The 140,216-nt window shown below is 42.9% G+C and overlaps 2 protein-coding genes across 2 annotated transcripts in view; both read right to left on the bottom strand.

Moving 5' to 3' along the window:
• LOC311227416 (ras-related protein Rab-25-like) overlaps positions 1-10,635 on the bottom strand; it is a 19,219-nt gene extending 8,584 nt beyond the window's left edge. Inside the window, exons 1-3 of the mRNA XM_084313050.1 lie at positions 10,293-10,635; positions 6,940-7,135; positions 1-177 (exon numbers count right to left, since the gene is read on the bottom strand). The exon at positions 1-177 is cut by the window's left edge and continues 17 nt beyond it. Of these exons, the coding sequence (XP_084169176.1) occupies positions 1-177; positions 6,940-7,135; positions 10,293-10,329 (410 nt within the window). The 5' untranslated portion in view covers positions 10,330-10,635. The remainder of the gene's footprint in view (positions 178-6,939; positions 7,136-10,292) is intronic.
• An 8,185-nt stretch (positions 10,636-18,820) lies between these two features.
• Positions 18,821-101,093, bottom strand: LOC311227084 (ubiquilin-4-like). The gene is made up of 11 exons (XM_084312611.1): positions 100,903-101,093; positions 97,390-97,541; positions 89,526-89,662; positions 81,896-82,158; positions 75,841-75,999; positions 75,061-75,283; positions 69,849-69,988; positions 51,973-52,056; positions 42,439-42,554; positions 39,339-39,564; positions 18,821-19,508 (listed from the first exon to the last, which is right to left on the bottom strand). Exons 1-11 carry the CDS (start codon positions 101,050-101,052, stop codon positions 19,356-19,358), a joined length of 1,803 nt encoding a protein of 600 aa, XP_084168737.1. The 5' UTR covers positions 101,053-101,093; the 3' UTR covers positions 18,821-19,355.
• Positions 101,094-140,216: the final 39,123 nt, after the last annotated feature.

Raw genomic sequence — 140,216 nt, 5'->3', positions numbered from 1 at the left:
TCCTCCATGGGGACGGTCCTGAGGGTGTCCAGGTCACACTTGTTCCCCACCAACATGACCACGATGTGGGGGTCGGCGTGGTCGTACAGCTCCTTCAGCCAGCGCTCTGCGCTCTCGTAGGTCAAGTGCTTGGTGATGTCGAAGACCAACAGAGCTCCGACTGCTCCTCTGTAATACCTGGAGAGAGAGAGAGAGAGAGAGAGAGAGAGAGAGAGAGAGAGAGAGAGAGAGAGAGAGAGAGAGAGAGAGAGAGAGAGAGCGAGAGCGAGAGAGAAGGCGAGAGAGAGAGAGAGAGAGAGAGAGAGAGAGAGAGAGAGAGAGAGAGAGAGAGAGAGAGCGAGAGAGAGAGAGAGAGAAGAGAGAGAGAGAGAGAGAGAGAGAGAGAGAGAGAGAGAGAGAGAGAGAGAGGATGAGTCAACCTACTCCCTTGTGACTCTTACCTTGTGGTGGTGATGGAGACTTGTGTACTGTAGTGGAAAATAGCCGAAACTAATAACTTACTCAAGTCAAAAGACACCTGGTTGATAAGATTTATTAACTCAATCAAAGTATCAATACAAAATAGTCAGAGTTAGGCTGGATGACTCTCAACGTAGTGTTTAGCTAGGACACCCGGAATGAGAGACCCCTCACTGGATCTTGAACCATCTTTATACATACAAACTGTAAAGGGTGGGGGTCAAAGGAATGTGACATATTTGGGGACATATGGAAAGGTGGGACAGGATGAATGAATTAATGAATGAATGAAAACTTTATTACCAGATTGCAGAATGGGTACAATACAGTACGGCTCAATACACACAATTGTTAAGGGGATGCAGACCAGAGAAAGACGTTTGTCTTGTTTACATCAGGGTCCCCCATTTTCAATTCATAGTGAAGGAGGGAATGGGGGTAGGGATGTGGATAGGAAGGAAAGATGGAGATCAAGGAGAGAGGGGGGAAGGGGGTCTTATCTCCCACAATATCCCACTGAACCCTCAGAGCTATGATGCCGGTGGGAGATGACCAGGGGTGCAGTGCTGGGCATACGCGGTCAAACGACGTTTGGGCTTCGTCACTGAGGCCGAAGTGCGCGCATCCTATTATTATGCAAAGTCTAGGTGATAAGTGCCGGCGCGACGACACAAAAATGACTCGTCGCGCCGTATACCCCGGCCGCCGGCACTTATCACCTAGACTTTGCATAATAATAGGATACCGACAACCAAATACAAGCCCTGTAGGTGTGGTGGGGGGTTGCTTGATCTCCCGACTGGAAGGATGAGACAAGGTGTATCATCTGTTCTGTGCGCAACCGAGGGAACATGTATGCGTGCGCGGGAGCGCGCGCGCGCGGGCGTTTGGCCTTCGCCCATATTACGACTGCACCGCTGGAGATGACTCCTGGTCTTCTAGGGTGAGGGGTCAGACAAAACACAGTCAAACCACCTGCTGACCGTGGAGCCTTTAGGAAAATGATCTCTGACCAAATAACTGTTGGAAATGGCTGCCTGGGCTAATCACCCACCCTGTTGTCAAATAAAGGAAACTGAAGCCGAAACTATGGATACTCAAATTGACCAAAGCCTAACACTGATGACCTTCAAATGGGATCCATGAATCCCTTGGGGCAAACTTAACAGAGACCTCAAGGGTGGGGGGGGGATACGTTTCTAAAGCTTAAGTCAAGAGCGAGAATTGGATGCTGGAATGCTAGAACATCCTATCAGACTGGGAATCTGGCACAACTGGCAATGGGAAATACAACGTTACAACTTAAGCAGTATTGGGGTGTGTGAAAGCTGATGGAACACCTGTTGGACTGCCACTGGAGAGAGACCTTTCTCTCTACTCTAACAACCCAAAAGGAAAAAGACACACTGGGTAGGACTACTCAAAAGACACTGTTAAAAGCCTCACGGAATGGGAACCAATATCAGAACGGATCATCACAGCCAGATTTGCATCCAAAGGACGAAATATCACATGCATGTTTTTGAAGAGAAAAGACAACTACAGGCAGTTTTCCATCAAAGGTTCCCAAGAGGGACACGGAGGCGGCGATGGAGACATGATGCCCAGATTGGAATGGATAACGACGGCAGGAAGAGAACAACGGGAACAGAAGGTCTGGGACGGATGAACCAGAACAGGGCTTCTCTTTGCTGCCATTGTGCCCTCAGCGAGTTGGGGACTGGAAGCAGCCTTTTCTTTTGAGACAAGAAAACTAAAAGACGCCAAGGTACGGCGAGAATGGGGAATTCTGCTACTTTGTTGACGAGAAAGCATTACATTATTATGACGTTATGGAATACCTATGTAATTGGTCAATCTCGCCAAGTCGTCTCAAATGTTAAACTCTCTTGACACCCTCCACATAAAAACAGGAGTATGACAAGGCTGTCACTCTCACCCCCGCTCTTTCTCGTTGCCCTCGACTGGACCATGAATGGCCAAAGGATGGGGTTACAGTGGACTTCCTTTAATAAATTAGAAGACCTGCACTTTGCAGACGACTTGGCACTGATCTCCGGAACACAAATGTAACTGAAGACAAACAGACTACATGAACACTGCAAATAACTAGGCCTCATGATCACTGTTGGAAAGACCAAGGTCATGAGGGTCAACACCAAATCCCACCAAGCGAGAACTATAGAGGAGCAATAGTTCAATATATTTGATGCTCTGCTTCTGCTACTGTTGTAATCTAATAAAACCTCTTCTTCTGCTACTGTTGTAATCTAATCCAGACTCCTCTTCCGCTACTGTTATAATCAAACCTATTTTGTTGCAACTGTTCTAATCGAATCTGATTTATTCTGTGCATGTTCTAATCTAATCTATATATATAATATATACTGTATAATGTCTTCTTCTGCTACTGTTGTAATCTAATCTCTTCTTCTGTGACTGTTCTAATCTAATCTCTTCCTCTGCTGCTGTTCTATCTAACCTATTTTTCTGCTATTTATTTAATCTAATCTAATCTAGCCTCTTCTGCTATTGTTGTAATTTAATCTAGCCTTTTCTTCTGCTACTGGTCTAATCTAATTAGAGTTTGAGGTTACCACCAGTCACATGCTGGTACATCCTGGATGTATTTCTAATAGCCAATCTATCTTTAGATTCAGATTCAGATAGTTGTATTTGCCATATGCAACAAGTACAATGGAATTCTTACTCTCTGTTTGCTCCACAGCATAAATAATAATAAAAAAAGCAACACTTAACAGAGTAAGAAAAAGCAGGTATTTATATACAATAAACTGCAGTCTATTCTTAAAAAAAAAAGTATGGCCAGGGTTTGAAGTCTTCAGATTAACAAGCTGTTAAGAAATATTGCCCTTTGTGGTGCAAAAGTAACAAATTAGCTGTTAGACTAATCAATTAGCTGTGCTTTTTGAAGCCAGGAACATCACCTACCTAATGTACTGCCCAGTTTGTCAAAGTGTTTTACTCTTGGGTGTGGGGCAGCCAGGCAGGGAAGGAAACCATTTGTTTAATTTGGTTCAATATGAGGGAAGAAAGAGGTGCTGGAAAAGATGATCTAATTAGATTTGGACTAGTTTCTTGTTCCACAGATTCAAGGAAGTCCTATAAACATAATATAATATGTCCCCTTTAATGAAAAAGTTAAGTCTTCTTAAACACTCGTGGGATTTTTATAAACTTTGGACCTGTACTACATAAGACTTCAGGCTATGGAACAGTTATGTTTTCCAGCTCCTACTTCTCAGCTGGAATTTAAAAACAGGCATATGGCAACAAGTCAACACAAAAGTAAGGAACAAATATTTTATCTCAGTGTGTTCAAACCTCTGTTTCTCTATTACATTAGCACTCAACGTGATGTTTCTTTATCGTGTAAGAAACATCAGAAACTGACCAGACTCATGCATGTGCTATAAGTATAAAGTATAATAAATCGCAAATTACTTTGGGTATGCAATCGTCAGGCGTTTTATGCTAAATGTGGGGTAAGCTTAAGGCGAGACAGTACCCCCGAAATCGCCTTTTTGCATCTTTTTTTTTCTCGACGATATTGAGATTTAGTTATTTAGCTTCCTTAACCGTTTCTGCGCCAAGCCAATCTAATAACGCCAATAACGAGTTTACTAGTTTTTATGATCGTTATTTCCTTTATTCGCTATTGGCATTCATAATTCATCCAGCAAGGCTCCGGGAGACTGTGGACTCTGTCGGATATTGCAACGGCTCAATACCGCCACCTGGTGGATTTCGGGCGAGTTGCACTCCACTCTCAACCGGATGGTGCGTTCTGTGCATCAGGGAAAATGCTCCGGGCAGAGCTATCTTGTTATGTGGATCCAGACAAACAGTCTAGTGCATTGGATCGCTTTCGAGACACAAGAATCAATATGCTTTCGGCGTTTATTGCGTCGTACAAACGGAAAATGGATCTAGCAGATGGAAGTCAAATAATTGGAATATTTTTTCTCCAGACTCATCGGCCACAGGTACGAGGAATCTAACGTTAATTCCAGCTCGATTGTCCATTTATTTCATTGCAATCCATCTGATCAACGTATGATGTCGTACTAAAGAAAGCAGTTACTGACAATCAAGGAATCATAAACGACCCCCTCCCCCCCTTTCCTTCACCCATGATGGAGCATAATGTATACCGATCATATGCATTTGAATATTTTAATATAGCGTGTATAGGAACGAAACGGCAATCGATAATGTATAATATGCGTCGGGCCTATAACTTGCATTCTAGGAATTACTGCTCTACACTCTAAAAACATACTTCACGACGGTATTAACATGACAATGTATGAATGGGAAAATATAACGTTCCCACACCGGGAACGATAGATACCTGATGTTGAATGGGCCATAGTAATGTCGATATAGCTATAATATTTAAAAAGTTATAGCCCTGCAAAGAAGGTGAGCGACTCCATAGGCTTACAGTACTGGCAGAGAGAGGTATAAGATGCTCATGATGCGTGGCACTCATTGTGTTAACATGTCTTATTTCAAACTAGTGGCAATAAAATATAGAAAACACACAATTAGTTGTTTATTTTACTTAATTTTGTCTGATTGTGTCCATAGATCACAATTACAATACAAAACGTTGAGGTCGTTTTCTCAAAAACAAGTTTTTATGCATTTTACTTACACACAAAGTCTTGGAACTACATTTCGCTAGTACCTACATACACCAAACTTTCCACATTTCTTCCTATCCATATCCTGCTTCTAATTACAAAAGGGTTTGTTGATATATCATTCATAGCCGGGTTTATAGTACATTTTATATGTATATATTGGGGGCAGCGGTGGCCTAAAGGTTAGAGAAGCGGGTTTGTGACCGGAAGGTTGCCGGTTCGATTTAACACCAACCGCTGAAGTGCCCTTGAGCAAGGCACTTAACCCACAACTGCTCCAGTGGAGTTGCTCAGTGGTCAACGGTGTCAGACTGTGGTTGTACTGGGCAGCTCCCAGGTGTGAATGGAACTGTGTGAATGTGAAGCAGGGCGTTGCTGAAATAGAGCATCCATGCTCAGCGAACCTACCCTGGGTAAACAAAGGTTAAATAAATAAATATTATATTTATATTTAATATAAATATAAATTCCGCATTGCCAGGTACCCAGGTGGGGTATCTCCCAGGCCTTTCTGTGTGGAGTTTGCATGTTCTCCCCTGTGCTCGCAAGGGTTTCCGTCCCAGATAAGAGAAACCCAATGGAAAAACATGCACAACAGATCGCTAACGCTGTCGCGTCCCTGACGAAGACAGACATGGGTCAAGTGCAGAGACTCAATTGCATATATAAACATAAAATTCAGAAAACTTGCAATACATTTTTTCTTAGTTTTTATGTACACAACAAACTGGGAAAGTTTCATAGTGATACAGTATCTATTAAAATATTGTTTTGGCCTATTAGGGGGTACTGTCTCGCCTTAACACTTTCTCTGCCACGCTTATATCCATCAATGTTTGATCACTGCCACCACTCTAAGTCTATGGAGATGTTTACCTTCTTTGCAGGGCTATAACTTTTTAAATTGTATTGCTAAATTGACATTACTATGGCCCATTCAACATCGATTATCTATCGTTCAGGATGTAGGAACGTTTTACTTTTTCATTCACACATTCATACAAAAATACTGTCTATAAATATGTTTTTATTGTTTTCTGCAGTAATTTCTAGAACGTGAGATATAGGCATAAATGTATATATACATTATCAAATGCCATTTGTTGCCGATACACGTTATATAAAAAATGTCAACTGTACATGGTGAACGGAGGGGGGGGGGGGGGTCGTTTATAATTCCGTGATCGTCGTTAAATGATTTATGTAGTATGGGTGATATATTGATCAGAGCAGTTTGCATCGATAATAATAAACAAAAACGCTGAAACTCACGGCAGCCTCCTCTTACCGTTGGGCGATGATACTGGAGCAAACAGATCCCAGTTATGTGATGGGGATCGAGGCGATCCATTTCCGGTTTGTATAATACTAATACACGACCCAAATCATGTGGATTATTGAGTTATGGCAGCGATCCATATCCACAGTGTGTGGCTAGAGTCCTGGGATGATATACGAGTGGCCTGATGGATTTAGGAGACGCACCGATATGCAACAGGCATATCCGGTTTGGCAACTTGCCGATCATCCACCAGGTGGCAGTGTTGAAGCGTTGCAGAGTTGTGCTGAGTCCCACAGCATCATACAAGGCTCCGTGAGTGAAATATGAATACCATGGCGAAAATATGAAATATGATCACAATAACGTTGTACGCCGTGATCTGGCAGAATTCGTATGAACTTGAAACCCGTTGTATGACGTTATTGGCGGAGAAAGTGTTAAGGGGTTAATAGCCCCATGAGGAACATAGTGACCGTATGAAATGGAAGTAAATTAAAGGTTTGTGTGTGCGTGTGTGTGTGTACCCACGCGGAGGTGATGGCTCTGTATCTCTCCAGGCCTGCCGTGTCCCAGATCTGAGCCTTGATGGTGAAGGTGTCCAGCTGGACGGTGCGTGTGCTGAACTCCACGCCGATCGTGGTGCGACTGTCGTGGTTGAACTCGTTCTTGGTGAAGCGAGACAGGAGGTTGCTCTTCCCCACGCCCGACTCGCCTATCAAAACCACTGGGGGAGGAAGAGGAACCCTTAATATGAGTAGATCAATATTGATTACATGTCACATTTGTTTGTGTATGATTAGGAAATGACAAGTCATAATGTACACTTATGTGATGTAATGATATGTTGGCTGTAACATTTGCTATATTTTATAATGTATCTTCTTATACACTGTAAAAAAGAAAACTGTAGAAAAACGGTAAATGTCTGGCAGCAACGGTTGCCAAATACTTGCAGTAAAATCAAATACATTTACAGATTACAACCTTTATTTAATGGTTAATATTTTGATTCAATGTAATTTACTGTATTTTTATGGCATTTACACTTAAAGTATAAAAACAAAAGTAATCTGTAAAATAATACAGTGAATTTCCCGTGATACATTTTCTTTTTACAGTGTAGGACAGAAGGCACTGCCCTAGAATTTAGCCGGACCTGGTGGGCCAGCTTACAATAGTGAAATCCCTAACTGACTGACCCATTGTTGAAACACACATGCGTGAGTGTCGTAGCTGGATTCGGCTTAACTAAGGTCTAGGGAAGACACTGGAGAGAAGGTTCTTTATTGAGACGGTAAGGCTGAGAGGGAGACAGAGTAGGGGAGACACTGGAGAGGTTATTTATTGAGACAGTAGGAAGGCTGAGAGGGAGACAGAGTAGGGGAGACAGTAGACACAGGAGAGAAGGTTCTTTATTGAGACAGTAGGAAGACTGACAGGGAGACAGAGTAGTGGAGACAGTAGACACAGGAGAGAAGGTTCTTTATTGAGACAGTAGGAAGACTGACAGGGAGACAGAGTAGGGGAGACACAGGAGAGAAGGTTCTTTATTGAGACAGTAGGAAGACTGACAGGGAGACAGAGTAGTGGAGACAGTAGACACAGGAGAGAAGGTTCTTTATTGAGACAGTAGGAAGACTGACAGGGAGACAGAGTAGGGGAGACACAGGAGAGAAGGTTATTTATTGAGACAGTAGGAAGGCTGAGAGGGAGACAGAGTAGAGGAGACACAGGAGAGAAGGTTCTTTATTGAGACAGTAGGAAGGCTGAGAGGGAGACAGAGTAGAGGAGACACAGGAGAGAATGTTATTTATTGAGACAGTAGGAAGGCTGAGAGGGAGACAGAGTAGGGGAGACACAGGAGAGAAGGTTATTTATTGAGACAGTAGGAAGGCTGACAGGGAGACAGAGTAGGGGAGACACAGGAGAGAAGGTTATTTATTGAGACAGTAGGAAGGCTGAGAGGGAGACAGAGTAGGGGAGACACAGGAGAGAAGGTTCTTTATTGAGACAGTAGGAAGGCTGAGAGGGAGACAGAGTAGGGGAGACACAGGAGAGAAGGTTATGTATTGAGACAGTAGGAAGGCTGACAGGGAGACAGAGTAGGGGAGACACAGGAGAGAAGGTTATTTATTGAGACAGTAGGAAGGCTGACAGGGAGACAGAGTAGGGGAGACACAGGAGAGAAGGTTATTTATTGAGACAGTAGGAAGGCTGAGGGGGAGACAGAGTAGGGGAGACACAGGAGAGAAGGTTATTTATTGAGACAGTAGGAAGGCTGAGAGAGACAGAGTAGAGGAGAAAAGACTGCAGAAGGAATCAATCCTAAACCAGCAGGGGCACCATCTCTAGCCACAATATATATAATTTTATTTAAAGGCAAAGTATAAAACTGAGACATAGATTTGGTATAGCAGAGGCCAGAGGTTCTTAATCTTAGGCCAGGGGGGGAAATACCAGAGAAAGGGGTCTTAATCACAGCGCCATCTCTGAGCACCATAATTAACACTTTTAATCCCTTTTAACATGGTCTAGAATCACCTGGAAGGACATAAAAAAGAAAAAAGAAAGAAAAGGTATGGTTAAGGTTAAAGGAACACGCCAACATTATGGAAAATTAGCTTACCGTCTATCTAGAAGATAGATACCAATGAATATGAATATACAGATGAGATACATTTATAGAAGCGGACATGGACCAGCTAGCCTATAGCTGTTGGCCAAAAACACCTCTCCCAGAGTTTTAAGCTAGGCTAGTGGTTCGTATCCACTTCCAGTCATTCGTGCTAAGCTAGGCTAGCTTGCAGACGGATAGCTTTCTACTGAACGCACAGGGAGGAAATTGGTATCCATCTTCTTGCCCGACTCTGGGGAAGACGGTAAGTGCATTTCCCATAACGCTGGCGTGTTTTTTAGCATAAAGGATCGTTTTTTTTTTTAAAGGGAATTTGTCTTGGCGCTTGCGCACACGCAACGAGGAGCAAAAAACAACACATCTTCTAATGACATAAAAGAGAATATGACCAGGTGCGTCATTGCAGCTCGGCCCGACACGTGACGAGCCTCCTCACAGGCCCCGCCTCCTCGCAGGCCCCGCCTCCTTCAAGGGTGACGGCGTCTAAGCACTAGCTTTTTAACATTCTGTATGACAAGACGCGAGCGTAGACCGACGGCGGTCACCGCGACCAGACACCAGACCATGTGACGTCGCGTAAAACGTGGCATTATAACTAGCCTCTGGCTGACAACCTCTTTGGGAATGAATGGAATGAAGAAAGCATGCCAGCGCTTCACACACACACACACACACACACACACACACACACACACACACACACACACACACACACACAATTTTAAATCAAGGTGACGAAGCCTCAATGCGTTTAAATAACACTTTATTCCCAAATCAAGATTTTAAATGTATTAACTGTCATGGATATGACCACAGGCATTTATACTATTAGGTCAAAGGTCAAATGGACACACTGCCAAAAGGGGGAGTGTTGTTCCCTTTACTTCCTCCTTTGCCTTCTGTATGCTGTTGCTTTCACAGAAATACAGTATTAACACAGCTTTCATTTAAGATCATGCCCTTTGCCCTTTGCACTTGTAGAAACTCCCCTCACTCTATATGAATTGAAAATGGGGGACCCTGATGGAAACAAGACAAACGTCTTTCTCAGGTCTGCATCCCCTTAACAATTGTATGTATTGAGCCGTACTGTATTGTACCCATTCTGCAATCTGTTAAATAAAGTTTTCATTCATTCATTCACTCACGCCTCAGGAAAAACCAACACATCGTGGGCTTGGGAGAGATAACCTCTATTTAAAACAAATAATCTCTGTTCTGAGAAAACAAACGAAACCAAACTCACCTTTGAAGACAAAGTTGTACGAGTCGTCGGAACCCATGGCTGGCACTGGCGGACACAGCTTCCTCCTTCTGCGTTAGTCAATATCCTGGAGCCTATCACACCATTAGATCCCAGAGAGAGAGAGAGAGAGAGAGAGAGAGAGAGAGAGAGATAGGGGGGAGAGACAGAGAGAAATAAAGGGGAAACAGACGCCAGTACAGAAACCTTCTCTCTTTTTTTCTCCAGTGTGGAGAGAGAGAGGGAGAAAGAAAGATCAACAGGTTAGGGTGCCCTCTTTTCTGTCTTTATCTGTGGATAGGGGCTCCTCCTGACTGGATGGACAGACTGTGTCCCGTCTCCTGTCAGCTGACTCACCAGGGAGGGGCAGAGGTGGAAGAGGAGAGCAGGTGTAACAGGTAGAACCACTTAACATAGTCATTGTATCGGACTCCACCCTCTCTCTCTCTCTCTCTCTCCTTTTGTTCAGTCACTCTCCACCGACAGTGAAACCTCGCCTGAATCCAGTCTTCCCCCTTTTCTTTCAGATTCCTTTCTTTCGTTTTCTACGGTTCAATTCGAGCGATTCTGAATCGAGTCGTAGAATTGCGATTGGAATCTGAATGAATGAATGAATGAATGAATGAATACATAAATAAATAAGGGTACAACTGAGAAGGCTCTCTGGATTCAGGTTAGTGAAACCCCAGCCGACTGGGGTGGATCCGTGCGTCATGTCGGCGTAACGGCATGCAGCAACAGGTGCACCCGTTTACTGTAGCTTCGGCCCCCCCCCCCCCCCTGCCGGAATAGGCAGGTAGTGTCTTGATCTCACATTATACAACAGTGTAAATGTGCCAAATGTTCTACTTTCTGACGTATGACCGACTGTGATTTGAAACTCTGGAATGGTCTGGATGAGAGTATAACATTAAGCAAAAATATCAATTAATTTAAAGGTAGCTATAAACAAGCACTTATGGACACATATAAGAGAGAGGAGCTTGAGCAATAATGTGACTGCCTAATATATTTTTTCTCATTTGGATATATAAAAAACTGTAATTTTATTTTTCATTATTTGTTATATTATTTTTATTTTTATTAAAATATAATGTAAAATATTGTAAGGAAGGGGAGGGCTTGATATGTTTTTTCCCCCCGTCCCCCTGTTCCCTCTCGAACACTTATTGTATGGAAATAGTCTGACTATTTACCTTTTAGTTTTTTTAAACTTGTTTTATGTTTCTATGTTCGAGACAAATAAAAATCAAATCAAATCAAATCAAAAGCAAATGCAGGCGTTTTCCTAAGATTCAGAGCCTTCGGGGGTTCAAGAGCTCACATGCAAATGTCTGAAGATCAGATCAGGTTTTGATGCTCACAGCGGGTTTCAGTTACGGGACATCCACCCATTGTGAGGGTCAGGACCTGGGTCCATGTCTTTATGAAACATAACTCGTTCTACAGTTCCATTGTGAGGGTTAGGACCTGGGTCCATATCTTTATGAAACATAACTAGGTCTACAGTTCCATTGTGAGGGTCAGGACCTGGGTCCATGTCTTTATGAAACATAACTCGTTCTACAGTTCCATTGTGAGGGTTAGGACCTGGGTCCATGTCTTTATGAAACATAACTAGGTCTACAGTTCCATTGTGAGGGTCAGGACCTGGGTCCATGTCTTTATGAAACATAACTCGTTCTACAGTTCCATTGTGAGGGTTAGGACCTGGGTCCATGTCTTTATGAAACATAACTCGTTCTACAGTTCCATTGTGAGGGTTAGGACCTGGGTCCATGTCTTTATGAAACATAACTATAGTTCTACAGTTCCATTGTGAGGGTCAGGACCTGGGTCCATGTCTTTATGAAACATAACTCGTTCTACAGTTCCATTGTGAGGGTTAGGACCTGGGTCCATGTCTTTATGAAACATAACTTGTTCTACAGTTCCATTGTGAGGGTTAGGACCTGGGTCCATGTCTTTATGAAACATAACTATAGTTCTACAGTTCCATTGTGAGGGTTAGGACCTGGGTCCATGTCTTTATGAAACATAACTATAGTTCTACAGTTCCATTGTGAGGGTTAGGACCTGGGTCCATGTCTTTATGAAACATAACTAGGTCTACAGTTCCATTGTGAGGGTTAGGACCTGGGTCCATGTCTTTATGAAACATAACTAGGTCTACAGTTCCATTGTGAGGGTCAGGACCTGGGTCCATGTCTTTATGAAACATAACTAGGTCTACAGTTCCATTGTGAGGGTTAGGACCTGGGTCCATGTCTTTATGAAACATAACTAGGTCTACAGTTCCATTGTGAGGGTCAGGACCTGGGTCCATGTCTTTATGAAACATAACTATAGTTCTACAGTTCCATTGTGAGGGTTAGGACCTGGGTCCATGTCTTTATGAAACATAACTAGGTCTACAGTTCCATTGTGAGGGTTAGGACCTGGGTCCATGTCTTTATGAAACATAACTAGGTCTACAGTTCCATTGTGAGGGTTAGGACCTGGGTCCATGTCTTTATGAAACATAACTAGGTCTACAGTTCCATTGTGAGGGTCAGGACCTGGGTCCATGTCTTTATGAAACATAACTAGGTCTACAGTTCCATTGTGAGGGTTAGGACCTGGGTCCATGTCTTTATGAAACATAACTATAGTTCTACAGTTCCATTGTGAGGGTTAGGACCTGGGTCCATGTCTTTATGAAACATAACTAGGTCTACAGTTCCATTGTGAGGGTTAGGACCTGGGTCCATGTCTTTATGAAACATAACTAGGTCTACAGTTCCATTGTGAGGGTTAGGACCTGGGTCCATGTCTTTATGAAACATAACTAGGTCTACAGTTCCATTGTGAGGGTCAGGACCTGGGTCCATGTCTTTATGAAACATAACTAGGTCTACAGTTCCATTGTGAGGGTTAGGACCTGGGTCCATGTCTTTATGAAACATAACTAGGTCTACAGTTCCATTGTGAGGGTTAGGACCTGGGTCCATGTCTTTATGAAACATAACTAGGTCTACAGTTCCATTGTGAGGGTTAGGACCTGGGTCCATGTCTTTATGAAACATAACTATAGGTCTACAGTTCCATTGTGAGGGTTAGGACCTGGGTCCATGTCTTTATGAAACATAACTAGGTCTACAGTTCCATTGTGAGGGTTAGGACCTGGGTCCATGTCTTTATGAAACATAACTAGGTCTACAGTTCCATTGTGAGGGTCAGTACCTGGGTCCATGTCTTTATGAAACATAACTAGGTCTACAGTTCCATTGTGAGGGTCAGGACCTGGGTCCATGTCTTTATGAAACATAACTAGTTCTACAGTTCCATTGTGAGGGTCAGGACCTGGGTCCGCCAGTCTTCATAACTTTAAAACATAACAACTAGTTCTAGAGTTCCATGAACAGAATTCTGAAAGTACTTAACACCAGAATGGTCAAGTGAAATTGGATGGACACATCCCACTCTCCTTCTTACCAGTTTTCAATATAACCCATAACGTATAATTAACCCATGACAAAACAAAGTGGGCTTGGATGGTATTTAAAGGAACATGCCAAATTATGGGAAACACACTTACCGTCTTCTCCAGAGTCAGACAAGAAGATAGATACCAATTTCCTCTCTGTGTGTTCAGTAGAAAGCTATGCAGCTGCCAGCTAGCCTAGCTTAGCACAAATTAATGGGAGCAGATAGGGACCAATAGCCTAGCTTAAATCTCTGAGAGGTGTTTTTGGCCAACAGCTAGGCTACTGTAGCTGGTCCATATCCGCTTCCATTCATTTGTGCTACATGTAAGCATTTCCCATAATGTTGACTTGCCCCTTTAAAACATAACACAAGCATAGATACAGCCAACACCGTCTGATTATTCCAAGTATGTCATTGGGCAACAACAATGCATTGAGAAAGAAATAAAAAAGGAATTCCTTATTGCATAACTTCATGGCTTGAAGTAACCGAAACAACCCAGAGAAAAGCTGTGAGCCAACTAAAACCAACACTGCACCAAACTGCTGATCCATAAGACACCTGGAGGGAAGGCTGTTTTTGACCAAGTTTGTTTTTATTTTTTTTAGTACAGTACTGTTAAAAGTTAGTTCCAACACGTTTGAATTGGGAGATGGATTTTTTTCCTCCCAACTGAGGTTCAACCGACAAAGCAAAGCCGTTGCCATTGTTACCACAACCAATGACACAAAAAAAAAAAAAAGCTCTCTTTATATTTGACTAATTTGATTTCCAAATTTCCAACTTTTTTTTTTATTTAAACTTTTTCAAAAGCAAGACAAAAACATGGTCATACCTGCACCTCAAAATAAATGTAAAATCGGACAACGAATCTGATTAAAATGAAAGCTGTTTTTTTTTATTATATATATATTTTTTTACTTTTCTTTCTGCCTGTGTGTGTCTCTGAACTACCACTGATGTGATAATTGATTGCAGCGTTTTTAAAAGTAAAGGTCTGGACACCAGTGTGTGTGGTAGTCAACCTGGACCACCACCAATCCAATTGGTCCACTTTTTTGGGAGGGGGGAGGGGTTAAAGGGCTGGAGGACAGAAGGCACCACAGTGCCTTAAAAAGGGACCTTCCACCAAATCCAACTTTTAGGTTATATTTGTCTCTTGTTCTGAGGTATAGAAATTAAGAAAAATAAATACAATCCTATGACGTCATGAAATTGGATAGACATGTTGCTGTACCTATATTAAACATAACAATTACATCACTTCCTGTTTTCCCTGTTTTAGTACAAATACAAGAACAGTACTTCCTGTTTAGTACAAGAACAATACTTCCTGTTTTCCCAGTTTTAGTACAATACTGTTTTAGTACACATTCAAGAACAGTACTTGCTGTTTTAGTACAAGTAAAAAAAAACAGGACATCCTGTTTTAGCACAAGAACAGTATTTTGTTTTAGTACAATAACAGTACTTCCTGTTTTAGTACACCTTCAATAACAGTACTTCCTGTCATCTCAGACAATGCAACTCTGTGACATCATAGGATCCCATTTCCCATGATCTTTAGATGATGATCTCATGACTCCCAAAACAGGAAAACATATATATAATATATATGATTATATATTTAAATCTTTCTAGTTGAATAACGACAAGTTTATTTAGGTGGAATCCCCCTTTAAATGGAGAGACAGAGAGCACCCACGGCAGAGTGGGTTACTCCTCTTATCCCGGAATGACAAAGTCACAGCTGTGGGGGAAGGGGGCCCATAGTTTCTGAAGCAGTCAATAAATAAATAGTTGGACCATCTGAAAGGGAGCGGCCATTTAAAAAAGATATGTTAAAAAAAGAATGTATATTATTTAGTAGGAACTTAGGAAGCACAAAAAAGCCTGCACTGTATTCATGTGCCAGGTACCCAGGTGGGGTATCTCCCGGGCCTTTCTGTGTGGAGTTTGCATGTTCACCCCCTGTAGTCGCAAGGGTCCCCTCCCGATAAGATACACCCAATGGAAAAAAATGCACAACAGATTGCCAACGGTGTCACGTCCCTGACTAAGACGGACAGGAGCACTTGGATTGGTCCCACAGCCCATGTCTGCTCCCGGCTGCCCTTGGGGGGGAAAGGACGACGGGATGGGTCAAAGGCAGAGAGGACATTGCCTGTGGTGCATTTTTTCCTATTGCTAGGTTTTAGTGAGTTTTTTCTTACCTTCGCGTGGGCTATGTCTGGGAGTGTAGCATTAATTTATTAAAAAAAATTTGGACTTCATGGTGTTTTTGTTTTGCGTTCTTGATTTATTGTGATGTTTCTTCTTGACTTGTTTAAAGAAGACGTGTTCGGCCCCTGGGGACATTAACGTGTGTTGTCGGGCCTTAAAAATAAATGTGATTTGAAGGAACATTTCATCGCGACCCAAAAAAGAAAGAAAAATTATAACGAATAAAGACTTCTTCAAAGTCCAGTTTAATTTAATCATTTTAATGTGTGCACCTTCACCAAGAATGCACTGCAAAGCCTTGTGGGGAATCAGGCAGCTCAATGAGGTAATGAACGAAGCAGGGAATAAAAGCAAAACTGAAATGTTATGTTGATCATTATCTTCATGGGTATTTAAAAAAAGAATAATACAAAAAAGTATATATATATATACACATCCAGAGTTTTTAGAAAGGTGTGGCTTTTAGACGGCTGCGTGGTTGGAGCACACGGTCGATTTGAAGTTTTTGTTTATTTATTACGTTTATTAAGTCAGATTCAGAATTCATGCTTAATACCAGTGCCGTGTAGGGTTGAGGGAGAGTAGAAATGATGATATTGGTCGCAATATTTTGAGTATTATATTTTGGAGTCAGGAAATGCACATTAACGAGAATAAACCGCAAAGTGTATCAAGCAAGCCAAGAGCGCGCAGTAAAATGAGCCTGCCTGCACTGATGCTCTAACTCAGCGGTTCTCAAACTACGGGTCACGACCCAAAGTGGGGTCGTGGGTAGGTGACAGTGCATTGGCAACTATTAAAAAAAACAATAATAAAAATAAAATGTTCTGGCAACATATCTTGGCTAAATATGCCTCGTTTTATAAATGTGTATTGATAACATATTGCTGTAATTACATTTTCTAATATGCATGGTCAAGTTCAACGTGTGCTTTTATTTGGATATTCCTTAATTACACGTTAAAATTACATGATACATTACGTGTAAGGTTGCCCAAAAAAATATCCTAAATCAAATGGGGTCGTGGTATAAAAAAGTTTGAGAACCCCTGCTCTAACTAACAAAACCAATGAACACGGGAGAATAAACAAACTCAGAAATGTAACACATTTTCATCCTCCAGAAAATGCTGCTCCGCCTATCATTGAATAATGTATTTTAAGTTTTAATTTCACTGTAATTTCACATTCCATTAATTTCCTTGTTGAGCTGGAGGTGATTACTTCGACAACGCTTGCCCCCAAAAGGTTCTGAACCCAGGCGTGATGAGCTCAGTGCAGGCTTTTTTCTAACCTACTAAACAATATACAAATGTTTAAAAAGAAAAAAAAAGTCTGTTCCCCTTTAACCCTTTCACTACCATACTACAGAAGGTTAACCCTTTCACTATCACACTACGTGCGATAATGAAAGGGTTACATTTCTGTAGTGTGGTTGTGAAAGGGTTAACCCTTTTGTCGTGTGGCAGTGAAAGCGTTAACCTTCCGTATTGTCACAGTGAAAGAGTTAACCCGTTTGGTAGTGAAAGGGTTAACAGAGTTGGTTCAGAATTCTGGACCGCTAGCCCCATTTCCTACTCGCGGATGATGATGATGATGATGATGATGAAGGGTAGAGTCCTGCTCTGCTTCCCGCTGGACAGCCAGCTCCTCCTCAGTTGGTCACAAAACAAACATAAAGTCAACTGTTTTCAAGGAATTCCTTAGCCCCTTTCGTGACTGTGATGCAGGCCAACAAGGTTTGGCCCGAGTGAATCCACATCCCTTGCTCCCCCATAGGAAACCACCCTATTTTAACTCTGAAGAACTGGTCCGACGCGAAACGTTCGTTATACAAGTATCGCAGAGACATTTCAAAGGTACTCACAGTTGCACGAGGGTCTTGGTCAGAGAAACGCAATGGTTTGAAAGCTTGGCGTTACTAATAAACATTTAAAATAATTTTTATAAACAGCAAAGTACGTATGGCTGCTCTTAAATGTTTATTAGCAACGCCGCGTCGGACCAATTCTTCAGAGTTGCCGTGGATCACAGTCACGAAAGGGGCTAAGGAATTCCAGGCCTTGACTTATTTTTATTTGATAATTTATTTTTCAATCAAGCACTTTAACCCTTTCACTGCTGCACTACCAAACGGTTAATCATTTCACTGCCACACGACAGCAGGTTAACCCTTTCAAACCGTCTGTAGTAGTATGATAGTAAAGGGTTAACCTTCTGTAGTGTGGTAGTGAAAGGGTTAAGCACTTCAAGGACCTTGTGCGAACCCTGTAACCAGCTGGTGCTGCCGGGTGTCCGACGCGAAGAACGGCGTGGATCACGCTGAGAAAAAGAGGCCCTCACCCGTCGACAGCACTGGTTATAGTAGGAAACGGGTCTAGCGGTCCCAACACTCTGAACTCAAGCCTCTAATGTGGACTCTTGAGATGATTTGGGGGGGGGGGGGAGACAAGTGCGAGGAGCCAAAACCACTATCCGTTATCGGGACCAAGACGTCTCCCTCCTCTGTTCTTCCTCTCTTTACCGATGGCCTTTTGTAAACGGGGGGGGGGGGTCAAATAGTAATTGTAAATAATAATTCTTAGCGTTTGTTTTCAACCCGCTCAGGAGAACCAGATCGGTGGGGTTTACCTAACTATTCCGATTTGTGTCGGGTTAAGTCGTCAGTCACAGAGTAAGTATAATACATTTGCCTGCTCTCATCATACATAACAGACTCTACCCACCTGGGACTCCGAGCGACTCTAAACGGAGTCCTCGTAAACTGAATTTGACGTACGTCGGGTCCTACACACACATCAAAGAGGGATTTCCACAAACTGGCCACATCGAACCAAATGTATAGAACAGAGACAACACCCACCTCCTTTAATTTTGGATTAATCTCTCATCTATACATTTCTACCTGCATACACTCGATTATACACTCCACCATACCGGATAAGCTCCAGGTTTATGCGAGGGAATCGGGGATGAAACAAAGCGAATGCTCCCCCGCTGCTTCCACGGAGAGAGAGGGTTCTGCGTCCACAGGGCACCCCCTTCGAGATCAAGGAGTGGTTCAGTCCAACTCTGTTGTAGCAGCGGCCTGGGTGGAGCGCTCTATGGATGACGCCAACATGATAATAGGTTTGGGGGGGGGGGGGGGGGGGGGAGGGTTGGGGGGGTCCATAGGTAGAGGGGAATGATTTGAACAGGAAGCGGTATAATTAGGGGAGCGACACACATCCTACCCCAAGTTTCTTTTTGGGTTGGTTTTTATTCGCTGTTGTTATTTCTCTTGGTTCAGCAGTAGATGCTGTGTGTGTGTGTGTTTATGGATAAGTGTGTATACACATGTGTCAGTGTGTGTGTGTCGTCTGTGTGTGTGTGTCTTTATGAGGGCTGTGAGCCCAGCAGTCTCTCGATGGCGGCGTTGAGGTCTCCTCCCGTGGCAATCAGCGCCTGCAGGTTGGCCCCGCGGTCGATGAAGCCCATGGAGCTCAGCTGGTCCAGCTGCGACTGGAACTGGACCTCTGAGGTCGGAGTCTGTGGGGCGAGAATTAGCGTGTTATTTCGTATAACACACTCCACATGACCCCAGATCCCTCCCACAACCGAATAACTTTATTTTTTCTGTCTGAATGAATCCGCCATAGATAGACAAATGGAAGTATGAATAGCCTTTCGAATCCTCCAAAAAAGATAGTCAACTGGAATATGTTAGTTCGTTACACATATGTTGGATAAGGATTATGTAATTAGTTTGTCATGACCCATTGTGAAACAAAAGAAAAATCGCGCTTATTCTTTTCTTTTTTTTAATGGCCGTCGATCTTTTTTGTTTTTGTTTTGGTCAGACCATTGGATTTGATTGATTGAAAATTGTATTAACAGATTGCAGAATGGGTACAATACAGTATGGCTCAATACACACAATTGTTAACACTTTGACTGCCCATCACGAGTTTTCTCGGGTTTACCCCCCCGCTGGTTGAAGGCCCATCACGAGAATATTCGTTTTTTCTCGTTTTGTTTTTATTAGCGATCTGAAATCATATTTCATCAACCAAGTCTACCGTTGGAAATCCACTCCAGGCGCTCAGATGTGAGAAAAGCGCCCCCTATCGTCTCCCAGATGGTAATTCACCCTTTTGGATTGAACTCAATGAAAAAAAATCCCTGACTCCACATTTTACTTCTCACTCACGCAGCCGGGGTCGATCAGCTCCACTAGTGAGCCTCAGAGCAGCGGAGATTATGTGTTTTTACAGTATACACGGTGAATCAATAAAAAGAAAAAAAATTTCTAATGGCAATCAGGAATTGGAATAATCCATTTGGATACCATCTGATCTCAGGTAAGGAATCTATGTTACCAGTATTAGGATAATCAGACTCGTTTTCACAGAGATATAAGCTTTTATGTGATATTGCTGTTTGGCTGTGCGAGCGGTCAGTAACTATGAGAATCGATTTTCAACTCGCGGCACATATATACTATCGATAATCTAGCGTTTATTTGAAAACGATTCATAAATAGGCCGAACAATGACAACGTTCTAGAATATTCCAGTAAAAGGCGATTATCATGGAATGTGTTATTTTTTCCGTGAAAACAAGTGATTTTCAAAATGCTAGAAAAAGGAAATGAAGCGATAAAAAAACAATCTGCTACGACAATGTTGACTGGAAAATGAGTCTTTGATAAGTGACGGGCAGATTACCATACACATAGCCATAATTTAAAACATAGATTAGGCGATATTAACATTAACATTGAAGTGGACCTGGGCATTCAAGGAGGTAAAAAGGAATTAACCTTGGGCAATCAAAGTGTTAAGGAGATGCAGACCAGAGAAAGACTTTCGTCTTGTTTACATCAGGTTCCCCCATTTTCAATTCATCATAACATACATGACATACAGATAGACAGTACTGCTACATCTATACATTTATGACATATCAGATTTACAAATACAGTACTGTTTGTGATACAAAAAGTGTCTAAAAAAGAGAGTATATACATTTGACGAAGAAACTGTACATTGGAGGAGGTTGGGTAGGTGGGGTGGGGAAACTGTACATTGGAGGTGGTTGGGTAGGCGGGGTGGGGAAACTGTACATTGGAGGTGGTTGGGTAGGTGGGGTGGGGAAACTGTACATTGGAGGAGGTTGGGTAGGTGGGGTGGGGAAACTGTACATTGGAGGTGGTTGGGTAGGCGGGGTGGGGAAACTGTACATTGGAGGTGGTTGGGTAGGCGGGGTGGAGGTAACTGTACATTGGATTATCGACAAAACCTTACTTGGTCCCAAGAAGAGGGTCTTGTGTATTATTGGGTTAGGACAATTACTGTACATTGTAGGGGGTTGGGTTAGGACATTTACAGGGGCCAGTTTCGAATTGCAGTCTACCATAGGTGCTCTTTGAGAGTGGTTTTGAAAGTGGGTAGTGATTCACATTCCTTTACAGCTGTGGGTAGGGCGTTCCACATTGATGTGGCATAATTGCAAAACGTGTTTAGTCCCTTGTTTGAGCCAAATCTGGGTTTAACATGGTTTGTGGAGCTCCCTCTGGTGTCTACTAGTGGATCTACTATTGGATCTACTTTCTCTGTGGATGGTTTTGTGAATAAATCTCCATTATGCTTCATTATGTGTTTATTGTATAGCAATAAGGTTGGGTGAATTGGGCCATTGTATAAAAGCATTACATCACTTGAAGTCGTGTGTTATACTCATTATATCACTCCTAGGGGGGTCTAACGACCCTCCGCTGTGCGTGGCCTAATGAGTATACCACACTCCTGCGCGTGATGTAATGCTTAAATATATAATATTGCAGCGAGCATTGTCTGCATCTAGCTTTGTAAAGTGTAACCACACTTGCGACCGTTTCCGCTTGCCATTGCCCCGACTGCCTTGTTGTTGAATCAAGTCAAATCCTAGGTAAGCGTGTATTGTGCGCGTGAACGTTGCCGCGCACGTGCGGCACAGTTCATAGGTTTTGTTTCGCGGTAAACGAAACGTTGACGTCATCGGACTTAAAAAAAAAAAAATCTCACGTGAAACGGTACTCGGTAGTACCGACGTGATTCGGTCGGTACCCTTAAAAGTACCGGATTTGGTACCCATCCCTACTGGATAGAGGAAGAGGGGGAAAACGGGCGGGAAAATTAACGTGAGGCGATGTCCCCTCGACTGAAAACGTAGTTCAAGGAATTGACTCGAATAGCTATCGACTGCTTAAATACCAGGAATGTTTTGATAAAATATTTTCTCAATTTGCTGTCAAAACTAGCCAAATCGTTAACCAAGTTTACCCTTGTTTTTTTTTTTTTTTTATAAATTATAACAGAAATCCCTTGAAAGATCCACTGAATGACATTCAGAGTTTAAAATGTCAATATGTTTCTAATACTCTAAACATGGCAAATCTGTTGCTCAATCAAATACGCCTCCTCTATTTTTACTGGTATAAGCGATAAGTGATTATATTTCTCACTCCATTCATTTCGAGTCACTTGTCTGCTTGTTTTTAACAGAGCTGGTGCTGGAAGGAGCCAGGGTCTGCATCTCAGTTCCTCCTTCAGGGGGGGGGAGAGTAGTATGTTACACTACTGTTTTTAGTCTGCAGGGGGGAAGAGTTAGTATGTTACACTGGTGTGTTTGGTATGCAGGGGGTGGGAAGAGTTAGTATGTTACACTACTGTTGGAGACTTCTCTCTCACCTCACAATGTATTCCTGACAGTGAAGTATGAGGAATAAGCAAATAATTTGTTACCAACTAGCTCTCCCTGGTGTCAACATTGATTGATTGATTGATTGAAAACTTTATTAACAGATTGCAGAATGGGTACAATACAGTACAGCTCAATACACAAGCCTTGTGCACGGGAGCTCAACATTAATGGCATATGACAGCTTGTTTCCTTGGTAACACAAGTTTCAGTAGCGAGGTTGCCTGTCATTTAACTAGCTTTAGCTCACGTGGGCTTTACTATGGAAGATGACCTACGTACGTACGAGGCGTATTTACACCCAATCACACCGTCTAGTAGAGAAACACATGGGAATCAGGCTTTTCCCATACTTTATCAGGTGGGACACTCTTTGTTACTAGCCAACAGTGTAGAACACAGAGAGATGTAGCTTCTGTCACCTTCGGTGGGTTTGAGGTGTCGGGCAAGTTACACTCGAGGTAGAGTAAAGAGAATTGGGTCATTCGACAAAGAAACAGCGACGTATCCTTCACAATTGTGGAAGAATGTCCCTAATCCTATATTCCTTTGTCTGATCAAGACAATAGCCCACGTCTCCCACACTTGGAGGCCTGCGGGCCGAGGGGCAGAGGGCTGAGGAGGGCAGAGAGCCTGAGGGCTGAGGAGGGCAGAGAGCAGAGGGCAGAGAGCAGAGGGTAGAGCGCCTGAGGGCAGAGGGTAGAGAGCCTGAGGGCAGAGGGTAGAGAGCCTGAGGGCAGAGAGCAGAGGGTAGAGAGCAGAGGGTAGAGCGCCTGAGGGCAGAGGGTAGAGAGCCTGAGGGCAGAGAGCAGAGGGTAGAGAGCAGAGGGCAGAGAGCCTGAGGGCTGAGAAGGGCAGAGAGCAGAGGGCAGAGAGCCTGAGGGCAGAGAGCAGAGGGTAGAGCGCCTGAGGGCAGAGGGTAGAGAGCCTGAGGGCAGAGAGCAGAGGGTAGAGAGCAGAGGGCAGAGAGCCTGAGGGCTGAGGAGGGCAGAGAGCAGAGGGCAGAGGGTAGAGCGCCTGAGGGCAGAGGGTAGAGAGCCTGAGGGCAGAGAGCAGAGGGTAGAGCCGCTGAGGGCAGAGGGTAGAGAGCCTGAGGGCAGAGAGCAGAGGGTAGAGCGCCTGAGGGCAGAGAGCAGAGGGTAGAGCGCCTGAGGGCAGAGAGCAGAGGGTAGAGCGCCTGAGGGCAGAGAGCAGAGGGTAGAGCGCCTGAGGGCAGAGAGCAGAGGGCAGAGAGCCTGAGGGCAGAGAGCAGAGGGCAGAGAGCAGAGGGCAGAGAGCAGAGGGCAGAGAGCCTGAGGGCAGAGAGCAGAGGGCAGAGAGCCTGAGGGCTGAGAGCAGAGGGTAGAGAGCCTGAGGGCAGAGGGTAGAGAGCCTGAGGGCAGAGAGCAGAGGGCAGAGAGCCTGAGGGCTGAGGGCAGAGGGTAGAGAGCCTGAGGGCAGAGAGCAGAGGGTAGAGCGCCTGAGGGCTGAGGACAGAGAGCAGAGGGCCTGAGGGCTGAGGAGGGCAGAGGGCAGAGGGTAGGGGGAGAGGGGAGGGGAGAGGGCTGAGGAGGGTAGAGGGTTGAGGAGGGCAGAGGGCCAGTCAGGCCTACTGATCCCCTAAAACGGTATTTGACTCAACTGTCTGCTAATAAAATCATATCATATTATGGTATTTGTCCACTTGCCAAATTTAGCGATCGGGTTCCACCAACCGTGACTAAGTGTGTGTGGACATTCAGCGGCCACTGGGACCAGGGTTTTATTTGGACCGAGCAGGATAATTCAGACTGGTCCCAAGGCAGCGCCAGGGGTTGTTTACTGACAACTAAACTGGGATCGCCCCCCACCCTCATAATTGATAATGAACCCTTGCAATGATGAACCATATAAGTCTGTTTTGAAATTGTTTTGACAGCCCATGTATTTGCAGTTGTGAAGTCACTTAGAGTGTGAATATAATACCATCACAAGAGATTACTCAACCTTGACTGTCTTTAAAGATGCTATAGATAACATTTTAATGTAGAGTTGTAGGAGATGGGAAATCACGACCAGAGAGAGTGAAGTTTCTGTGACCACACATAAGTGTGCGTCATTTATTAGCATAGCGTGGATACCACAACAAACCAAGCCAAGAGTTCTCATATGGCCGCTCTAGCTACCCACAATGCCCTGTGTCCTTAAAGTGACAGTGTAGGTGGATTATGTCCAGTCCATGTAAGTGTCCATGTAAGTGCCCACTACAGAGTAATCGTTAAAAAAAATACATCCACAGAGCTTTTAGAAAGGTGCAGAATTAAAGTATTGCTTTTCCCCCCCAAAAAAGATTGAAAATGAATTTATCATTGAAAAAGTTTTGGCGGGTCCAAAATGAATGTTGTCGTTTACATGTTGCATGCATTTATCCCCTCACGACTTCCCATTTCCCCACGTGGAATGCACATGATTGGAAGAATGACATGCTGGTGCTCTAGTGCGACATCTAGTGGTTGAATGTTATCTATAGCACCTTTAACTATGAGTGAAGACAACACTAACTTACCATCTTCAGATAATAAAGTACTCAACCTCTACGGTCTTTAACTATGTCAGTGAACACAGCACTCTAACTTAGCATCTTTAGATAATAAAGTACTCAACATCTACTGTCTTTAACTATGAGTGAACACAACACTAATTCACCATCTTTAGATAATAAAGTTAGAAAACATTGCACGTCTGACAACATAAAAGGGACTTTTAAAAAGGGTTCTTCATCTGATGTACTCGATTAACACTTTCACTGCCACACGACAAAGGGTTAACCCTTTCACAACCACACTACAGAAGGTTAACCCTTTCACTACCACACTACAGACTGTTAACCGTCTGTAGTGTGGTAGTGAAAGGTTAACCTTCTGTAGTGTGGTAGTGAAAGGGTTAAAGCACCTAGAGTTTGTACTGAACTTCTGTGCTCCTCTGACCAGTGTTGTAGTGCTCAAGTCCGAGTCTTGGGACTGAATTTCAGGACTCGTGACTCGACTTGGACTTGAGCACTGATGACTCGGACTTGGACTCGAACATTGACTGCATTCGGACTCGGAAGGTGCAGACGAGGACTCAGACTTGTTAACACTTTCAGTGCCGTTCACGTAGATCTACGGTTCTGTCGTCCGATCGTCGAGTGCCGGAAACGTAGATCTACGTTTCTGTTACGGTATTTATTTTATTATCTATATCCATTCATAATTCAGCGGGGCACCTTGTGCATACTGTTCTGAGTGTGTCTAAGCTGGCAGACGGTATTATACCGCCCTCTAATGCCTTCGGCCAGTAATGCACCCGGTTAGACCAGGGTTAGTTTATTTTCTATACCGAGCTGCGGCGTGGGGGCAGGTCCTAAACACTCCGGCAAAACACACGCTTATAGGGATGGCTTGGACAACTGACCCCGCCCGCCCGTTGAAGAGCAATGCCCAATAACGTCGGAGGCATGATCGCTGTGAATAACTGGAATGGCGATGAGATTATTGGATTATTTTCTTTTCATTACTTCAGAGACCAGGTAAGGACACTATTAGAGCTGCCGCGATTACCGCATTACCGCGGTATCGCTGTTACATCACGGCCACCGCAGAGTAGGCTGAATACCGCGTCACCGCTGTTTTTTATAATAATAATAATAAATTAACCTCCTCTCGTTGGGCTTGCGGCTCTGCAGATATACCCTACTCATCTATCGAGGTTCCAAGCGACCCTATTGGGTACCAGAAAAGTCACGTGAAACATTGCAGACCACTGATTGGTCAGAAGAGAGACGCGTCACACGTTGTAGCGTCATGCAGTGTGTTACCACCAATCGGCAAGCGCGTATTAGGTTTTTACTTCCTGAATGTCAGATCATCACAACACGGCTAATAACGTTAGCTTTAACTCTCCGCCGGAGTGGACTACGATCGCTCCTAAGGAGTACTAAACGAGACATAATGATTTTACTGTCTGCAACGAATGTTATAATAAAAGCCCTTCGTTCTATACACTTGTCTGATTGAAAACTTTATTAACAGACCGCAGAATGGGACAACTCAGCACGCTCTGAGCAAAGAAAGGAACTGAGACATGAATAGAGTATTGCTTGCCTTGCTATTGTCCGGTAAATACGCTGATGTTATTGAACGTATAACTATATAATGTTAATGCCACAAAACGAATGCCTTTATTATAAAGTAGTAACTTTATAGTAATAATAATAAGAAAGGGTCGGGGGGGTTAGGGGTAACCACCCCTGCCCGCGACACCGAGTGAACGGCGCACGACCAGAGGGTAAACTTCGAATCCGTGTTTCACTTTCAATAACTAATGCGTACTTGCCGAATCCCAAACAATATTCATGCTGCAAAGTCATACTCTAAAAATAGACATTTAGACTAGAGGCAGGCTATATGCTATAAAGAGTAGACTACTACTAAAAAAAATGCATTCAAACTTTTTTTTTAAATTTTTTGTGTGCATGCGGTAATAACCGCGGCGGTAGGAAATATTTTGCAAATTTGTGCGGTAAGGAAATAATCAATACCGCGGCAGCTCTAGACACTATATATGAAAGCTTGCATTGATCTGATATTTATTTCTACTGCGATTGAAGCTAAATGTGTTTATGTGTCTAGTAGTTCTGCCGTTGGGATGCAGGAGGGGGGGGGGGGTCTAAACCACATTGCATGCGTGCACCACAAAGGATAATAGTGATGATCTAGCGTTGATTTCAGGAAGATCCGATAATCAGGCGAAAAATGACGTGTTTATTGAATTACACAAAAACGCTGTTTGTGTATTTTCCCTGGAATTGCTCAGAAGCGGCCGGACTATGTTCATATTCAAAACGGTATCAAACGGAAATGTACGGATGAAAAAATAATCTGTTTTTTGCACGTTGCCCAGAAGTAGCTCAATGAGACTCGAGGGCGTTATTAGACCCATAGCGATACTATAAAATATAGGTTTAGTTCTACAAACTACAACTACGTTTACATGGGGTTAATGGGCGGCACGGAAGTGATCACTTCCCGGAAGGGGCGGGGCACTCAATGTGTTAATTGATAAATAGTAGGGATGCTCGATATTGTCTTTTTTACCGATAGCGATATAGTCCAACTCTTAATTTCCGATACCGATATCAACCGATATCACATTTTAATGCCGATATCGGCCGATAATATCGGTAGGCCGATAATATCGGACATCATTTCTATAGAAATGTAAAAAAAAAAAAAAATTTGAAAACCGATACAGATATTTTCCGATATCACATTTTAATGCCGATATCGGCTGATAATATCGGTAGGCCGATAATATCGGACATCCCTAATAAATAGTTATATATAAAAAAAGAAACAATTTAATAGGCCCTAATAATTTGGCATAAGATATGTAAGGGATAATGTATAGCTACGAGGTCATTGTCGCAAAATAATTGACCGACAGAGTTTAGAACACCGAGGCGCAGCCGAGGTTTTTTAAACGTCAGTGAAGGTCAATTATTTTGCGACAATGACCGAGTATAGGCTATACATTATCCCGCTTATTACATGGCTAACTTACTAACAATATACCTAATTCATCGACAAGACGAGATCAAATGCAGACGCAGTTGTTCTGTGGCTCTGTCAGCCCAAATAAAGTGATTATTATTATCGGCAGCCGGCAGGTCTGTGGTCTGATTGCATGACTGAGTGCAGCTGTGCATATGCTGAGCAGCACTGATAGTGTGTGTAGTGGGCTTGATTGGTCCAGCTGCGCACAGCGGTCATTATTGTTCTGCAGAGGTCCGTTATAGAGTAATATCGGACCTCTGACGAGCGCTATTGACCAATCACAAGCAAGCATTTCGGCGAATGTGAAAACGCCATGTAATAATGATGGCTAGTGCATTTGTTTGGCTATTGTGTCACAAAGTAAATAAACTCCCTTTGAATGGTGACCACGGTCTCATTTATGTTTAATGTAGACCTTTTTTTATTTGTACAGTATGTCAGCTCTTTGACTGCCAGAGTGGAGTGGACTCAACCTTGATGACTCGGACTAGGGTAATGGGGACTCGACTCTGGCTCTTCTTTGGTGACTCGGACTTGGACTCTTGACACTGGGGACTCGACCTCGAGATTTAGTGACTCGACTACAACACTGCATCGGTCGGACACGTGGAGCATCATACAACAAACTCTAAAACTCAATACTTTGGTCTCCTTTGGTCAGTTTAGATCCTTAACCACCAACCATTCCACCATATTCGGCATTCGGTTGTTTTAATTGATTATACAAACTCATATGATTGCATTTATTGTATATTTATTGTATTCATCATGTATTTATTATATATGTATGTTCAACGTCATCTACTTATTCTACTAACTTCCCAGGACTATGAACAAGCTTTTCCATGACCTAAATATTTCAATTTGTTCCGGGCATTTTAGGCAGTTTTTTTATGCTGCTGAGGTGATTTATGGTCTTGTTTCCTCTCCAGAGCCAGAATGTGGTGAGTCAGAGCTTACTCCAATTGTAAGCTACTCCAGTTCCTCCAAAAAACAGTGTGAAATAACCTTTTAAACTACGTTACCTGCGACAGACATAGTAGCTTCTTAGGACTACTATTTTATTTCACAATATTATTATTTTTAATTATCCATATTTCTTGGTTCGTATTTGCCTTTCTGCATTCTCTTCTAATTGTTACCGTTGTTGATAACAACACAATTTATACTGGAACCACTTCATATGACACCCGATACCGGTGGTGGATATTGGTACTGATACTCGACTAAAACAGGGAATCGGTATCAGAGATTTCCCCCAATATTAACTCATCCAGCGCCATCGCTTAATGAGCCAGGGGGCACTAGAACACCATCGCTTTAATCAATGGGGAAATTGCGAGATTTGCGAGTGCTTAAAATATATCTTATATTATAGCTATGGGTCTAATACACCAGTCGATTGTCAGTGAGTTGCTTCCAGTCAACATGCACAAAACAGATTGTTTTTTTCATCCGTACATTTCCGTTTTATACTGTTTTGAATATGAGTATAATTTGTGATTCTTAGTAATCCCAGGAAAAGACGCGATAATAGCGTTTTAGTGGAATACACTAAACACGTTGTCATTTTTCGCCTGATTATCGAATCTTCCTGAAATCAACGCTAGATTATCATTATTATCGTTCATCGTGCATACATGAAATGGCCTTCGTAGCGCGGCACTCCTCCCCCCTCACCTCCTGCACCCAACGGCACACAGCCACACACAGACAGCTTCGATCGCGGTAGAAAGAAATATCAGATCAACGCAAGATTTTATATATAGAGTTCTTACCTGGTCTCTGATGTAATGCCAAAGAAATAATCCAATTATCTGATCGCCATTCCAAATACTGCTCGTGGAGGTCCGTCCCACATTGCCCGGCATTGCATATGAAGGGGGGGGGGGGGGGGGGCAGCATCGCAGATGTAACGTTGTAAACGCTAGTCCTGCCGGAGTATTTAAACCCCGCCAGCACGACTCAGATCGGCCCAGAAAAGAAACTACACCATTTCTAATAGAGAGCAATACCGGCTGGAAGGCGTAGGCATCAGGCTGGATGGATGAAAATGAATGGATATAGCTAATAAAAGAAACTAGACAATTCCGCGCGGGGGAAATTGTGAAAGTGTGGGTGACGCCTGTGCACCGCCGGCCAACGGGGGAGAGGGTCTCTCGCGAGTCTCTATGACAAACGGTTCAAAGGATACAAAAAGGGGGCGCGGCCTAAGGATCGGGGGAGTGGTCAACATAGACCAATGAAAGAGGATATCCCTACTGAGTGCAACGACACAACCCGCAACACTATTACACACTATTACACACTATTACACACTATAACACTATTACACACTATTGCACTATTACACTATTACACACTATTACACACTATTACACTATTACACACTAACACTATTACACTATAACACACTATTACACTATAACACACTATTACACTATAACACACTATTACACTATTACACTATTACACACTATTACACTATTACACACTATTACACTATTACACTATTACACACTATTACACTATTACACTATTACACACTATTACACTATTACACACTATTACACTATTACACTATTACACAATATTACACAATTACACTATTACGCTATTACACACTATTACACTATTACACACTATTACACTATTACACTATTACACACTATTACACTATTACACACTATTACACTATTACACACTATTACACTATTACACTATTACACACTATTACACTATTACACTATTACACACTATTACACTATTACACTATTACACACTATTACACACTATTACACTATTACACAGTACAATGGCACAATCCGCAAGTCTCTACGACAAACGGTTCAAGAGATACACTGAGGGGGTGTGGCCTAAGGGGGCGTGGTCTAAGGATCGGGGGAGTGGTCAACATCGACCAATGAAAGGTGGTCAACATCGACCAATGGCACAAACCGCAAGTCTCTACGACAAACGGTTCAAGAGATACACTGAGGGGGTGTGGCCTAAGGGGGCGTGGTCTAATGATCGGGGGAGTGGTCAACATCGACCAATGAAAGGTGGTCAACATCAACCAATGAAAAATGAAAGAGGATATCCCTACTGAGTACAATGACACAACCCGCAAGACACAACCCGCAAGACAGAGGGCGCTGTCCAGCAATTCAGTACTGCAACACAGTGATGGGCAATGATGGGTTAAGTGGATGATGTCATTGGCAGGTCAGCTGAGCCATGAGCCCTGAGCCTCACAGCTGTTAAGCCTGAACCAATCAGCCATGAGCACAATGACTTGCATATTCTGAATTTTCTTTACATGACTGCATTGTCACGTTGATTAAAAGAAAACTATAAGAGATGAAGCGTTGTGACTCGCACAAGAGCACTACAACGAGTAGGCTAAGGGTTGTGTGCGATAATTGTGGCATTCGTGCGATATTGTGGCACTCCTTCGGCGATCAGAACAGAAGGCTAAAAAATAGTGTGAAAAATGTGATTTCTAGAGTGCGATTGCATGGCGGTCAATGGGGAGGAGAACCTTCAAACAAATGGTCGTCAGTTGAGATAGAAATGTCCAATTCCATTTATTTTTCTTTTGTGAGCGGACTGACAGCCGTGTCATCGTTTTGATGTGTTTGTTTTATTTCTACGTCCAAAATTGAGATCACAGTCGCAATTCACCCAAGGTAGGGGAAAAAAGATTATTTCAGCTGCTACACTCTAAATCGTAATGCATTCCCAATGGGACCGAAATTTTACCGTTTAAAGTCGATTCGTAGCCAGACGGTGCGGTGAAACTTTACAAGTTCGAATACCGCAGTTGCCATAGGCAGGCCGCTTGTTTTGATACCTTTCACGTGTATGGGGCGCGAATGCTCTGGCACGAGTGGTGTTGGCAAAATCGGTGGAATAAAGAAAGAAGAATAAAACTAGACAATTCCGCGCGGGGGAAATTGTGAAAGTGTGGGTGACGCCTGTGCACCGCCGGCCAACGGGGGAGAGGGTCTCTCGCGAGTCTCTATGACAAACGGTTCAAAGGATACAAAAAGGGGGCGCGGCCTAAGGATCGGGGGAGTGGTCAACATAGACCAATCAAAGAGGATATCCCTACTGAGTGCAACGACACAACCCGCAACACTATTACACTATTACACAATATTACACTATTACACACTATTACACACTATTACACACTATTACACTATTACACTATTACACACTATTACACACTATTACACTATTACACACTATTACACACTATTACACTATTACACACTATTACACTATTACACTATTACACACTATTACACTATTACACTATTACACACTATTACACACTATTACACTATTACACACTATTACACTATTACACACTATTACACACTATTACACACTATTACACTATTACACACTATTACACACTATTACACACTATTACACTATTACACACTATTACACTATTACACTATTACACTATTACACTATTACACACTATTACACTATTACACACTATTACACTATTACACACTATTACACTATTACACACTATTACACTATTACACACTATTACACTATTACACTATTACACACTATTACACTATTACACACTATTACACTATTACACACTATTACACACTATTACACTATTACACACTATTACACTATTACACACTATTACACTATTACACACTATTACACTATTACACTATTACACTATTAGACACTATTACACTATTACACACTATTACACACTATTACACTATTACACACTATTACACTATTACACACTATTACACTATTACACACTATTACACTATTACACACTATTACACAATATTACACTATTACACTATTACACACTATTACACTATTACACACTATTACACTATTACACTCTATTACACTATTACACACTATTACACACTATTACACTATTACACACTATTACACACTATTACACACGATTACACTATTACACTATTACACACTATTACACTATTACACTATTACACACTATTACACTATTACACTATTAGACACTATTACACACTATTACACTATTACACTATTACACACTATTACACTATTACACACTATTACACTATTACACACTATTACACACTATTACACACTATTACACACTATTACACTATTACACTATTACACTATTACACTATTACACACTATTACACTATTACACTATTACACTATTACACACTATTACACTATTACACACTATTACACTATTACACCGAGTACAATGGCACAATCCGCAAGTCTCTACGACAAACGGTTCAAGAGATACACTGAGGGGGTGTGGCCTAAGGGGGCGTGGTCTAAGGATCGGGGGAGTGGTCAACATCGACCAATGAAAGGTGGTCAACATCGACCAATGGCACAATCCGCAAGTCTCTACGACAAACGGTTCAAGAGATACACTGAGGGGGTGTGGCCTAAGGGGGCGTGGTCTAAGGATCGGGGGAGTGGTCAACATCGACCAATGAAAGGGGGTCAACAGGGGGAGTGGTCAACATCGACCAATGAAAGGTGGTCAACATCGACCAATGGCACAATCCGCAAGTCTCTACGACAAACGGTTCAAGAGATACACTGAGGGGGTGTGGCCTAAGGGGGCGTGGTCTAAGGATCGGGGGAGTGGTCAACATCGACCAATGAAAGGTGGTCAACATGGACCAATGAAAAATGAAAGAGGATATCCCTACTGAGTACAATGACACAACCCACAAGACAGAGGGCGCTGTCCAACAATTCAGTAGTGCAACACAGTGATGGCCAATGATGGGTTAAGTGGATGATGTCATTGGCAGGTCAGCTAAGGGGGCGTGGTCTAAGGATCGGGGGAGTGGTCAACATCGACCAATGAAAGGTGGTCAACATGGACCAATGAAAAATGAAAGAGGATATCCCTACTGAGTACAATGACACAACCCACAAGACAGAGGGCGCTGTCCAACAATTCAGTAGTGCAACACAGTGATGGCCAATGATGGGTTAAGTGGATGATGTCATTGGCAGGTCAGCTCAGCCATGAGCCCTGAGCCTCACAGCTGTTAAGCCTGAACCAATCAGCCATGAGCACAATGACTTGCATATTCTGAAATTTCTTTACATGACTGCATTGTCACGTTGATTAAAAGAAAACTATAAGAGATGAAGCGTTGAGACTCGCACAAGAGCACTACAACGAGTAGGCGAAGGGTTGTGCGCGAGATTGTGGCATTCGTGCGATATTGTGGCACTCCTTCGGCGATCGGAACAGAAGGCTAAAAAAAAATGGATTTCTAGAGGGCGATTGCATGGCGGTCAATGGGGGGGAGAACCTTCAAACAAATGGTCGTCAGTTGAGATAGAAATGTCCAATTCCATTTATTTTTCTTTTGTGAGCGGGATGACAGCCGTGTCATCGTTTTGATGTGTTTGTTTTATTTCTACGTCCAAAATTGAGATCACACTCGCAATTCACCCAAGGTAGGGGGAAAAAGATTATTTCAGCTGCTACACTCTAAAATGCAATGCATTCCCAATGGGACCGATATTTTACCGTTTAAAGTCGATTCGTAGCCAGACGGTGCGGTGAAACTTTACGAGTTCGGAGACCGGTGTTGCCATAGGCAAGCCGCTCGTTTTGATACCTTTCACGTGTATGGGGCGCGAACGCTTACGTGTTGCAAAGTGTTTGCAAAATCGGTGGAATAAAGAATAAATAAATAAAAAGAGTATGGATATGTATAGTGTGGGTGGCAACCTGGCTTCGCCAGGTCACCCACACTAAAGAGTATAGATATCTATAGTGTGGGTGGCAACCTGGCTTCGCCAGGTCACCCACACTAATAACGATTAAAACCCGACTTTTCTCGTGATTGGCACTGAACGGTTGGCGAGTTAACCCGACTTTTTCCGTGAGAGTTAAGATCCGATAACAGGAACAGAAATCGAATCGAAGTGAGTCGATTTGCTTAACCTTTGACGCACAGAAGCGTGTTAAATCTCTCTGAATGGAGAACATGTGATTATATCTCAATCCCAAACTAATGGTATATAGATTATATAGCAGTCAAGTGAAAGCGATGGATCAGAGCAACATTTTAAGAACAGGGTATCTGCAGGTTTAGCCCAGTCAGATTTAAGGCTTTTTAATGCCACTCAGAATTAAATTTAATACCAATTTCACAATAACAAAATGGCAAAAATCATGCAACGACACCAATTAGTTTAAGTTTAGAGACACATTGGTCCAAAGATGTTTATTAAAACATAACTTGGAAACTTAAAAATCTTGAACTTAAAGGAGTAACTGGATTGGATGAATTTCAACAAAGGGGTGCCAAACATAAATAGCAAATATAGCTATACAAAATATACCAGGGGCCAAGCAGCAAGTGCAACAGCCACATTTCCATCAGAACACATACTACCATAGGACTTATACTTGTCAGAACACATAACTATTACCATAGGACTGATACCTGTCAGAACACATGACTATTACCAGTCTGATACCTGTCAGAACACTATTACCACCCTCCCCAGGGTATCAAAAAAGTCAACCAACAAACAAGATTCTTGTGCCGGATCTCCTCTCTGGTAAACAAGAATACCCTGAAGACTCTAACAGGAGCACTCATTCAAGGGTTTACGACTACTGCACCTCATGGTACCAAAGCACCTCAAAGGCACTAAAAACAAGATTACAAACATCACAAAACAAACTGATCAGACTACTGTTTAACCTCACTCCTAAAACCCACTTTACCCCTGCCCACATTCAAAACCGCTCTTAAAGAGCACCTACGGGAGGCTGCAATTAGAAACTGGGCACCGTAAATGTCCAACCCCCCCCCCCCCCCTCCTAATGTACAGTCTCCTCCCCATCATATGTATATATTTTCTGTTAGGATCTCTGAGTAACAGTACTGTATATTTGCATATCGTATGTCACAAATGTAACAGTACTATATACCTGTATGTCATGTATGTCCCTATGCCATAAATGTCATGATGTCATGTATGTTGTGTATGTCATAAATGTCACTATGAATTGAAAATGGGGGACCCTGATGTAAACAAGACAAACGTCTTTCTCTGGTCTGCATCCCCTTAACAATTGTGTGTATTGAGCCGTACTTTGTACCCATTCTGCAATCTGTTAAATAAAGTTTTTCATTCATTCATCCAGTTGTTTTGTTTTTGTGGTTTGGTTGAATGAATGAATGAAAACTTTGTTTAACAGATTGCAGAATGGGTACAATACAGTACGGCTCAATACACACAATTGTTAAGGGGATGCAGACCAGAGAAAGACGTTTGTCTCGTTTACATCAGGGTCCCCCATTTTCAATTCAGTGACATTTATGACATACACAACTACATGACATTTATGGCATAGGGACATACATGACATACAGGTATATAGTACTGTACCGTTACATTTGTGACATATACGATATGCAAATATACAGTACTGTTACCCATAGATCCTAACATATATACCGTATTTCCTCTAATAGTGACCCGGGCTTGTATTTGTTTCAACTGTAGCGGGTACCAGGCTTTTATTAGGAGGAGGCATGTATAAGAGAGAGTCCTATATTTCTAATTTTCAAACTGATCATAATGACTAAATCAACATTTTGTGTCAGTTTGAACCCAGTAAAATGTACTGGGTTCATTTATTGAAACCAAGTACTGTAAAAAATAGTAAACAGTGCAATTACAGGTGGTCACTGGTCATTTCAACATTTTCAAAGTGAAATCAAGTAACGTTACCTTAGCAGCTCCGGGTACTGTAGGTAGCAACGTTAGCTCTCATAACGTTAGCCAGTTAGCAGCTCCGGGTACTGTAGGTAGCAACGTTAGCTCTCATAACGTTAGCCAGTTAGCAGCTCCGGGTACTGTAGGTAGCAACGTTAGCTCTCATAACGTTAGCCAGTTAGCAGCTCCGGGTACTGTAGGTAGCAACGTTAGCTCTCATAACGTTAGCCAGTTAGCAGCTCCGGGTACTGTAGGTAGCAACGTTAGCTCTCATAACGTTAGCCAGTTAGCAGCTCCGGGTACTGTAGGTAGCAACGTTAGCTCTCATAACGTTAGCCAGTTAGCAGCTCCGGGTACTGTAGGTAGCAACGTTAGCTCTCATAACGTTAGCCAGTTAGCAGCTCCGGGTACTGTAGGTAGCAACGTTAGCTCTCATAACGTTAGCCAGTTAGCAGCTCCGGGTACTGTAGGTAGCAACGTTAGCCAGTTAGCAGCTCCGGGTACTGTAGGTAGCAACGTTAGCTCTCATAACGTTAGCCAGTTAGCAGCTCCGGGTACTGTAGGTAGCAACGTTAGCTCTCATAACATTAGCCAGTTAGCAGCTCCGGGTACTGTAGGTAGCAACGTTAGCTCTCATAACGTTAGCCAGTTAGCAGCTCCGGGTACTGTAGGTAGCAACGTTAGCTCTCATAACGTTAGCCAGTTAGCAGCTCCGGGTACTGTAGGTAGCAACGTTAGCTCTCATAACGTTAGCCAGTTAGCAGCTCCGGGTACTGTAGGTAGCAACGTTAGCTCTCATAACGTTAGCCAGTTAGCAGCTCCGGGTACTGTAGGTAGCAACGTTAGCTCTCATAACGTTAGCCAGTTAGCAGCTCCGGGTACTGTAGGTAGCAACGTTAGCTCTCATAACGTTAGCCAGTTAGCAGCTCCGGGTACTGTAGGTAGCAACGTTAGCTCTCATAACGTTAGCCAGTTAGCAGCTCCGGGTACTGTAGGTAGCAACATTAGCTCTCATAACGTTACGTCTGGAATCAATGTTAAAGTGCTTTGCGGCTTTCTCTCCCGAATGCTCCGCCGCATACCTCAAAACTTCCTCTTTAAACTTAACGTCAAACTTTCGTCTGTTTAGTACCGGTAGCCATGCTTGCTCTGTTGTTGTTGTGTTACGTACTGCGCGCGACCCGTGTTCCATACGGAAGTAAGGAGAGGTTCGCTCACGCGTATATTAGTAACCCGGTTTGTATTAGGAGGTCGGCTTATAATTGTTTAGCTCAACAGCGCACCCGGACATTAATAGAGAGTCGGTTTTTAATTGAATACAGGTCACTATTAGAGGAAATACGGTATACATATGATGGGAGGAGACTGTACATTAGGAGGGGTGGGTGGGAGGAAAAAATACATAGTGGGTGAAGCTCTCATTGAACATAAACACAAACGTGTCCTTGTTTACATCCGTGAATAGATTATTTTGGATGTAAGAGGCGAATGTGGAGGCGAATGTTATCCGGACTTCTGTTGGTGCAGATGTTATAGTCTTACCTGAGATGGCTTAGCTGATGTGGAGGCTGCAGGGGCCGAAAATAGTAGTTTGCAGGCGGGTTTTTGCAGAGCTATGCTTAGCGCTCAGCATGTGCGACTAGACTGCCTTTTTTTTTTGCAGCGAGCCTCGTAATGGTCTTTGACTGGGACCAACCATGGCGCAAACAGTGGATTGTCGAGCCAGTTCTCGTTAAATTGGCACTTTCCCATATTAACAAGTGCAAATGCTAAACTAAACATAACGTTAGTGTTAGCGCTTCTGCTTCGCCTTGCTAACGTTAGCTAAACTCCGTTGCTGAAATAGTTCCCGGCCAACATAAGGAACTGTGTTGGTTCCGCCCCATTCCGGTCTGCGTGATGCTACAACACGGTCGATAAAAAGTCCCGACTTTATCTCCCGTTAACCGTTTTCCCCCAGATTTCATAATAAATTAATAAAACATAAGATGACATGGCATTTTATCTTTCCTTTCTATGGCATTTTTAAGACCTGAAAGATGGATTTAAGACATTTTAAGACAAACTAAGGCCTTAATTATTGATAAAAAAATTTAAGACTTTAAGACTTTTTAAGGATCCGCGGACACCCTGTAAGAATGAATACCACGAAATCAGGACACGTTCAACCCAATGAGGACGACGTTCGATGTCCTGGTTTTGTTTGACGAGCTATTTTAGTGTCAGGGTTAAAAGTTAGTTATGAAATGAATGTAAGTCTATGTAATGTCCCCACATTTCACATAAACGTGTGTGTGTGTGTGTGCTATACCGTTGCACTTCCTCCTCCTCCTCCTCCTCCTCCTACTCCTCCTCCTCCTCCTCCAGCGAACATCTGAAGCATCTGCTGCATGAGCTGCTGCTGGGCGGGGTTTGGTCCTGCACTTGGTGAGGAGGCGGGGTTCTCTGGGGCCATGCCCCCACCCGCGGGCATGGAGGCCGGCATGGAGGCCGGCATAGGAGCGGTGGGCATCCCAGGGATACCACCTGGCATCAGACTGAGAGAGAAGAAGAGAGACCGTTTAACAGAGCAGGAAGAGGAGAGAGAAGAGGAAATGAGAGAGAGAGAAAGAGAAAGAGAGAAAGAAGAGAAAGAGGTTAGCATAGCAGGAAGGGGAGAGAAAAGAGAGGAGAAAGGAGAGGAGAGAAGGAGTGGATAGAAGAGAGAGAGGTTAGCATAGCAGGAAGAGCAGAGGAGAAAGAGAGGATAGGAGAGAGAGGTTAGCATAGTAGGAAGAGAGATATGAGGAGAGATGAGAGAAAGAGGAGAGGCAGAGAGGAGAGAAAGAGAAGAGAGGAGATGAGGGGGAAAAGGAGGAGAAATGAGAGGAAAGAAAGAGATGAGGAGAAAAATAGAGGAGATATGTTAGAATAGCAGTAAGAGAGGAGATGAGGAGAGGTTAGAATAGCAGTAAGAGAGGAGAGAAAGAGGACAGAGGAGAAGAGAGGAAGAGAAGAGAGGTTAGAATAGCAGTAAGAGAGGAGAGAAAGAGGACAGAGGAGAAGAGGGGAAGAGAAGAGAGGTTAGAATAGCAGTAAGAGAGGAGAGGAGAGAAAGAGGACAGAGGAGAAGAGGGGAAGAGAAGAGAGGTTAGAATAGCAGTAAGAGAGGAGAGGAGAGAAAGAGGACAGAGGAGAAGAGGGGAAGAGAAGAGAGGTTAGAATAGCAGTAAGAGAGGAGAGGAGAGAAAGAGGACAGAGGAGAAGAGGGGAAGAGAAGAGAGGTTAGAATAGCAGTAAGAGAGGAGAGAAAGAGGACAGAGGAGAAGAGAGGAAGAGAAGAGAGGTTAGAATAGCAGTAAGAGAGGAGAGGAGAGAAAGAGGACAGAGGAGAAGAGGGGAAGAGAAGAGAGGTTAGAATAGCAGTAAGAGAGGAGAAGAGAAAGAGGACAGAGGAGAAGAGAGGTTAGAATAGCAGTAAGAGAGGAGAGGAGAGAAAGAGGACAGAGGAGAAGAGAGGTTAGAATAGCAGTAAGAGAGGAGAGGAGAGAAAGAGGACAGATGAGGTTAGAATAGCAGTAGGAGAGGAGAGGAGAAAAAGAGGAGACAAAATGAGAGAATACAGAAAGGAGAGACGAAGAGAAAGAGGAGTGGAAGAGAGAGAAAGAAGAGAATAGAGATAAGAGAAAGAGGATAGGAAAGAAAGAAAGGAGATGAGGAGAGAAGGGGGAGAGGAGAGGAAGAGAGAAAGAGGAGAGAAAGAGGAGGGGAGTAAAAGAAAGGGGAGAGGAGGGGAGACAAGAGAAGAGCGAGGGAGTGGCTGACTGACTCACTTATTTGTCTGGCACATGTAAAGGTATGTAAATAACATGTAAATGAAAAACCTATACCACACACATCAGCATGTTGTTCCTATAATCCAAAAGAACATTTTGCTTTTACATCCATTCTGTAAAAAAAAGGAAGGTGTAACTTAACCCTTTCACTACTACTACCAAATGGTTAACCCTTTCACTGTGACACGACAGAAGGTTAACCCTTTCACTGCCACATGACAAAGGGTTAACCCTTTCACAACCACACTACATAAGGTTAACCCTTTCACCACCACACTACAGAAGGTTCACTACCACACTACAGACGGTTAACTCATTCAGCGCCAGTCACGATGATAGTCGGGTTAACTCGCCATGGCTTGAGCGCCAGACCAGAGTATAGTCGGGTTTTAATCGTTATTTCTTTTATTAGCGATATCCATACATTTTCATCCATCCAGCCTGATGTTATCGTTGGGAATGGGTCTGAGCTCGCAAAAGGGCAAATACCGCGGCCTACGCCTTCCAGTTGGTATTGCACCCCATTGGGAATGGTCTAGTTTCTTTTCTGGGACGATCCAAGCCGTGTGGCCGGGGTTTAAATACTCACACACACCCCCCCACACACACACCCACCCCTCAATATGCAATGCTGTTGAACTTGGCACGGACCTTCGCGCCCAGTACTTCAAATGGCGATCAGATAATTGGATTATTTATTTTGCATTACATCAGATACAAGGTAAGAACACTATATATAAATTTGATCGTTGATCTGATATGTCTTTCTACCGCGATCGTGGCTGTGTGCGTGTGTGGCTGTGTGCCGTTGAGTTTGAGGAGGCAGCGGCGGAGCCCCGCGGTCCAATGCTCTTTTCATGTATGCACGAGGAAGGATAATAATGATAATCTAGCGTTGATTTCAGGAAGATTCGATAAGCAGGCGAAAAATTACAACGTGTTTAGTGTATTCCACTAAAGGGCTATTATCGCGTCTTTCTCTGGAATTACTCAGAACCACCCAAAGTTATACTCATATTCAAAAGGCTATAAAACGGAAATGTACTGATGAAAAAACAATCCGTTTTGTACATGTTGTAATAATCGACGGGTGTATTAGACCCATAGCTATACTTTAAGATATATTTTAAGGACTCGCAAATCTCGCAGTCCCACCATTGACTTACAGCGGTGGCGCAGAATGAGTTAACCGTCTGTAGTGTTGTAGTGAAAGGGTTAACATTCTGTAGTGTGGTAGTGAAAGGCTTAATGAAGTAAATAAAATAAAACTCCAATATGCAGGGTTCCCACTTCCCACAATTCACTTTTAAATGCTGTTTTTTTTTTTATAGAAAAAAAATCGGATCCAATATTTATGGCTTAAAACCAATTTCCGACAATTACAGATAGTTACACTTTAAATAAAAAATTATTATTTCTTGATTCAGAAATTTTTTATCATGGATGAACAAAACTTTCAATGTGAATGGTTGATTTGAATTTCAAGGACTTTTTAAGCACCTTGTTAAAAAATGGGCTGTTTTCAAGGAATTCCAGGCACTTTAAGCACTTCAAGGACCTTGTGCGAACCCTGAATGTGTGAGCGTGGTCCAGTACCTGGGCATGAGCCCCGGCGCCTCAGACTGCAGCGTCTGCAGGCCCTGCTGGATCTGCATGAGAGCCTGCATCGCCCTGGGGTTGGTCATCACCGACAGAGCCTCCGGATTCTGCATCTGAGAGAGAGAGAGAGACACTCAAGATTCAGACAACTTTATTGATCCCACGACGTGGGGCAATTCATTTGTAGCTTTGCACGAGTACCAAAACATTTTAACGACAACAACATTCCATGATATACACAGTCCAGTAAAACAGACAACTAGGTGTATAGGCTACTTAAAGTGACTACTGTCCGAGTTTAAAAGTCTGATGGCCGAGGGGATGAAAGATTTAGAGTAACGGTTGGTCCTACTCAAAGGAATGTCATAACGGCGGCCAGAAGGCAACAGTGAAAACAGCTGAGACAGAGCGTGGAGAGGTTGATTACTGATGCTCGTCCCCTTCTTGACCACCTGGTCCGTCCAGAGAGAACATAGGTCTCTCTGTTTTACTCCATTCCTAACTATGTTCTGTAGGCTGTTCTTATCTCTAATAGATAGACCACTGAACCAACAGATAAAAAGAAAATGTTAAGAGGCTTTCAATAAAATAACCATAAAACGGTACTCAAGATCTTCTCACTTAACATTACAAGATCGACAGCGTGATGATTGAACAGAGAGGCCTTATTAAACGGAATGTTTAGCATGCCCATTTTGTCCACCATGTTGGAAGAGACAATGGTTGCCGTGTTCAGATATATGAGAAATATAATCAGAAGAAATGTTATATACTATTCCAGTGTTTTACCTACTCTACCATTGCACAGAAGTTAGGTAATTTTCCTTTTGGAAAAAAAGTGGTTACCAACGGTCACAGGTAGACATGTTGGAAGAATGAAAATAGAAAAAAACATTCCATGTGAATGTAATAATAAATTGTTATATGTTACATCATTTGTACAGCTTATTGGACATGTTTCATAGCTCCGTTTAAATACTTATTCTCTGTACAGCCTTGACTAGTTAATATAGCTTAATTAGTATACAGCTCAAGACACTAGGACGACAGGCTGACAGTGTTTCTTAAAACAACAGCCAAAAGGGCCAGGAGATATGAGATTTCCAAGGTTATTTTCGACTCCAGTTCTAGTGTGAGACATAACAAAGCCGAGACCCATCTTTTGTTTTCATTTTCTCACTAGGGCATTTTTTGTTTACCTTTCTTGTCAGATCTGTTATTAATTTGTCACCTTATATACGTCATGTCAATTATGGATTTATTGTAAGTCTGACCAAAGCTCGCTGTCACTTTCTGGTCAGACGCTCGTGTGTCTCCGTTTATAAACTGTTCATTTTCTTTCTATGGCCATGGAAACAGATAAATAAACTATGTTGTTTTTTTATACAAATTGACTCATTCTGAATTTCTACAGCTTCACTGTTTGGCTGATTCAAAAACTCCACAAGACGAGGCATGGGGGCGGCAGTGGCCTAATGGTTTAGCTATGCTGGTTTATTTTATTTCAGATTTTATTTTTACAGGACACCGAGGACAGCGAACATTAATCAAAGTAAATGGTACCAACGTTTGTTTCCCTGGGCCAGGTGTTTAAATAGCCATTAAAAACAGGAAGACATGAATAAGCATGCTAATTAAACGCCAATAAAAGCAAAGTATACAAAACGTCATGAAGAGTAAGAGAAAATAAGTTAGTACAGTAACGGCACACGTCTGTAGTGTGGTAGTGAAAGGGTTAAGCCATTCAAGCGTTAGCAGACATGAGCGGAGAGGTCGCCGACTTGATCCACGGACCGACATAGGGGTGGGGTGGTGGTGGGGGGTGGATGAATAACTCTCTGCGCTCCATAAACACCTAACCGCTGAACTAACCCTTGAGGGAGGAACTTAACCCCCCCAGCTGCTCAAGTGGAGCTACTCAGTGTGGCCAACAGTGGCAAGACTGTGTGCTGCTTGTACTGGCTGGGGCAGCTCCCGGTGGGGATGTGTGGAACTACACACTCAGAGAACTACCCACTCAGAGCACTACACACTCATAACACTACACACTCAAGATCACTACCCACTCAGAGCACTACACACTCATAACACTACACACTCAAGATCACTACACACTCAGAGCACTACACACTCAAGACCGCTACACACTCAGAGCACTACACACTCAGAACACTACACACTCAGAACACTACACACTCAGAACACTACACACTCAGAGCACTACACACTCAGAGAACTACCCACTCAGAGAATTACACACTCAGAGCACTACACACTCAGAGAACTACACACTCAGAACACTACACACTCAGAACACTACACACTCAGAGCACTACACACTCAGAGCACTACACACTCAGAGAACTACCCACTCAGAGAATTACACACTCAGAGCACTACACACTCAGAGCACTACACACTCAGAGCACTACACACTCAGAGCACTACACACTCAGAGAACTACACACTCAGAACACTACACACTCAGAACACTACACACTCAGAACACTACACACTCAGAACACTACACACTCAGAACACTACACACTCAGAACACTACACACTCAGAACACTACACACTCAGAACACTACACACTCAGAACACTACACACTCAGAGCACTACACACTCAGAGAATTACACACTCAGAACACTACACACTACCCACTCAAGATCACTACCCACTCAGAACACTACACACTCAGAGCACTACACACTCAGAGCACTACACACTCAGAGCACTACACACTCACAGGGTATCTGCAGGTTTAGCCCAGTCAGATTTAATGCTTTTTAAGACTTTTTAATGCCACTCAGAATAAAATTTAATACCAATTTCACAATAACAAAAATCATGCAACGACACCAATTAGTTTAAGTTTAGGGACACATTGGTCCAAAGATGTTTAATAAAACATAACTTGGAAACTTAAAAATCTTGAACTTAAAGGAGTAACTGGATTGGATGAATTTCAACAAAGGGGTGACCAAACATAAATAGCAAATATAGCTATACAAAATATACCAGGGGCCAAGCAGCCACTGTCAGAACACATAACTATTACCACCCTCCCCAGGGTATCAAAAAAGTCAACCAACAAACAAGATTCTTGTGCCGGATCTCCTCTCTGGTAAACAAGAATACCCTGAAGACTCTAACAGGAGCACTCATTCAAGGGTACTACGACTATGCTTGCACCTCATGGTACCAAAGCACCTCAAAGGCCCTAAAAACAAGATTACAAACATCACAAAACAAACTGGTCAGACTACTGCTTAACCTCACTCCTAAAACCCACTTTACCCCTGCCCACATTCAAAACCGCTCTTAAAGAGCACCTACGGGAGGCTGCAATTAGAAACTGGGCACCGTAAATGTCCAAACCCCCCCCCCCCCCCCCTCCTAATGTACAGTCTCCTCCCCATCATATGTATATATTTTCTGTTAGGATCTCTGGGTAACAGTACTGTATATTTGCATATCGTATATGTCACAATTGTAACACTACAGTACTATATAGTATACCTGTACAGTATGTCATGTATGTCCCTATGCCATTAATGTCATGATGTCATGTATGTTGAGTATGTCATAAATGTCATGTCACTATAATTGAAAATGGGGGACCCTGATGTAAACAAGACACGTCTTTCTCTGGTCTGCATCCCCTTAACAATTGTGTGTATTGAGCCGTACTGTATTGTACCCATTCTGCAATCTGTTAAATAAAGTTTTCATTCATTCATCCAGTTGTTTTGTTTTTGTGGTTTTGGTTGAATGAATGAATACTTTGTTTAACAGATTGCAGAATGGGTACAATACAGTACGGCTCAATACACACAATTGTTAACACTTTGACTGCCGGGACCCGTCTTTAGACGTCTTTCCTGGCCATGCTAAAGTTGCCGGGGGACGCTGTACAGCGTCCTTATATCAATATTTCAAAAATCTGCGATCGGATTCATAATGTCCCTCCGCTGGCCTGAGATCCACCAGCAGGACCCACTGAGCTCTCTGGCGGTTCAGGAGCGCCATCTGGTGGCCGATCGGCGCAACCGCTTAACAGGAAGCGCAGTAGAGGTTTTGCTGGTCGGCCATATTACTTCCGGGCACTCGGTATAGGTTCCGGCACTCTAGCTCGTCACACTACATAGCGATCGATTGCCAATAACTCGATAAACAACATGATTTGGACGTATATACCATTATACAAGCTGGAGATGGACCGGGTAATAATATATCCCATAATGATAAAATTTCTACTCGACGATGATCGCCCAACGGCGCGCGGAGACTGGGGTGAGTTTCAGCGTGTAACGTTACCGTCTTCGATAATAACTGATATTATCAACATTTGACCCACATTAGATGATTGGTATAACGCTGCCCATGGAATTATAAACGCCCCCTCGCCCATCCGGTCAACATCAGATGACGTGTAGTAACTTCTAGAAGTACGTCTAGTTGGAATTTTTTATATCGCGCTGATTGCCATCAAACTGTATTTCATCATCAATATAATGCATTTGGGGCTATATATCACGTTCTGGAGAAAGCTGCAGAAAGAGATGAAAACATACTTATACATTAGACCATACTTTACTATGAATATGTGAATGAAAAAGTTTAACGTTGCTACACAATGAACAATACATATAGGACTTTGAATGGGCCCTAATAATGGCAATGTAGCAATAGAATTTAAAAAGTTATAGCCCTGCAAAGAAGGGGACTTTCTCCATAGACAAATAGCGCTGGCAATCTATGGTATATCATTAATTTAACCTTAGGCAACCAAAGTGTTAAGGGGATGCAGACCAGAGAAAGACGTTTGTCTTGTTTACATCAGGGTCCCCCATTTTCAATTCATAGTGACATTTATGACATACTCAACATACATGACATTTATGGCATAGGGACATACAGGTATATAGTACTGTACCGTTACATTTGTGACATATACGATATGCAAATATACAGTACTGTTACCCATAGATCCTAACATACATGGGAGGATACTGTACATCATTAGGAGGGGGTGGGTGGGAGGAAGAAATACATAGTGGGTGAAGTTCTCATCGAACATAAACACAAACTCAGCTTCAAGCTTTGGCGTGGAGCCGAATGTTATCCGGACTTCTGTTGGTGCAGATGTTATAGTCCTACCTGAGATGGCGCAGCTGGTGTGGAGGCAGGGGCCGAAAATAAATGCGAAATAGTAGTTTGCAGGCGGTTTTTGCAGAGCTCTCAGCATGTGCGACGCGACTGCTCTTTTTTTTTGTTGCAGCAGGGCTTGTGATGGTATTTGACTGGGACCAACCATCACATTACCAACCTAGCCATTGACACAGGAACATTTCCAAGCGAAATTAAATCGGCAAGAGTTATTCCTCTCCACAAAAAGGGAAACAAATTGGAACCGGGTAACTACAGACCCATTTCCATCCTGGGCGTTCTATCAAAAACCATTGAGAGGCTAGTATATGAGCAAATAGACGGGTATTTCTCCACTAATAACATCATGTACAAATACCAATCTGGTTTCAGGAGGTCCCACTCCACAGACACCTGCCTGCTGTTCCTCACAGATTACATCAGGAAAGAGGTAGACGAGGGAAAGTTCTGTGGAATGGTAATGTTAGACCTCCAGAAGGCATTTGATTCAGTGGATCACAACATCTTGTTAATGAAGCTTAGGGCCCTAGGCTTTAATGAGGCAGCTCAGAAATTAATTGGTTCCTACCTAACAGGGAGACAACAGGTGGTAGATATAAACGGAGTACTCTCCAGTCCTCGGACAGTAGAGTGCGGGGTCCCACAAGGGAGTGTTTTGGGTCCGCTCCTCTTTCTACTGTATATAAATGACCTGAAAGCAGCTTGCTCATGTGACCTTTTTTTATACGCAGACGACTCCGCCCTACTAGTGTCTCACAAAGACAAAAAAGTGGTTGAGCAGACATTGAGTGCAGAACTAGAGAAGGTTAGCGACTGGCTAGGCCACAACAAGCTGTCCCTCCACGTGGGGAAGACTGAGTCAATTTTATTCGGGTCAAAGGTCAGGCTCAGAAAATCGCCAGGTTTTAACATTAGAATAGGAGATACTGTTCTCACAGACAAAACATCTGTGAAATATCTCGGTTGCGTCCTGGAAAACTTATCAGGGGAAAGCATGGCTCACCAAGCACTTAAAGATAAATAACAGGACTAGATACCTAGCCAGAATCTCTCATTTTTTAGATCAGTCAGCGATGAAGATTCTTGCTGGAGCTCTCATACAGTGTCACTATGACTATGCGTGTGGCTCCTGGTACAACAGTGCCCCCAAAAGTCAGAAAATAAAACTACAGACATCACAAAACAAGCTAATCAGGGTAATACTAAGGCTACCTGCTCGAACCCACCTTGACCCATCTCACTTTGAGGTCATGAGATGGCTTAAGGTGGAAGACAGAGTAAACCAGATAGGGATGTGCCTAGTTCACAGAATAGTGCATGGGGTAGTGCCAGTGTACTTTAACAATTATTTCAACCGAATCAGAGACACCCATGCTTACCAAACAAGGCACAGCTCAACTGACTTTGTGCCAGTCAGATTCAGGAGCTGTATGGGAAAGGAGTCATTTTTATATTCAGCAGCTGTCTTTTGGAATAGTCTGCCCAGTGAACTGAAAACCATAGACAGTGCCGTTAGATTCAAGTCCAGCCTGAAGACATGGCTCAAAAGGGACTATACCTAGACACTTAGCTTAAGGCACCCTTGCATGTTGTATGAGTCTGTATGTATATAAATGTTAAATGGTATATGTGATGTGTTGTGATGTCACGTTTTGTATGATGCATGTGTTAAGCATCACATTCCCCCACCCCCCTACAAGGACCACAATGGAAATAAGCTCTGAGCTTTTTTGTGTTACATCCTTGGCAGTATATCCCGACTGTGCTCTTCTGTCACATGTTTATTTTTTATATTGTCAAATAAAGTCATTCATTCATTCATTCATTCATTCATTCATTCATCGCGCAAACAGTGGATTGTCGAGCCAGTTCTCGTTAAATTGGCACTTTCCCATATTAACGAGTGCAAATGCTAAACTAAACTAAACTAAACGTAACGTTAGCGTTATCGCTTCGCCTTGCTAACGTTAGCTAGACTCCGTTGCTGAAATGGTTCCCCGGCCAACACATTACACAAGGAGTTGTGTTGGTTCCGCCCCATTCCGGTCTGCGTGATTCTACAACACGGTCAATGAAAAGTCAAACTTTATCTCCCGTTAACCGTTTTCCCCCAGATTTCATAATAAAACATAAGATGACATGGCATTTTATCTTTCCTTTCTATGGCATTTTTAAGACCTCTGAAAATGGATTTAAGACATTTTAAGACAAACTAAGGCCTTAATTATTGATAAACAAATTTAAGACCTTTTAAGACTTTTTAAGGATCCGCGGACACCCTGCACTCAGAGCACTACACACTCAGAGCACTACACACTCAGAGCACTACACACTCAGAGCACTACACACTCAGAGCACTACACACTCAGAGCACTACACACTCAAGAGCACTACACACTCAAGAGCGCTACACACTCAAGAGCGCTACACACTCAGAGCACTACACACTCAGAGCACTACACACTCAGAGCACTACACACTCAGAACACTACACACTCAGAACACTACACACTCAGAGCACTACACACTCAGAGAACTACCCACTCAGAGAATTACACACTCAGAGCACTACACACTCAGAGCACTACACACTCAGAGCACTACACACTCAGAACACTACACACTCAGAACACTACACACTCAGAGCACTACACACTCAGAGAACTACCCACTCAGAGAATTACACACTCAGAGCACTACACACTCAGAGAACTACACACTCAGAGAACTACACACTCAGAACACTACACACTCAGAGCACTACACACTCAGAGCACTACACACTCAGAGAACTACACACTCAGAACACTACACACTCAGAACACTACACACTCAGAACACTACACACTCAGAACACTACACACTCAGAACACTACACACTCAGAACACTACACACTCAGAACACTACACACTCAGAGCACTACACACTCAGAGAATTACACACTCAGAACACTACACACTACCCACTCAAGATCACTACCCACTCAGAACACTACACACTCAGAGCACTACACACTCAGAGCACTACACACTCAGAGCACTACACACTCAGAGCACTACACACTCAGAGCACTACACACTCAGAGCACTACACACTCAGAGCACTACACACTCAGAACACTACACACTCAGAACACTACACACTCAGAACACTACACACTCAGAACACTACACACTCAGAACACTACACACTCAGAGCACTACACACTCAGAGCACTACACACTCAGAGCACTACACACTCAGAGCACTACACACTCAGAGCACTACACACTCAGAGCACTACACACTCAGAGCACTACACACTCAGAGCACTACACACTCAGAGAACTACACACTCAGAGAACTACACACTCAGAGCACTACACACTCAGAGCACTACACACTCAGAGCACTACACACTCAGAGCACTACACACTCAGAGAACTACACACTCAGAGCACTACACACTCAGAGCACTACACACTCAGAGCACTACACACTCAGAGCACTACACACTCAGAACACTACACACTCAGAACACTACACACTCAGAACACTACACACTCAAGAGCACTACACACTCAGAGCACTACACACTCAGAACACTACACATCAGAACACTACACACTCAGAACACTACACACTCAGAGCACTACACACTCAGAGCACTACACACTCAGAGCACTACACACTCAGAACACTACACACTCAGAGCACTACACACTCAGAACACTACACACTCAGAACACTACACACTCAGCAAAAACCCTCAAATATGTCAGTCGCAGGACTGAAATCTACTGAGGAAAAAGTGACCGCTCTATCACATGCTCTACCTCTCGGTTTACTAAAGAGTTTCTTCCCCAGTGCTGTGTGCAGCCTGAATAACTCAAAGACCAAATGCTAGATTTGTATGTTATTAAATGTTTTACTAGTCAGGTTGTGGAAGTGCTGTTTTGTGTGTCTGTGCATTACGCACTTTGATTATATGCACTTTTACTGTAAATTGTGCCTCTATGCATTATGCACTTTTAGGGGATGTTGATCTTAACCTTAGCATTTGTCCTTTTATACTGTCTGTGTTTTTCTTACTGTCCATGTTTTTCTTGTACCGTTTCTGCTCCGTTCCTGTATTGGTTTAGTTGTGGACACACAGTATTGCTCTGTACCTGTATTCCAATGTGGATTCGTCCATACATGGGAAATAAAATATCCGACTCTCTGACCGACGACCCCCTCCTCCCCCCATCATTTACCTCTCTCAAACCCTACCCCCTTTTCTTGGGTCCTCCAATGGCAACCGATGCTGCAGAAGGAAAAGAGGGCTGGGGGGGCTGGAGACGGGTCAGTTGCCATGACTAGCGCTGTACAGTTACCTGATTCAAGAAGACGGGCAGCTGGGATCTGAACTGCTCCTGCAGCTGCGGGTTTCCAGCAAACAAAGGGTTATTCATCAATACCTGGCAGAGATGGAGAGAGGGGGAGAGAGAGAGAGGGAGGGAGAAGAAGAGAGCAAGTCAGGGGGCCGTGTCTGAGCAGTCAGACGCTCGTAAAGCCGACTACTATCCTCTCTGCCTTTTAGAACAAATGTGAAAAACAAACACTTCAATTTTTTTTTAAATCATATAAGTTTCATTATAAGTTTGACAATAAAATTAGTTAGTAAAGTATGAATTCGTAAAGTTACTAAAGTATGATCTGATGAGTAAAAAAGGGGTGGGATTAAATAAGTGTATACTTCTTCCCACTCCTTTTCAAATATGTCTTTTATTTTCTTGTATATACATTTATTATTTGAATGGCTTAAGGCTATATCTGTACTCTATGTTTGTTTGTTGTTGCATATTTGAAATAAACTTCAATCAAAATCAAATAGTGTTCAGTAGGTTCCCTTGGGAGGGAGTGCCTGCTGTGCAGTGAGGACGTTGTGTTCTTGTCCTGCCCGGTCAGGGCGGGGCGATTCATCACAATCTCAATTACCACTTTGTCTTCCCACGATCATGAAAACAAGAAAGCTATTATTGTGCCGTGTTTTGTCTTGTGTTGTAAATGCAGCGCACCCTTCCTTCACAGCGGTGCGCTCCATGTATGTTAAAGGAACACAGCAACATTTTGGGAAATTAGCTTACCGTCTTCTCCAGAGAGAGACGAGAAGATAGATACCAGTTTCCTCTCTGTGTGTTCAGTAGAAAGCTATCTGGCTCCATGTTAGCCTAGCTTAGCACAATGAATGGAAGCGGACAGTGACGGGTAGCCTTCGGGAGAGGTGTTAGTTGGACAATGCCTAGGCTACCCGTCACTAGGGCTGACCTTAGATTTTTTTTTTGGAATTCGAATCTTCGGGGCCGAGATTCGATTTTAATTCGAAGCTTCGAGATAAAAAAAATATATATATATATAAATATTTTTTTTCCTTTTTTTATGTTGTGGGACTTGTACAGGACTTTGTTCAACTTTGTCAGTGCTGTAAAGTTTAAACTTTTTTAAATCTTAGACAAACAAAACACTTTGCTTTCATGAAATTGTAAGCCGTCATTTGAGGCTTTATAAAAGCAGCACAATAAACACAAATCTGTCAGTGCCGAGTCCGACCTCATCTTAAATAACAAACAGCATTGCTTGTTGTAGTTAACAAAGAGAGGCAGAGTTGATTTTGCACACAAAAAAAATATATAATTTTTTTTATATAATCGGGGGGGAAAATCATATCCGAATCCCATGCCCATCGAATGAAGCTTCAAAGTATTTAAGACAGCCCTACCCGTCACTGTCCGCTTCCATTCATTGTGCTAAGCTAGGCTAACGTGCAGCCAGATAGCTTTCTACCGAACGCACAGAAGAAACTGGTGAGTGTGTGTGTGTCTGTGGGAACGGTTGCATGTCAGGCTATGCATGTATGCCTTATGACCAATAAACCCCCTTATAAGGCCCTCTTTCGATAGAAGATAGAAGCCATTTAAATTTGTTTGACGTTTTTTTGACAGGTCCTACTCAACAAGCTGACAACCACTTCTGATATCTGCACACGGCTTAAAAATCAACTTCCTAAACTTCCTAAAAGAAAGCCAGGGCCGGGGGGGGGGACATGGCCGTGAGGGTCGGCCGTCTCAAACTTTACGATGGGTTGAATAGTTGTAACTGAGGGGTACAATTCCCTGACTGTATTAATCAAGTATTGATATCATTAAATCACTACCGTCTATGTACTACTGGCCAATACTGTACACAAGTATATTAGATTAGAACACTTCCACAATAACACGGTTTTCCACACAAAATACTCGTTTACAATATTTATTACATTAAGAATATTGTTACATTACTTAGATTGCGCTTATAAGGCAAATAGAATGTGCAGGCAAATCAATAGTGAATATTAAGGATGATCTCTATGGTAATCTGGGAAAGGGGGTACTACCGGTTGTAAGCCAGCAGAGGGGGGCAAAGCTCTATGCAAGTCCAGGGTTCAAGGAGGCGATATCACCCCTGGGTCAGCGGGGAAAAGCAGTGGTAATCTCAGGGTGCGCTCCGCGCAGATGGAAGGTGGAAGCCGTGGAGTCTCTAGTACGACAGAGACGGGCTTGAGTGCTGTCCCCACGGGCACGTGGATCCCACAGCAGTGGGTGTAGACGGTTCTCTGCTTCCAGCAGCTTGGTGAAGAATGAAGAATAATACTCCTTGCCGGAAAATGGCACTGCTGGCGGGGTGTAAATCCTCCGTGGTGCTGCTGGTCCGGTGTACGTATCCTCCGGTGCGGTAAAGCACGGTTGAACTTGACGTTACTATACTATTAGCACGGGCAATAAGTGCTCTATGTAGACGCACAATTACTCACTCCACGTGGTCTTTGACTCGTAATGAAGGTTTACTAATAAATAGCGAACGATACATTGAACAAATGTATTAGGATAACACGAGACTCTATCTTGGGGCAATGCGAGCCCTGCTCTGCCCACGTTGCGTAGTGGGGAGACGTTGCTTGGATAACTGGAACTGAACGAGACTGAACGGGACAAGGGACTAAGAGACTAAGAGGCTAAGAGAGAGTTCTACTTTACTTGCGCCATATATATATGCGCTGTGAACAAATAGTACCATTCGTATTTTGGTAGCCGTATTCAGGGGCAGAAGCTGGGCATGTACAGACATATCTCGTCGGTACCTTTGAAGTCAGCTCTAGGGGGTAAGGCAGTGGCGCCGGGGGATCGCTTCCAATAGGAGAACGAATATTATGGTCTGTCCTGCTACCAGGTAAAGGGATATTCCGTATATATTGTACAAGGAATATACAGGGGATATCAAACGATATACAAATATTATACATGGGATCTCAGGCAATAAATATATATATTCGGTTTAATCTGACCCTTTGTAACAATAGTCTTTCTTTTTTTTGCATTGGTACCGGAGATCAGAAGATGAGTTAAGTACGTCGATTTATATTTGTCTTTTCGTTTACCGTCCCCCCCCCGCCCAGGGCCATGTCCCCCTCCCCAGGGTCATGTCACCCGGCCTCCCCAGGGTCATGCCCCCCCCCCCCAGCTGCGTCTCACATGGCTCCCGCTGCAGGGGACGATGTTCCTGTGATTCTAAACACCTGCTTCAATAAAACGCCTCAGCGCACGTTTCAGGAGGATGGAAAACAGACTCTCCTACTGTAAAGGTCGCCAGGGGCAGGTTTTATACAGGATTCCCACACGTGTTCCTTCTCAAAATTCCATACGATTTTATTCCATACGCCTTATTCCCAGACACCTACGTCATTCCTTGGCTGGTATAGAGATACTACGTGTGCCACTCGAATACGCTCTGGCGTGTTTACGACAAAGACAATTTTATTTTGCGGTGGACATTTACAAACCCGAGATGCACAGTGTGACGGTCCAGAGATTAAAAACATCATCATCATCATCATTTATTTATTCGTACATGGAATTACCACAGTCCAACAGTACATATTCATATAATCCACCAAATCCCATGGCCGAAACACGCAGGTGTGTTGGGCAGCAAATTTAGTTTTAAAAAGCTTCCAGGTGGAAATGTGTTGCACATATTGCGGTGATGAACAGTCTTTCCACAGCAAAACAAGTCTCAAGTAAAATCTTCGGGCAAAAAATATATTTGCCGATGTTAGCAAAGATACTAGCACTGAATGAATGATCATTACATTTATATAGCTATTTTCTAGACACTCAAAGCGCTCCCCACAATGTAGGGTGGAAATTGCCTCCTTCACCACCACTGGTAGCACCCAACCTTGGGCTACGCTGGCACAATGGCTGCCATAAACTGGCACCAGGCAGGCACACATCACACTACACAATGGCTGAACGGCTCAGGAGACAGGGATTGATATCAGCCAATTAAGGGGAAGGGATGATTAGGTGGCCTTGATGTCAGAGACCTGATGGGAATTTGGCCAGGAACGTCGGGGAACCCCCTACTCTTTGCGATAGGCGTCCTGGGTTCTTTAACAAATTCAGTCAGGACCTCGGTTTAGCGTCTCATCCGAAGGAGGTTGGCTCAAGCCGTGTTCGTCAAACCACACTGGCAGAGTGCATTCGGGGACAGTCCATCAACAAGCTAACCGATGCTAGCTTACCGATGCTAACCGATCGCTAAATGAATCGCCACAGACTGCCGACCCATTAAACATTGTGGAAGACCAGGGGCTTTAAGACACTATCCAGAGCCTCCTACTGATGGGGTCAGAGTCTGATGATGAGGCCCTGTACACACAGACAACACTCTAGACCGGTATAGGCCAGAGCCTAGTGCCAGCGTAGACACATGTCCACTACAGTGGTGGCCGGCACACGCACACAACGCACACTGTGCAGAAGAAGAGGTCAGCTCTGTCATCTGGAAACACGCTAGTCTGCCTGAGCAATTGGTTAAAGAAAAAGTTGACTTTTTTTTTAACTGGTTGACTGGAGTCACGTTACACAAGTTCACACTGTTCCATGTGATCATATTCAACTAGGAGTATGAACAGGGACTGTTGACTGTCTCCAAAAGATACTATGGCAGATGATTCTGAAAATAGCCCTACTCACTGATGGGTACCGATTCCGGTACTTTTAAGGGTATCGACTAGGGATGTCCGATATTATCGGCTGATATTGGCCTTAAAATGTGATATCGGAAAATATCGGTATCGGTTTTAAATGTTTTATTTATTTTTTTTACATTTCTATAACCTTTATTTACCCAGGCAAGCAAATAAGAACAAATTCAGATTTAATTTATTGTCAAAAGTATGCATAATGTTGTGTTAATTCCACAACAATAGATATGTAATGTTAATTACCTGAAATTATTCCGTTTTTTGGGGGGGGGGGGGGGAACCCTGCATATATCGGTATCGGAAATTAAGAGTTGGACAATATCGGTATCGGTAAAAATGCCAATATCGAGCATCCCTAGTATCGACCGAATCACGTCGGTACTACCGAGTACCGATTCACGTGAGATCCACCGGTGCCACATTTCGGTAAAAAAAAAAGAAGAAAAGGGTTTAAATTTTATTTAAATTTTTTTTAACATTTAGTTTACCGCAAAACGAAACCTATGAAGTGTGCCGCATGTTCACGTCAACATTCACGCACACAATACACACTTACCTAGGATTTGACTTGATTCAACAACAACAAAGCAGTCGGGGCAATGGCAAGCCGAAAACGATCGCAAGTGTGGTTACTGGTTACGGATTCTGATTGTAGTTATTTATATTGTCTTGCGTGTTTTGTTTAATCGTTTTATACTTGTTATTTTGTAAAATACAATACCTTTATTTATTTAAATATATAGATGTGTGCCTTTTAGTTCCACAGAATAGTGCATTGCTGCTAGAGTGGTTTGTTTAATCGTTTTATACTTTATTTGAAGATGTGTGTGTGTATATATATATATATATATCAGGGTTCGAAATTATCGCGGGCTTGGGGCAAAATGCCTGTGAAAATGGACAAAATGCCCTCGAAAATCAGTTAAGGGGGGCACAAAATGCCCCCGACAGTTTACTAATTATATATATATATTCGGTTGAAGTCAGACATATTTAAATATCTCTGGTCATAATGTCCTGTGAGAATGATTCCCTCGCGACCTGCGTTTTGCTGATGGCGGAATGGCGGTGCGGCAGCTTGGTGCTGGATTAGCGAGAGGCATGCAGCTGCAGAGCCGCAGAGCTCACAGTTGTGCCCGCACAGTGCAGTACTCCAATTCAGCCATTGGCAATTCAGCCATTGGGTGGGTGGCGCTGCTGAGCGGTCCCCAGACCGGACCTGATAGCGCCGCTGGCTCTGCGGCCCTGCAGTTGCATACTATTGGGATGAGTTTATCGCTTCGTTGGGAGGCGGAGGTTGTTGTTGGTTTCAGCGATCACGCAGCGTTGGACCCCGCGATAATGTTGCCGTCTCTCTCTGCCAAATTTCTCAGTTCTTCGCTTGATATAATTAATACAAATGTCCAATATAACGGAATTCGTTAGCTCATAAAAATGTGATTATAACAGACTGCTGTTAATGTCGGGCCGACTGCCCACAGACACCTATTTGATTTCAAGTCAGGAGCAGCACGGAGTCTCGAGGGACTTATTTTATTTGGAATATATTAATGACTGTATATACGCAAAAGTAGCCTAGTTTTAAGTAAAAATATTATAAATCTACATGCCTTGAGGATGTCATTCTTTATATAGTCTGCCTATCAATTGTTTTTAAGCTCAATAAACTGACCGGAATTTCTCACATTTGTCCGGGAGATTGAAATCTTCCAGGACACGGAGACCGGCCCCAGTATTTTCTAACGGAAACCCTGATGGAGACATTAACATTACGTTTTGTTTCATTTATGTGAATAGTTTATTTACAAGTGAACCAAACTTCTCCTCCATTGCAAACACCGCAACGCTCCCAGCTGTGACACAATGACAGCTATGCGTTCTCTGCTTCCCTCATGTTAAGGGGGGCCAGGGGGGACAAAAAGCCCCAGACAGTTGACTAATGATATATATGGAGACATTATTAATGTCATTAACATTACGTTATCAAACATAGTATAACAATTTATATTACTATTTTATTTTTATTTTTTTCACTTTTTCTCCCATTTTCTATTTTTCTCCCATCCCAATTTCGTATCATCCAATTCAACCCTCCCCTGTCTCGAATGCGGTTTCTTGCCTCCCACAAGCCGGCTGCAATGTGGACTAAGTCATACATAGCACGAGTCCCCTCCGATACTCGAGGTAACAGCAGTCGCATCTTCTCAACTGCGCGCCGCGATCTTTCAGCGTCAGGGGTCTGCACTTTGGAGGGGCGCCGCCCCCATCGCTTCCTGATTCTACTGCGCAGGCGCACCAACCGACCTGTAAGAGTCGCTGTCCACAACGCCCGATCCCCACCCATCAGTTTCCCACCCCCTAATACTGCCAATGTGTATTAGTACGGACGACCAGCTAAACTGAAAGCAATGTGGAGCGCTGGGCTCGAACAGGCGAACCCAGCGTCTCCAGTATTCGTGGTGAGCGCCTTGCCCACTGCACCACGTAGCCGCCCCATATTACAATTTATTTAACTGACGAGTGAAAGACGTGATTTATTAAATCTGTTTTGATCAGACGCCGATGTCAACGTCACTCTCCCCACCCTCTCACATTAGCAGGTGAGCAGCTCACCAGCATTTGATGGCATTTTGAAGACAAACAAGATTGAGCGTTTTTTTTATCAAACTATAAAAACACGAAGGAAAAAGAGTCTGAGAAGCAGATTCCCCTGGTCCTCAAATAAAAAAATGTAAAGCGGAGTACGATGGAGTCGTGGGGATTAGTCTGGGTAGGGGTTGAGGAGGATGCTACCGGTCAACATATCATTTATTGCAAAGCTTGTCGTGAGACTCCGGCTGCAAACACGGCTAGTGTTCGAGGAGCTTGTGTGGATCTTTTTGTCCGCGGGACGAAGACTGTCAAAAAATGTGGATGTAAGGATGTTTAATAACCGTTTATCATAAAAATTCAGTGCCCCCGAAATAAATAAAAAAAGCCCCCGAAAATCAATTAAGGGGGGCAAAAAAAGCCATTGAAAAATAAATGTTAATTTCTAACCCTGATATATATATATTAGTGCTGTCAGGCGATTAAAAAAATGAATCTAATTAATTACAGGATTTGTAATTAATTAATCTAATTAATCGCATTTTAATCGCATAACCATTTTATGCCTGATATTCTATATTCTATAATCATATTTCAAATTGCATGTGTCCGGATGGCAGAATTCAATGCGGTATCTACAAAACCTTCTGTTTAATCATCTTCCATCTATTAATTTGCTTAGATTTGTCAGGTCTGGTCAATTTGAGCATAGTGTTATTCACAGTCAAAGATAAAAAAATATTTATTGATATTCTCATTTGGTTCATTACAATTTACTCAAAATAAAATGTTCATTCAATCAATCACCGCGCAGATTGATTGATTGAATGAAAATGTTATTAACAGATTGCAGAATGGGTACAATACAGTACGGCTCAATACACACAATTGTTAAGGGGATGCAGACCAGAGAAAGACTTTCGTCTTGTTTACATCAGGGTCCCCCATTTTCAATTCATAATGAATTGTAAGTAAGAGTGCAACTTGCACCGTGCAATCCATTCTTTGTGGATCTAGCCCACAGTATTTGTGACACAAATACATTCCCTGAGATTCATAGATGTCCCTAGAATCAGATACCAAGAACATGCAAATGGACCATATTAAAAAAAAGTCTGTAAATGTGTATTCTACATTATTATGGAATGAATGAGATCAAAAAAAATTTAATTGATTTTGAGTTAATTTTCATAACGCGATAATTTGCTGTGTAATTAATTAATCTAATTAACGCAATAAACTGACAGCCCTAATATATATATATATTAACAAATTGTTCTAAATAAATAATGATAATAATTTGAGCTTTGGACACATTTTTTACAACTGAGGTAGGTAGATTACATTTTTAGAGAGTAAAGTACAGAACTTCTGTCAGAAGGTACCGGCATCGATTCAAATGTGAACGGTACCCAACCCTATTTATTTGAGCGAGATGTTACTTTGCAAACAATTACAGGCCAGCGGTTTACATTCACTTTGTGGCAGTTGTAACTGTTCTTTATGTGGTTGTTTGCTAATTAAGTCCACAATTAATTTATGTTGTGGGTAATGCCAATCACTCTCATTCTAATTTAGAAATCATCTCAACTGAGATATTATTAATAAAGTCAAAATAAATAGATTCCTCCAACAAATGTCATTTCTGTATTCCAACACCACACATGTATTTGTGTTTATCCCCAAAAATACAACTAAATATTAGTATTTTAAACGTGTGATTAATTGTGATTTTTTTTTAATCAATTCACAGCACTAAACATAATATAAATATTATAAGAAATGTAACATTGCGTAAGACATTTCAACTTGACAACATAATTTTTTTTAAATGCCCCCAAAGTTTACTTAATGTTCCAGTGTTTGCTAACGCAACAGCTGACAGGAAATAAACGTGGGTCCGAGGTGTTCCTGCACTGAAGCCATCTGGCCTACACTTCGCCAGACTTCATATTCATTCAGTATTCCCATGACGCGTTAGGACTTTCCTACCAGGGCCAAAACACCGTAAACACAGCTCATTGGCCACGGCTGTCATTGAAAGTGGATCTTTACCAATCCCCTCACTGGGACGTCCTGGAGTCAGGGATATGAGGGGAGTAACGAGTAGCACCTGTTATTAGATTACACACATCAGGTGTTCTCGCCTACTGAGGTGTCTGCAATGATGCTGTAGTGTAGTGGAATACTATAGATAAACCTGTATATAGACCTGTTCGCCGATGACCTCATGACAAATATGCGCGTGCAGTCCCGAAGGAGAAAGGAACGTTAGATATATAAAGGGTAAAAGACTCACACTCACAGCCATGCTGATTTGGCTAAATGACATCCAGCCATTTTTGTTTGAAACAGGGGAGTGTCATGGTTTCTCCATAGAGCCCTGTTGACAGGTCCGAGGCGACTTAGTCACGTGACTCAGTTGGTATTGCTGACTGTTCTAGTTCTCTGGATGTAAGGTTCTATGCCGTCTGTTTATGGGAGAAAACCCTGCTTGTAGAGTCTATATCTGTTCTAACACCTCTGTTCATATATAAGGTTCTATGCCGTCTGTTAATGAGAGAAAACCCTGCTCGTAGAGTCTACACTCTACAGTATATCTGTTCTAATCTCTCTGTTTAGATATAAGGTACCAAACTGTCAGCCTACAGGAATCCAATTTGTCATTCAGGTCGATGCTTTTGGCGAAGTGCAAACAAGTTTACAACTAAGCTACCGTGACTCTTGTTCCTCCTCTTGATTTGCAAGTGAGCTTGTTGGCAAATCCCCAGACAGCGTGTTGTGTGTTGTGTGTGTGTGTGTGTGTGTGTGTGTGTGTGTGTGTATCTGTGTGTGTGCCAGGTAGCTCGGCTTATCGACCAACAGGCCTGGCCTGTTCCCCCGCCCTCATTACGATTCATTACAAACAGCAGGGTCCAATAACATCGATCTGCTCAGAGGCACGGCACCGGAATAACAACAAGTCCCGGGGCAAGGGGGCTGACTCCGGTGTGTGTGTCTGCGTGCACAATGATAGATTTTGTTGTGTGTTTGTAAGTGTGTGCACATGTGTGTCTGTGTGTATACTGTAAATGTGTGTGTATCATATATATATTACACACACTTACAGCAAACACATGTGCAAGCATTATATATGTAAGGGAAAATGACCTCCGAGCTCCACATTAACATATTTGAATGGACAAGGTGGAGGAGGCATTAACCACGGATGGTCGCCTGCTCAGAGTCCATTAAAATATGTTAATGTTCAGCTCGAAGGCCATTATCCCTTTTATACCACGGCCGACGGCCAAAGCAGAAAAAATGCATAATAATAAGGAGCAGGAGAAATCATGTTACCGTGCATTTTGCATTCAACATGAAAGCCAGGAAAGTGTTTAGAAAAATACCACACCATCTATTTTGTATTTTTCTTTTTCTACTGGTCTATTTTAATTCAAACAGTGTTCTGGTGTGCATGTATTGGGTAGTAAGATAGCCGCTTTATTATTATTATAATTTTTTTATTCTATTTATTTTTGGGCTTTCCGTATTTTTCACCCATCCCAATGTAATCGTTATGCCAATTCCCACTGTCGGCCTGGGGAGGGTGTAGAACTACCACATGCCTCCTCCGATCACTGGGGAAACATAACGTTCGCGCTATTTCCCCCAGAACCCCTCCCTGCTCAACAGGCTCCCCGACCGACAAGTAGGAGTCGCAGTTTACAACGACCAGGACACACACCCCACCAGCTTCCCACCCACTAACACTGCCAATTGTGTTAATAGGGACGACTGACCAAGCCGGAGGTACCGCTGACAGCTGGATTAGATCCCAGAGTCTCCGCAGTGGTAGGGGAGTGCTTAGTCCACTGCGCTACCCAGCCGGCCCCAGATAGCCGCTTTATTTTGAAGGCAGAATCGCACCGACCGCAGTAGACATGAAGCCAAGGGAGAAGTCTATGGAAAGAGCAACGTTAACATGGCCACTAGGGGTGTAACGGTACACAAAATCCACGGTTCGGTACGTACCTCGGTTTTGAAGTCACGGTTCGGTATTATTTTCGGTACAGTGGGGGGGGGGGGGGGGGGATTTTGCTTTTCATTTGTCTATTTATTTATTTAACTGTATTAAACAATATAAAACTAGGGATGTTCGATATTATCGGCCTACCGATATTATCGGCCGATATCAAACAACATCGGGTTAGTTGTGCACGTTATATTAGGGCCGGGGGATTTAAGTTCAGCAAAAAAAGGTTCCGTACCGTTGCAATCGTTCGGTGCACAGCGCGTACTGTACCGGAGGACCACATTGAGGCGGTACAGTACGTATTCGCGTACCGTTACACCCCTAATGGCCACGTTTTCTGTTTCCTGATTTTATTCCTCTCCCTGGTTGGATAGCATCAACTAGCTAGCTCGCTACCACAGGTGATATAATTAATCTTGTGTTGTGTTTGTTTACAGCTCTTGTGTGCAACACATTGTATTTAAATCTGAATACATTTCATACCTAGGGATGGGTACCTTTCACATTTGAACTGATACCGGTACCGGTACCTGTGAATCGATACCGGTACCCAACGGTACCTTTTTTCGGTACTTTAGTCTCAAGAAATTTTATTTACCTACCTCAGTCGTAAAAAAAAATCCAAACTTCAAATACCGTACTTTTCGCACTATAAGCCGCACCTGACTATAAGCCGCAGCAGCTAAATTGAATGATGTGTACATATATAAGCCGCACTGGACTATAAGCCGCAGGTGTTTTAATGTTTAATTACCATATGTAAGGGTTCGTGCACAGAGGGGATTGTCACAATACTGTCGGACAAATAACAAGAATTAACTCATTTACAAGTTGTATTAAGTTTAGCAAATAAGGGAACAGATAAATAACACTTCAATGCAGTAAAAAAAGCAATATTTTAGGGTTTGGTCCACATATAAGCCGCACCGTTATATAAGCCGCAGGGTCGAAAAATGGGGAAAAAAGCCGCGGCTTATAGTCCGAAAAGTACGGTAACTACAATTTCGACAGTTTTTGGCTCGTCATTGCTCCGACTGATTTGTTGTTGAATCAAGTCAAATCCTAGGTGTAGTGAGCATATATTGTGCGTGTGAACGTTGACATAAAAAAAAAAAGTATAAAAAAAAAAAAAAAAAAAAAAAAATCGGTATCTCACTTGATTCGATACTCGGTAGTACCGACGTGTTTCGGTTCGGTACCTCAAAAGTACCGAATTCGGTACCCATCCCTATTCATACCGCTCTGATATTTTGTTACACTGGTTCTGTTCACACTGTTAGCGCTGTGCCAGCAGTCCACTAGACTAGTAGGAACAACCATAGAACTATATGAGGGAACAACATCCACTAGACTAGTATGAACAACCATAGAACTATATGAGGGAACAACATAGGGCTGTCTGAAATACTTCGAAGCTGCGTTCGATGGGCATGGGATAAGAATATGAAAATAAAATTTATTATTTAGATTATATAAAAACTTTTAATTTTTTTTGCTAAATCAACTCTGCCTCTCTTTGTTAACTACAACAAGCAATGCTGTTTGTTATTTAAGATGAGGTCGGACTAGTCGGCACTGACAGATTTGTTTTCATTGTGCTGCTTTTATAAAGCCTCAAATGACGGCTTACTATATTTCAAGAAAGCAAAGTGTTTTGTTTGTCTAAGATTTAAAAAGGTTTCAACTTTACAGCACTGACTAAGTTGACCAAAGTGCTGTACAAGTCCCACAACATATTTTTTAATCTCGAAGCTTCAAATTAAAATCGAAACTTGGCCCTGAAGCTTCGAATTCCAAAAAAAAATTCGAAGGTCAGCCCTAGAACAACATCCACTAGAGTAGACTAGTAGGAACAACCATAGAACTATATGAGGGAACAACATAGGAACAACCATATACCGTAATTCCTCTAATAGTAACCGGGTCTCAAATACAAGCCGGGTCTCTATTAATGGCCGGGTGCGCTCTTGAGCTAAGCAATTATAAGCCGGCCTCCTAATACAAGCCGGGTTACTAATATACTGAGCTGCATACTGAGCTAGTTACTTGATTTCACTTTGAAAACGTTGAAATGACCAGTGACCACCTGTAATTGCACTGTTTACTATTTCATACAGTACTTGGTTTCAATAAATGAACCCAGTACATTTTACTGGGTTCAAACTGACACAAAATGTTGATTTATTCATTATGATCCGTTTGAAAATTTGAAATATAGGCCTCCCTCTTATACAGGCCTCCTCCTAATACAAGCCTGGTACCCGCTACAGTTGAAACAAATACAAGCCGGGGTTACTATTAGAGGAATTACGGTAACTATATGAGGGAACAACATCCACTAGACCAAGGGTTCCCAAAGTCGGGGTCGCAACCCACAGGAGGGTCGCGAGCCGCCGCGGGGGGTGGGGTCGCCAGATGATAAAAAAAAAAAAAAAATGTTGCAGTCAGGCCACTGAACTTAGAAGCAGGCCAGGACAGTGTTTCTAGTTGCAGCAGCGCAATAGTTAGAGATAACCTAGGTGGGGAACAACCAGGAGATCACTGCAACTCACACAAGTTGGAGAACTATCTCTCTCTCTCTTGCTCTCACACACACACACAAAAGGAGCCGCATGTGATTGGTGGAGGCGGGACCCTTACAAAAAACTGTTGTTGCTAATCATTGACACATGCTAGCCTGTAATAATCCCCCCCAGAAAAATCTACTTTGCATTTGATATATTGCAAATATATGCCATCACACACACTGGCATTTAAAGGGTTAGAATTATAAAATTAATATGTGGTGTTATGATCAGGGCTGAAGTTGAATAAAAGATTGTATTATTTTCAATCTGACATTACAAAAAAATTACATATGCTAGCCTGTTTTTTAACAATAATTTGTGATGCCATCACAAACACTGGCATTTAAAGGGTACAAATAAAAAAAATGCCTGCACCAGAATGCAGGAAATGAAGTCTTTGTAACAAGAAATGTCCTGGTGGGGGACCAGGGGTGCAGTGCTGGGCAAACGCGGTCAAACGACGTTTGGGCTTCGTCACTGAGGCCGAAGTGCGCGCATCCTATTATTATGCAAAGTCTAGGTGGTAAGTGCCGGCCGGCACTTATCACCTAGACTTTGCATAATAATAGGATACAGACAACCAAATACAAGCCCTGTAGGTGGGGGGTTGCTTGATCTCTCGACTGGAAGGATGAGACAAGGTGTATCACCTGTTTCTGTGCGCAACCGAGGGAACATGTATGCGCGTGCGCGGGAGCGAGCGGGCGTTTGGCCTTCGCCCATATTACGACTGCACCCCTGTGGGGGACCCCCAGACCCCCTGCTTAAAAAGTGGCCTGACTGGGGCTATATTTTGCACTATATTTCCTGGCCTGAATGATTTCCCCAGTCCGGCCCTGGTTAAAAGCCTCCAATGCTTATTAGTGTGTGTGTGTTTGAACGTGTGCATGTTTCAACCATACATTTCCATTTATTAAAAAATAATAATAATAATAATTTTGATTTCTTTTTATACCTCCTATAATAGTGGGGGCTGCGGCTCTCTGACCCCGTTATTTTTGGGTTGCGGCCTGAAAAGTTTGGGAACCCCTGCACTAGACTAGTAGCAACCACCATAGAACTATATGAGGGAAGGGCGGCTACGTGGCGTAGTGGGCAAGACGCTCGCCACGAAATCTGGAGACGCTGGGCTCGCCTGTTCGAGCCCAGCGCTCCACATTTGCTTTCAGTTTAGCTGGTCGTCTGTACTAATACACATTGGCCGTATTAGGGGTGGGAAACTGATGGGTGGGGATCGGGCGTTGTGGACAGCGACTCCTACAGGTCGGTTGGTGCGCCTGCGCAGTAGAATCAGGAAGTGTCGGGGGCAGCGTGAGCCTCCCACTCGTTACTCCTCGCCACTGAGAGATCGAGCTGCGCAGGTGAAAAGATGCGACTGCTGTTACCTCAAGTACCGGAGGGGACTTGTGCTATGTATGACTTAGTCCACATTGCAGCCGGCTTGTGGGAGGCAAGAAACAGCGTTCGTGACAGGGGAGGGTTGAATTGGATGATACGAAATTGGGATGGGAGAAAATATAGAAAAATGGGAGAAAAAGTGGAAAAAAAAAAAACGATATGAGGGAACAACATGCATTTTTTCTCCCTCCATCTCATCTCCCCACCTCACGCATTGAGGAGAGCTACACCGATGCAAAGTGCGGAGTTGCTCGCGCAGCTAGCTAACGTCACAGGTTGCATTGACGACAGACCACCACTGCTGTGTTGCTAACTAGAAGTTTGCCGGTCGGCATATGGCAGACCACCTCGCGTAACAGTTAAAAGAAGCCATTCCCCATCCCTGGATACAAATCCGACTAAATTTTAGTTTTAGTTTATTTATTAAGTTAATATAAAACCGTGTTTAGAACATTGTTGAGTTTGTTAAATACATGCTTTTGATTTTTTTAAGTGGCGAGTGACTTTTTTCTTTTTTTGCCACATATGCAGCTCGTCCACTTAAAGTCGACACAAATGTGTTTTAACACATTGTGTGCCGGCCGGATATGACGAATTATCGCTTGTATGCCAGCACTTTAATCAATGGGAGGACGAGCACATTTGCGAGCGATTCAACTATATCTTAAATTATGGCTATGAGTCTAATACACCGTCGCTTATCAATGACTTGCTTGCAGTCAACATGTACGAAACGGATTGTTTTTTCATCAGTACATTTCCGTTTTATACCGTTTTGAATAAGAGTATAGTTTTGGAGATTTCTAGAAGGAAAAAAAGATTCAGCAGTAATAGCCATTTACTGGAATACACAAAACACGTTGTTATTTTCCGGCTGATTTATGAAGTTTTCAAATAAACGCTACATTATCGAGAGTATTTGTGTTCTTATGCACGATACAAAAGCGGGCTGAAAATATTTTATTCATGCCGCGCTCAGCACCTAACGCCACACACACGTTGTGAACGCTGTGAAAAAAAACTCGGATTAACCCAAAACTGGTCACATAGAGTCCTTACCTCAGATCAGATGTTCTGCAAAAAGATTAATCCAATTCCTGATCGCCATTCCAAATATCGATCGTGTTTATTGATCCAACGTTATACTCCGAAACACATAATCCATGCTGCTTCCAGTCCCCTCAATGAATGCAATAGTATCAGGTTGCATGCTCCAGAAGTAAAATGTGGACCGGATTTTTTTTTTCGATGCACTTTTTCACCCAATCCAATGATGTGCATTACCATCCGGGAGACGATAGGGGACGGTATTTACCCTTTTCGAGCTCAGAGCCATTCCCAATGATAACGTCAGGCTGGATGGATGGATGAAAAATGAATGGATATCGCTAATAAAAGAAATAACGATTAAACAAGAAAACTCGCCATTGGCACACAACGCATGGCGAGTTAGGATGAGAAAATCTCGTCGTTGGCACTCAAAGTGTTAATATGTCTAGGCCTCTACATTTCTATGTTTCATATGCCATGCACTGTTGTGAGAATGCAATATGTCGCTGCTGCGGAAATAATGTATGCATGTATTAGGGGTGTAAAAGTACACGTATCCGTACCGAACCGTTTCAGTGTGTACTGTACCATACCGAACGGCTGTGTACCGAACTAATACAACGGTATGTTAACCACTAACGACCGCCCACCGGGGGCTGTTTTTTTCCACAATCGAATATTAATTATTTATTATTATAATTATTTTTTTACAAGTCGATTATTAATTTCAATATAGAATATTCGTTGACAGCCGTACAAGTAATTAGTTACTGCACACTACATCACCTGAGTGGAACATGAGAAGCCAAACTTTCGCCCACTGTACCGAAAACCCGTACCGAACCTTGACTGCAAAACCGAGGTACGTACAGTACCGCGTTTTTTGTGTACCGTTACACCCCTAGTAGGTATGTATATTAGGGTTGGGTCATCATCGTGTGAACAGCTGCATCGAGCCTGCTAGCCATTATTATTCATCGATTCTATGGTGGGCATTCCATTTGAAAAGCTTAGGCTGAATGGGAAAGCATGATATTTCCACAGCCTCACAGTGTCAAAGGTACAGAGAAAATAGACATGTTTTTGCCTCATTGCTGTGCCTGTGGTTGCCGATTGCTCCACCTGATGGTCTTTGTTCGGCCAGAAATCAAAACAAACTCTCATGGACACTTTGCACCTTTGAATAGTGCACCAAGATGAACATACTTTGGACTTGGACATTTAATTATAGGAGTAGTAGCAGTTAGCCAACAACAACAAGCTAACGGAGAGTTGTGTCAGTGAATGAGCTGTGAGGAGCCAGGGAGGCATTCAAGAGCAGCAGCATTTGACAGATGTGCACAAATCAAATATACAGCTGTTCTCACATATTTGACTAGTGGTTTTACCTAAATAGTCTAGCATCGATCGCTAGACAGGCATCGCCAATTGATTCAATCAGTCTTTTCGATTCTCAATTCAATTGACAATCGGCCCAAGCCTAATTTATGAATCTGTAAGTGTGTTATGTGTGTGTTGTGTGTGTGTGTGTGTGTGTGTGTGTGTGTGTGTGTGTATCCAGACCTGGGAGGCTAGCTCAGGGTTCTGGGACAGTGATTGCATCATGCTGCGCATGTAGGGTGCAGAGAGCATGTTCTGCATCAGCTGAGGGTTCTCTGATATCTGCTGCATCAAGCTCTGCATCCCGGGGCTGTTAAACATACCTGGAAAGACACAGACAGGACACGTTGAATAACACATTAATCATTGTGTAATGTAATAATTAATTATTCATTACATTTATATAGCGCTTTTCTAGACACTCAAAGCTCTCCCCACAATGTAGGGTGGAAATTGCCTCCTTCACCACCACTGGTAGCACCCAACCTTGGGCTACGCAGGCTCAATGGCTGCCATACACTGGCACCAGGCACACATCACACTACACAATGGCTGAACGGCTCGGGAGACAGGGATTGATATCAGCCAATTAAGGGGAAGGGATGATTAGGTGGCCTTGATGTCAGAGACCTGATTGGGAATTTGGCCAGGAATGTCGGGGAACCCTACTCTGTGCAATAGTCGTTCTTTAATGACGAGATTCAGTCAGGACCTCGGTTTAGCGCCTCATCCGAAGGACGGCACTCGCAGCTGTACGGTGTCCCTATCACCGTAACAGGGGCATTGTTACGGACTAGTCCAGAGGACCGAGTTCCCCCTGCTGGACAACAACACCACTTTCCGACAACGGCCTTGACTGGGGCTCGAACCGGTGATCTTCTGATCATGAGTCCGGAGCTCTACTCATGTAGCCACGCTGCCTGAAATGTATTGCAGTGGTAACCCTGAGTTGTTACACATTAGGCCATGGACCACATTCGATGAGGTTTTGACTCGGGACACCTATCACTGTAACACAATGACAGAACCCACCCCCATACCGTATAAACTGAACCCCATTGCCTATACTCTAGGCTCTGTTATCCATACTGTACGAACCCTGAACTCGTGTTGCCTATACTCAATTTATACCTTCACTGTCTGCCTTACACTGTAATCATAGCATTAGCTACCTACCTCAAACTCAAAGAATGCTGTACATACAAAATACATATTTATATTGACTGTAAATGTATCCACATGTCTGATTATACCTGCATATAATCCTTTTCATATAATAATCGTTACATACATGTAGATAATATATCTATATATATCGCTTACCTACTCTACCAGTGTATTTATACCTGTATCACTGTACATATTAATACTATAAAAATACTATAAAAATGTACATACATGTCAGATTAGCATTATTACTCAGTAGTACTCATCTATATATATACTCCAGTTTAATCACCTGTACATTGTATATAGATATTGCACTTTACCATTACATTTGCACACATTCTTTTCATTGTACTGTACTTGTGCTGTACGACGTCGATAACAATACATTTGAATCTAATCTACAAAATTCCATCGCTGAGACACCAGTGGAGAAAGTGAAACCCATGATCAGAACAGCCTGTAATGAATCAAACAGTAAAATTAAACTATTCCCAATTTGTCTGGGGTCCTCCCTGGAACCTGCAGAGGGTCCCTGGCCCCCCATGTTTAGAACGGCTGGTTTATTGTTTTTTCAGATCCCCATTGGCAGGGAGGCATCTAGAAAGGACACACAAGGTTTCTGGAAGTGCCATCTGCTTACATTTTCGCTTGTTGGAAAATTGCTGCAAATCCAGAACTCATCATAATTTTCACCAAAAAAGTTATTTATGAATCTAACCTTTACCTAAACCAAAACCCTAACATAAACCCAAACCTTAAACTCAACCCTAACCTTAACCTAAACATAAACCCTAACCTTAAATTTAACCCTAACCTTAATCCTAAACCATAACATAAATCCTAACCTTAACTTCACTGTAAACCTCACACCTTGACATAAATCCTAACCGTAACACATTCTGTGCCACGCTGTTTCCGGGAAACGGCTATGCGAGGCCACCCATTAAACTAATGGAGTCCGTCACCTTGTTTGTAGAGCTATAACTATATTCTATATTATAGCTATGGATACAATACTATAGTCATTTGACACTGAGTTTCTTCCGGTCAAGATGCAAAAAAAAAAAAAATATATCCATCAATACGTTCCAGTTTTATACCGTGGTGAATATGAGTGTTATTTCAGAATGATCCGGGCCAATTCCTGAGAGGCTGGTTATAAGCCGCAATGCGTATTATACTAAATCCATTGGCGTTTTGTCCCTACACACGCTACAATAAAAAAATCAAATGCATATGATCGGTATAGACCACCGCAACACTTCCGGGATTCTGAAATCGGGGAGGAGATAGCGGGGGGAGCTTATGAATGAATGTGGATGAGAGCCGTGATGTAAGTGGTTGCAGCTACGGCTGTGGGGGTGCTAGAGACATGATCGAATAGACTTGTATGCGCCTGAATCTCCTGAACAGGGCGCGGCCCATTCCTAATCGATCAGAACTAAATCGGCCGAGATCAAGTCCCTTTTCCAGCACCTACTCCCCATACACATGTGCAGATTGTCAACGGAGTCTGGACGACGCGAGATGACGCACGAATGAATGTGGACTGTTGCATCAGAGGGGGGAGCTTCGGTGGTAGTGTGAGTGGCTACAGACCACTGCACTTAAATATAAACATTAGTCTACCTGGAGACTCTATGAGGTAATTGTAGATGTCGCCATAAGACGCGTCTGGCTATTTAGTGGGATCATTGTTTCATTACACTGGCCACCAAAGCTCCCCCCTCTGATGGAACAGTCCACATTCATTCGTGAGTCATCTCGCGTCGTCCAGACTCCGTTGACACCAGGCTCCCGAAAACATTTAAAAACTATCCAGAAACGTGTTAACACGTGATTGGCACTGAATGTGTTAACTTCCCTGGAAACCTCACACCTTGACATAAACCCTAACCTTAACTTCCCTGGAAACCTCACACCGAACCTAAACTTAGAGATCACTCGCTGAACTCTCTTGTATCCAATCGAGTGACCACCCATTGATCTGAATGGGAATGTATATGTGTAGAGTAGGGTTGTCACGATACCAACATTTTAGTTTCGATACTATACCAATATTACTTTCGATACTTTCGATACTTTTCCTCAAAATCAGGGAAAAACTCTCAGATGTCATTATTGTTCTTTATTTTAAAACACAACAATGAACAATGACAAGAATAAATAAATTAAAAGCAATGGCATTCAAAATGCTGGAGAACTTTTTTTGCACTCAAAACAGTTGCTGTACAAGGTTTCTGAACCCAGCTTTCTCAACTGTATATATATTGGAACTTGGTCCATACAGATGAACTCTGCAACTGCCCTGTTGAGCCTTTTATCATCTTTGGACTAATTTGTGTACTTAATATGCTGCTCAAAAAAAAGCGGAGGTTAGGTTGCTTCTGAGTGGGGGGAGTCACTCTGTGAGCCAAATGCAGCAGACTTCTGTAGTTAAAAAATTCAAGGGGTAGAAAAAGTATGGTTGTAGTATTATACATTTGTCATAGCAGAGGGCCTAATTAGTTTGAGATACCATAACCTAGGGCTGGGCGATATGGCCAAAAACTTTATCGTGATAAAATAATACAATTATTTTCATATAACTCGATATCGATAATTATCGTAGATATACATTTCTGTCAAGTTTAATTAACTTCTTATGCCTGGCGCGACGGGCTATTAATAGACTCACTTTTTTGATGCAGTAGAACGAAGCAGTCACTACGAGACGAGTTGGAGCCGTCGAGCGAGCCAACCCTTTGAGAAGCGTTGTGGTCCCGGCTTGAATTCTCCATGAATGTGTCCAAGTCCATAATCCATATAAATCCATTTTGTTATATCCAACACAGTCTGAATGAATGTTTCTTCCTTGTGATTATGCCGTGTGATTATTTTCAAACCACCAAAACTGAATGTCTTGTCTCGAGTTGATGTCGTCATCAGTCCGCGCACCTTCTTCTACGCAGTACACACACGGCCCAGTGCATAGATTATTATATTCCACCAGGGGGAAACCTACCGCCACTGGATCATATGCATAGAATGGAACACTGTTTGGTCCAAGCTTGGAAAATCGATATATCGAAACTTTGCAACCACGTTTCATGTTTATTTCGAGGAAATAATTGATTCGCGATGATTATCGTTATCGTTTTATCGCCCAGCCCTACCATAACCTAGAAAACATTTTGATGAGTGAGACTGATTATAGCCTATCATAATCTAGAACTAGATTTCCGTTGTCTTTATACAGTATGTATGAACCATTAATGGGCAATTGTCAAATGTCTCTGTATAAATCATGTTTGTGACTAAGCCATAGAGATGCTGTGTTTACTAGCTTTCAGCACGGCAGTTTAGGCTATGTATAGCTTATTATTAGGCTTTTCAATTTATTTTCTATTCTTGCGAATAGCATTGTGGACATTTTCCAATGCTCGTATAAGGAACTGTAGTCACGAGAGCCAGCATAGCTCGTCCAACGAACGTTGGCATTGGCACTGATAGGAGCCACCGCAGCACGCAACGTCAGCCACCACAACCATCGACAATCTCAGCGAGGATCCCCACTGATCAACACCAGCTAGCCAGCCCCAACTAGAACTACAGCTCGCCAGATACACAAGCCAACGTCAGCCGAGTTCCCCCTATGCAAAATGTGCCAGCCAGCCAACGCCAATCAACAAAGATCCCCACTGCAACTGCAGATGGTTATGATAACTAACTAATTGCAGTGAGGATCTTTATTGATTAACGTTAGCTAGCCAGCACACGCTGCCAGAGTAAACTCGGCTAACGTTAGCCCACACAGCTAGCAAACCACAACTCTAGCCAAAGCCAGCTAGCCAACGCCAATCAACAAAGATCCTCACCGCGACTGCCGATGGCCACGACAACCAACGCTGCGCGCCACAGCAGCCCCCATCAGCATTGCAGTCGTGCCACCGATGCCAACACTCGCCGGACGAGTTATGCCAGCTCTCGTCTCAACTAGTTTGTTGTTCTTCATTCCAGAAGGTTGCTTCCGGTAAACTAACGCAACGTCACCACTGACAGCAGCGCTGTGCCCCAATAGGAAGGCATTCGCATGCATAAATGAATAAATAAAAAAAATTAAAAAAGTACAGTTTTCCCCAAACGCAGTATAGTATAATTTCAAACACTCTAGTACCGCGGTACTATACCAATACCGGTATACCGTGCAACCCTAGTGTAGAGTAACGAATAAACAGCGACTTACCGTTCCCCAGGCCGGCAGCGTTGACACCCATGGGGTTGGAGACCGTGGGGTTGGAGCCAGCGGGGGTCCCATTGCCTGCCGTGGTTCCTCCTGCGCTCTCTGAAGGGTTGGCGGAATTGGGGGGACCCCAGGGATTGGGCAGGGGTTCCCTGTTCTCCGTCCTTGATGGCTGGACGCCCGAGTCAGAGTTCCCCCCCAGGGCTGAGAACGGGTTGTTGCCAAACTATAGAATTATGGAGAGAATAACAAATTTAGTTAATAATCAGATTTTTACTTTTGGAACTTTTTGGTGAAAAAATTTGGTTCTTTTGCGATCTAAAATCACGGGTTTGGGCTGGACAAGGAAAGAACCCTCCCAACATCGATGCATGAAACGCAGGGAGGTTCTGGTCGGACACAACCAAGAAAGGGCTGCGGTCTCATTTCTGGAGCAGAAAATGTGAACGACACAAAAACAGCGCCTCCCAAATTGACCACGCTTGAAGAAATGTATTTTTGTTAAACATGGTGCAAGTTACCTACCTATTAAAGTGACATTAATAGATCAGGACTATAAACCCTGTCCCTATTCTCATGGCTTGTCATGCCAACCAACAACCAAACCGAGATGTTTGGAATACTATGAATTACCTGTTCTCTGAATACTATGAATGACCTGTTCTCTGAATACTATGAGTTACCTGTTCTCTGAATACTATGAGTTACCTGTTCTCTGAATACTATGAGTTACCTGTTCTCTGAATACTATGAGTTACCTGTTCTCTGAATACTATGAGTTACCTGTTCTCTGGCGGCGCTGAACATGGGCTCCTGGATGTCTGTGTACATCCTGCGGAGGGCGTTATAACCCCCGGGGATGCTCTCCAGGTTGCTAAGCGCCCGGTCCTGGTTACGCATCATCTCCTGCATCATGGCTGGGTTCCTGGCAAGCTCCATGGTCTGTGTGTGTGTGTGTTTGTGTGTGTTTGTGTGTGAGTTGAGTTGAGTTGAGTGAGTGAGTGAGTGAGTGAGTGAGTGAGTGAGTGAGTGAGTGAGTGAGTGAGTGAGTGAGTGAGTGAGTGAGTGAGTGAGTGAGTGAGTGAGTGAGTGAGTGAGTGAGTGAGTGAGTGAGTGAGTGAGTGAGTGAGTGAGTGAGTGAGTGAGTGAGTGAGTGAGTGAGTTGAGCGAGTGTGTGTGTGTGTGTGTGTGTGTGTGGGTGGGTGGGGGGGGGTGATAAAGAGAGAGAAGGAGACGGGTCAATATGTGCTTTCTAAAATAACGTAATTCACATTCATTCAAATTACACAACTCCTAGTAGACATAATCTGAACCCACAACATGTCATGTGCCCCAGCCCGTTAGGCCACTCACGACGTCCCGAGTCATGTGAACTCACAGTCATGCTGTACTAGTTTACAGAGAGGAAACAAGAGTGGTAGGAATCTGGGTTTGGATGAGTTTGTAAAGTTCGGACGGCAATCAATCAGGTCAAGAGAAAGTCCTCACATCTGGTGTTCACTGCTTTTATAGTGGAACACAGAGCCAGGAAAGAGTATTATTTACAGCGCGGTGCCGAAGGAGCCAAGCACGTCCAGAACAGGGTCTGTTATGCATGTCTGTATCCGACTGTCTCCACAAAAAAGTCCACCAATCACAGCTCGCACCGCTACACGACGTCAATCGCACTTCCGCACACAACGTCAACAACGCAGAACTATCACTAGCCATCTGGTTAAAACCCTTTCACTACCACACTGCAGAAGGTTAACCTTTCACTACCACACTACAGACGGTTGTTTTTCATTTAAATGTCTGGAAGAGCTCAAAAATGTCAAATGATATTTTCGTTGCCTTTTTTGAGTTGATCTAAATGTTACTGATTGTGTTAAATGGACATATGATATCGTCTCATATCGATCGCAGGCACCTGAATCGAATTGTATCGTGGCAGACTTTGTGATATCTGCAAATACCGTATCGATTCTTACGGTATCGTAAAGAATCGATATCGTATCGTGATGAAACTGGTGATTCCCACCCCTACAATTCATCCCATTGAATAGAATAAATTGGGATACAATAGAACGGGAGAAAATGTATCCTTCCTTGAGGGAAGCAACAGTCGTAGTTGGAAGATCAAGAAAAGAGGGCGGGGCTTGAGCATAAGCGCCATGTATCCTCCTCACCCAAGGTCAACAGAAAACCAGGCAACCACTGGGATCAGGGCCCTCATTTATCAACAATGCGTAGAAAGTGTTCTATTTCCGTTCCTATGCACAGAATTTAGAATGCGTGTACTGTACGCACAGAAATATCGGGATTTATCAACCGTGCGTACACGGGTCCTACGCACACTCCGTATTGATAAATACCATTTGTTCTTACAGTCAATGCTTGTGCATGATTATCCATATATGGTCATGAAACACCCCCCATGGGATGTGCAATAATGGACTAACCCGAGCGAACTCTAAGAAACTCCGCGAGCGAGATTGTTCACGGAGGCGCTGTCGAACCAAGAAGACAACGCGTGTTATGGGATAAATATGCGACAGGCTGGCGGACTTGTACACAGTGATGTCAGATATCAACGGCTCCCTAAGACCATTGCTGCAATTCTGCCTGGACACCTCAAAATACTAATAAAGACCGTTAACCACTGTTTGGCGTTGGTGTGTCATTATAACCATGCTGGAATATTGATGCCTTTATTAGTTTCGTTCGATTGGCTACTGGGTATAATATGATTTGTAGAGGCATACAATCTATTTTGTTGTCGGTATTAGGTAGCCTATATGAATTACATAATAGCAGCCATAGCCTACATTATGCAACAGTAACTTGCACATATATAATAGCACATGGCACAGCCCTGCGAAGCCTGCACAGTAAACTAACTTGATCGTTAATCTAGCTGTTGTATCTTTATGCTTATGAAAACATTAAATAATATGTATAGGCTATAGGCCGTCATTTTGCATTAATAGCCTATATTCTCAAATGGCATTTAATGGCTATCCGCTGTGGGCCATCTCCTTGCTGACGGACCAGTATACCTTATATCATATCATATTCCTATAAGTCTCCCAGGAATTGTGGGGCTCTGGGGAATAAAGGTTGGGAAGACCCTGCTATTATAGCCTATCCTTTATAATGTTATAGGCTATTTCATTTACAGTTTACTCTATCAGCCTACCCAGCATGTAATACGTTCTTTGTTAGAACTCAACTCGTTATTATTTTGCGCATAGATTGCAGAAATACAGGAAGGTTTTCATTTATATTTAAAAGGCTTTGACATTGTAAAACAAAATAAGTGGAATTTTGAAGTTATGTAAGCAGAATACAAGTCATATCACCCACACAATATATGCTACCTGTATATCCAGAGCATGTATGCTTTTCATTCATTTAAGACACATTTATTGCAAGGGTTTTGTAATACACATAAATTCAACAAATAACATCTGTTCTCATTGCAATGCGTTTTTAATTCTTTCTTATACAGTAGGAAGGAGGAAGAACACTATCGTGGGTGTTCATATGACTTGTATTCTGCTTACAGCTTCGAAATTCCACTTATTTCGTTTAACAATGGCAAAGCCTTTTAAATATAATCAAAACGTTCCCGTATTTCTGTAATCTATGCGCAAAATAATAACGAGTTGAGTTAAGCGGAGCGCAGTCAGTACACCCCGTATATACGCTATATATAAACCATGCTGCATTCATTCAGAAAGAAAGACCTATTATTCCAAATGCTATTTATAGGGTTTTGACCATAATTACACTACTGTCGCTATTTTACAATTAACTATAATGAATTACGGGGGTCATACAGAACACGTCAGTCAAACTAATGAACGAAAGCTTATTTCCGCGTTGAAACTAATGCATGAAACTGATGAAAGCATATGCCGTCCTTCTGCAGTCTCCATATTCTACCGCCGGGCGCCAGGTACGCACGGTCAGAGCTGAGCGTAGATATACCGTATACGCACAAAGTCAAGCACACGTTCAAATTGATAAGTCCCACACTTTGCTTAGAAATTATCGTACGCACGGGTTACGCACATATCTGTGCGTATGCAACGTTGATAAATGAGGGCCCAGGATTCTATTGCAGTGAATTCAAACGTTTAGAGCGCCGGTCCCAGTCGGCCGCCCCACTGTCACTCATTTCCACATTAATTACCAGACCTTATAATAATCATGGCATTCTTCTCATGATGATTGACATGTTTTGCCATTCAATATTCCACAACAAAAGGCATGATTGTCATTATGATACGACTCTCAAAGTGGGGTCCTGGGGGGGGGGGGGGGTTCCAGGGCGTCCCCAGCTAAATGGGGAATAGTATTTAATGAATTAACTACACTAATATATTAATTGATCACCAATATATTCTTCACTAGAAGTTAGTACAGTGAGAGAGTGTATAAGAATGACTATTCTGCTGTATGAACCTATGGTATAAACAGTAGCTGGAATTCTGGATGAAATCATATTATGCAACATCCAATATGTTGTCAGATGGGCGTCGCTGGGACAGAATCCTAGCAAATGGGGGTCCGTGGACAATTACATATCAATTTGAGGGTCCTTTACATGAAAAGGTTGGGAACCACTGTCTATACTATGAACCACTGGTCTATACTATGAACCACTGGTCTATACTGTGAACCACTGGTCTATACTATGAACCACTGGTCTATACTGTGAGCCACTGGTCTATACTGTGTAGGGCTGTCTTAAATACTTCGAAGCTTCGTTCGATGGCACAAGCTTCGAACATTAAAAAAAAAATCAAAGTTAAAAAAAAAAAAAAAAAAAAAAAATTGTTTTTTTCAAAAAAAAAAAAATTCTTCGATTTGTGTGCGTGTGCGTGTGCGAGAACTACCCATCCCAGTTAGGACAGCCGAATCCCGTCCAATCTTTCTCCGTCGACTAAAGACTCACTTCTTCAACCATTATCTGAAATGATTTAAAAAAAAATAAAATAAAAAAAAATCTAACCGTGACTAACCTTACCGTCATGCACTTTTCCTAATAAACTAACCTACACTGTAACACGCAACACTTTGATAAACATTGTTACTCAGCTGATAGAGTTGTACCCTTCTTGCTGTCTTGTCGTACAGAACTTGTAAGTCGCTTTGGATAAAAGCGTCAGCTAAATGACTAAATGTAAATGTGTGTGTGTGTGTGTGTGTGTGTGTGTGTGCGCGCGCGCATATATGGGGCCATTGGGTGGGGCCGGGGGACAAATACACTGGAGGAAAGTAACCCAGCTCAGCACTGCCCAAATTATATCATCACTATTGCCTGTTTGAAGGATATCATCCTCAAATACATATACACCTACATGCCTTGTAGAATTCCACACATAAGAAAGAAAGATACTGGGATGAATAAACAAAATAGGAAATAAAATTTAGATAAGGTGCTACTGAGATGTTTGTGAGTTTTGTTTTTTTGTGGAAGTTGCCCTTCTTAAAAATGCATGAACATTCACTGATGGTCTGTAGTGGAGTCTACAAGGTCTACATTGCCGGACCATGTAGAATCCGGACCTTGTAGACTGACATAATTCTGAGCATAGTTTAGTCTACACAGGCCATATTTCAAATAATCAAAATCTTACTTCATTCATCTTAAACATTCTTGATTTGGGGGATTGGTAGTTCCCATGAAATCTGAAGTTGTTCAAACGACAACAGCGATCCACCTTGAATTAAATCACACAGCCGAGTGAAACCTTGTTGGCTCAGTCACGAAAGGGGCTACTTAATTAATTAATCCAACCCACTTTATTTATAGAGCACATTTAAAAACAACAACGTTTATGAAAGTGCTGTACAAGTCCCACAACATAAGATACAAAAAAAAAAAAAAAAAAAAAAAAAAATTATTTATTTTTTCGAAGCTTCGAATTAAAATCGAAGCTTGGCCCCGAAGCTTCGATTGCCAAAAAAAGCTTCGAAGGTCAGCCCTAATACTGTGAACCACTGGTCTATACTATGAACCACTGGTCTATACTATGAACCACTGGTCTATACTGTGAACCACTGGTCTATACTATGAACCACTGGTCTATACTATGAACCACTGGTCTATACTATGAACCACTGGTCTATACTGTGAACCACTGGTCTATACTGTGAACCACTGGTCTATACTGTGAACCACTGGTCTATACTGTGAACCACTGGTCTATACTATGAACCACTGGTCTATACTGTGAACCACTGGTCTATACCAGGGGTTCCCAAACTTTTCAGGCCGGGACCCAGAAAATAAGGCGTTAGAGAGCCGCGGCCGAATGCACATCAGGCTTTTTTTTTTCTTTTCTTTTTTTGCCATGCGACCGATTTTTTAAGCCAAATATCACTTCAATCCTATTAAGTTAGTTCAAGTTAGTTATTCATTTATATGTGCTATTTATGAGAGGGCTAACTTGTTGCAAAATAATAATGATAATAATAATAGCCTCATTAAAATACTATTGTTGCTTCGGTTGTTTTCAGCGTTTTATGTGCATAATCTGTTATTTAGTTTGAAATGTTCGTTGAAATAAGTAGATTTTTCATTTTTGTTTATTTATTAAGTTGATATAAAACCATATAGTCACATTTTTTAATACAATAGAATAGAATTTTAGAATACAACTAGAAACACTGTCCTGGCCTGCTTCTAAGTTCAGTGGCCTGAATTTTTTTTTATTTTTTTTTTAATCATCTCGCGGCCCTCCCGTGGCTGCTCGCGGCCCACCTTTGGGTCGCGACCCCGACTTTGGGAACCACTGGTCTATACTATGAACCACTGGTCTATACTGTGAAAGGGGAATCTTCTCACCTGTCTCATGAGCTCTGGGTTGTTGAGCATGTGGGAGATCTCGGGGTTGCGCTCCATCAGCGTCTGCATCTGGGGGTTGGCCACGATCATCTGCCTCATCAGGTCGGGGTTGGACATCATGTTCTGGACCAGGGGGTTCTCCATGATCTGAGAGAGCATCTCCGGGTTGGACATCAGCTGGCTCTGCATCTGCTGCTGCAGCTCCATGAAGTTGGCCGAACCCATGCCCAGGCCCGCCAGGTTCGACAGGTCCCCGAAGCCGGCTGAGGAGAGTTTTACATTTCTTATTAGTATTATCGTTTGCAAGTCATAACCAATAGAACATATAGATGTACAGAGGAGGTTAAGACCGGGAATGTGTTACAATGGACATTACCTCAGATCCCGCCCTCTTTTCTTGATCCTCCAATCACAACTGTCGCTTTCAAAGAAGCAACAGTTGTGATTGGAGGATCAAGAAAAGAGGAGAATTTTATTTATTATTAATTTATTATCGTTTGCAAGTCATAACCAATAGAACACTCAAGGAGTTTATCCACGAGAAAAGGAACACTGGATTAGCCACTAGGTCAAACACCAGAGGGGATTGTGAGGTCCATTTTAGAAAGACCACCTTGAGCAAAAAATGTCTATCGATAAAGGGAAGTGGAACATGGAACAGCCTTCCGGTCCCCTTAAGGGAATGTACCACCCTGTCCACCTTTAGGGGCCAACTCAGGAAATGGCTGTTAGACAGCCAAATATGCACTCATTAGGGATGTTAGCAGGGGCGGGGCTAGGGGGTGGCTACTTGGGCTCAAGCCCTGAATGTTTTCTGAAAAGCCCAGAATCTATTAAAAAATAATAATAATAATAATTTTTTTTTGACAATTAATCATTGTTACATGAAAATATGTTTGCACCAGATTTAGCAGAAGCTAATTTCCATCTGTAGTCTATCCAGCTGCTAACTGTATTTGAGTGAGTTAAGTCTTGGTGTTATGGTAGACTCAGACCTAAGCTTTAAATCACAATCAACAAGTTGACAAAAACATAATTCTTCCACCTTAGAAACATAGCTAAAATACGGCCATTTATAAATCAAAAGGACACTGAAAACCAGATCCATGCCTTTATCTCACGCCGACTCGACTACTGTAATGCACTCCTTACCGGCCTCCCGAAAAAATACGATGATAACTATTTGATTGCAATGCACTATTGCATTATTTTATTCTATTTTACTAACTATTTTATTGCACTGCACTATTTTACTTTGTATCAGTGATAATCAAACCGTAAACAAAGACACATATTAACACTTTCAGCGCCAGATGGCGCTGTTTACTGTTACTGTTGAAAGGCCAGCGCCTTTTAACATGGGGATAACGTGGCTGTGTTTGCAGGCCTAAAGCGATATTATATATTATAGCTATGGATCTAATAATATAGTCGATTGTCATTGAGTTTCTTCCGGTCAAGATGCAAAAAACAGATCATTTTCCCATACATACATTTCCGTTTTATACCGTCGTGAATATGAGTGTAGTTTCAGGGTGGTCTGGTGTCATTTCCAAAATGACAGACACCAAGCCACATCGTTTCAAATGGAGTGCAATAGTGGCCGCAAGGTGTTAGGCGGCGGTATTGGACTTTTGAGATCTCAGACCCATCCCCAGTGATAACACAGGCTGCCGGCATGTCTTTATGAATGGAAATATCGAATAAAAGAAACAACGATGAAAACCCGACTATACTCTGGTTTTCGGGGGTCCTGGCGCTCAACGTTCGGCGAGTTAACCCTAGATCTTAGATCCTAATATGAAAAACGATGTGATTTACTGCTATCTATTTTATGCTTTATGTCTGCACTTTATGCATTGCTCTTGATCTGCCAATGTTGTGCTCATTTTATACTGCTGTGAAGCACTTTGAGCTGCAATTCTTGTATGAAAGGTGCTATACAAACATTATATTGTGTATTATTATTATTATTATTATTATTATTATTATTATTATTATTATTATTATTATTATTATATATTATTATAGTTTGCTTCATTAATTAAAGGGTGTGAATTTAAGTGTTCTCTAGTGCCTTTTGTCCGCTTTAAGGTGGTGGTATAAGTTAAAGGTTGTGGTGTCGAAGTAAAAAAAAAAAATCCGTGCCCGCTTTCTCGGGCACCTATCTGGGCTAAGCCCCGGATCTCCTACAATCCTAAATCCGCCCCTGGATGTTAGTGATGTTGTACTGACTGAATGTCATGTTAGTGTGGTCATGTCAGTTTTTATGAATAAACGTTGTATGGTCCGTTTTGTGTTTGTTTTATGTTAGGACTATGGGTGGAAATTAGCCCTGTGCTATTCCCGGCATATTTACGTCCTTATCATGCTGTGATGTTATGCATACACTCATGTAAATGATGTTCATTAATTTGCATTGTCCTTAATAAACAAATCTTAATCTTAACATATAGATGTACAGAGGCGGTTAAGACTGGGAATGTGTTACAATGGACATTACCTCAGATCACGCCCTCTTTTCTTGATCCTCCAATCACAACTGTCGCTTTCAGGGAAGTGACAGTTGTGATTGGAGGATCAAGAAAAGAGGGCAGGTTTGAGGTAAGGACATTAGGGCCTGGCCAATTTAGAGGTGGTAAAGCCCATGCACAGATACATAAAAGACAAACAAATGCTGTCGATCCATTTTTTATTTTCTTATGTTTATTGAATTGTGTAACAAATACCCCGTTTTGTCTCTCCCACACTTGGTTCTTTGTATGAATCTCTGGCTGTCCAACGCGAACTGGGAGAGTCCAAAACCTTTTCTGGAGGGGAGATCCGGAATGTACCAAGTGTGGTATAGAGTACAGAGGGGGGTTTCATAATATAAAAAGGGAATAGACTTTTAAAGTGCCCTAAACACTATTTGGTGTTTGTAATTATAGGTCAGTATGGAATAAAATGGATCTATTTTGTACAAAGTCTGGAAATAATGTCTGTATTGCTTGATTGATTGTGTGTTGATTAGGGATGCCCCCCGGACCCCGGTTTTAAACGGGAACCGGTACTATATTAGAAAATACCGGAGTATTTATAAGCTCCGACGTCCTCGGTACTGCTATCGATACTCTAGAGAAATTATTATTATTATTATTATTATTATTTAAAAGTTGCTAACGATCTCTCCTCTCTCTGTCTCTGCACGAGAAGCGAGTCGCAGCGAGTCATTATTACACACTCCTCGCGAGTCGCGCTACACATACATACGGGTACTCCTTAATGAAAGCGCTGTCAATAGTATGCAGCTGCAGCACGTCAGACCGCAGCGCTTACAAGCCCCGCACATACAAGCCCCGCACACCTGATGTGCTGCAGCTGGAAGCATCTCAGCGCTGTCTCCGTGCTGACGCGCGCTGCACACAGACACAGACAGCTCTGCATGGACTGAGTCGTGATGGCGGATAGAGCGAAGCGTTCACAAGTGCAACAAAACATTTGCCAGTAGGGGTGGCAATACGAGCAATCTATCAAAACATTTGTTTGCAAAACACTATATTAGTTTGCAGAAATGCGCCGTATTCGACTGCCTTGCGCGCAGTGGTCCATCTGCATCCACTGCAGCCGGTAAGCCAAGATACGGAGTTTCCTAGGCTAATAACGAATTATTACAAATAGGCTAATAAACAAAATAATTGTTTAGCTACAAATACTACAATCTAAAAACTTTTTATAGATCGTCAAGCTGAGGTCAGCCACCAATGTGTCCCAGTGAGCCCACCACACATCCTCCCTCTACCTCCACCACCCAAAGTCCTTTCTCCCTAGCAGCTAGAGGAAAGATGACAGAGGATAGGGTGAACGAGTGTCACAGGGCTGTGACAAAGTTTGTTGTCAAAGGCCTGCACCCGTTCTCTACAGTGGAGTCCAAGGACTTTAGGTAACAACTAATCATTCAGTGTATATCGTTTTTTTTGTATACATAGTTGTCTAACTTGTCTGTTGTTGTTATAAGTTATTATTGAAGCAGCTATTCCCACCACTCCACACAAATTTACAATAATTCAATCATTTCTAATCTTTACTGTAGGGAGATGACCAATGCTCTCAACTGCAAATATAAAAATCATAAAAAAATTATCAAAAAGAACCGATAAGAGTATCGATAAAGTACCGAACCGTTAAGCAGTATCGATAGGAGTAGTAGTATCGATAAAATCCTAACGATACCCATCCCTAGTGTTGATTTTGGTTCGTCTCTGTAGGAGGAGCTTCCAACATAAAGCTTTGGACAGAAGCTGCTCTCAGGTTGGGAAGAGAGACACAGCTGTGCTCGAGATAGCAGAGCTAGTTCCCATAGCCAAGGGCCTAGTTTTTTTGTGATACAGTATTTAGTTTGTTTCAAACGTATTGTTGTAATTTTTTCTCTAATTTTCAAATTGCATTTCTTCGTATGGAAATTATTGTATATAGTTGTGCTGCATAATTTTCTTTTCCCACTGGTAAAAAAAAAGTATAAAATAAAAACACAACACCGTGTGATGACAACCTGCCTCAGACTCCCTTTTTCCACCACTTGGCCACATACAGTGGTGCTAGAAAGTATGTGTAATATTTCACACATTAAATCTTCATCTAAGATACATTTTCTGATAAAGCATGACGTGATTGAAGGAAAACACAAATAGTTTGAATATATTTGGATTACTTAAATGATTAAACATTAAATATCCTTGTGTGCCCTATGTGAACCCTTGGGACCCAGCAGTTGCTGGAAGCTATAGCTTCAACTAAACCTTTCCCAGACCTCTCCTAGAGTTGAATACTAGTCTCTTACATGTGCTTTGGTGGATTTTGGTTAGTTTTCATCATTGAACTCCCTCAATTCCCTGACATTTTAGGGATTCCTTGCATGAAGAACTCACTACAACTTCTACAGTATTTCAAAGTGTCCCAAAGGTCCCAGTGTCACCTCAGACCATCCATAATGCTACACATCTTCTCATTTAACCACCATTATGTTTGAATATTTAGGATTGTTGCCTTGCTTCATAACTCCTTTGGCATGGCATTGGCTACAGGTCATTTAGGTCAGTCATTCCTCTGTAGAATTTGAAAGTAAAAAAAATTAAATAGAATTCACTGATTTCTTCGTAGTGGCAAGGTCACCAGGACCAGAGGCAATAAAGCAGCCCACGGAAATGACACTCCCATCATCATGTATAATGATAGGTATGGCGTTATAATGGTGGATGACAATGACAAAAAATTAAAACTTCATGACTTAGAAATGAGATTGAATAGGTCTATTTTTTTTCGATTAATTGCCCAGCCCTACACCATACCTATCATTATGCATGGTGATGGGAGTGTCATCCACCATTATAACACCATACTTATCATACCAATCCGAAATATTCAAGCATATTCAAGCAGCGCGTGTCTGTCTGACGGCCCAATCTGCGGAGCGCACTGGAGTAGATAGAGAAACTATAGGAAATATAGAAATAGATAAATAGATATAGCGGATAGGCAGATGCGTTCGTTAGATACAATTAAATTCAATACTCTATGCCTTACTGGCACGCACTGCCAGCCAGTCTGTATGCGACGGATATATACACTTAAAATTTTGACGGAGAAAATAATCTCTCGATTCAGATACAATTTAACACAAACAGTTCCAAAGATATTTATTGTTTCTCTGCATATTTTCACACCGCCAAAAATGTACTGGGTCCATGTCCGTCGTCTCTTCTTCGGAATGGATTTTGTACCAGCTGTCAAAAAAAATAAAAAATCTTACAAGCATTGACTCGTGTTTATATGTCACGGGTCGAACAAACCTCAACGTTATTGCCATAAAATACAATGTATATTGTTTCTTTACCTTTCTGTGAATGTTTAGGAAAAAAACGCATCTCAATCCAGTGATCTTTTACGCAGCTGTCGCCATTATACAAAAGTAACTGTACTTACAGTAGATTTTATTCAGTCTTTGCTCCCCTCTACCGGCTGCCTGGGGTACTACATCCATATTTAATACTGGTATTCGAATAGAGGAGATCTTGGCCTTTCAAATGATGTATGACTTGACCCTATAAAGCAATTTATAGGCCTCAGCCTGGCATTTTATATTATATATTCATATTTCATATTGCATGTGTCCGGATGGCTAAATTCTGTACTGTATCTACAAAAAACCCTGTAAATGATCTGCCCTTTGTTCATTTGCTTAGATTTTTACTATACTTGATCTCAAGAAGTAGCTGGATGAGCTCAGTGGCATCTCTTAGCTTTTGGTTATTGTCAGCATGGTGTTATTCACCATCAAAAATAAAAAATAAATTTAACTAGGCTAATAATAATAATTTATATTCTCCTTTGGTTCATTACAATTTACTCCAGCATAGTAACATACACAATATTCCAGACACTGGGAATACATTCCCTGAGGTCCATAGATGTCCAGAGATACCAAGAACATGCAAATGGGCCCTGTAGAAGTGGAGCAATCTTCCATTTACTTGGGTATGTACTTTTAGGCACATTTTCTGAAAATATGGCTAGGGGTTAACAGGTTAACAAGGCGGGTTAGACGGTGGAGTCACATATAGTATATACAGCATGTACACTACAGTGCAGAGTGGGTATGTAAACAGGATTATATACAGATATATTTAAAAATAAATTATGATAACTTTTAAGCCTGTAAGATACAGCAAAACCACTGCACGGTTTACATAATTTCATTGGAAGTTGAATTGCTGATGATACAAGATTCCAATACTGCAACCCAGCTTTCAAGAGGATTTAAATACAAATACAATTAACCGCAGCCACGTACTCTCTAACCACACATAATCTATTCATTCAAGATCAATACCAAGTGTTGGCCAAAGAATAAAGTTGCAGTATCGACGTTTCATTACACCTCGAGAAATATATCGACATATCAATATCTCCCTGAGAGGCCATTATTGGCTGATAATACTGGACGCACCAATGCGGTCAGCCACTAATTACAATATAGATAATTTTTTTTGTGCTCATTTGGTATAGTGTTGCGTGTCGAGCGGTCAGAGTAGGTGAACTCTGTAGGTCTGGATGTGAGTATAAAATTAAGCAATAATATCAACCAATTTAAAGGTAGCTATAAACAAGCACTTATGGACACATAAGAGAGAGGAGCTTGAGCAGTAATGTGACTGCCTAATATATATATTTTTCTCATTTGGATATATAAAAAAAACTGTACTTTTATTGAATTTTTCATTATTTGTTATATTATTTTTATTTGCATTATATTATAATGTAAAATATTGTAAGGGGGCAGGGCTTGATACGTTTTTATTAAAAAAAGATTTACTTCCCCTGTCCCTTCTTGAACTGTATGGAAATAGTCTTTGACTAATTACCTTTTAGTTATTTTTTTTAACCCTTTCACTACCACACTACCAAAGGGTTAACTCTTTCCTGCGACAATACAGAAGGTTAACCCTTTCACTACCACACTAGATGGTTAACCCTTTCACAACCACACTACATAAGGTTAACCATTTCACTACCTACACTACTGTAGTGTGGTAGTGAAAGGGTTAAACTTGTTCTACGTTCGAGACGAATCAAAGATCAACTCAGAACTCACTCAGTATGTTGGGCGTCTCGGTGGGCGGCGGCGCACTGCCGGCGAGGCCAGCTGTGGAGGAGGGGTGGGCGGCAGAGCCGGAGGCGCTCCCTGCCTGCGAGGAGGAGGTGGTGGAGGACGAGGAGCCGTCCCCTGACCTGGAGGGGCGAGAGAGAGAGAGAGAGAGAGAGAGAGAGAGAGAGAGAGAGAGAGAGAGAGAGAGAGAGAGAGAGAGAGAGAGAGAGAGAGAGAGAGAGAGAGAGAGAGAGAGAGGGAGGGAGGGAGGGAGAGAGAGGGAGGGAGGGAGAGAGAGAGAGAGAGAGAGAGAGAGAGAGGGAGGGAGGGAGAAAGGGAAGGAGAGAGAGGGAGGGGGGGAGAGAGAGGAAGGGAGAGCGAGAGAGGGAGGGGGAGAGAGAGAGGGGGGTAAGAGAGAGAGGGGGGTAAGAGAGAGAGCGAGAGAGGGGGGAGAGGAAGGGAGAGCGAGGGGGGGGGGAGAGAGAGGGGGGGGAGAGAGAGAGAGGGAGAGAGAGCGAGAGGGCGAGAGATAAGATGGAGGAGCGAGGTTCAAGAGAGAGAGAGAGAGAGAGAGAGAGAGAGAGGGAGGGAGAGAGAGAGGGGGGAGAGAGAGGGAGGGGGGGAGAGAGAGGAAGGGAGAGCGAGAGGGAGGGGGAGAGAGAGAGGGGGTTAGAGAGAGAGCGAGAGAGAGAGCGAGAGAGAGCGAGAGAGAGGGAGGGGGGGGAGAGAGGAAGGGAGAGCGAGAGAGAGGGGGGGGAGAGAGAGGGAGAGAGAGCGAGAGGGTAAGAGCGAGAGAGAGAGCGAGAGATAAGATGGAGGAGCGAGGTTCAAACAGTACTGTCACCCGTCACCTGGAGAAAGCGTTGTGTTATCTCGGGGAAAAGGTCAACGTTCAGGACAGACTGATAAAGTCGCTCTGGGCTTCTTACATAGTGAACACGGCTGTAGTTAGGGCTGGGTTAAACAAAATCTATTGATTTCCCATTCTGAATCGATCTTCATTTGAATGAGCGATTGTCGATTCATAATCGCAAGATTCGCCACTCATCTGGCTCTGCAAATAGATCTAATCTGAATATCTCCACATATATAGCCTGATGACTGACAGTGCGCATAGTACAGTGCATGCTCCAAGTCAAACTGGATGACACATCTCTCTCAAATCCATTCTGAGAACGGAACGCAGTGCCCGCGACGCGGGTCTTGATTGATTGATTGATTGAAAATTGTGTTAACAGATTGCAGAATGGGTACAACAGTACAGCTCAATACACACAATTGTTAAGGGGATGGAGACCAGAGAAAGACTTTCGTCTTGTTTACATCAGGGTCCCCCATTTTCAATTCATCATAACATATATGACATACATGACAGATAGACAGTACTGCTACATCTATACATTTATGACATACCAGATTTACAAATACAGTACTGTTTGTGATACAAAAAGAGTTAAAAAAAATATATATAGTATATACATTTGATGTAGAAAGTAAAACTGTACATTGGAGGAGGTGGGGGGGGGGTTGGGTAGATGGGGGGACTGTACATTGGAGGTGGTTGGGTGGGTGGGGTGGGGGATGGGTAGGCGGGTGGGGGTAACTGTACATTGGATTATCGACGAAACCTACTTGGTCCAAGAAGAGGGTCTCGTGTATTATTGGGTTTAAGTCAGTTGTTTATTTATTTATGTTTTACTGTTTGCATACGAGGTGGTCCGCAAATGTTCTTGATAACAATCTAGTGGTCTGCATAAAACAGAAGTTTGGGAACCACTGATATAGACGATCTCTAAATATGCGTTCTATGCTACGTATACAGTACTGCATATCTGTATGTCATGTCATAATGTCATGATATATATCTGTATATCTGTATGTTGTGTATGTCATAAATGTCATTATGAATTGAAAATGGGGGACCCTGATGTAAACAAGACGATAGTCTTTCTCTGGTCTGCCTCCCCTTAACAATTGTGTGTATTGAGCTGTACTGTACCGTACCCATCTGCAATCTGTTAATAAAATTTTCAATCAATCAATCAATGGCCTGGGCGGCCAGAGCATAACTGTTCTAACAGCAATATATAATCCATTTCAGACAGAACGCACGCAATAAGTTATAATAATTATTATTATTGAAAAGTTGCAACATGTTAACACTTTCAGTGCCACGGACGACATATCTCGTTTTATCGTTTTATTTTTTTATTAGCGATCTGAATTCATATTTCATCAACCGAGTCTCCCATTGGTACAGCAACCCCTACAGGAGCTCAGATGGGAAAAAAGCGCCCCCTATTGTAACTGTAGGTCAGTCGATTAGCCTGACCTGGGATCTGTAGATCTGTAGAGGTGGAGCCAACAGGCTCCACTGTGCTGGCAAGCCGTCTGATGAACATGGAAGTGATCGCGAGTTGGAATGCAGCGTGAAATATATATTTACAGCAGCCAATAATCAATCAATAAGCGTGATCGATATTTGGAATGACGATCAGGAATTGGAATAATCTTTTTGGAGAACATCTGATCTAAGGTAAGGAGTCTATGTTACCAGTCTTGGGGTAATCGGAGCTGTATTCACGGAGATTAGGCCTGCCGCGATAAGCAATAAATCGATTAATTGCCGCGATAATTAAAATGAATGCAATGATTTTGACGGGCGCGATTAATTGCTATTCGCGCGTTTGTTTTAATGAGGCGGAACAAGTGCCCCTTGTCAGTCACTGTCCGTGTTGGGAGGCGGGCCGCTGACGTTACTAGAGTACAGCACGGGAGCTCCGTGGGGCAACACCACATAGCTTAACTACATTTCTCAATAGTGTTGCTCCTTTTAACCAAGTAGCGTTATTTGTAGTGTAACGTTAGAATAACACAGAATAACGTTAATACAATTACATGCATCATTGTTTACAATGAACGGGTGGGGCTAGTCAAAGGACTGGAGACGGGGACAAGTTAAACATGAATTAATTTATTATAGCAGGTCGTTTTCGAGTCGTGCTGCAGTGCCTACGCACCACAGCTATTCTATTATAATACTGCTTTGACGCTTCCTCCTCATCGTTGATTGCCTGTAGTAGCTGCATCTAACGTTAGTAGCTAACGTTAAAACTAAAAAACACAACCGGACGAGACAAGTTGTCGGCTAGGATAATCACAACAATACTTCCGGTCCGGTCGGTGGGCTTCAAAATAAAAGTCTTAAACACCGGAAAAGACGGAGCGGTGGGCTTCAAAATAAAAGTTTTGGGAAATAAATGTCTCAAAAAAATGCTCTAACCGGTCGCAATAATATCGCTTATCGCGATATTTTCGGGGGCAATTAATCGCCCAGCAAAATGTGTTATCGTGGCAGGCCTAACGGAGATATATGCGTTTGCCCTATGTGTGTATGTGTGTGTGTGTGTCAGGGAACAAACTTAACTTTTTGACTTACCAGCCATTTGGCTGGTAGATTTTAAAAACTACTAGCCATCCAGATTTTTTACCAGCCAAAAATTATAAATAGCTTTTTAGTATATCGCCATGTGTTATTATTACTATATAATACTCTCGTATGCTATTTTCAATTAATATCATAAACAACATAATTTAATTGAGAAATGTTTTTGTCTTGGTGATCATGCATTCCACTGGGTAGGCTTTACAACCATAAATAATTAGCTGAAAGTGAAAGCCGACACACCTATATGAACATGCTGGACTAACGTTATAAAAAAAACACAATAAACTTACTGGCACATCCAGGCGAAGTCCCTGTATGGTCTTGATTTTTTCGCTATAGCGTGGGCGTTACGGAATAGTATCCGCATTTTAGCCAGAGTCGACTCTGACAGCTTGGTCAACAGTCGTACAGTCGGAGCAGCCAGGAGCGGAGTAGACTGTGCTTTGTATCTAACAGAGCAGTCCCTGTGACAGCGTGACGTCTCGTGGCTTTTGATGGCTTCCAGTTTCATCACCGACGTCCCGATGACAAATGAAATTCGTTTTCTTTTATCCGTTGCTTTGGCACGACATGGTATACAAAACATTACCCCCCCCCCCTCAAATTTAAGCCAAGCTGGTGGTAGCAACGGACTCGTCAACGTTAATGTTGTCGCCTGTTTTTCTTAATTTTGAGGGGGGACCCGGGGGAGCTACTCCGGGAATATGCCTCCACATATTTGGTCAAATCAAATGCAAAATTAAATATCAGAGCACAATCAAAAACGCGATTGCAGGTTTTTTTTTGTAGGCTAAAGAACGGATGAAGACAGATCTCATGTGCGTCTCATGTTACAAACTTGATCTCGTGAGCAGAGCGCATCTCACACACACACACAGTTTCACTTTCGTTTCAACTCACCACGCCCGCATCCAATAGGGTCCAGCTGCAGCCCCGGAGATTGTTCCAGATTGGGCAACTTCCACCCGCTCCCACGACATTTCTCTCGCTCAGCTGGAGGCTACTCCCTGCATCATATTAATGCCGACTCATGCAGTGGATTTTGTTGGCCGCCAGATGGCGCCCAGGCCTTAATTTATGACGGCCAAACATTAAATCTACACGCCTGTGGCGCTGGGCGTGTAACTATTTTGTACCCTGTGTGTGATCTTGAGGAAACGAGAGAATAGATTTCTCAGCTTGCGTCTATAGCGTGCATACTGCATAAGTAGGGATGCACCGAATGGGAAATTCTTGGCCGAAACCGATACCGAAAATAGGAAACAGTTGGCCGAAAACAGAATGCCGAAAGGCCGAAAATGATTAATATAAATATATATATATATATATATTTTTTTTAAGCTACCTGATTATGGCAAAAGACATGATTATGGCTAAACTTAACTTAAATAATATTAATAATCACTATTATGGGCCCATAAAACATTTATTCAGCACTTTTGAATGCATACATTAATTCCAGACTGTTAAGACTAAAAGACTACAACGATTGATGACGACTTCCTGTCCTCGCATTTCTATTTCCGGTTTAACGATACATTTTCAACAACAGATTGCTGCTAATTAAACACTTCATTTAAACGGAGTAACGTTAACGTTATGTCGAGTTCATACGTGTAGTGTAGTATGAACTCGTCATAACGTTAACATTACTCAGTGTCCACTGTTGCTGCCACCGTTGCGTCGCAGATGGATGGTACATTGTTAGCTCCGTAGCTAATCCGCTCCTAGACTACTGATAGCAGTACCGTTAACGTCGGAGCTGATCAATACTCCGGTTTTTTCTAATTTAGTTTAGAACCGGGTTTCGGGGGGCATCCCTACTCTCAAGAGGAGTTAGTTATCACAGGCTGTAGAATGCAGGAATAGCTGCTCACGTTACATGTTGCGCATGCTACCGGTATGTCTGTAGTCGCGTTTTGATGACGTCATCACAACAACACGTTAATAACTTTCGGTCATATATTTTCGGTGCTAAAACCCTTTCGGCCGAAAGCCGAAAGAGCCGTTTTAACCATTTTCGGCCGATAATTTTCGGTAGACGAATTTTCGGTGCATCCCTATGCATAAGTACACATATACTATCGATAATCTAGCGTTTATTTAAAAACGATTCATAAAAGGGCGGTTAGGTGGCCGAGCGGAGATTGCGTTCGTCACCAGCCCCGGAGCTGTGAGCTGGATTCGCCTGTTCGAATCCAGCTCACAGCTCCGGGGTTGTCACCAGCTTGGCTGGCCGTCTGCACTAATACAATTGGCTGTATTAGAGGGTGGGAGAAGCTGGCGGGGTGGGTCCGGGTCGTTGTAAACAGCGACTCCTACAGTTCGGTCGGGGCGCCTGCTAAGCGCGGATTGGACCTGCGGGGGATAGTGTGGTCCTCCCACACGCTACGCCCTCTCAATGAGAATCCGCGCTGCCAGGTGAAAAGAAGCGGTGATTGGCTGGACGTGTGTCGGAGGAAGCACGTGGTAGCCTCCACTCTCCCAGATGATCTGACTGTGGGGGGTAAGTGCGCAGCGACCAGGAAGGGACTGGGAATTGGCATACGACTAACATTGGGATGGGAGAAAATCGGAGGAAAAATGGAGGGGGAAAAAGACCACAAAAAAAAAACGATTCACAAATAGGCCGACAAATGACAACGTGTCTAGTGTATTCGAGAATATTCCAATAAATGCCGTTTATGAGGGAATCTTTCTATCTTCCCGGAAATTTTCGAGAGAACAATAGCTTTTCGAAATGCTATAAAAAGGATATGAACCGATTAAAAAAACAATCCGTTTCAATAGGCCTGCCACGATAACACATTTTGCTGGGCGATTAATTGCCCCCGAAAATATCGCGATAAGGCGATATTATTGCGACCGGTTAGAGAATTTTTTTGAGAAATTTATTTCCCAAAACTTTTATTTTGAAGCCCACCGCTCCGTCTTTTCCGGTTTAAGACTTTTATTTTGAAGCCCACCGACCGGACCGGAAGTATTGTTGTGATTATCCTAGCCGACAACTTGTCTCGTCCGGTTGTGTTTTTTAGTTTTAACGTTAGCTACTAACGTTAGATGCAGCTACTACAGGCAATCAACGATGAGGAGGAAGCGTCAAAGCAGTATATAATAGAATAGCTGTGGTGCGTAGGCACTGCAGCACGACTCGAAAACGACCCGTTATAATAAATTAATTCATGTTTAACTTGTCCCCGTCTCCAGTGCTTTGACTAGCCCCACCCGTTCATTGTAAACAATGATGCATGTAATTGTATTAACGTTATTCTGTGTTATTCTAACGTTACACTACAAATAACGCTACTTGGTTAAAAGGAGCAACACTATTGAGAAATGTAGTTAAGCTATATGTGGCGTTGCTACTGCCCCACGGTCACGGAGCTCCCGTGCTGTGCTCTGTAGTAACGCCAGCGGCCCCCCACATGGAGAGAGACTGCAAGGGGCACTGGTTCCGCCTCATTAAAACAAACGCGCAAATAGCAATTAATCGCGCCCGTCAAAATCATTGCATTCATTTTAATTATCGCGGCAATTAATCGATTTATTGCTTATCGCGGCAGGCCTACGTTTCGACAATGTTGACTGCAAACAAGTAATTGATAAGCGACGGGCAGATTAGACACATAGCCATAATTTAAAACATAGATTAGGCGTTTTTAACGCTAACATTGAAGTTGGTGGTGGCATTCAACGGGGTAAATCAACGTTAATCAAAGGCACTGAAAGTGTTAAGAGGGTTCCTTGAACCATTGAATCGGATCGAATTGGAAATCAAATCGAAAACTTGTGAATCGGAATCGAATCGTGGCGATACCCAGCCCTAGCTGTAATGTGTGCAATTTGCAAATCAGTAGCGGAAACAGACAGAAAATAGCAAGTTCCCCCCCCCCTCACAGGAACAGTAGTCGGCTGTTAGGTGATATTTGTTCAGGAGTCTGCTGGTCTGGGCCTTGGGGCTGCGGTAAACGTTTGCCAGGCGGAATTTGCCATATTTCAGCCTATAATCATATTTGAATGGTATACTACCCTCAAGAAAAGAGGGCGGAGCTTGAGATAGGTCAATTGCCATGCCTAGTCAAGGAAACTATAAAAAGGAAGAGTCATCATCGTGTCACTGTGTGTGTAGCATGTGAACGCACAATTGTGGAAACTTTCAGTTCAAGCCGACATTGGAGTTGAATGGAATAATTTAAAACAAGTTATTACCTCGGATGTCAGAATCATCTGCAATTTGTTGCATTGTCAACTAGCTACCGTTTGATATATTGGTTGATGTATATTTCCTCAGGTAGCTTGTATATTTTGCTTCTCCATGCATCTCCCATAAGCTTCAATAGAACTGACACCAAGCGTGACGTGATGATGACCCTTTCCTTCTTTTACAGTTGTCTTGCCCCACAGTGGGGAAGCCCGCCTTACTTGTGTGCCGTCTTTATGACCAGGTGGACCGTCAGGCCGTCCTTGATGCCGTGTTGGCTCAGGCTGTCGCCGTCCTTCAGGATCTTCCCCGCGAAGATCAGAACCAACTGGTCCTGTTTGGCCTTGAACCGCCGCGAGATCTCCTCCTTAAACTGCAGACGGGAGAAGGAGAAGAAGGAATCGGGACGAGAGAAACGGGAGAGAGAGAGATAGAGACGATAAGACTACATTTTGAGAATAAATAAAAGGTTTGAAATGAGGTGAGCGAGCTGGTAGAAAGCTAGCGAGAGGCGTGAGAAAGAAAGCGCACAAGAGTGAGCGCACAAGAGAGAGAGAGAGAGAGAGAGAGAGAGAGAGAGAGAGAGAGAGAGAGAGAGAGAGAGGGAGAGAGAGAAGGAAAAAAGGAGGATAGCCTTACTGCACTGTCATCTCGTCTTGCTGGTATCGCAGTCCCAGTGTCTTAAAAGGTCCTTTCCTCCATTTTTTTTTACAGAATGAGATCATGTTAAATGATTACAGGCTTGTGCACCACTGCTAGATGTACAATAATTATCGTATTTGTACGATAAAAGCGGTTCACTCATTACAGGCATACAGGAAAAGCCTGTTGAGAACAGGAATCAGGACTGAAACAGAGGTATAGAGGCTGCTAGAATGAGAACAGGACTGAAACAGAGAGGCTGCTAGAATGAGAACAGGACTGAAACAGAGAGGTATAGAGGCTGCTATGAGAACAGGACTGAAACAGAGAGTCATAGGGCCTAACAAAATTAATAGTTGGTTTCAGGTTGGTTGTCAGTTTGGCCATGGGTAGGTAGGGAATTTATTTTATTTTATTTTTTTATTTTATTCTTTCCCACGGCGACTATGGATATGGATATGGATTTTTTTTTTAAACTCATAAAATATATTGGGTCGCGCCTAAATCGGCAGGGTCGGTCGGCAACCTGAAACCAACTATTAATTTTGTTAGGCCTAGAGGCTGCTAGAATGAGAGCAGGACTGAAACAGAGAGGCTGCTAGAATGAGAACAGGACTGAAACAGAGAGGTATAGAGGCTGCTAGAATGAGAACAGGACTGAAACAGATGTATAGAGGCTGCTAGAATGAGAACAGGACTGAAACAGAGAGGTATAGAGGCTGCTAGAATGAGAACAGGACTGACACAGAGAGGTATAGAGGCTGCTAGAATGAGAACAGGGCTGAAACAGATGTATAGAGATTGCTAGAATGAGAACAGGACTGAAACAGAGAGGTATAGAGGCTGCTATGAGAACAGGACTGAAACAGAGAGGCTGCTAGAATGAGAACAGGACAGAAACAGAGGTAGTCAGAGGCTGATATAATGAGAACAGGACTGAAACAGAGAGGTATAGAGGTTGCTAGAATGAGAACAGGACTGAAACAGAGAGGTATGCTGCTAGAATGAGAACAGGACTGAAACAGAGAGGTATAGAGGCTGCTAGAATGAGAACAGGACTGAAACAGAGAGGTATAGAGGCTGCTAGAATGAGAACAGGACTGAAACAGAGAGGTATAGAGGCTGCTAGAATGAGAACAGGACTGAAACAGAGAGGTGTAGATGCTGCTAGAATGAGAACAGGACTGAAGCAGAGAGGTATAAAGGCTGCTAGAATGAGAACAGGACTGAAACAGAGAGGTGTAGATGCTGCTAGAATGAGAACAGGACTGAAGCAGAGAGGTATAAAGGCTGCTAGAATGACAACAGGACTGAAGCAGAGAGGTATAAAGGCTGCTAGAATGCATAACCTGAGTGGGGTTTTTTTCAGCAAAAAACCTTCAGAGACATGTTTAGGGGACCTGAAAGACCTATATTAACTTGTTGAAAAGGACTAAAATATGTCTCATTTAAAAAGGCCTACTTTCGAATGGCACTTCTCATGTTCACAACCAGCACATGATATCATGGTACAGGATAACAAGCATCTGTACCGGACCACCGTGACACATTACCTGTTGCACTCCATCAAACAACAGCCCTGTGTTCAAAGCGAGTTGGGAAAGTAGGAGGAGTAAGAGCTCACCATGGTGGTGAGTGACGTATCAGTAAAAAGACGAAAGAGCCATAAGAGCTCACCATGGTGGTGACGTACATATCAGTACAGAGTCATAAGAGCTCATCATGGTGTAACAACCATTTTTGTCTCATTTGTTATTATTCAATTGTTGCAGTTTATCAAATAATTTTTATTTTTATTATATTGGCCACCCTGCCTTATAAATATCGGTATCAGTCATTGAACAAGCCATATCGTCGACCACTACTAATACAGAGCTGTGTGGTTCACACAGCAAACATACATACAGTATAAATGGGAGTTTAGGTGCCATTGCTAAGGGGCACTTTGGCAGTATTCAGTATTGGCACTATCAGTGCAGGGGATTTAACCAGCAAACATTGGACTACTAGGCAACGTCGCTAACCAACCTGCTCCATCACAAGTAAGGTTGGCTATTTCTTTCCCTTTGTACCCAATATCCTTTTGTACAAAACATCTGCAGGCCATTCTGATGTAAGCAGACATCACCCACATTTCAAATATGAAGTCAGGGAGCCACAAATCAGTGCTCAAACGTAAACAGATCGGTAGCCCCATCACCACAAATGTGAAATGAGAATGAAGAAGACATGTTTATTGTTCATTCTATAGCCAATTGACTGAGCTCTATTGATAATAGTATTATTACCATAAGGCAACAGGTGAATAGGAATTTGTATTGTACCCAGTATCCACTCTATTTTGTGACTGTAAAAAACTGTTGTTTATGTTTGTATTGTTTGTAAATGCAACAGTGGTCACTAGTAGGTAGGTACTAGCGGGCACTTCAATCTACAGATCAAACTCTTCAAGAATATTATGTGAATATAAGTGTCCCAGAAAGATCAATGACAGCAGAGAGAGAGAGAGAGAGAGAGAGAGAGAGAGAGAGAGAGAGAGAGAGAGAGAGAGAGAGAGAATGTTCTAGAGGAAGGAAGCCAGCATTAGCATGTTAGAGACAGCTCTGATCTTGTGCCTGTAGAAATATAACGCGGATAGATAGGCAGCACAGGTGTCAGATTCTAGGAGAGTTGTAGACAGAGGAGCAACTAAGCATCGCGTCTTACATCTATCATGCAGCCAAGCGAGGCAAGAGAGGGGAACTCGTGAGCTGACACAGTTGTTTGGCTAAATAAGCTACATGGTTAGCTCGGCTAGCACGCTGAGGAGTTAGCTGCCCGGTTAGCCCCCTGGCTAGTCGAGACATCTACTTGTTTAGCTATAACTGTTTGCTAAATTACTAAGACGTAACGGTTGATACGCGTGTAATACTACTTTCTTTATTAGCAAGCACGTTACAACTACATACATACACCACCATGTTAGCAAGTTATTGTAACGACTAATACTAAGCTAGCTAGCTAGCTAACAGGTTGGCCAGCTAGAGGAGTGGGCATGATGACGGTGTAGCGCCACACGCCAGGCTCGATAGTAGCGCAAATAATCAACGAACCTGGGTGACAGAAGCATCTTCCGAGATGGCGATCTCTTCCTTGTCTTTCGGTGTTTTCACCGTGACCTTAATAATAGTTTCCTCCGAAGCGACAGATGTATTATTGTTGTTATTATTAATAACAGGATCTGCGGCGCCGTTGTCAGCCATCTTCGCTCCTCCTCCGATGGAACAGCTAGGATTTTTTTTTGGCGTCAACTTCCGGGTCGTGAGAGGTCAAATTTACTGTGAGAAAAAGGCCAGATGTTTGATTGATTGATTGATTGAAAACTTTATTAACAGATTGCAGAATGGGTACAATACAGTACAGCTCAATACACACAATTGTTAAGGGGATGCAGACCAGAGAAAGACTTTCGTCTTGTTTACATCAGGGTCCCCCATTTTCAATTCATCAGGACATATATGACATACATGACATACAGATAGTCAGTACTGCTACATCTATACATTTATGACATACCAGATTTGCAAATACAGTACTGTTTGTGATACAGAAGGAGTCAAGAAAAGGGAGTATATACATTTGACGTAGAAACTGTACATTGGAGGAGGTTGGGTGGGGGGGGGGTTGGGTACATTGGGATATTGACAACCATACTGGGTAATTTACATTGGAGGTGGTTGGGGGGGGGGGGGCACACTGTATAAACAAGCAAAACTGTACATTGAGGGGGGGGGGGGGAGGAGACACTGTACAAACAAACAAAATTGTACATTGGACTATTGACAAAACCATACTAGGTAAATGACTGTACATTGGAGGGGGTTGGGTTAGGATATTTACAGGGGCCAGTGTTGAATTGCAGTCTCCCGTAGGTGTCCCTTGAGAGAGGTTTTGAAAGTGGGTAGTGATCCACATTCCTTTACAGCTTTGGGTAGGGCGTTCCACATTGATGTCTAATTGCGAAACGTGTTTAGTCCCTTATTTGAGCCGAATCTGGGTTTAACATGATTTGTGGAGCTCCCTCTGGTGTTGTGATCGTGGTATTCACTGACCTTTGGGAAGTATTTTGACATGTACATGGGTACCTTGGTCGTGTAGTGTATCTTGTAGACCAGGCCCATTGCAAGTTGCTGTACTCTGTCGTCTACTCTAAGCCATCCTAGGTTGTCAAAGTGGGCAGGGGTGAGGTGGGTTCTAGGAGTAAGGTCAAGCAGTAGTCTGACCAGTTTGTTTTGAGATGTTTGTAATTTTGTTTTTAGCGCCTTTGAGGTGCTTTGGTACCATGAGGTGCAAGCATAGTCGTAGTACCCCTGAATGAGTGCTCCTGCCAGAGTCTTCAGGGTATTCTTGTTTACCAGAGGAGATCCGGTACAAGAATCGAGTTCGTTGGTTGACTTTTTTTATTACATTGGATGTCTTGAATGAATGCGTTTATTTATTATTTCGAACATAAATTGAAAATAAATAATAATAAAAAAAACTAGACAATTCCGCGGGAAATTGTGAAAGTGTGGGTGTCAAAACGGTAGGCAAGGCACCTTGGTTGAGAAATGCAGACTTCAATCTATGTTGTTTAGTCTATCTGTTCAGTACTGTCTCAAGATGCACAATGAGATCTTCTTCGTCTTCTTCTTTAGAATTTCCGGCAGTGTAGACGCTATGAGATCTTCTTCTTCTTCTTCTTATTTGAATTTCCGGCAGTGTAGACGCATCGTGGCGTATTACTGCCCTCCGCAATTCTTTTTATGGGCTCTTCTTCTTCTCCTTCTTCTCCTTCTTCACCGTCTTTTTCTCCTTCTACTGGACCCCGTCATCAACTACATTGTCCATTGGAGTGCAGCTAATGCTGCTACTTCCTGTCTGAGCCCCCCTCCGCGGGACCCTCCTTGCCCCCTGCGATCTTATTCTGGGCTGCTTTGTCCCTCTCAGCCCCCTCAGCCAATTCGCTATACACCTCCTCCCAGCCCAGACCTTCCAATCCCAGATGTTGAACCGCTATCCTAACAATCATCTTCACCATTGCTGTTTTACCCTTAGCCTCTGCCATACCAGTAACTACCCCTGCCACGAAGGCCACAATACCTAATTTCTCCTCCCTTCCCCTCTCTCTTTCCACCTGCTCTACCCTCTCTGCCACATGCCCTCCTTCCACCCCCTGCACCCTTTCTTGACTGCCCTGTCCTACCCTGCTAACCGCCTCAGCATACGACAACTTACCCTCCTTTCTCACTCTCCGAACCGCGACCTCCTTCTTCATCACCTCACACCCCCTAAACGCTACACTATGCTCCCCACCACAACTACAGCACTTCGGCTTCACTCCCTCTCCACACTTCCCATATTCATGTTCCCCGCCACACCTAGCGCACCTCAGCCCCTTCCTACACGTGGTAGCTATATGGCCAAACTCCTGGCACCTATAGCACCTAAGAGGATTCTGGACAAATGCCCTAACCCTATACATCCTACGCCCTACAAACACCTCCCTAGGAACAACCCCACCCTCAAACGTAATCACTACCGTCTCCGTCACTGCCCTCTCTGCTCCCCTCTTCATCCTTTCTGCACTCTTAACTATGCCATTACGCCCGTTCTCCTTTAGCTTTTCCACCAGCTGCTCTACTGTAACCTCGACCGGTACCCCAGCTATCACCCCCTTACATCCCCCCTCCCCTACTCTCGCCACCCTACTTATACCCACCCCACCAATGCTCCCCATCTTCCTAGAGAGAATTGTTGAATATATATAGAACACAAATGTTCTAGATTGTTCTATTATGACATCATACTGTGACATCACAAATGTTCTAGAATGTTCTATTATGACATACTGTGACATCACAAATGTACTATTATGACGTCATACTGTGACATCACAATGGAACATGTTTGAGTTCCATTTGAATAATATAAATAATGTTTGGTAAGGCTGTCCCACGAAGCCTGTTTTTGGGATTCGAACTTCGTCAGGGTTCTTCGAACGGACGTTCGAACCTTCGTTTTTAATAAAAAAATTGAAATAAAAAAAATAGACAAATAGACAAAAAATAGACAATTCCGCACGGGGAAATTGTTGTGAAAGTGTGGGTGATGCCTGTGCACCGCCAGCCAACGGGAGAGGGTCTGTATTGTCTCTATGACAAACGGTTCAAAACATACAAAAAGGGGGCGCGGCCTAAGGATGTGGTCAATATAGACCAATGAAAGAGGATATCCCTACTGAGTACAATGGTACAACCCGCAAGTCTCTACGACAAACGGTTCAATTTAGAGGAGAGTCTAACTTCAAGAAACAGGCTGTTCATTCAACAATGTATGTATATTTCAGTTTGTGGAGTGAATATGAGTTGCATAAGATAATAGAGTGTGAAGGTATACTGAATACTGTCTATCTGTATGTCATGTATGTCATTATATGTTATGATGAATTGAAAATGGGGGACCCTGATGTAAACAAGATGAAAGTCTTTCTCTGGTCTGCATCCCCTTAACAATTGTGTGTATTGAGTCGTACTGTATTGTACCCATTCTGCAATCTGTTAATAAAGTTTTCAATCAATCAATCAATCAATCAAGGGGGTAGGAATACATACGTTTACACTTCATCCTCGGATCCTCCTACTCCTGCTTGTTTGTTTTTTAATCTGTTTATTACTTGTTTTTTATTATTATTTATTTTCAATTTATGTTCGAAATAAATAACGCATTCATTCAAGATATTGTGTGAGCAAAAGTATAGTTAATTGACTCATACAGTATGTACATCCTCTGGCCTTGCGCAGATCTCACAGCTGTGCCCGCACAGTGCAATACTCCATTGCCATTGGCAATTCAGCCATTTGGTGGGTGGCGCTGCTGAGCGGCCCTCACAGCGCGGCCGTCAGAGCACGGCCCTGAGAGCGTCGCTGGCTCTGCAGCTCTGCAGCTGCATGCTTCTCGAGAAACACGGTCATGATTTCTGAAGCATTTTTTAATTTTTTATTATTTATGATTTGATGAAATCCTTTTGCGAATTTTGTACAATTGGTTCTGCCACACATGTCACTCTTGGGAACTTCAACATTTTGGGAAATTAGCTTATTTAACATCTTCCCTGGAGTTAGACAAGAAGATACATACATTTTTTGTCTCTGTGCGTGCATTTTAGCTTTGGGAATAGATGCTCCGTTAGCATAGCTTAGCTTCATCACTGGAAGTGGGGGAGGGTTAGAGCCTTACAGTGCCTTACAGTGTATTGCAAGGTCTGACATTGACCAAACTTGATATGCATGACCTTGGTGGGCTCTAGGTCAACTCCTGAAAAGGGGGTCAATGTCAGACTTTGCCATCAAAAGTTAGGCGGCTAATAACCCTTGCCATAATTTCAGTGCGCCCCTAACTTTTGATTGCAAGGTCTGACATTGACCCCCTTTTCAGGAGTTGACCTAGAGCCCACCAAGGTCATGCATATCAAGTTTGGTCAATGTCAGACCTTGCAATACACTGTAAGGCACTGTAAGGCTCTAACCCTCCCCCACTTCCAGTGATGAAGCTAAGCTATTTACATTTACATTTAGTCATTTAGCTGACGCTTTTATCCAAAGCGACTTACAAGTTCTGTACGACAAGCCATCAGGAAGGGCACAACTCTATCAGCTGAGCAACAATGTTCATAAAAGTGTTGAGTGCTACAGTGTAGGTTAGTTTATTAGGACAAGTGCATGACAGTACGGTTAGTTAGGGTTAGATTTTTTTTTTTTCTTTTTTTTTAAATTCAGATAATGGTTGAAGAAGTGCGTCTTTAGTCGACGGCGAAAGATTGGACGTGATTCGGCTGTCCTAACTGGGGTGGGTAGTTCATTCCACCATTGTGGGGCAAGGACTGAGAATAGGCGACTTCTCTTTGATGACCCTCCCGGAGCTTGGATAGGAGTAGGTCTGAGGCGGCCAGAAGATGCAGAGCGTAGGGGTCTTGAGGGTGTGTAGTTAGAGACCATTGACCGGAGGTAGGCGGGAGCGGTTCCCTTTGCCGCACGGTATGCTAGGTCGAGGGCCTTGAAGCGGATTCGTGCAGCAATGGGGAGCCAGTGCAGGTCCCTAAGAAGTGGGGTGACATGGGCCGACTTCGGTAGGTTTGAGATCAGGCGGGCCGCTGCGTTCTGAATGAGTTGAAGAGGCTTAGTGGCAGTGGCCGGGAGGCCAGCGAGCAGTGCATTGCAGTAGTCGAGGCGGGAGATGACTGTTGATTGGACGAGGAGTTGGGTGGCTTCTTTTGTCAGGAAGGGGCGTATCCTTCTGACGTTGCTCAGGAGGAATCGGCAGGTTCTGGTCGTCGCTGCGATGTGAGCAGAGAAGTTCAACTGGTCGTCGAGGACAACACCAAGGTTCTTGGCGGTCGGGGACGCAGTCACAGCTGCATTCTCGACTGTGATTGAAAGGTCGGTTAGGGGGGAGGATTTGGCCGGCAGGTGGAGCAATTCTGTTTTGCTTAGGTTCAGTTTGAGGTGGTTGGACGTCATCCAGGCTGAGATGTCGGACAGACAGGCCGAGATCCGCACAGAGACGTGGATATCTGAGGGAGGGAAGGAGAGGAAGAGTTGAGTATCGTCGGCATAACAATGGTAGGAGAAGCCATGAGACGTGATAATGTTACCCAGTGATTTAGTGTAGAGGGAGAAGAGAAGGGGTCCTAAAACCGAGCCCTGGGGGACACCCGTCCGCAGGGGGCGGGTGGCCGACAGGGTCCCTCTCCATGACACTTGGTAGGAGCGGTCATTGAGGTATGATGACAGCCATGTCAGCGCAGAGCCAGCCACTCCCATTCCTGCGAGGGCCGCAAGGAGGATCTGGTGGTTGACTGTGTCGAAGGCTGCAGATAGATCTAGGAGAATCAGGACAGAGGAGAGGCCTTTCGCTTTTGCTAAGTGAAGTGCCTCTGTGACCGCAATGAGGGCTGTCTCTGTGGAGTGACCAGTCCTGAAGCCTGACTGATTAGGGTCTAGGAGGTCATTCTGTAAGAGATAAGTAGTAAGTTGGTTGGATACAGCACGTTCAAGTGTTTTAGAAAGGAAGGAGAGAAGAGAGACAGGACGGTAGTTGCCTATGACGGTAGGGTTCAGGGTTGGTTTTTTTATGAGCGGCGTGACTCTGGCTTGTTTTAGGGAGGTGGGGACCACCCCCGAGTTGAGTGAGGAGTTGATGGTTGCAGTTAGGAATGGGAGGATGTCTGGTGCTATGGTCTGGAGGAGTGGGGAGGGTAGCTGGTCCAGCTGGCAAGTAGTCGGACGGTTTGACGTTACCAGTGTCAGGGTCTCTGCTTCTGTAATGGGAGAGAAAGATGACAGAGTGAAGGATGAGGTTCTCGATTCAGCATTTGGAATGGGTGGGGGTTGGGAGAAGGAGCTGCGGATGTTCTCCACTTTTTCCTCAAAGAAGATCGCAAAGTCTTCGGCAGAGAAAGATGAGGGAGGGGGGGGTGGGGGGGGAGTGAGGAGGGAGGACATGGTAGCATGCAGTTTGCGAAGATTCTTGGCAGAGGCCTCGATCCTATGGTGGAAGAAAGAAGCTTTGGCATTAGTGATGGTTTTGGAGAATGTTAACAAGAGGTTGTGATATGTGTCGATGTCAGCAGTGAGGCGTGACTTTCTATACTTCCTTTCAGCTGCTCTCAGGACCTGTCTTTGTTCTCTCACTGGATCTGTCAGCCATGGACTGGGTGGGGAACGGCGGGCAGGTTTCTCAACGAGGGGACAGAGCTTGTCGAAGGAGGTTGCAAGGGCTGAAAGGAGGGTGGAGGTTGCCATCTCTGTGGAGAGAGCAGAGAAGGTGTCACTCAAAGGTAGAGCGGATAGTATGTCAGAGGAGAGGGTGGAGGGGGATAGGGAGCGTCTATTCCCAAAGCTAAAATGCACGCACAGAGACAAAAAAGGTATGTATCTTCTTGTCTAACTCCAGGGAAGATGTTAAATAAGCTAATTTCCCAAAATGTTGGAGTTTTCCTTTAAGCAAAGTTCATGTCTCAAATGATCACTACAAAACTACTAGCATTACTGGTTGCAATTGCTGGCTATTAATGAACTGATTATCCAGAAAACTTCAAATTTCAGTAGTGTATGTAGGCCTATTAGTAAGACCAAAATGGAATAAGTACATTTCATAAATATATTTGGCTGAATGGCCTAGAACTAAGTCCCTAGTTTTTTATTGTAACATTTCATGAGGCTGTGATTATCCTAGATTTCACAATAGCTCATTGACATTGTTCGGGAGTAGCTTCACTACATATAATTATCTCCATCAGGCGAAGTCAGGCGAAGTCTGGAGAGGATTATGCATTACAAAACTCTGATGGATGAAACTGGGCATACAGGCTGATATGCCAGGGATGTGGTCAACGACATGTATTTTATTTGAATATATGTCCATACCTATCCATTCAAATAGATTTGTATTCAGTATAAAGTTACACCTTTTGAACACAAGAGGGCGATATTACACAGGTTCGCTGCTCAGAGCCTCAGGGAATCAGCTCTGGCCCTTGTTTACAACATGGAAAACATATTTATATTGCCATTGCTATACCTATGCATTAAAACATTTATGTATTCCCATCATTGTCCATTTAAATTGCCCCCCCCCCCCACCATGCTTGGAATCTGTTTCTAATATGCTTTCTATGCTTCCTAACATCCTCCATATGGTTCCTAGCACCCTTATTATGCTTCCTAACATCCTTCATATGCTTCCTATCACCCTTCCTATGCTTCTTATCACCATTCCTAACATCCTTCCTATACTTCCTAACATCCTTCCTATGCTTCCTATCACCCTTCCTATGCTTACTAACATCATTCTTGTGCTTCCTAACATGCTTCCTATACTTCTATCACCCCTCTTATGCTTCCTAACATCCTTGTTAGGCTTCCTAATATGCTTCCTATCACCCTTCTTATGCTTCCTAACATCTTTCTTCTTGTGCTTCCTAACATTCAGATTTAGTTGGGGGCCTTAGGGCTATATGAGGCTAAGTTCATGCAAATTTGTGCAAAAGCACCAAATTTGGCCCAGATGTAGCTCAGACTATGTTCTAATGATTCAGACAGGGCGCCCGAGCCAGCGACCACCGGGGTCGCCCTGGTGGCCAAATCAATATGGCCGCCCTCCGAAAAAGGTTTCGGCTAAAACTTTTGAACCAAATGAGCTTCAAATAAAAACGTGGTGTCTATATTATGTTTCTTGGCCATTAGAAACACATTGGAATGCTTATATTTATAATTGGGTGTGTCTGGACCCCTAATTTGCATATTTCCAAGATGGCGGTTTCCCGAAAATGAGTTTTACCTTAACTTTTACGTTTCTGTCTCAATATATGAACCATTTCGCATTTGTGTCTTGATTATGAACTCCACACAACAAGATTCAAGCAACAGCTCCTCAAATATCTGCCTGAATGGAGTGAACACCAGAAAGGGAGGGACACATACATCACAAACAAGGAACAAGTGGCTAAGAGAGTAGCTAGAGGTCATGATTCCAACCAGATTGATCAGGATGAGGCGATTATGTTGATGAGGGCCGCCTTGGTTTTACACAAGTATTGCTTACAACCAGGCCACACATTTGACGGCTCCTTCCCATCGACGCTCTCCAGGTGGCTAAGCTGGTCACCCAGGCTAAGGCCTCCACCTGCTCCCTTGACTCCTTACCCACAGTTCTGGTCAAAGCTGGCCTACCTGACGTGTGCTCTACCATCATGGGAATAATTAATTCCTCCCTGGAATCGGGCAGGGTACCCTCTAGCTTCAAGACAGCATCAGTCACGCCCATCCTGAAGAAGCCTGGTCTGGACCAAGATGACCTTGGGAATTACCGACTGATCTCCAACCTTCCTTTCCTAAGCAAGATCCTGGAAAGAGCAGTGGCTGCCCAACTGCACCAACACCTGTCCAACCATGAGCTCTATGAACCCTTCCAATGTGGCTTCAGGAAACACCACAGCACTGAGACTGCCCTCACCAAGGCCACCAACGGCCTTCTCATTGCCACCGATTCCGGTCACATCAGCCTCCTCATCCTCCTGGATCTATCTGCAGCCTTTGACATGGTCTTCCATTCCATTCTCCTTAACCACCTCTCTGACCACCTGGGTGTTACTGGGACTGCTCTCACCTGGTTCTAGTCCTACCTCACTGACCGAAAACAGGTAATCTCCATCTGCAACTCCACCTCCACCCCTGCACCAGTCAACCAAGGTGTGCCGCAGGGCTCCATTCTTGGTCCACTCCACTTCACAATCGACATGCTCCCCCTTGGTCATATCCGGAAACATGGTCTCAATTTCCACTCCTACGCTGATGACACTCAGCTCTACATCAGCACCTCACTCTCCACTCCTCTCGCCCTACAGCACCTTGTCAACTGCCTCCTTGACATCAAGGCCTGGATGTCATCCAATTTCCTGAAGCTAAATAGCAAGAAGACTGAGCTCATGGTTGTGGCCAAGCAGTCACTGCTCCGGAAGGTTGGAGATCTCCTTGAAGTGGATGGCTGCCTAATCCACCCTTCCCCAGAAGTTCGCAACCTGGGCGTCATACTGGACTCCACCCTCTTCTTTCATTCCCACATAAAAACAATAACTAAATCAGCTTTTTTTCATCTTAGGAACATTTCCAGACTCCAGCCATCTCTCCCCGACTCTGTAGCAGAGACTCTCATTCACGCTTTTGTCACCTCCCGTCTTGACTATGCAAACTCTGTCCTAATAGGGCTACCCAGCAATGCCCTGAACAGGTTACAATATGTGCAGAATTCTGCTGCCAGGGTTCTCACCCACACCAAGTCCTGGCACCACATCACCCCCAACCCTCATCCACCTCCACTAGCTTCCAGTCAAGTCCTGCATCAATTTCAAGATCCTCCTCATCACCTACAAAGCCCTTCACTCCCTTGCCCCCCGGTACCTAGCTGACCTCCTCCATCCCGCCTCGGAGGCTGCGGTCCTCTGACTCCGGTCTCCTCTCCATCCCCACCACCAACATGCGGACTGTTGGTCCCAGAGCCTTCTCTGTGGCCGCACCCACCCTCTGGAACTCACTCCCTCAAAACATCCGTAATGCTACATCCCTGCACTCCTTCAAATCCCAACTCAAAACCCACCTCTTCACCAAATTTGTAAATGACTGCCTGATTTCCTTTTTTTCATTTTCTTTCTTTCTTTCCTTTTGATTATTATTTTGTTGTTACGTTGTTTCCTGTTCCCTCCCTTAGCTGCCCCCTCCTGTTAAGCGCCTTGGGTCTCTTGAAAGGCGCTATATAAATGTAAGATATTATTATTATTATTAACTGTCTCACAACATATGTTGCCGAACCCTTACGAGTGTTCAATGATATCATCCTCCAGGGTCCAGCACTCCTCAAACCCTGTGCAGCTAATACAGAAGATGCCAACCTGAAACCGAGAATGAAAATAGCAAGTCTCATCACCCAATGTCAGAAGTACAAGACATTGTTCCTCCTACTAATCTTCGTCAGGATGTCTTCACCCAGGGGCGTAGCTGGGGGGGGGGGGGGGGGGGGGGGGTAGCTTAGGATGATTCCAAGAGCCCAGCACTGGGGGGGGCCCCAAAATTTTTTTTCTTTTTTTTTTACTAGACATCACTCAGGTGTATTATTGATGCTCTCATTGATACTATGTTTGTTTCTGAAGTGTGTGTGTGTGTGTGTGTGTGTGTGTGTGTGTGTGTGTGTGTGTGTGTGTGTGTGTGTGTGTGTGTGTGTGTGTGTGTGAGATATATAGAGAGAGAGGGGGGGCTTTGGTAGACTATTGCATTGGTCCATTCATTGAAGATGAACGCAATGCGACATCCTTTACTAGGCTCACCCACCAACAGTGCAGGTGCTGAACTGCTGATCCGAATGTATAGGTAAAAACCATATTATGCGTTTTCATCAATAAAAAATGGCCAAAAAAAAATCCGCTTACGCGTGCTCGCATTCACTGGGGGCGTACAAATACATTCTTTCATGGGGCCCAGAATCTGGAGCTACACCCCTGTCTTCACCTATGATGTTGACAATCTAGATGGGCACAGCAAAGGGAACTACTCACAGAACGAGTTCCATGGAACTGCACTGAGTGCTACAAATCATCTCTCATGACCATCTAGGACTTGAGCGTCCTATAAAAGTTGACACTGAAGATTCATCCACACCCAAACTTGCAGACACATACAATTGTTAAGCCAGCGGAACTCAATAAATATATATAATATAATATAGATATATTGGCACCCAGAAGTGGCACTAATCCTGTGCAACCATCTTCTTGTGCGTGGAGCCAACGTGAAAGATGAGAGTTGGTTGATGCATGGGAAAAGTGTTCTCGATCAGGAGACATTAGGTGAAGATGATGTTATTACATGGTCAGGTTATAACTCGCAACTTATGAATGATGACACAGTGAAACTTCGTGCAGAGATAGGAGTGTACCCCTTATTCCCAGATAAAGCAGCATCTGCATCCATGATGAAGCATGCAATGGAGCTAGCACAGAAAGGCACATCATTCCTGAATCCTGGCCAGATTGCTGTCCTTGGTGCTGATCAACCATTGTATGCTATTAAAGCCAAGCAGCTCCAATGGCAATATTCTGCGACACTTGGTGAAGATAAGTTGGTCGTAATGATGGGAGCATTGCATATCGAAGACAAAGCTCACCTTATGGCGGGCAAGCTGCTCCGTGATTCAGGTTGGACCACCGTCCTTACCCAGGCACAGGTCTTGACTACAGGACGAGCTCAGTCTGCCCTCAATGAGCACCATATCAAACGCACACGTTATGTCCATCAAGTCACTCTCATGTCCCTTCATATTCTCAAGCAGAAGGCATACTCTGCTTATTGTGTGGATGTTCTGGGCCCATCTGAAACATTCAAAAGGTGGGACAAACAATCTCAAGTGGAGTCTCCACAGTCTACCATCATGGAGCTAGAGTTACTGTTCTGTCGATTTGTTCGGTCACTCCGAGAAGGACACTTCAAGCTGTACATTCAAGTGTGTGATGAGCTCTGTGCTTGGTTTCACATGATGGATCACACAAAACTACGCTCGCTGGTTACCCGTCAATGTTCGAGACATGTTTGAGCTGCCTGAAAAAAATCCTGCCATTTATGACGAGTTCATGAAGGGGAAATTCGTAGTGCAGCGGTCAGAACGTAAGTTCAGCTTGATTGCAAAAGATCAATCCCATGAACAATCAAACAAAATCCTGCAGTCCTGTGGTGGAGCAGCTAGACTCTATGAAAGCCCTGAAGCCCTCACACTCTTCATGCTTGCAGGGCCTGACTGCACCAGGTTGGTGCGGTGCAAGAGTTTGAAGCTGTGTATAATAGCAGCACATCATCACATCATCACGTCAACATCTCATCACAAAGAGGCAAATAGTTTGCAGGTCATGTTCAGGAAAGATGTCAAATCCTTCAGAGGTTATGGAGACACACAGAAATCCATTTCTACCAAATAATGACCTTGTAGCACTCGACACACAAGACATTATGGAAACAGCAGTGGCTGAATCACTTGCAAGGGTTCACGAAGTTGGCATAGCCCTTTTACTGGAACCAGGCAACCTCTGTCCAGCAAAATATCCCAGAGTTCAGTACATGGTGGTACAGAGCTGGTACTGGGACTCCACCACCAAGACTTGGGAACCTTACTGGACTCATCTTGCAGATGCCAGTAAAGCCTGCACCATTCTCCTCTACTGTGGCTGCAAAAAGTCATGTAGAGGGCGCTGCAAAGCTGGAGTCCATTGCACCTCAATATGTGACTGTGCCTGTACCAACAATGAGGGTCGAGACGACAATGAGACGACAATAAGTAATCTGGTTGTGTGATTATGATATAAAAATCGTCACCTACAGCTTCTATCCACAATCACTCACCCTGGTAAATAAAAAGGACTGAGCACATCCATCCCCATAAACTTATATCTATAGACTGAGCACCTTGATGTGGTATGTGGATTGTCATTTTGGGCTAATGTAGGGTATGATTCTGTATTGTTTGTGTATTGTGCAGTATTTATTGTTGTTCTGTCATGTTTTCACCTTTGTTGTTGTTGTTGTTACTCCTGACAACCAATTGTTGGTTAGGTTTATTTGACATTATAAATATTGCCTGGCAATCAACGTGTCTGATTCGGATTCTGATATAATTATATGTTATATAGAATTTCACTTTTATAGACAGAAAAAACAAAAGTTCTGGTAAAACTCACTTTCGGGTAGTCGCCATCTTGGAAATATGCAAACCAGGGGTCCAGACAGGGGCGGCGGGGGGGAGGGGTCTAGCAGGGTCTTAAGCCCCCTCTGAAAAAGGCTTAGCCCCCTCTAAGCCCCCCCTCCCAGTTATGTTTTTTATTTTATTTATATATAAAATACATTACGAATTCCGTTATATTGGACATTTGTATTAATTATATTGTGGTATAATATGTCCTCATGTAAATATGTTCCCCTTACCTGTGCCCCCCCCCCCTCTCTGTGGAATCACCCCCCTCCCCTGTGTCCCCAAACCTGTACCCCCTCCCCCCCATCTGACCTATCAAATGGGACCACACACCCCCTTTGTTGAACTATAAAGGGCTCCTCCCGACCACAATCAAGGCTTCTTACCTGGGTAATTTCAGCTGATCACCTGGGGCGAGAGCCTCAGCCATTCTCTCTATGTATTCTATCTGTTTGGTTAATAAACCTTTGTTATTATCCAAGCCTCGGTTGACTGAGCACATTCTTCATCAGGATATCTACAAATATCCCACAATTGGCGTCTACGAACTTGTGACGGACTTTTTGCGTCCTCCCGGCATGCTGTATCGTTTCATCTATACAGAGAAAAGTGAGTATATAGACTGGTCGACCAAAAATTTATGGAAAGGAATTAAAAAACTTCCCGCTTTTCTCTGTGCCGGGTGAATATTACAGAATGTTGTCAAATATTGAGATCATGGCTGAGTAAGAATAATGTGCATTAATATATCTGATCTGTATTGAGAATCGTTACCAGGGCGCGCGTGCACCTGGGTCCTTATCAGGCGGTTCTGAAAGGATGGGTTATATGTGCTAGTCCCAAAAGTTTAGGCACAAAGGTTGAAGTGCTATTCCAGGTCGAGTCGGAGCCGATCAAAAGCTAAGGCACACAGTACAGGTTGATGGATTGCTACCCCTAGTCTAGCTGATGCAGACTAAAAAATATAGGCAACAAAAGAAGATACGTGAGCTTATTATGATGTGATATCCTTGAAAACGCTACTCTGTTAAAAACGTTCTGTGATTCCTTTGCAAAGAGGCGGGAAGTAGGACCGAGAAGCTGATGGAATCATAATTAGAAATTACCAGAGTAGCGTCATAATATTCATTGTTTCAACCTCAAACTAAGCTCACAATCTCTTCCATTCCTGAAAACGATGTATTTTGGATTAAATTAACCAATTGATCAATACAGATAGCGGGAAGATGATCACGCGATGTCCTAGTTAGTACATGATTACGCGATGTCCCGGGAGTACGTAAATGTACATTAAACGGGACATCAGTCGCGGAAAGTACATTAAACAGGACGTTAGTCGCGGGTTAAGAGGCCGAGAGTATGATTAAAAGGTATATATAATCTAATATATCGCTGGTAAATTTCGAAGTCAGGTTCGGTCGTTATGATTTTAATAACGATGTGTAGTTATATATCAAGGGTATAAATGCCTTGTCGCAACAGATGTTGGCCGACTAAACGTACAGCGATCCAATACAGTCAGATATACACACACGTTAACTTATATGTATTATTGTTTGTTTGTCTGTTTAAGTCTCGTTCGTATGTGCACAAGTATTATAGGACCCGTCGCGTTGCTTTATTGAGTCAAGAACCGGCTGCGGATAGCGCGACGAGCATTGAGAGACGAGTTACCGTTATACAAAGAATAACATTGAAGTGCAGTTCACGGGAACAAACTAGGATAGTAATTTCCGGATTCCGCAGAACACCGGCCCACGGGAACGGCCATTTGGGGAAGTATAGTTTTATCGTTTCAGTTTGTTTACGTTTCACATATGCACAGGCGCGTTCATTCGGTAACAAAACGCTGGTATAGGAATTCCAGGCTATTGAGAGCTCGTGGGAAAAATACTGTATGAATTGCAAAGCGTTATTTCCGAGGCGAATGAGAACACACGAACGTCGCATGGAGCAATGACGTGACGCTATGCGCGCCGTTAAGTTATGATTTTATATTAAACTATCCATAGGCAAACGTAAAGTTTAATATGCCCAAGGCCGAAGGTATATGAAATCCACGTGTAGTATATGTTTTATTTGTATATGTATGTGCGCGCTGCTATTGGAAAGTGTTGAGTTGCGGTGGCGAGATGCAGAAGAGTGTTTCCAGGATTACATTATCCCAGACCACCGGAGAAACGAACCGAACATTGCATTAACGACACGTAACGTGCTACAGCCTCAGGAACCGACGTCAACACAAACAGCTTCCCCCGGTGAGTATGAAAATCATAAATATAGATGCTTTGATTGATTGATTGAAAACTTTATTAACAGATTGCAGAATAGGTACAATACAGCACAGCTCAACACACAATTGTTAAGGGGATGCAGACCAGAGAGAGACTTTAGTCTTGTTTACATCAGGGTCCCCCATTTTCAATACCAGATTTGTTTACATCAGGGTCCCCCATTTTCAATTTATCAGGACATATTATGACATACATGACATACAGATAGTCAGTACTGCTACATCTGTACATTTATGACATACCAGATTTGAAAATTCAGTACTGGTTGTGATAAAAAAGGAGTCAAGAAAAGGGAGTCATTTGACGTAGAAACTGTACATACACAACTATCATCTCAGTTACAGTAAATTACAACTATCTCAGATCACTTGAGTGTTTATGTGCTTTAATTTACACATTATAAGTCACATAAAGCTAATTACAATGTCTGTTTCAGAATTATAATACATCTGTGGGCGTACCGGTCATACTGACCATGGGAGCTAAACAAACACTTCCGGTTCCCAGTATATGGCAGTACAGGAATTGTCCACATAAACAGCGTTAGATTAGACTTTATAAGCTTTCAATGTTGAAAAACTTGGGCACAAACAACATAGATCATGTTTAAAAGTAAGATGTTTAGGTTATATTCACTTGAGTTAATGTGTTTATCTAAAGAACCAATGAAAGATAACTAGCCCTTTCCATTGTAAGACATTTTAAACATGATTCAAAATGTGTGGGTCCACATTCATATGATGCTTGTGTACATATGCGATATGATTGATAAATGATAACACTATCATTACATCCTAGGACGGGATGGATGAGAAATAGCTGATGTTTTGTTAAGCTCACAGACAATCAAGGAGAACCCACTCAGATGGTCTTAGAAAAGAGTGGAAAATTAACATGTGTTTGTATTTACAGATCTGGCTCTGAGGCGAGATGCAAAACAATGAATGACTACACCCAAATTGTTGAGCACACAGACAGTCAAAGAGGATTCACCCAGAATAAAAGAAAAGAGTGGGAAATTAACATGTGTTTGTATTTACAGACAACCAAGAGATCTGGCTCTGGGTCAAGATGCAGAATGGGTGTAAACACATTGTATCACAAAAGTTGAAACTCCAGTGATTTGCATCTGAACACAGACAAGACACAAAGTGAGACCAGCTACAATCATTTAAATTGAGACCCCAAAGTAATCTACATTTGAACACTCAAACCAGCTGAGGACGATGTGGAGTGAAAGACAATGCAAATAGCCAGTCTGACCACATCTATAGAGACTCAACTTAGTATCTCCACTTAGTATAGTAGGAAGTATCGCTTTAGATGCAGATTTACACTTGGGAGACAAAGCAATGCAAATGCCTACACTCGTGACCACAGACTTGATGAACTCACCTGGCGGTGGATGGCAACAGAGAACCACTTAATTAACATGAATTAGACACAGGTGATGAATTTGCAGTTATGAAAATCTACCTAACTCCCATACTAACAATAACTAACCAGTCGTTTTCATCATCTCTTTTCAAGAGGCACATGAATTAGAGAAGTGCCCGAGATGAAAGATTAATGATGAAAACAACTTTACTTACAATCCCCTCCTATTCTCTGTTTATAACCAATAACATGCATGACTATTCCTTAGACTATTCTTTTAACAACTACTTTCCATGACTGCAAAATTATCAACCACCAAAATTGCAGCACAATTATCTAAATGTACAAGATATCAACAACATTGATCATTTAGCTGACACTTTTATCCAAAGCGACTCACAGGTTCTGTACGACAGGACATCAGGCAAGGCACACCTCTATCAGCTGAGTAACAATGGTCATCAAAGTGTTGAGTGCTACAGTGTAGGTTAGTTTATTAGGACAAATGCATGACAGTAAGGTTAGTTATGGTTAGATGACAGAACGAATGATTGTTTTTCATGCAAAATTAACTGGCTACCTAGATTTTATGTTTTTTCCCCATGCTATGCTATGATGAGCCACACTGAGATGTGAAGAACAACCGAGAAGTCATGGCGAGGTAAGTATCTTGAAGAAGCACACCATCGTACGCGGCCTGAGGTAAGATCAACTTCAATTTAAGACCATCAGAATATGAAGACAAGGAGCTATTTTATCTGATTCAAGACTTTGGCCATTCATTTACAAATTTTATTTAAAGCCTAATGCTGTAAGATCTAGTTAGATACAAGACCTGATAAATTGTAGTGAATGTGACCTTCTTGACGTAAGGAATCACTGCTAATGCAATTGGCTTGCATTTCCTATTGTCAATTAAGTGATTTTATCACTGCTAATGCAATTGGTTTGCATTTCCTATTGTCAATTAAGTGATTTTATTTACAATGAATTGAATTAATCCCAAAATGATTTTCCACTTTAGCAGAAAGGCGTTGAATCATTTATGTGAGGAGTTTTCTAAGGCAGTGTTTATCACCCTCAGATCACGAATTGGTGAGAGGACAGGACGAGTGAGACGACGCGTGACCTGAACCACGAACGACGGCAGGACCAGACAGAGAGGAACACAACCCAGTGACCTGAGCGACCCACGACAGCATAGAACCACCAGGGACGCCGCCAAGGAGCTGCGGACACAACCAGAGGCGACGACAACAACCGTGGGAGAACCATCCAACCCAGCCCACAGACATCCCCAAGAAAGTGGAGCAGGGGACCACGAAGGAGACTGACCAAGGAGACACTGACGAAGAGGAGATCAACCTTTTGACGGCCCCCACCCCGGCACTGCAGACCACGACAGACCAAACCCATCACCTACAGATGGGAACCAAAGCCCCGACCATCAAGGTGGATTCCCATGACAAGATTGTCATCCGTGTGAGAGAGAGCGTCCTACTGACTAGCCACTACACCGGCGGGCCCTCGCCCTCCATCAAGTGGTACCGCAATGACGAGGAGAGGACAGCGAAACCAGCACAACACATTCAAAAACGCCCGCCCCCTCGCCCCTCTAGTACCGCGATGACGAGGAACGGGGGGGACCAACCACCACACAGCACGTTCAAGAACGCCCTGACCACCATGTCTCTAGGCCTGATAGGGGCCAAGCGTGAGCACAGTGGCAGACATGTGATGGTGGTGGAGAACAACATAGGCTGCAGGAAAAGACCACTATAGTTGACTGCTACCGGTGACCCTTGACAAGGTACACAGGGAGCGGACGGCGACCCCCTGTAGGCCCCCTCTGAATGAACGACGACCAGTGAATGTTCCCGACTGCATCGTCAAGAAGAGACATCATCAGAGACCTGTGGAACAAGATACTTCTGAACACACATTGTCCACATTGTTATGTATGTATTGGCCCTGCCACACGACAGACCGAGAACAGATGATCAACACTTCACAGCAACTGTCAGATTCACAAACAAGAACTGTTTCACAGAGTTCATATGTATCTGGAAAATTATTGACTAGGAATATGATGAAATACAATCAGTAAGATTGCATTAACCAATTTTATAATGACAATGAGAAATGATCACAGAGTCACATTGCAAAATGGTATTGTTAAACAGGGCAGAACCAGTTGGATTGTTCCAAGACACCAAGTTTGTTTTGACCATTGATAGTATGCACCACAGAACAATGCATAACGATTATCATAATCACCTTTTGATATTAACCACTAGGGTAACGGTTTTCAATTTTATTTTGACACATTAGCCACTAAGGTAATGTCTATTGTATGTATTTATTTAATTTTTATGTGTTACTGTTTGGCCCTGCCACACGACCGACAGAGAACACCTTGTCAACAACGACGCAACATCATTCAGATTAATACCTTCACAAGCAGGAAACTTTTCACACAATTGTATGTATCTGCAAAACGATGAACTAGGGATGTGATGAAAAGAAATCAATGAGAAAGCATTAACAATGGTTAGTAATAATGAGCTAAAATGTATTGCTGAAGGAAGAAGTGACCACATGATCACATTACATCACATTTGAATTACTTAAGTTACAAAATTGTATTGTCAGACAAGAAAGAATCAGTTGTTTTATTCTCTCATAGAAGAGGACATGTAACGTTGTTTTGCACCTGTATGGTGAACCATTGATAGTATATGCACTAGAATTACATACAGAAGCGATGCATAAGACGTTTTATCTCCTCATTTATAGAGAAGAAATGGAGAAAATTGCCTGATTCTAAGTAAAGACCAACAAAACTGAGGCAATCACAGATGAAAGTGACACTCAAACTCAGGGTAAATACAACTGGATCCTAAGTAATTTCATCAAGAATCATCATAAAACGTGCAAAAATATATATATATATTTTTGAACAGTTTCCCATAATCAATCATGTTAGTTTTATTAACCACCAGGTTAACGGTTGTTAAAATGTTTTTGTACACATTAGCCTTATGTGTAAATCCTATTCCTAATAATTATGCACACAATTTTGTTTTTTCACCCTGTGCACTCTGACCACACAGACAGTGCATGTATTTAATTGGTTTATTACGATGCCTGTATGCACAACGATCACATTAGCTCCCCAGAGTCACGACATGAACGACTGAAGGTATGCCAAGATATTTGCACAGCGATAGCTTCAAATGATTATGTTAATTGTTGTTTGATATCAGAGATGAGGACCACTCATTGATATAGGTATTTTGAGCGATTAATAAAAGAAAAGGGTGACATCTATTCCCACATCTCTGATATCAAAATAACACAGACCGCAGTCCAGTCGATCATGTCATGAATCATGTATATAAATAATACTAGTTTAAATTATTAGGCCAACCAACAGAACACATTGGCCAACATTTTCATTATTTTAATTATTTTCTATTTTTTTCATTATCTGATAACCGATGGATTACATCGGTCCCCACTTTTACCTGTTCCAAACAATCCTGGTATATTATACATTAATCTCACCCACATTATAAGAAAGAAAAGTGAGTATTGTGGTATAATATGTCCTCATGTAAATATGTTCCCCTTACCTGTGCCCCCCCCCCTCTCTGTGGAATCACCCCCCTCCCCTGTGTCCCCAAACCTGTACCCCCTCCCCCCCATCTGACCTATCAAATGGGACCACACACCCCCTTTGTTGAACTATAAAGGGCTCCTCCCGACCACAATCAAGGCTTCTTACCTGGGTAATTTCAGCTGATCACCTGGGGCGAGAGCCTCAGCCATTCTCTCTATGTATTCTATCTGTTTGGTTAATAAACCTTTGTTATTATCCAAGCCTCGGTTGACTGAGCACATTCTTCATCAGGATATCTACAAATATCCCACAATATCAAGCGAAGAACTGAGAAATTTGGCAGAGAGAGACGGCAACATTATCGTGGGTTTGCGTGATGAGTATCTCCACCTCTTTTATTGTGAAGCTGTATCTATCTACCGGACGTCATCAAAAGCATGTCTGTCACTATAGCCAATTGAAATGCTAGAAATGGTCACGTGGACTGGGAGAACCAATGGAATAGTCCCACCGGGCCGCATGTATATTATTTCCCTAACGCACTTTCACTTCCGCGTTCGAGATGCGTGCAAGTTAAAAAAACAAAACAAACATCTTTGGATAGAACGGGGAAATATAACGCTTCTTTTAATAAACAGGAGCCATACATAAAATACGGGTTTATCGCAACAGGTCGGTGATTCTTGCGTGCCGAGCCGACGTCCTCTCTGCATAATATGTGGCGACAACAACAACAACAACAACGAGGCAAGTTGGCAGATAAAGTAGCTGCTGCATTCAACGCCAATCTGGAATTGGAGGGCGGCGAGTGGATATGTGACATGTTTCAAACATTAGCAGGGATTTTGGAGGACTTAACAACAAACAAGGTATGGTGAGTCGTGTTTGCATGCATTCTGATCTGTTCGTCACCCGCCGCGGTGATCTGACTGCAACAGCTGATCTGCTGTTCATGAATGAATGAATGAATGAAAAACAGATTGCAGAACGGGTACAATACAGTACGGCGCAATACACACAATTGTTAAGGGGATGCAGACCAGAGAAAAACGTTTTTTTCTTTTTCAATATCAGTATATTAAATTAGTCATTGTTTTTGATCCTGGCCCGCCAAGAAACGGCTTGTGGAAAATATGGCCCGTGGCCAAACCTAATAGCCGACCCCTAGCCTATATTAGCCGTTATTTTGTTTGTTGCATTAAAATTCATTAGCCCCTGCTATAAACAATCCAGCCCCTCCAAAGCTCCCGCGAGGCCAATTCTCTGGCGCCGCTACTGGGTCCAGACACACCCAATTGTAAAGATAAGCATTCCAATGTGTTTCTAATAGTCAAAAGACATAAAATAGACACCAAGTTTGTATTTCTAGTTAATTTGGTTCAAAAGTTATAGCCAAGACCTTTTTCGGACAGCGGCCATATTGATTTGGCCACCAGGGTGGCCCCGGGGTCGCTGGCTCGGGCGCCCTGGCTGAATCAATTGAGCATACTCTGGGCTACATCTGGGGCAAATTTGGTGCTTTTGCACAAATTTGCACGAAAATATCCCTAAGGCCCCCAACTAATTCAGATTATTGTATTGTCACAGCTTTCTAAAATGTACATACATTCAGAAAAACGTGAGATGCTTGTTTTTCTCGGCTCCTCAACCGTAGTAACTTTGTTCTACAGTGTAAGTAGCAGCAGTGTGTGCATGTAATAGGTGTGCTTGTGTGGTGTGTGAGTCACTTAAGGCTTTTGTGTGTACGCTCATGTGATAATTCCGAGTCTAACCAGTCTGTATGCCCGGTGGAAGTAGCTGTTCAGTGTTCTTTTGTATGTGGACCTGAGACTCAAGGTACCGTCTGCCAGATGGTATGAGCTCAAACAGTTTGTGGTTTGGGTGGCTGGGGTCTTTCAGGATCATGTGTGCCTTGCTGACGCAACGCTTGGTGAATACTGTCTATCTATGGTATATAGCCAGTGTTAATTTTGGCAGCTATTTTAATTTTAGTTTTAGTCTTAGTCATGTGTCAAATGCTCCTTTTTCGTTTTCATCATATTTAGTCACATTCATTTATTTTTCGTTTAGTCAGTTTTAGTCAATGACAGGTCTGAGCATTTTAGTCTTAGTCAGTTTTAGTCTGGATTTTGTCTTTTTTGTTTTAGTCTAGATTTAGTCGCAGAAAACGAATGACATTTTTTGGTCATATAGCAGACTCGATTAGACTGATACAAAGTAGCAAGGCCCCTGGCCCAGATGGCTATCCAATAGAGTTCTATAAAAAATTCATAGATAAATTAACCCCCCTCCTGTTAAAAATGTTCAATCACTCTCTGGACCAAGGGGCTCTGCCTCCAACTCTCACTGAGGCCTCAATAACCTGGCTATTAAAACCGGGTAAAGAACAATCTGACTGCAGCTCCTACCGCCCTATCTCCCTTTTAAATGCATACTATAAAATCCTAGCAAAAGCACTAGCCATGCGGCTAGATTTGGTTATGCCAGGTATCATATCATTAGACCAAACAGGGTTTATGAAAAACCGCAACTCCTTCTCTAATATCCGGCGCCTTTTAAATATTGTTCATTCTCCTGCATCCAGTGAGACACCAGAGGTGGTGGTCTCCTTGGATACGGAGAAAGCATTTGATAGGGTGGAGTGGGGGTATCTGCTAGACGGTCCTTAATAGGTTTCGTATGGGTCCCAAATTTATTTCTTGGATAACTATTTTATACTCGGCACCTAAAGCATCTGTGAGTACTAATGGGATGATATCCCAGTACTTCACTCTTGGTAGAGGTACCCGCCAGGGATGTCCTCTGAGTCCTTTGCTATTTGCCGTAACAATCAAACCTTTATCTATTGTGCTCAAATCCGCCAACTCCAATCAAGGAATCTTTAGATATGGTTCGGAACATATACTCTCCTTGTATGCAGATTACTTATTATTATTAATTTCTGATCCACTGTCTACCATCCCCCAAACTATCGGACTGCTGAATAGATTCGGAACCTTTTCAGGTTACAAACTTAACTTTTCAAAGAGTGAATGCTTCCCAGTGAATAATCTAGCCTTACAGATCCCTGAAAAGCAATTCCCCTTTAAGATATCTAAAGACAGTTTTAAGTATTTGGGAGTGAACATATGTCGTAAATTTTCAGACCTTATCGAGAATAATTTCTCACCCCTAATAGCCAAGCTTAAATTAGACCTGGAGAGATGGAATAGCTTACATATAACTATTGCAGGGAGGGTAAACTGCATAAAAATGAATGTGCTTCCACGTTTTCTATACCTTTTTCAATCCCTTCCAGTCTTCTTACCCAAATCCTTTTTTACTAAAGTAAATGCACTGATTTCCCATTTTATATGGGGAGGCAAGCCCCCCAGAATCAAAAGAGAGTTCTTACAGAGGCCTAGAGAGGGTGGGGGATTGGCACTCTCTGATATAAGAAACTACTATTGGGCAGCCAATATCCACAAGATGATTTTATGGACCCAAGAACCGACACTGAGTTGGTGTGAATCTGAAGCAGGATCCTGTCAGTCTACCTCACTATTAATAATAATAATAACTTTATTTGTATAGCACTTTTCATACAGAGGTTGCAGTTCAAAGTGCTTCACAACAGTAAAAAATACAGGCATGAGCGAGCATAGCAAGGTATGGTAAATCACAGTCAGGGACCGAAACTAGAGAGCGCCACCCGCCATTTGCGCTCAGTTTTTACGTTTGGCGCCTCCCACTGAGACATCTGAGCGCCGTGTGACGGGCTATCAAATAGTCATGTGAAAACCGAAAATCATGATCCAATTCTTTAGCGGAGTTCTTACTCGCTGTCTCAGCCGACATGAAGCGCGTACCGCGCACTGCTGCTAGCCCCTCCCCACCTGTTTCTGTATGCCTGCATGTAAACAGAGGCTATTGCCTCCGTGTCACCGTGACGTTAGTTAGCACTGCTGCTGCTGCTAATGCCTGCATGTAAACAGAGGCTATTGCCTCACCGTGACGTTAGTCTAGTCAGTGTGGGACCTTCGTGAGATAACGTTAGCTACCGTTACAAAATGACCCAGTCAACTATTCACTTAGTTTAATACACGAGGCATTGTGTAACGTTATCCAGCCGGCTAGCTACGGATAGCTCCCGACATCAACAAATCCTCCAGCAATAGTCCAGTGCATAATACCTTCGTTGACTAGGTAACTAGTCACTATGAAATGTCGCAGTAAACTAAATAGTTCACTGAGGCGTTGTCCCAACGCCATCCAGCAGTAGCTACAGATAGCTCTTGGCATCCTACAACAACAACATGCGTATTCGAGTCCCTGGTTTACATCGCATGAGTGAGGGCTGCTGACTAGGGTCCAGGTGCAGCGCCGGAGAATTCTTTTGCATGCTGAATGTAGCATTTAGGGTCCAGCTGCACCCCCGGAGAATCCTTGCTGGAGCTGGAGGCCACTCGAGTATACACACAGACAGTGGAGATTCTTCCCATCTACCCGCCACTGGCCGGTGAGTCAAAAAGTTAATTTCGCTCCCTGATCACAGTGTTTCACATTAGGATCTAGCATCCTAATAGGCTCTCTATTCAGTAATACAAATAATAAAATAGTTTAAAATGATTAAGTTTAAAAATAGTCTAAAAATTATAAAATAGAACGGACATACAACAACAGTAAAAAATACAGGCATAAGCGAGCATACAAATAAAAAATGTAAACAGCAAGGTTACAGTAAAAAGTGTGATAAGATTGTTCAATCAGATGAAAATGGCCCAGTTAGGAGAATCAACCTTGGCAGGATGTACCTAACTGGAATGGTAAACAACTTTGCTAGGGGAGCTCCAGTAGCTCACCACGTACCGCGAGTGCTATTTCAGCGCCGTGGACAACCGTGCTCGTCACGGATCTGGGGCTGAGCGAGTTCGAATCCCGGACTGCAGCCGTGCCTTTCCCAGAGTGTCTTCCCCCCCATCTGAACCCTTTCAGCCTGCTTCTGTCGGTCGAACTTGACCAAGTATAAATGCGATAAACGTATAAAAGAGCCAGGGAAATGGCCAAAGTTAAAAAAAAAAAAAAAAAAAAACTTTGCTAGATTTAGGTCAAAAGTCATCTTCTCCTCACAACAGAGCATCTAACATCATAGAACCGACATATGAATTTCATTGGAAGTGTATGAAAGTAGGTAAGGTAAGAATATAGCTCTGTTTACAGTTTGATTCAGTAATACAAATAATAAAAAATAGTTTAAAATTGGCTCTGCTCTCATCTGAATTGCCAATCCGGCCAACCAAATTTTCAAGAAACCCAATTGTTGTATCGACTTTGAAAATATGGCTTCAATTCAGGCGTGCCTCTGGACTCCTTGGGTTCTCCAGCCACAGCCCCATTTGCAACAACCACCTGTTTATCCGTCCCCACACTGATGCAGCCTTTTTGACCTGGCAAAGGTCAGGCCTAGTTAGAGTGAGGGACCTATACACCAATAAGGTTTTCTGTAGTTTTAGCGATCTGTGTGAAAAATTTGGCCTCCCGAGATCTCATTTATTCCGATACTTTCAAGTTCGAAACTGGGTTAAACAACATAATACCTCCTTCCCTATTATCTCCAACTCAGTAATTGACACAATTCTGGACATCCCCACAAATCAAAAAGGTCTTATATCAAGGATTTACACCCTGATCTCCTGTAACACAGAAACATTTCTTGATAAAATCAAAGAGGACTGGGAAAAGGAATGGGGTGATGCTATAGATGAGAATATTTGGAATGGAGTATTGGCCAGAGTAAATGATAGTACATCCTGTTCCAGGCTCAATCTGATGCAATTTAAGGTGGTCCATCGCATCTACTTCACAAACTCTAAACTCGCCAAAATATATCCCAATATTACAGACTCTTGTAATAGATGTCACATGTCCCAGCAAATATGACGCACATGTTTTGGTCTTGTCCCCGCCTACACAGCTTCTGGACAGCTATTTTCAAACACCTCGCCGAGGCTTTCGACATGGAGCTAACTCCCAGTGCAGAAATAGCCATCTTTGGAGTCTTACCAAGACCGGATCACCAAAGGGTTAGGAGAAGAACAATAGATAGAATTGCCTTTGCATCCCTACTAGCACGCAGAAGGATCTTGCTAGAGTGGAAATCACCAGCAGCCCCCAAAGCATCCATATGGCTCAAAGATCTCATGTTCTTTCTAAATCTGGAGAAAATTAAATACAACCTAAGGGGGTCTAGTGAAAAGTTTAAAATAGTATGGGGCCCTTTTATTGGTTACATAGCCAAGCTAAAGACACTAGGACAATGAGAAGGAAGGATGAGTGAGAGAGATATGTGTTTGTATGTTCTATGTTTCCTGTTGTGTATTTTTAGGATTGGGCAAGATAGGGAAGGGAAAATGGGAGGGAGGGGGGAGGGTTCGTACAATGTCCTTGAAATGCTTAGTGCTTGTTTTTGACACAAGGTAGTAATTGTCGGAGATTGGCTTTGAGCCATAAATATTGGATCCGAATAAATGTGTATTTTTTTCTCTTTATTCATTATTATTATTATTATACATTTTTGCTATAGAAAACAGCACTTAAAAGTGAACTGTATCCTTTTATTTATAAATTTTATTTTTGAGAAAGGCCTTGAATTAAATTTTGCAATGTCTGTGGGAACCCAGGAGGTTCGAAAATACAAAATGTGCCATTCAATGTGTGTGTACTGTACTGTATTCAACTGTACCTTTGATGACTAATAAATAAATGTTTAAAAAAAAAGAAAACAAATGTCATTTTTGTCTAGTTTTCGTTAATGAAAAAAAAGCATTTTATTATCTTGTAATGCAATTCTATGTACCACTACAGTCAAATTCACATACATTTCTATTCATGTAGACGCCCGATGGTCCGATGGTCACAAATGGAGGAACTCACCCGACCTAGTTGGCTTCAATATAGTGTCTGTGTTATCCTTCAACCATGAACTATTGTAATTAAAATTTAGTTGGCTTATAGCCAGTATTAATTTTGTCAGCTATTTAAATTTTAGTTTTAGTCTTAGTCATGTGTCAAATGCTCTTTTTTCATTGTCATCATATTTAGTCACCTTCATTTATTTTTCATTTTAGTCTTAGTCAGTTAGTTTTAGTCTGGATTTTGTCTTTTTTGTTTTAGTCTAGATTTAGTTAGGGGGAAAAGCTTCGTCGTTGACGACCATATTTAGTCATCATTTTCGTTGACAAAACTAACACTGTATAATATAGCTTACATCCACAGATCTTTTCGTCCGTTCGCATCTCTCCAGTGCTCGGTAGTCGTTCTGGTTGGCATTTCCAAACCATGCGGTGCTGCATCCTGTCAGTGTACTCTCTGTGGTGCCTCTGTAGGAGACCTTCAGGATGTGCGGCCCCTTGCCAAACTTCTTCAGTCTCCTGGTGGTAGAGGTGTTGCTGGGCCTTTTTCACCACGTGGCCCGGTGTGCACTGCCCAGTCCAGCTTCTCTGTGATGTAAACTCAGAGGAACTTGAAGCTGTCGACCCTCTGCATTGCGACCCTGTTGATGTGGATGGGGTCATGCTCCCCTCCTCCCTGCCTGTAGTCGATGATCAGCTCTTTGGTCTTGTCAACGTTAAGAGTGAGGTTGCTTCCCTGGCACCACTCTGCCAGGTTCTCAACCTCACTCCTGTATGCTAACTTGTCACCGTTGGTGATCAGTCCTATCACCGTTATGTCGTCGGCAAATGTGATCATCAAGTTGGAGCTGTGTGTGGCTACACAGTTGTGGGTGTACAGGGAGTAGAGGAGGGGGCTCAGGACACAGCCCAGGGGGGCTCCTGTGTTGAGGATCAGGGGGTCAGAGATGCTGGAGCCCGTTCTCACCGCCTGTCGCCAATCCGACAGGAAGTCCAGGATCCAGCTGCACAGGTTGGGGTCGAGGCCCAGGTCTCTTGAGTTTGGTGTCCAGTATGGAGGGGACTATGCATGGTGTTGACAGCTGAGCTGAAGTCTATGAACAGCTTCCTCACATAGGTGTTGGGTTTGTCCAGGTGCATGAGGGTGTTATGAAGGTCATTGGGTCTCATTCACCAAGGACTTACGACAAAAAGGGCTTTCTCTTTGAGAAAAGGCCATTTGAGACCTTTTCGGGACGATTTTGGGATTCACCAACCGTCCCAATATAACATATATAATTAATATTATATTATAATATATTGTTTATATTCATGTCTTGCCCGAAAAGGTCTCAAATGGCCCTAAGAGAAAGCCCTTTTTGTCGTAAGTCCGTTGGAGAATGAGACCCAGTGTCTATTACGTCGTCTGTGGATCTGTTTTGCCGGTAGGCAAATTGGTGGGGGTCTAGGGTGGGTGGTATCTCCTTCAGGACGGTCTTCTTGCTCTTGCTCTCTATGGGGATGAGGGCAACGGGGCGCTAGTCATTCAAACAAGTGACCTTGTTCTTCTTAGGCACCAGGGTGATGGTGGAGGATTTGAAGCAGGCTGGTACTTTGCATGAGGTGAGGCATAGGTGTTTCGACCTGTTCAGTTTGTTGTCGAGGTGGACTCTGAGGTATTTGTAGTCCTCAACCATGTCCACATCGTCCCCCCTGATGGAAACGGGGGTCACAGGTGTACTTCTCCTCCCCAGATCCAAAGCAAGTTCCCTGGTCTTCGTCACATTTAGCTGGAGGTGGTTCTTATCGCACCATGTGACGAAGTCCGCTAGTTCTCCCCTGTTGCATCCGGAAAATAAGTTGAGTCGTCACTTCATATCAGAAGGATGTTTATTCACCATAAATAAAGGTCTCGTACAGAATGAAACACATTTAAAGTCTTTAAAAGGTTAAGAAACTAAATTAATAAGTTATATCTCTTTTGGTTGTGCTATCTCCTCGCTCACTAGCGGCCTATCTCCCGGAGGGCTGGCTCTGCTCTTCTTCTCTCAGTGTGTCTGTCTGTTCTCGTAGCGAGAAAAACCTGAACCTACTGTAATAAGCGATCTACCACTGTCTTTCTATAATTTGTTATCTACCCGTCTCATCACCTAGGCAACGTCTCTCTCACTCTCTCTCTCTCTCTACCAGCTTCTCTCTCTCTACCAGCTTCTCTCTCTCTACCAGCTTCTCTCTCAACCAGCTTCTCTCTCTCTAACAGCTTCTCTCTCTCTATACCAGCTTCTTCCTCCCCGATGACCACTCCTCTCTGTGTCTCCCTAATCTCTCTTGAACTCTCTTAAACCTACGCCGTCGGGGAAGACGGAAAAGTACTCCTGTCAAAACTATCGCCACGCCTCGAGTTCTCGTCCGATCGACACCATTTTAACAGATTTCGAAAGCTAAGAACTGTCCCTTGGTGTTTATTTTCTTCCCGGAAGTCCCAAAGATGGCTGCCTGGGATTTTTCGGAAAGCCACTGTTGTCATTTGGAAAGACCATTAGAAGGAGCTGTGAATAACCAGAATCCCCCCCCCAACAGAGCGTGCAGCAACCATTTTGAGGAGAGCGTGTGAGTAGTGATTTTAATCAAATATATGTAGTTGTCGTGTATATATAATAGTGTTTGTTTAGTTTAGTTTGACAGTTTCTAGTGTTTGTGAGAGGTCTTTGTGGAGGTTTTTCGCTCCAAAAGCATGTTTCTAAAGCAGCGAGGCGACTGAAAAAAATAGCCAGGAAACGGGGTGTCGTATATTATCTAGATAAAACATGTAAAATATCAATGAAAATGTACATGTGCACGACGAAAATACTTGGTAAGTTGGATTAGAGAATGAATCAAAAATCAGCTCTCTGTCTCCTCACCGAAAAAGCCAGACCTCAGCAAACAGCTGTTAACCGTACCATCCCCTGTAAAAATAGCTCCAAGGAAGGCCACCAAGATCAGGGAGCACAGCAGGTTTGGGCTGCAGTAAAACTTGGTCAGTAAAACCAAATGGCCACGTATAATAATAAATCGAACAGGAAACCATTCGGCTTTCTCCCCCACCTAGATAGAGAATGATCCTCCCCCGGCCCAATAAACACATTCTGCAAGCAGAATGTCACCAGTCACACATTAACTATAGAACAGATAGACTGGATGGTTTTAGACCTTGAGGAAATAGGTAAAACTGATGGCTTTGTCAGAGAGATTAGTTAGATGGCCTCAGGTTAAATATTGCAACACACATTTACTAAAAGCAAAGCAAGGACCATTAGTGTAAAACTAAACAAAATACTTAGTGTTTCATAAAGCTAAAACAAGGTTAAAGATTACTTTGAAATAGGAATACAAATCAGTAGGAGGAAACATTAAATAAGGCAATTACGTAAGTAACATGGACATAACTCTTAAAACTATTAGGAAAACGGTAGTCACAATAAAGAATAAAATCTCTTAATGCTAAAAGATAAAACTATACAGTATTGGTTAATCAAGAAGCCAGTATACTATTTCTGTTGAAGGACAAATGCTATTCTCTGTGCCCGGAGAGCCATGTAGACACTTCCCAAATAAGGTAAAAGGAATAAATAGAAAGTAGGGTTCTCCCTATTTTAGACTGCATTAGGGTCACTGTGTAACGTTGTCTCACAAGACCCAGATGACGTGTCACTCACAAAAGGAATTCCTGCTAGAAGGAATTTGGCCAATGGGAAAGCCCGATCTCTGGAGTGACGTCACATGACAGGCAGGGAAAAGGGTATTTTCTCTCTGCTTAAATTTCAGGACTGGTGGAGAAAGGAGACTCGAGCGCTCAGAGCCGGAGACGCACAGAGCCACTGACACCAGATGACAGAGCCTCATAGCAGGGATCCACCGAGCCGAGACGAAATCAAGCGCTCCCAAAACTCCGAGGATCCGAAACCAGAGTTGCCTTGGCAACCAGCACCAAACTAAGAAGGCCTCGGGTTGCCGAGACAACCAGGACAACACCGGGGAACGCTCTGATCAGCCGCAGCTGATCAGATCATGGACCGAATGCTCCACCAAAGAGACGATTAGATATACAATGAAGACCCTGTACTTGTTTGATTCATAGATGTGTTTTATTAAGAATGGAATAAACACCCCAGTTGTTTGATTCAGACCACCTCGTCTGCGTTTCCTTCCTGCAACCGAACCACATTGAAAATGCGAACAATGGAGAGTAGAAGGGTACAAACTATACGATCACAGAGACTAGAATGAATGAAAGACACTTCAGGGGCTCATGCACGGCGCTCGCCCCCATCCCCGCTCACCCCCGCTCGTCCCCGGGGGATCATTGACGGAGCGGAACCATGTTTTCGAATAGTGTATTTGCTGTTATTAGTTTATTTATTACTGGGTCATATTCTATATAATATAATATATTTAATTTGATCAACCCAGAACGGACGATGAGTGTGACCGGGTAGACACGCCCCACACGCCCAGAGATGAAGCCTCTAGTCGGCCAGCAGAGCTTAGCCGCTAGCTCGTAGCTCAGAACCAACCCCCCCTCCCATCCTTCCGAACCCGAGAGATCAGGCTGGCAGCCTGGCAGAGAGGAAGACAAGGCTCGAGGAAGAGAACGGGGTAAGTTTGAATAAAAATGTTCACACACACATTACATTATTATATAAATAATATGTAACAGTAAAAAAAAAAAAAAAAAAAGATCCTGGATCTCAATAAATTTTTTGATATTTAGTTTCATTCATAACTCTTGAACAATAGATGATATTTCTAATCTGTCAGCTGTTCTATATTGCCCAGATTGTCTAAATGCCATACACAAAAATTTGTATAATCCCATGTAAGTAAAGCGGTGGAAAATGCATTTGTTTGTTTCAAGTTCAAGTTCAACTCAAAAGATTTGCTGTACATACAGTATGAAGAATAATAACAATAATAATCATGATAATCACATATTTTATATCATTTTAAAAGCCCTAGTTGTTAGCTTCAAAATGGTACCAAATATGAGGTACTTTGAACATATCCACTAACAAATATTCCATCACAAACCGATGAAGTTCAAGTTCAGGAAGGTTCAGATTTGGGATGAACAGGTTTAAGATGGTTGCCCTAGCCATATTTTCAGAAAATTCACCTAAAAATACATACTATAAATATAATAATAAACTGGACTTTTTAAAGAAGTCTTTATTCATCATGCAGTGACACACAAATGCGATGGGTGGCACACACAGGAACATACACATGACATTTTTTGGGTTGCCGATGAAATTGACCCATTCCGTCGTCCTTCCCCCCAAGGGAAGCCGGGAGCAGACCAATCCAAGTGCTCCTGTCCATCTTCATCAGGGAACGCGATAGCGTTAGCGATCTGTTGTGCATGTTTTTCCATTGGGTTTATTTTATCGGGAGGGGAAACCCTTGCAAGCACAGGGGGAGAACATGCAAACAGAAAGGCCTGGGAGATACCCCACCTGGGTACCTGGCAACGCGGAAACCTGGTCCCCAAGCGGGAATCAAACCCTGGACCTTCTAGCTGTGAGGAGACAGTGTTAACCACTACACCACCGTGCCGCCACTTCATACCTATGTAAATGGAAGATTGCTCCACTTCTACAAGGACCATTAGCATGTTATATATCATCTGGCTTCGCGTCTCGCTCTGCCTACTGAGATACAACACTATCTCCAGCACCTAGTGTGCTCTGGGAAACAAAACAAATGCACCCACTTGCACGTGACCACGCCACTCCCATGCGTCCTCTATATTACGCCGGAAGTGGTCACGCCTCACCCTTCCTCATTTGTTTCCAACGCGGAAGCAGCTCAGATGCACTTCTGAACTGGAGATTGTTATGTAGAGAAAGATTACGCAATGTTGGGCTTCGCCAGAAGTACGCCAGCCCCCGGATCCTTCTCGGCACGTCCACAGCACGGCGGTCCTATCCTGTGTTTTTTCCTTGTCGCTTGACAGCGGACCGTAGGACTTTGCGCAACGTTTAGCAGTCGAGCTACGTCGCGCTCAGGTAGGACCTGCGCTAGCAGGCATTGGTATGGCTAATACTGCTCGTTGTCTCGTGAGACGACCGAGTGATGTATTGGCGCAGGGGGCGGGATATTTGGATAAATGTGGTCATCATGACTCACTTTTGAGATGTTTTTCCAAGTATCCTAGCGTGCGCAGCTAATGCTAATGCTACAATGTTGGGGCGCCGTTCCCATGTACCCCGCCGGGGCTGTCTTTACTCTTCCCTCCTCTTTTTTTTTTATTTTTTTTTTATCTTTTTCCCCCTCCTTTTTCCTCAGATTTTCTCCCATCCCAATGCTAGTCGTTATGCCAATTCCCAATCCCCTTCCTGGTCGCTGCGCACTTACTCCCCACAGTCGGTCTGGGAGAGTGGAGGCTATCACGTGCTTCCTCCGACACTCTAGCCAATCAACTGCTTCTTTTCACCTGGCAGCGCGGACTCTCACTGAGAGGGTGTAACGTGTGGAAGGATCACACTACCCTCCTTAGATCCTATCCGCGCTGAGCAGGCGCCGCGACCGAACTGTAGGAGTCGCTGTTTACAACGACCCGGACCCAGCCCGCCAGCCTTCCCACCCCCTAACACAGCCAATTGTATCAGTGTGAACGGCCAGCCAAGATGGTGACAACGCCGGAGCTGTGAGCTGGATTTGAACAGGCGAATCCAGCGTCTCCGGTGTTGGTGACGAACGCAATCTCCGCTACGCCACCTGACCGCCCTACTCTTCCCTCCTCTTAACCATTCATGCTGACAGTCAATCGGTGTCTAATGTTGGGGGTTTAGCGGAGGCTTATTTACCCTTTACATGGGTGGATGGGCTGGCGACAGGGCTCAGGGCAGGTGTGCATTTTGTGAATCTATTAATTGAAAATGGGGGACCCTGATGTAGACATAGACGGTGGGCCGAAGGTTGCTAGAGGCTTCCGTTAATGAAATGATTGATCTGGTTTTAGAGAGTATATGTTATTGTAATATGAACTACATAATATACTATAATAACACATTTCCGTTTGTTGGCAACGGTTTTTGGGTCATATCTTTATGAAAATTAATGTGTTGATAAGATAAAAACTACCTACGTTTGTGAAAAGGGGCGTTGCTGCGGAACCAATCAAAACGCATTACAACGTCAGGTGACTTGATTTCTCCCAATGACATTCCTCAAGCTCCGGAAACTAGGAAGTAAATATTGCGACTCGTCTGTTGACAACACTGGATTTAGCTCTGCATCGGTAAGCTCTCAATTCATATACATTACTATTGAAATGCATTTTTACTTAACTTTACAGCATTATTCAAACGTGATAGGAAGTTATGAGTCATCAGCAGTTTATATGCAGTCCGTTTTGACTTCCGATTACACATTGGAAAATGTTGTAGCCAGCTCACATAGACTAACGTTACGTTAGCATTTTAACTTTCTCAGATAGCAATCTAACATTACGTTAGTGTAAATCAAACAACTCTAACCCAATACTAATAATAGTAACTTGTTTCACATTCTTGCTGTGTGTTACACTATGGTATAGCGGTCTGTGTTGTTGCCTGTGACGTTAGAAGTTTGAGGTGACGTTGTCACAACCGTTACATATGTACAAAATATACTGTCTCATAAATATACTCTTCCAATATATAAATATTAGTGCTGTCAAACGATTAAAATATTTAACTCGATTAATCGCATGATTGTCCATAGTTAACTCGCGATTAATCGCAAATTAATCGCATTTTTATTTTTAATTTCTTTTTTACCTTAAACAGATCTTTTTCAAGTTCCAAGTTTTAATACTCTTATCAACATGCGAGTCAACAAATGCTTGCTTTGTGCAGCCATTTAACACAAAAGGATGACCCTCATGCATTGCAAATTTGCATCAAATTCAAAACAGAGTGATGCACAAAATAACTTAAAAGAAAATAATAATTTAAAACAATGAATAAAGTGTGCATGAAATAATAGGGGAAAGAAAACGTTAGGAACTTGTTACATTCACACACACAAGGGCTGATTAATCACACACCCCCCTCTCTCCCTCACACACACACTCTCCCAGATCTTTTTCTCTTTTGCCCCTTCCTCATCTCTCTCACCCCCTCTCTCTCTATATCTCACACACACACACACACACACACACACACACACACACACACACACACACACACACACACACACACACACACACACACACACACACACACACACACACACACACACACACACACACACACACACACACACACACACACACACACACACACTTCAGAAACAAACATAGTATCAATGAGAGCATCAATAATACACCTGAGTGAAGTCTAGTAAAAAAAAAAAAAAAAATGTTTAGTTAATCTTGAGTTAAAAAAATTAGTGGCATTAATAGAATCGGGAGTTAACGCGATATTAACGCGATATATTTGACAGCCTTAATAAATATACATATAAATATATTGTTTTAGATGCTGTTGTCACTATGAATTACAAATGGGGGGCCCTGATGTAAACAAGACAAACGTCTTTCTCTGGTCTGCATCCCCTTAACAATAGTTTGATATTGGATGGTCCCTGTGCTGTTGTTTACTGTCTATCTGTATGTCATGTATGTAATATGTTATGATGAATTGAAAATGGGGGACCCTGATGTAAACAAGATGAAAGTCTTTCTCTGGTCTGCATTCCATTAACAATTGTGTGTATTGAGCTGTACTGTACTGTACCCAGATAGCAAAAGGTGTTAATTCAATGTTGATTTATGGTCACAATGCTTGATTTTTGGTTAAGGTCGACGATTGATGTTGAATCACCCATTAACCACTAAAGCAATTGACTAATGTTGAAAACATATCATTGAATCAATATTGTTTTGTGGTTGCATTTTAATGATTGAAATGCCAATATCTAATAAATGTTGAATCAACGAATGCTGTTCAACTATGCTGTTTGTCGTCATTGTCTCATCACCCAGACTGCACTGCGCTTGTGCCCCGCCTCCCAGAATGCACCTGTGCGGCAGCTTCCTGGCAGCTACGTACCTCATGTCTCTCTCTGCATCGTTAAGACTGGTGAGTATACTGCATGGCAATAATGTCGATTATGTTGTATGTTGTATGTATGCTTTCGATTGCAAACGCCAGCGGAGTAGTGGTGTGTTTGTTTTTTCATGGTAGAGAATGTTATATTAACCGCTATGCGTGCCTCCTAGCTGAAGCTAATAGCTAGGCTAGTAGGCTAGCTGGTCCCTACTGCTTCCAGCCCTTGTGCTAAGCTAGGCTAGCTGCTTCCTACTGCTTCCAGTCCTTGTGCTAAGCTAGCTGCTCCCTACTGATGTTTTATATATTTACGTGCCGAGTATGTGTCCGGCGTGAATTCTGAGGCCACGTTCATAGTAGTGTGTGGTATACAGTGGACGTCGTTTCAATATATTGTGGCGGAAGAGAGTATTTTAGTATCATATTGAGCACATTGTCATGGAATACACCGCTTAGGAACAACAGGCTGGCTAGGCTAACTAGCTTGCACGACGATGTTTTATATATTTACGTGCAGAGTATGTGTGCGGGGTGAATTCTGAGGCCACGTTCATAGTAGTGTGTGGTATACAGTGGACGTCGTTTCAATATATTGTGGCGGAAGAGAGTATTTTAGTGTCATATTTATTACATTGCCATGAGATATTCCGCTTGTCGGCTAACTTCTAACGTGCGCGGACTGATGACGACATCAACTCGACTCGAGACATTCGCAGCAGCATAATAAGACAACAGGCTGGCTAGGCTAACTAGCTTGCACGGCAACGTTTTATATATTTACGTGCAGAGTATGTGTGCGGGGTGAATTCTGAGGCCACGTTCATAGTAGTGTGTGGTATACAGTGGACGTCGTTTCAATATATTGTGGCGGAAGAGAGTATTTTAGTGTCATATTTATTACATTGCCATGAGATATTCCGCTTGTCGGCTAACTTCTAACGTGCGCGGACTGATGACGACATCAACTCGACTCGAGACATTCGCAGCAGCATAATAAGTTAATTAAACTTGACATACATTATATCGACGATAATTATCGATCATTTTTGGTCATATCGCCCAGCCCTAATGCAGGGCCTGTCTCTCTCCCTCCCTTCCTTACAGTATGTGTTCATGCTTAAAACAGTGAATGATCTTGTCAGAGCATTTTCAGAGCACTGTTAAATGGTCTTTTTAAAACTAATATAAGAAATGAATGTATATAGTGGTATATTTATGAGGGGAAAAAATATTTGCAACAACCTTTATACAGGTAGGTTATTGATAACTAATTCTGTTATACAGTGACATTCATACAGTATCCTTTGATTTCACATAATTTAATTATTATTTCACAATAAAATACTGCAATCAAAATCCCCTGTAATATCACATCAGATTTTGTAATCTCACAATAACATAGCAATATTTCACATAATTTAATTATTATTTCACAATAAAATACTGTAATCAAAATCAAAAGGTTAATTTGCATATTCTTGGTATCTAGGGACATCTATGGACCTCAGGGAATGTATTCAGTGTCAGAAATATTGTGTCAGGCTTGCTTAAATTGTGATGAAACAAAGGAGAATATGAATTATGATTTTTCTTTGCATCTTTGACAGTGAATAACACCATGCTAATAATGACCAAACATTAAAAACTGCCACTGATCTCGTTCAGTCCCCTCTTGAGATCATGTGTAAAAAAAATCGAAGGAAATTAATAAAGGGAAGATGATTAAACCGAAGGTTCTGTAGATACAGTACTGAATTCTCCCATCCGTACCAATGCAATTTGAAATATTATTATAGAATATGATGCTTATAAATGACCTTATTATAGCTAATTTATAAGCATCATATTCTATAATAATATTTCATATATTTCATATTTCATATTTCAAATCTTTCAAAATCTTTCAAATGCCTGAGTTCAATTTGGATTTAGTATCACCAGGCATCCATAATAACAGATAATAATCTACTGTAATCTACTGTACTTTTAAATTTTCCCCACAGTGCAACCGTTTTGAAACTAATTTCAGATCTAATTGTTCCTACATGTTAACAATAGTATAGGGAAGAGAAACTATACTGCGTTTAAAAATTTGTCAAACGTTACCTTTTGTGGCTTATTATCCCGAATAATAACAGTTATTGAAATAATTCATACAGAACTCTGAACCTTGAATCCCATTATAATCTTCCAGGAAGTGTAGTTCAGAAAAATTCCCACGGTTCAAAAGTTCCAAAATGGTCGCCCTCTCGGAATATACTTCAGCCAATCGAAAAGTTAAATCTATCTAATGGCACTTTTAACCTATTGCTAAACTAACGTATTGATGATAATATACATTCTACATGCTTTTGTGACATGTTAGTGATGTTAATACTTGAATACGTTTGATATTAAAAACGCACATTTTATGCAACACTCGGGTGAAACAGGTTAACCTGCTGGTTGTGTGTCCCATTCACAGCTCAGTAAAAGAGAAGTGCTCCATCCATCTCGACTCCCGTGTCCGTTATTCACACAGGACAGAAACACAGTGGTCACATTTGCTTCACTGATTCTAATTTTCTTTTCTTTTCTTTAATAGGTTGAAGGTTCATCATCCTTACACAGCTTGCACAGGGAGAGATCTTATGTCCCATATGTGATGAACAGAAGTAAGCTCAACACTGCAGTGATGAGTGAAATTATTGGTTCTGTGTTTCAGGTTCATGGTAGAGGGGTCTACAGTCAAATTGTGAACTTATCATTTAACAGCATCATACATTTTTTTTGCTGTTTAGTGTTAGTCTCCTTGTATTTAAAGAAGGCTAGACGCCGCAGAGAGGGAAGACGACACACTGGAGTGGCAGGAGAGTCCAGGCTGAT

Source organism: Notolepis coatsorum (genome assembly GCF_963971535.1).
Source record: "Notolepis coatsorum genome assembly, chromosome: 4".
Lineage (NCBI taxonomy): Eukaryota > Metazoa > Chordata > Actinopteri > Aulopiformes > Paralepididae > Notolepis > Notolepis coatsorum.
This window is presented reverse-complemented; position numbering and strand designations above follow the sequence as displayed.

Coding starts and splice junctions, on each gene's coding strand:
- LOC311227084 (XM_084312611.1), bottom strand. CDS start 101,052: ATGGCTGACAACGGCGCCGCAGATCCTGTTATTAATAATAACAACAAT. Junction 89,663..97,389: donor GTCATAAAGACGGCACACAA/GTAAGGCGGGCT, acceptor TCGCCCCTCCAG/GTCAGGGGACGGCTCCTCGT. Junction 69,989..75,060: donor CGCTGCCGGCCTGGGGAACG/GTAAGTCGCTGT, acceptor GTGTCTTTCCAG/GTATGTTTAACAGCCCCGGG.